General features: G+C 50.8%; 4 protein-coding genes across 10 annotated transcripts in view; 2 read left to right on the top strand and 2 right to left on the bottom strand.

Moving 5' to 3' along the window:
- Positions 1–624, bottom strand: part of SLC35E4 (solute carrier family 35 member E4) — an 8,333-nt gene extending 7,709 nt beyond the window's left edge. Inside the window, exon 1 of the mRNA XM_039504482.1 lies at positions 1–624. This exon is cut by the window's left edge and continues 697 nt beyond it. Coding sequence (XP_039360416.1) covers positions 1–42 — 42 coding nt within the window. The 5' untranslated portion in view covers positions 43–624.
- Positions 625–22,859: 22,235 nt separating this feature from the next.
- Positions 22,860–57,305, bottom strand: TCN2 (transcobalamin 2). 2 transcript variants are annotated; one of them, XM_039505623.1, is made up of 10 exons: positions 57,188–57,305; positions 54,943–55,011; positions 40,872–41,061; positions 40,245–40,402; positions 39,639–39,797; positions 39,214–39,389; positions 36,471–36,648; positions 35,633–35,828; positions 34,303–34,424; positions 22,860–23,731 (listed from the first exon to the last, which is right to left on the bottom strand). In XM_039505623.1, the coding sequence occupies exons 2-10, from the start codon at positions 55,007–55,009 to the stop codon at positions 23,670–23,672; spliced, it is 1,308 nt and encodes a 435-aa protein (XP_039361557.1). In that variant the 5' UTR covers positions 55,010–55,011; positions 57,188–57,305; the 3' UTR covers positions 22,860–23,669. The 2 variants fall into 2 exon arrangements, with proteins under 2 accessions (XP_039361557.1, XP_039361558.1); XM_039505624.1 differs by having other exon boundaries at positions 54,943–55,176; positions 57,188–57,282.
- Positions 57,306–69,567: 12,262 nt separating this feature from the next.
- On the top strand, positions 69,568–93,889 carry PES1 (pescadillo ribosomal biogenesis factor 1). 2 transcript variants are annotated; one of them, XM_039505637.1, is made up of 15 exons: positions 69,568–69,812; positions 70,574–70,653; positions 77,293–77,446; positions 78,284–78,393; positions 82,321–82,492; positions 82,913–83,002; positions 86,185–86,301; positions 86,605–86,682; positions 87,128–87,217; positions 87,402–87,532; positions 88,049–88,174; positions 88,502–88,686; positions 88,936–89,069; positions 90,215–90,382; positions 91,439–93,889. In XM_039505637.1, exons 1-15 carry the CDS (start codon positions 69,789–69,791, stop codon positions 91,520–91,522), a joined length of 1,743 nt encoding a protein of 580 aa, XP_039361571.1. In that variant the 5' UTR covers positions 69,568–69,788; the 3' UTR covers positions 91,523–93,889. The 2 variants fall into 2 exon arrangements, with proteins under 2 accessions (XP_039361571.1, XP_039361569.1); XM_039505635.1 differs by having other exon boundaries at positions 69,571–69,812; positions 88,933–89,069.
- A 3,626-nt stretch (positions 93,890–97,515) lies between these two features.
- GAL3ST1 (galactose-3-O-sulfotransferase 1) lies at positions 97,516–138,107 on the top strand. 5 transcript variants are annotated; one of them, XM_039505750.1, is made up of 4 exons: positions 97,516–97,549; positions 106,953–107,019; positions 131,936–132,069; positions 135,350–138,107. In XM_039505750.1, exons 1-4 carry the CDS (start codon positions 97,545–97,547, stop codon positions 136,497–136,499), a joined length of 1,356 nt encoding a protein of 451 aa, XP_039361684.1. In that variant the 5' UTR covers positions 97,516–97,544; the 3' UTR covers positions 136,500–138,107. The 5 variants fall into 5 exon arrangements, with proteins under 5 accessions (XP_039361684.1, XP_039361687.1, XP_039361686.1 ...); XM_039505753.1 differs by lacking the exon at positions 97,516–97,549 and adding an exon at positions 114,810–115,140 and having other exon boundaries at positions 106,981–107,019; XM_039505754.1 differs by lacking the exons at positions 97,516–97,549; positions 106,953–107,019 and adding exons at positions 128,849–128,881; positions 129,403–129,444.
- The last annotated feature ends 2,895 nt before the right edge of the window (positions 138,108–141,002 follow it).

Genomic DNA, 141,002 nt, shown 5'->3' with positions numbered 1-141,002 from the left:
AGAAGAGATGCAAGCTTCTTGTGGTTCTACCCCAGTGCCCATGGGTGCGACAAGGTCTCGCCCTTCAGCACTCTCCCACTGCACGGCCCATGCTGCTTTCTCAAATGCCCCAGCTGGCTGCAGTGAGTGGTGGTTTTGTAGCTTCTCCTCTTGTTTCCTGCCTGAGGGTACCAGACCAGTCACTCCCGGTGACTCATCAGTGTGTCCAGCTCTGCAGCCTGAGCATCCCGATGCTGCCTGCAGAATTCCCCAGGGAGCAGAGCTGGGGTTGGAAGATCACAGGGAGGCAGAGCTGGGAAAAGCCTGAGTACTGCTGGAGACAAGCTGCAATGGCAGATCGAGACTCCACGGTCACGCCTGGCTGCGAGCCATCATCCCTGCCCTGGAGCTGGTTAAGCGAGCGGAGATGCTGCAAGCCCTCTGCAGCAGGAAGCTCCTGCTCTCACTCTCGCCTGCCAGGCTGCAGCTGTGAGGTGCCAAGGCCATGTGCAAACAGCGCCCAGGAGCAAGCAGAAAGTTGGGGGAGGGGGGTTGTATGCAAGGCTCCTCCCCACCAGGGCAACGGGGGGGGGGGGGCTCGCAACAACAACAACAGTCCTCTGTGCACGCACGCAAGTCGGTAAGGTGAACACGGCCAGACAGCTAGGGCCCTGCCCAGGCCTGCTCAGAGCCAGTCGCCATCTGCTTCCCACCGCTACAGGGAGGGGGACGAAGGTGGCGCAGATCGTAACCAAAAAACAACAACGTCCTAAACATCAATGGTCTCCATGGAAACGCTGGAGCTGTTGTGAGGCTGCGTCAGGGTCCCAGGCTGAGTCACTGCAGGAAACTGACTCACTGCGCTGGGAGGAGAACCCCAGCTGGCAGCATGGGGGATCTGGAGTCTGAATGCTGGGCCTGGAGCCATGGGGGGAAACAGGCCCAAGGGAAAGCCGGGGGAGCTACCTGGGCAATGAAAAGTAGGAGCTGAGAATGGCAGAGCCAGGGGAGAGTGGAATCAGACATTGTCAGAAGCCTTACAGCAGCGCAGTGTATTCAGGTCGGGGAAAAGGAACAAGCTGTACCAGTGAAAGGCTCCTGGTATAACTGTGTCCACACTAGCATGCTTGTACTGCTTTCACTGTACCCTAGAAAAATCACACCCTATCCAAAATAACTCTGTGGATACCAGACGTGTGGGGACCAGGCCTTCCCCACCAGGGTCCTAGGCACCAGCTCAGAACCACTCCTCAGTTCTTCAGTTTCTTTAGCGATGTCTAGTACACTAGGGCCTGGAGGTCCCAGAACTAAGCCCCACTGTGCTAGTGCTGTGCAGCCAGGGGGAGGGGCAGCCCCTGAAGACATCTCCAAGAGGTCCCAATCTCAACAGACAATGGACCCAGCAGGTGGGGGCAGCGCTGGGAATAGAATGCAGGTCTCCTGGCTCCCAGTCTAGTGCACTATCCACTAGGCTTCATTGAACACAGGAAGAGCCAGACTGGATCAGAGCCAGCACCAGCATCCTGTTGACAGTGGCCAGCACCATGTGCTGCAGAGAAAGGTGTCCAAGCCCTACTGTAGCAGATGGGGAATAATCTGCCAGACCGCCCCCACATTAGGTCTCACCCTGGTGCATGCCCTGAAGCAGGAGATTTACTACTCCACCCACAATGTAGCTCAACAATAATGATGGTAACTCTGGACATTGTTGTTATCCCTATAAATCAGGGATGGGAAACACAGTGACTTGGCTGGCCTGCCAGAGGAGACAATGCCAGAGTGAGGGAGGGGGCGAGTGGCTCTTCCAGTGCAGAGCAGAGGATAGCGAAATGGGGTGAGAGGCGGCTCTTCCCACTGCCTGGAGGAGGAGAGGATGTTGCACCTTGGCACCTGTTGGAGCATAGGCAGGAGGTCGCAACTCCCTGGCTGCAGCAGGCCCACTCCAGGATGACCCTGGTGGACAGCGTCTGTGAGTTAACAAACAGGGGAGCAGGTACCGGGCTGGTGTCTGGGGGTGTGGGCTCATCTCCCTTCTGGGAGATTATAGAGCTGAACATGAGCAGGCACGGGTGTGTGCCACAGCATGGAACAGAGGTGTCAGGGCAGGACTTGCTGTCCTGGCACATGTTCTCGCAGCACCCAGGACAGCAAGAGACACCCTAGGACAGCTTCTTCCTTCACCACAATAGCCTGCAAGAGGGTTTAGTGGATTTAGTGGCTCTCTACTACCCTAAAGTTGCCCATCCCTGATAGAAACGTCCAATCCTTTTTCAAATCTTGCTAAATTTGTGACCTCACTGACACCATGTGGCAGGGAGTGCCACAGTTTAACGACTGCCTCAGTTTCCCCACTCGGGCCAGCTCACTGTCTCACAATTTGGTGGCCCCCTGGCTCCTGGCCCTTCCATCACTCTAACTGGAGGTGCTGATTCATGTACTTCTCCGTGATTTATCCCTCCACCCAAACCACAAAGTCCAACAAAACAGACATTCAGCAATGCTGGCTCTTCCCTGTTATTATTATTATGTATTTGTATTGCGGTGGTGCCCAGGAGCCCCGCTCACAGACTAGGACCCCCTTGTGTCAGGTGCTGTACAGACACAGAGCAAAAAGAGGGGCTATGCCCCAAGGAGCTCACAATCACAGTCCGTCAGGGTGTACCCTCGCAGGGTCACCCCATATCCTCCCTCTAGCTCTCTACGAGCCCCCTCCTGGGCGCAGCGGCCCATTTGCCCTCATGGCACAAGGCAATACAAAGGGGATTTCCTCCCACCCTGGATACAAGTCCCAAGCTGGACCCTTAAGCAAGTGTGCCAGCTCCCATCCACACCCACCTGCACTGCCCTGTGCAGGCTACTTCCTTCTAGAGATATCCTTCCCTAGGGCCTCCAGATCCTCTCAGATACTGCTGTGGGTCCTGCCCATCCCACTCATCATCCCCCAGCTTTTTCCCTCTTTTCCACCCCGTGCCTCTTTAGAGATCTCCTCCAGGTCCTGGTCTTCCTCTTCCTCACCCCTTCCCTTCCCACTGAGCAGGCTCATTCTTCTAGGAAGCCCCTGACCCAACCACTGGCCCAAGCTCAACACCAGGGGTGCAGATAACTAGGCATTGAGGAGGCTGAGCCCGGCTCCCCTTAAGGGTCAGACCACCCCCTACTACCCTGCTGCAGTGTCATTGTTCTTTATGATGAGACAAGGAGAAGAGAAGATCCTGCTCTCCCTGCTCTGTCCCATTTGTTACTGGGGGACTTATGTTCTTCTGGAGGCGATCACTTGCTTCGTAAGAACATAAGAACAGCCAGACTGGTTCAGACCAAAGGTCCATCTAACCCAGTATCCTGTCTGCTGACAGCGGCCAGTGCCAGGCGCCCCAGAGGGAACGAACAGAACGTTCTATCTCTCCCTTTCTTAATGATTCCCAACATTCTGTTCAATTTTTTGACTGCCAGGCCTGATGCTCTTGGTTTTAAATCAGAGTTCCCTTCTCCCAGGTGGGTGACATGCCCCAGCTGATGAGCCCCACCTGCCCAAGAGAGGCCCAGAGAGGTGCAGTGACTTACCCTGCACACCCTGCAGGCCAGTAACAGAACACAGATCTCCTGAGTCCCACCCCAGCCCTTGCCACTGTGCCACACCGCCTCCGCTCCAATGGAGTCATTTCCAGGGCCAAACTAAAGCAGGATTTGGCTTACAGGGCATTTCAGCATCTGGGGGAGGAAAACACCTGGAGGAGACCAGCTGGGGGGTTGCATTTGTCCCACTCATGACTCCTTGAGGTACAAAGAAACCATCACAAATCCAAAGCCTGAGGGTCCAGTTTGTGCCCAGCCCTGCCATGGTGCTCTGGTGCTCAGACAGGCCCAGGCAGAACAGGAATCCCAGGCTTTGCCTCTAGCCCATTGCTGTCAAACCCACAGACGAAGGGAGCTTTTCATTGGATCCAGTGCAACAAAACCTTCTCCCTCAGAGACAAGACCCCAGCGTGTCCTGCCAGACGCCATGTGTTGCCATATCACACAAGGGGACCAGTTACTCACCTCATGGGAACCAAGCAGCTGAGCACTTTGATGCTGCCTCATGTCCAGGGATTAGGGTACCACAGCAATTCATATGTAAGCCGGAGGTCCAGCAGGACACACTGAACCCAGACCCTGGTGCTCCCATTGGCACCTGGCAGAAGGGTCACATAAAAGCGAGGCCTGGACCCAGTTGGTGGCGGAAGGTGGGACCAGTGGCCCAGGTGTCAAACCCAGCATTATGATGCCCAAAGTGCTGATCCCCGGCTCCATGCCAAGGACTCAGTACTGACTGATGTGCTGTGCTCCACTCAGGTTTGCTGCCACTGCACCTGGTAGGGCCAAGGTCTGGAAATGTGGCAATTGCATACAAATGAGTCAATGCCTTGGTCTGCATATTGCAGAATATGCATTCTCTTGTTGGCACCCAGCTGCATATCTGTTGTGCAAAGACATGCTCCTACCTGTCATTGCCATGGAGCAGGTGAGAGGGGGCCACAGCAACAGAAACGGGGCCAGCTCTGTGTGCTAATCAGGCAATGCACATGGAGCGCGGAGGCCTGGGGAAGAAGACACAGGCAATTTCAAACCGCATGCCAGGCTGCCGGGAACATGTGCAGTGGGGAGAGGTATTGGCCCCAGAGTCTGCAGGGATCAGCTTTGCCCTCAGCCCTGGGAATTCCCCAGGCAGGTGAATTGTAGATAGTTCTCTGAAGACGTCCACGCAGTGTGCAGTGGCAGTCAAAAAAGCAAACAGGATGTTAGGAATCATTCAAAAAGGGATAGAGAATAAGACGGAGAATAGCTTATTGCCCTTATATAAATCCATGGTATGCCCACATCTTGAATACTGTGTACAGACATCTCAAAAAAGATATACTGGCATTAGAAAAGGTAGTAAAATGATTAGGGGTTTAGAGAGGGTCCCATATGAGGAGAGATTAAAGAGGCTAGGACTTTTCAGCTTGGAAAAGAGGAGACTAAGGGGGGATATGACAGAGGTACATAAAATCATGAGTGGTGTAGAGAAAGTGTATAAGGAAAAGTTATTTACTTGGTCCCATAATATATGAACTAGGGGCCACCAAATGAAATTAATAGGTAGCAGGTTTAAAACAAATAAAAGGAAGTTCTTCTTCACACAGCGCACAGTCAACCTGTGGAACTCCTTGCCTGAGGAGGTTGTGAAGGATTTAAAAGAGAACAAGATAAATTCATGGAGGTTAAGTCCATTAATGCTATTAGCCAGGATGGGTAAGGAATGGTGTCCCTAGCCTCTGTTTGTCAGAGGATGGAGATGGACGGCAGGAGAGAGATCACCTGATCATTGCCTGTTAGGTTCACTCCCTCTGGGGCACCTGGCATTGGCCACTGTCGGTAGACAGGATACTGGGCTGACCCAGTATGGCCATTTTTATGTTCTTATGAGAGCCTCATAGGAACACCGACCTCTGCACCCGACCATCCTCATCTGTTCTCGCTATTCCCCAGTTGTGAGCTGCATCCACCAACTCACTGAGCCAGCTGGCCGTCAGCGTAGGGCTCCTGGCCCACTAGTGCTGCTCTGCTGGATGGCACATGCTTTTCCTCAGGGCCAGGGCTGTTTTTCCTTGGTGCCCTGTTGTGAGCAGCTTTCCCTGCAGTGCCACCGGGGCTCACGGCCCTCATGCTATCGTGTTTGATTTCCCTCTGGGCAGAAGACATGGCCCTGGGCAGGCACCAGCCTTGGAGGGCAACATTGCCACTGGCACACTTCTGCGGCCAGTCCAGGGGCCTGTGCAGGGAGTTATTCAAAGTAACAAAAGTCCAGCTCAGCCTGTCAGATAAAATTCCTTAGGGAATCCACTACAAGCTGAAGACAAATAGCCTGATACAAACTGGATTGTTTAGGTTTAAGAGCTTTGATAAGGGGCTTCAAGGCTCCTGGGAAGGGCACGGGTTGGCATGGCAACAGGCTGAATGAGCCTAGAAACAGGTTACAGTTGAAATCAGTGAAATGTGTTTTGTCTGGTTGTTAGTGGAGTGAGGTTGCCCCGCCCCTTAGACACTGTTTATTTCAGGGGTTAGAGGGTCGCCCAAGGGGGACACGAGGACTGAAAGGAGCGAGCTTCACCATAATGGCTGCCTCCCCACCATCCAGGTAGCCATCAGGACACTGTTGGGCCTTCATCATCCTGATCCTGAGACATGTCCAGGCTAGACTGGGCCAGAGAGAGCGAACCAACAGCATGCGCTTTCCGCCGCCCGAACAGCACCTGGCCTGTGAGACGCGGGTTCCCACTCTCCCCTGGGCGTCCCTTTCCTTCCCCACCTCAATGCTTCCCTCTTTGCCACTGTCTAATTAGAATTAGGCTTAGCCAGCCAAGACAGCATCTTGTGCAATGCTGCTGTAAGCCCAGACCAGAGAGGCAGCTACAGGCAATTCTCTAAATAGCCAGATGCCAGTTCAAATGGCTGGGTCTCGGTGCAGCTGATCAGAGCCCCCGCTGGGCATGTGTGTCTCAGCAGCAGGAGTGCAAGTGAGAGTTAGAACCAGTGACAGACGCTGCATTTTCTATCTTCACTGTTCTTTTCTGTCCCCTTTTGCACGCGGGTTGTTTCGTCTTCAAGGCAACAGGCTCAGATATCAATAACAACAGCTCCAGCCCATCTCAGCTAATTTTCTCTTCTCCCCCACAGGATAGTTAACACCATCTAGACTGTCAAACAGGTCTTTTCCGTGCAAAAACTCACAACAGCTAAAGGGAAAGGGAGTAACAGCTTCGATTACAATAAAAGCCTTAATATTTTTCATTTCAAATGCTTTAACTGATTTTCCATCTTTTTCCTGTCTCTCTTCCCTTTTATAGAGCTCTTTCACAGTGGCTTTTACAATGGGAATTGCCAGCGATAACTCGTTACCAAACCCCAGGGCCGCCCAGGGGAGGGACGAAGTGGGGCAATTTTCCCCAGGCCCCGGGCCCCAGACTTCGCAGGGGCCCCCACGAGAATGTCTGAGCCCCCCCGCCAGCTCCAGCCCTGCCTTCCCCCATCCCCCAGCACCTCAGCGCACCACATCCAGGAGCAGCCCTGGACAGCGCTGCAGCGGCATGGCTCCAGCAGGACCTGAACTCCTGCTGCTCGGAGCTGCATGGTAAGGGGGCGGGGTTGCAAGCTCCAGCGGGCCGAGCGGCAGGAGCTCAGGTCCTGCCAGAGCCACGCTGCTGCTGCGCTGTCCAGGGCCGCTCCTGGATGCGGCTCGCTGAGGCTCCGGGAGAGGGGGGAGGCTGGGGTTGGATAAGGGGCAGGGAGTCCCGGGGACAGGGACCGGGTGGGGGTTGGATGGGGCAGAGGTTCTAAGGGGGCGGTCAGGGGACGGGGACTGGGAAGTTGGATCGTGGGTGTTCCGGGGGTCTGTCAGGGCAGTCAGGGGACAGGGAGCAGGGAGGGTTGGTGTGGGGTGGGATCCTGGGATGGTGGTTGGGGGACTTCGGGGGGGCAGATAAGGGGACAAGGAGCAGGATGGGTTGGGGATTCTGAGGGAGGCAGCTGCGGGGCAGGAAGCGGGTGGGGGTCGGATAGGGGGCAGGGCCAGGCTGTTTGGGGAGGCACAGCCTTCCCTAGCTGGCCCTTCATACAATTTTGGAACCTCAATGTGGCCCTCGGGCCAAAACGTTTGTCCACGCCTGCCCTAATGTCTCAAAAAAAAAGTGGCTTTGCGTTTTAATTTAATTGTATGATACGCCCTATATAGAAAGCCTGCGTTCGCTCACAGCATGCATCCCCACTACTGCAGCACTACATTACCATTGGTCCTCCCCTCCCTTCTGACTACTATTCTAGAAAAATATTTGACCTATATAAGCAGCCACGTCAGGCGTGCCCAGCGCAGTGTCTACAGTGTTTGTAATCTTTGTCATGTGTACTCTACTGAAATAGCATAACAAGCTTTGGCTTTACATTTTAATTCAATTGTATGATACCCCCTTTTAATTTTAAAATATTGCTCGGTTCATTAAGATAAGAAAAGGAGCTGACAAGCTGTTCATGTGAAAGATCCTTTTTGAAACTAGCACATGTAAAAAACAAACTAAGAAGTATAATGTCCCAACAGCGCCTCAACTCACTCATGATTTTGTACATTGAACAAGAATTGGCTTTGTCAGTTAATTACAATGATGTACTTGAGGAATTTAAGTTCATAACACCTGGTGAGCGACGTCTCATTCTCTAGGACAGGAAGATGAAGAAACCTTAATCTGTTTTGGTCAATTTGGGTTAGCTCATTATCTGGTTAAACATAAAGATCATGAAAATTGAGTATCTTTGTATACGCCTGGCAGGGCTGGCTCTAGGTTTTTTGCCGCCCCAAGCAAAAAAAAAATGTTGGCTGACCCCTGTCCCAGCCCTGGGAACCCCCCTGCACCCCCCTGCTGCCCCAGTCCTGGGATCTCCCCCGCCACCCACACCCCCTGCAACCCCAGCCCTGGGCTCTCCCCTTTCCCCCCACCAGTGCCCCCACACACCTCCTGCCACCCCAGCCCTGGGCTCTCCCCGCAGCACCTGCACCCTCCTTCCGCCGCAGTCCTGGATCACTGGTAACTCGCTCCCAGGGCGGCTCATTCAGCAGGAATTTTGGATGTGCACAAAACACAGACAGGATTGGTTCCCATATGGTTACAGAGCTGCAGTAAAGTGGAACAATTTTCAGCTTGTGTGATTGGAGGATATCTGGATGCATATTATAAGACTGTCCTCCATAAATTAGGAAAAGTTGAGGTACCTTTATTATTCTTTTGTTCCACTCTTTCTTTCTATGGAGAATTTGCCAATGCAATATCACTGTCTTCCTTTTAAACACACAAACAAACAAACAAACAAACAAACAAACAAAAAGGCAATGGCTGTTGAAAATCGCAATTCCAGTCCTAATAACCACTGGGAAGCATTTCTTGCTCAATTTTATCTTACTTTTTCTACAGCAAGTTACAGTGGATCAGTATATTTGATTTGGGAGAAATGAAGTAACAGCTGCCCAAACTGAGCTTGAGCACTCCTGAATTTTGAGGTGTTCAAATCTGGAAGGCAGGTGCTGGGTGTGTGTGTAGGGGGGGCTGTGGGCTCCATGGGGGAGCATGGCAGCATGTATGCAGCAGCGTGTCTGGCACTGCGTGGAGCCAGACACGCTGGTCTGAGTGGCACGGTAAGGGGGCTGGGGGGTTGGAGAAGGGGTATGAGGTTAAAGGGGGCAGTCAAGTGACAGGGAGCAGGGGAGGTTGGATGGGGCGGAGGTTTCGGGGGCAGTCAGGGGCAGGGAGAAGGGGGTTAGATGGGTCAGGGGCAGTCAGGGGACAGGCAGCAGTTGGATAGGCATGGGAGTCCCAGGGGTTTGTTGGGGACAGGTAGGGGGTCCTAGGGGAAAGTGGGGGCTCAGGAGGGGCAGTTGGGGACTAGCAGAAGGGAGGCTCAGATAGGGGGTTGGGTCCCAAGGGGCAGTTAGGGAAAGGGATCTCGGGAGGGGGCAATCAGGGGACAAGGACCAGCAGCGCTTAGATAGGGGGTGGGGTCCTGGGGGGCAGTTAGGGGCAGGGGTCCTGGGAGGGGGTGATCAGGGGACAGGGAGGGGGGGTTGGATGGGTTGGGGTTTCTGTGGGGGGCAGTCGGAGGGAGTGGATGGTGGCAGAGTGGGGCTTCCCTCCCCATAGAGTGTCCTGTTTTTTGAATGTTAAAATATGGTCTCCCTACCATTCACAGCACTCACAGCATGCTGCTGCATGAGGTCCCCCTCCTTCCTTTCCAGTTGGTAGTCATGCTGGGAAATGTAGTTCTTTCCCTGCTCCAGGGCTGGATCTATAGGCAGGGAGCTAACCAAGGAACTAGCTCCCAGAGCCCCCTGTTGCTTCTCAGCTCCCAGGCTGGATCCCTGCCGCCCCTGCAAAGGGCTGCCCCAAGCAGGTGCAAACAGGGAGTTTCGCTAACAGGGAGCTGCTAACAGGGAGTTTCGCAAGGGAGTTCTCCAGGTGAAGGAGGAGCAAATACAGCATCTGTGGGGTGAGTGACTGTCTGTAGTGTGTGTTTGTTTGTGTTTGGGGGTTACTTGAAGTGTGCTGAGCTTGTGTTTGTCAGTCTGTTTGTTTGAAGGACCGTGTGCTGTGGCTGGCAGTTGGAGGCCATGAGCTTCAAAGGAAGGTTTGAAAGCTCGAAGCCTCTGGTAATTGGCTGAGCCTTAATCAGTGAGTGGGGCATTCACTCAGGCCAGGGCTTTATAAAGCCGCGCACAAGCGACCAGGGGCTGCTAACAGGGAGTTTCGCAAGGGAGTTTGGAAGGGCAGTGGGAAGGGAGCGGGAGTCCCTCGTCAGTCCTAACCCTTCCCCTGTAGTCCCCTTAAAACTTATCAACCAAACCACATTCCAAAACCTCTTTCTGTAAACCACCCTTCCATGAACTAGGAGACAATGCAGGCAGACGCCCAGCAGCAGAGTGGGGGCTATCCAGTTTATTGCACTGAGTGTTGCATGTATGATTACCTGCCCTTTGGGCAGGTGGCGTATGTGTGCAGTGAGTCGGTGCAAGGAGCTCCTGGCCCTCAGAGACCATGTACGGACTTTGGAGGCCAGGGTGGCGGAACTGGAAGAGCTAAGAGAGGCAGAGATGTATGTTGATGAGGCTTTCCGGGACACTGTAGAATTGTCCTACCTCTGCTCAGACAGCCCCTGCGCCGTAGAGGAGGAAGAACGGCCCAGGGAAGCAGAGCAGTCAATGGGAGCAGAGGGAAACCTTCCCGTAGTTGGGACCCTCCTTCCAGATGGTGCTGGGGTTGCTTCTCGCACTGAGGTTGCCGCTCCGGGGGAGGGAACTCCAGTTTCTAGGAAAAGGCAGGTGTTAGTAATGGGAGATTCGATTATTAGAAACGTAGATAGCTGGGTTTGTGATGACCGGGAGAACCATATGGTGACATGCCTGCCTGGTGCGAAGGTTGCAGATCTCTCGAGGCATCTAGACAGACTTATGTGTAGTGCTGGGGAGGAGCCGGTGGTCGTGGTACATGTAGGTACCAATGACATAGGGAAGGGTAGGAGAGATGTCCTGGAAGCCAAATTTAGGCTGCTAGGGAAGAGACTGAAATCCAGGACCTCTATGGTGGCATTCTCAGAAATGCTCCCAGTTCCACGCACAGGGCCAGGTAGGCGGGCAGAGCTTCAGAGTCTCAATGCGTGGATGAGACGATGGTGTAGAGAGGAGGGGTTCACGTTCATTAGGAACTGGGGAAACTTCTGGGATGGGAGGAGCCTATACAGGAGAGATGGGCTCCACCTAAACCAAAGTGGAACCAGACTGCTGGCACTAAACATTAAAAAGGCTGTAGAGCAGTTTTTAAACTAGGAGATGGGGGAAAGCCGACTGCTGCAGAGGAGCATGTGGATTGGACACAGACTTCTCTTAGGGGAGAGTCTGATGATAGAGAATCTCCAGGTTATAGTCAGGAGCAGAGGACGGAAGAGGATAATGTAAGGGCCGGGTCAGATGATAAACAGTCACATAAAAAAGAATCTGGCACATCAGAAAAGGGCAGACAAATAAACAGGGACAAGTTTTTAAAGTGTTTGTACGCAAATGCCAGAAGTCTAAATAGTAAGATGGGTGAACTAGAGTGCCTGGTGATAAAGGAGGATATTGATATAATAGGCATCACAGAAACCTGGTGGACTGAGAGCAATCAATGGGACACAATCATTCTGGGGTACAAAATATATCGGAAGGACAGAACAGGTTGTGCAGGGGGAGGAGTGGCACTATATGTGAAAGAAAATGTAGATTCAAATGAAGTAAAAATCTTAAGCGAATCCACATGTTCCATAGAATCTCTATGGATAGAAATTTCATGCTCTAATAAAAATATAACATTAGGGATCTATTATCGACCACCTGACCAGGACAGTAATAGTGATGACAAAATGCTAAGGGAAATTAGAAAGGCTATCAAAATTAAGAACCCAATAATAGTGGGGGATTTCAATTATCCCCATATTGACTGGGAACATTTCACTTCAGGATGAAATGCAGAGATAAAATTTCTCAATACTTTAAATGACTGCTTCATGGAGCAGCTGGTATGGGAACCCACAAGGGGAGAGGCAACTCTAGATTTAATCCTGAGTGGAGTGCAGGAGCTGGTCCAAGAGGTAACTATAGCAGGACCGCTTGGAAATAGTGACCATAATACAATAGCATTCAACATCCCTGTGGTGGGAAGAACACCTCAACAGCCCAACACTGTGGCATTTAATTTCAAAAGGGGGAACTATACAAAAATGAGGGGGTTAGTTAAACAAAAGTTAAAAGGTACAGTGACTAAAGTGAAATCCCTGCAAGTTGCATGGGCCCTTTTTAAAGACACCATAATAGAGGCCCAACTTCAATGTATACCCCAAATTAAGAAACACAGTAAAAGAACTAAAAAAGAGCCACCGTGGTTTAACAACCATGTAAAAGAAGCAGTGAGAAATAAAAAGACTTCCTTTAAAAAGTGGAAGTAAAATCCTAGTGAGGCAAATAGAAAGGAGCACAAACACTGCCAACTTAAGTGCAAGAGTGTAATAAGAAAAGCCAAAGAGGAGTTTGAAGAACGGCTAGCCACAAACTCCAAAGGTAATAACAAAATGTTTTTTAAGTACATCAGAAGCAGGAAGCCTGCTAAACAACCAGTGGGGCCCCTTGATGATCAAAATACAAAAGGAGCGCTTAAAGACGATAAGGTCATTGCGGAGAAACTAAATGGATTCTTTGCTTCAGTCTTCATGGCTGAGGATGTAAGGGAGATTCCCAAACCTGAGCTGGCTTTTGTAGGTGACAAATCTGAGGAACTGTCACAGATTGAAGTGTCATTAGAGGAGGTTTTGGAATTAATTGATAAACTGAACAGTAACAAGTCACTGGGACCAGATGGCATTCACCCAAGAGTTCTGAAAGAACTCAAATGTGAAGTTGCGGAACTATTAACTAAGGTTTGTAATGTGGATAAATGTAAAGTAATGCACATTGGAAAAAATAACCTCAACTATACATACAATATGATGGGGGCTAATTTATCTACAACGAGTCAGGAAAAATATCTTGGAGTCATCGTGGATAGTTCTCTGAAGATGTCCATGCAGTGTGCAGAGGCGGTCAAAAATCAAACAGAATGTTAGGAATTATTAAAAAGGGGATAGAGAATAAGACTGAGAATATATTATTGCCCTTATATAAATCCATGGTACGCCCACATCTCGAATACTGTGTACAGATGTGGTCTCCGCACCTCAAAAAAGATATTCTAGCACTAGAAAAGGTTCAGAAAAGGGCAACTAAAATGATTAGGTGTTTGGAGAGGGTCCCATACGAGGAAAGATTAAAGAGGCTAGGACTCTTCAGCTTGGAAAAGAGAAGACTAAGGGGGGATATGATAGAGGTATATAAAATCATCAGTGATGTTGAGAAAGTGGATAAGGAAAAGTTATTTACTTATTCCCATAATACAAGAACTAGGGGTCACCAAACGAAATTAATAGGCAGCAGGTTTAAAACAAATAAAAGGAAGTTCTTCTTCACGCAGCACACAGTCAACTTGTGGAACTCCTTACCTGAGGAGATTGTTAAGGCTAGGACTATAACAATGTTTAAAAGGAAACTGGATAAATTCATGGTGGCTAAGTCCATAAATGGCTATTAGCCAGGATGGGTAAGAATGGTGTCCCTAGCCTCTGTTCATCAGAGGATGGATATGGATGGCAGGAGAGAGATCTCTTGATCATTGCCTGTTAGGTTCACTCCCTCTGGGGCACCTGGCACTGGCCACTGTCAGTAGACAGATACTGGGCTAGATGGACCTTTGGTCTGACCCAGTATGGCAGTTCTTATATTCTTATGTTCTTAGGTACTTGCTTTGCTGGTGCCTAGAGCCGCCTCTGCCTTTCATCTCTACACTCATTGAACATGGTCTGCAATCCCTGCCTGGAGTTCCTCTCCTCCAATCTCACCCTAGACCCTCCCCCATCTGGCTTCTACCCCTTGAACTCCACTGAAACTGCTCTCACCGAAGTCTCTAATGACCTTCCTAGCCAAAACTCAGACTCAGTCCTCCAGCCTCACGCTTCCTGATCTGTCAACCAGCTTTGACACAGTCAGCTATACTTATCCTCTTGAAATTTTGTTCTTCCTTGGCTTCCGTGACTCTGTCCTCCCTCGTTCTTCTCCTGCCTTTCTAATCACTCTTGGAGGATCCTCCTCATCCTCCCCTACAACTCTCTGTGGGAGTTCCACAGACTCTGTCCTTGGTCCCCTTCTCTCTGCTCCAGACTTGTCTCCTTCTGGGTAAACTAACCTCTCAGCCTCCCTGTGACATCTCCTCATGGATGTTTAGCTGTCAGCTCAAGCTCAACATGGCTAAAACAGAGCTCTGAACCTCCCCCAAACCCTCCTTGTCACCTTCTTTCTCCATTACTGGGGACAACACCATCATCCTACCTAACACTCAGGCCCTGGGCGTCATCAACTCCAACCTCTCTCTAGGGCCTCAGATCCAGGGTAAGTCTAAATCTTGCTGATTCTTTCTGCAGAACATCTCTGAGCCCTGGTCTACACTACGAGTTTAGGTCGAATTTAGCAGCGTTAGATCGATTTAATCCTGCACCCGTCCACACAGTGAAGCCGTTATTTTCGACTTAAAGGGCTGTTAAAATCAATTTCTGTACTCCTCCCCCGATGAGGGGATTAGTGCTGAAATCGACCTTGTCAGGTAGAATTTGGGGTAGTGTGGATGCAATTCAATGGTATTGGCCTCCGGGAGCTATCCCAGAGTGCTCCATTGTGACCGCTCTGGACAGCGCTCTCAACTCAGATGCACTGGCCAGGTAGACAGGAAAAGGCCCGCGAACTTTTGAATCTCATTTCCTGTTTAGCCAGCATGGAGGTCTACAGTTGAGTGCAGATCTCATCAGCAGAGGTAACCATGATGGAGTCCCAGAATAGCAAAAGAGCTCCAGCATGGACCGAACGGGAGGTACGGGATCCGATCGCTATATAGGGAGACGAATCCGTGCTTAGTTCAAAAAGACGAAATGCCCAAACATTTGAAAAAATCTCAAAGGGCATGAGTTCCTCTCCTATAACAGGCTATAACAGGGACCCGCAGCTGTGCCGCTTGAAACTTAAGGAGCTGAGGCAAGCCCACCAAAAAACCAGAGAGGCAAACGGCCACTCTGGGTCAGAGCCCTAGACATGCCACCTCTATGATGAGCTGCATGCCACTCTAGGTGGTGCAGCCACCACTACCCCACCCCTGTGCTTTGACTCCGTCCATGGAGTAGTGCGCAACAGGAATGCAGGTTTTGGGGATGAGGAAGATGATGATGAGGATGTTGAAAATAGCTCACAGCAAGGAAGCGGAGAAACCGTTTTCCCCGACAGCCAGGAACTGTTTCTCACCCTGGACCTGGAGTCAGTACCCCCCAAACCCACCCAAGGCTGCCTCCCAGACCCACCACGCAGAGAGTGTACCTTTGTAAATATTATACATGGATTAAAAGCAAGTGTGTTTAATGATTAATTTGCCCTGGCATTTTTGGCCAGTATAGCTACTGGAAAAGTCTGTTAATGTGTCTGGGGATGGAGTGGAAATCCTCCAAGGACATCTCCGTATGTACTCCCAAAGCCTTTGCAAAAGGTTTCTGGGGAAGGCAGCCTTATCCTGTCCTCCATGATAGGACACTTTACTACGCCAGGCCAGTAGGATGTAGTCTGGAATCATTGCATAACAAAGCATGGCAGCGTATGGTCCTGGTGTTTGCTGGCATTCAAACAACATCTGTTCTTTATCTCTCTGTGTTATCCTCAGGAGACTGATATCATTCCTGGTCACTTGGTTGAAATAGGGTGATTTTATTAAGGAGACATTCAGAGGTGCCTGTTCTGGGCTGTTTGCCTGGCTAAACAGAAATGTTCCCCACTGTTAGCCATGGAGTGGGGGGAGCGGTAAAGCGCTCATCCCAGAGAATTGGGTGTGGGTGTGTGGGGATGGGGGGGTTAGTTGGGTTTGTGCTGCATGTTAACCTGAAAACCGTAGTCCTTCCTCCTTTTAAATGGCCAACCCATTTTAAATGGCCAACCCAATGGCCGCTTGGTATGGGAAATGAGGGCACTGCTGTTTGAAACCACTCCCACATGTTATGAAGGTTAAAGAAGCCAAAAGACTGTGTCTTACCATGTCTGCCTGCAAGCCAAATTCTGTTGCCTGGCCCTGCGTGAAAGATCTCTCACACCAAACCGGCATACCCTCAATAAGAGGCAAAATGCGACCTTGTACTGAAAACACATGTGCTATGTAATGTTAACAGCAAGGTTTACCGTGAAAGAGTCTACCCATTGTTCTTTAAAATGTGTCTTTTTAATTACCACTCTCCCTTTTTTCCTCCATCAGCTGCAAATGTTTCAACGTTCACACTATCTTCTCCTTCCCAGAGGCTAGCGAAGATTAGAAGGCGAAAAAACGCACTCATGATGAAATGTTCTCTGAGCTCATGCAGTCCTCCCCCACTGAAAGAGCCCAGCAGAATGCATGGAGGCAGACAATGTCAGAGTCCAGGAAAGCACAATATGAACACGAGGAAAGGTGGTGGGCTGAAGATAATAAATGGCGGGCTGGAGATGATAGGTGGCGTCAGCTTGGTGAGAGAAGGCAAGAGGCTTATTGAGGCTAGGGACACCATTCCTTACCCATCTTGGGTAATATACATTAATGGACTTAACCTTCATGAATTTATATCGTTCTCTTTTAAACCCTGTTATAGTCCTAGCCTTCACAACTTCCTCAGGCAAGGAGTTCCACAGGTTGACTGTGTGCTGTGTGAAGAAGAACTTCCTTTTATTTGTTTTAAACCTGCCGCCCACTAATTTCATTTGGTGGCCCCTAGTTCTTATATTATGGGAACAAGTAAATAACTTTTCCTTAGTCACACCACTCTTGATTTTATGTACCTATATCATATCCCCCCTTAGTCTCCTCTTGCCCTTCTCTGAATCTTTTCTAATGCCAGAATATCCTTTTTGAGATGAGGAGACCACATCTGTATGCAGTATTCAAGATGTGGGCATACCATGGATTTATGTAAGGGCAATAAGATATTCTCCTCTTATTCTCTATCCCTTTTTTAAAGATTCCTAACATCCTGTTTGCTTTTTTGACTGCCGCTGCACACCGCGTAGATGTCTTCAGAGAACTATCCACAATGAATCCAAGATCTCTTTCCTGATTAGCTGTAGCTAAATTAGCCCCCATCATATTGTATGTATAGTTGAGGTTACTTTTTCCAATGTGCATTACTTTACATTTATCCACATTAAATTTCATTTGCCATTTTGTTGCCCAATCACTTAGTTTTGTGAGATCTTTTTGAAGTTCTTCACAGTCTGCTTTGGTCTTAACTATCTTGAGCAGTTTAGTATCATCTGCAAACTTTGCCACCTCATTGTTTACCCCTTTCTCCAGATCATTTATGAATAAGTTAAATAGGATTGGTCCTAGGACTGACCCTTGGGGAACACCACTAGTTACCCCTCTCCATTCTGAAAATTTACCATTCATTCCTACCCTTTGTTCCCTGTCTTTTAACCAGTTCTCAATCCATTTCTCAATCCTCTTATGCCATGACAACTTAATTTAGGTAAGAGCCTTTGGTGAGGGACCTTGTCAATCTAAGTACACTATGTCCCCTGGATCCCCGTTGTCCACATGTTTGTTGACCCCTTCAGAGAACTCTAATAGATTAGTAAGACACAATTTTCCTTTACAGAAACCATGTTGACTTTTGCCTAACAATTTATGTTCTTCTATGTGTCTGACAATTTTATTCTTTACTATTGTTTCAACTAATTTGTCCGGTACTGACGTTAGACTTACCAGTTTCTAATTGTTGGGATCACCTCTAGAGCCCTTTTTAAATATTGGCGTTACATTAGCTATCTTCCAGTCATTGGATACAGAAGCTGATTTAAAGGACTGGTTACAAACCATAGTTAATAGTTCCGCAATTTCACATTTGAGTTCTTTCAGAACTCTTGGGTGAATGCCATCTGGTCCTGGTGACTTGTTACTGTTCAGTTTATCAATTAATTCCAAAACCTCTTCTAGTGACACTTCAATCTGTGACAATTCCTCAGATTTGTCACCTACAAAGGACAGCTCAGGTTTGGGAATCTCCCTATCATCCTCAGCCCTGAAGACTAAAGCAAAGCATTCATTTAGTTTCTCTGCAATGACTTTATCGTCTTTAAGCGCTCCTTTTGTATCTCGATCATCCAGAGGCCCCACTGGTTGTTTAGCAGGCTTCCTGCTTCTGATGTACTTAAAAAACATGTTGTTATTACCTTTGGAGTTTGTGGCTAGCCGTTCTTCAAACTCCTCTTTGGCTTTTCTTATTACATTCTTGCACTTAAGTTGGCAGTGTTTATGCTCCTTTCTCTTTACCTCACTAGGATTTGACTTCCACTTTTTAAAAGTCTTTTTATCTCCCACTGCTTCCTTTACATGGTTGTTAAGTCACAGTGGCTCTTTTTTAGTTCTTTTACTGTGTTTTTTAATTTGGGGGATACATTTAAGCTGGGCCTCTATTGTGGTGTCTTTGAAAAGTGTACATGCAACTTGCAGGGATTTCACTCTAGTCACTGTACCTTTTAATTTCTGTTTAACTAACCTCCTCATTTTTGCATAGTTCCCCTTTCTGAAATTAAATGCCAGTGTTGGGCTGTTGAGGTGTTCTTCCCACCTCAGGAATGTTATTATTATGGTTGCTATTTCCAAGCGGTCCTGCTATAGTTACCTCTTGGACCAGATCCTACGCTCCACTCAGGACTAAATCGAGAACTGCCTCTCTCCTTGTGGGTTCCCGTACCAGCTGCTCCAAGCAGCAGTCATTTAAAGTATCGAGAAATTTTGTCTCTGCATTTCATCCTGAGGTGACATATACCCAGTCAATATGGGGATAATTTAAATCCCCCACTATTATTGAGTTCTTTATTTATAGCCTCTCTAATCTCACTTAGCATTTCATCGTCACTATCACTATCCTGTCAGGTGGTCGATAATAGATTCCTACTGTTATATTCTTATTAGAGCATGGAATTCCTATCCACAGAGATTCTATGGAACATGTGGATTCATTTAAGATTTTTATTTCATTTGATTCTACATTTTCTTTTACATATAGTGCCACTCCCTCCTCCCCCTCCCCCCACCGCACAATCTGTTCTGTCCTTCCGATATACTTTGTACCCTGGAATGATTGTGTCCCATTGATTGTCCTCACTCCACCAGGTTTCTGTGATGCCAATTATTATTATCCTCCTTTAACACAAGGCACTCTAGTTCACCCATCTTATTATTTAGACTTCTAGCATTTGTGTACAAGCACTTTAAAAACTTGTCACTGTTTATTTGTTTGCCCTTTTCTGATGTGTCAGATTCTTTTTTATGGGAATGTTTCTCATCTGATCTGGCCCCTACTTTATCCTCTTCCATCCTCTCCTCCTGACTAAAACCTAGAGTAGTCTCTGTCTGAGCCACATGCTCCTCTGCAGCAATCGGCTTCCCCCCATCGGTTAGTTTAAAAACTTCTCTGCAACCTTTTTAATGTTAAGTGCCAGCAGTCTAGATCTACTTTGGTTTAGGGGGAGCCCATCCTTCCTGTATAGGCTCCTCCTATCCCAAAAGTTTCCCCAGTTCCTAATAAATCTAAACCCCTCCTCCCTACACCATCATCTCATCCATGCATCGGGATTCTGAAGCTCTGCCTGCCTACCTGGCCCTGCGAGTGGAATTGGAAACATTTCTGAGAATGCTGCCATAGAGGTCCTGGATTTCAGTCTCTTTCCTAGCACCCTAAATTTGGCCTCCAGGACATCTCTCCAACCCTTCCCTATGTCATTGGTACCTACATGTACCACGACCACCGGCTCCTCCCCAGCACTACACATTAGTCTGTCTAGATGCCTCGAGAGATCTGCAACCTTCGCACCAGGCAGGTAAGTCACCGTACGGATCTCCTGGTCATCACAAACCCAGCTATCTCTCCAAAGAGAGACTGCTGAACTCAAATTAATATGCAAATTAGATACAATTAACTTAGGTTTAAACAGAGAGTGGGAATGATTGGGTCATTACACTAATTGAATCTATTTCCCTATGTTAAGTTCTCCTCACACCTTCTATGGGTCATCTCGATTATCACTTCACAGGTTTTTTTTCTCCTGCTGATGATAGCTCATCTCAATTGATTGGACTCTTCCTGTTGGTATGCATACTTCCACCTTTTCATGTTCTCTATATGTATAAATATCTCCTGTCTGTGTGTTTCATTCTATGCATCCGAAGAAGTGGGCTGTAGCCGACGAAAGCTTATGCTGAAATAAATTTGTTAGTCTCTAAGGTGCCACAAGTACTCCTGTTCTTTTTGTGGATACAGACTAACACGGCTGCTACTCTGAAACCAGCTATCTATGTTTCTAATGATCCAATCTCCCATTACTAACACCTGCCTTTTCCTAATGACTGCAGTTCCCTCCCCCAGTGCGAGAGGCAACCCCAACATCATCTGGAAGGAGGGTCCCAACTATGGGAAGGTTTCCCTCTGCTCCCATTGACTGCTCTGCTTCCCTGGGCCTTTCTTCCTCCTCAACAGCACAGGGGCTGTCTGAGCGGAGGTGGGACAATTCTACAGTGTCCCGGAAAGCCTCATCAACATACTTCTCTGCCTCCCTTAGCGCCTCCAGTTCCGCCACCCTGGCCTCCAAAGTCTGTACATGGTCTCTGAGGGCCAGGAGCTCTGCCACAGGGCAGGTAATCATACATGCTACACTCAGTGCAGTAAACTGGATAGCCCCCACTCTGCTGCTGGGCTTCTGCCTGCATTCTCTCCTACAGCTGCCTAGGTTAATGACAGGGTTTTTGTTTAAATCAAGAAGTTTTGATTATAGTTTAGTTTAGAGGTTTTAAAGAATGGCAAGTGTATCTCACTCCCTTTCCACTCCCCTTCCGAACTCCCTCTCGAAGCTCCCTGTTAGCGGTCACTGTCTCACTGCTTTATAAAGCCCTGGCCTCCCTGGCAGCCCTTCCCCCTGACTAAGGCTTCTAGATTTCAAACTTTGTTTAGCTTGCAACTGTCGGCCACAGCACACGGTCCTTCAAAAAACAAAACACAAGCTCAGCACACATCAAGTAACCCCCAAACACAAACACACACTACAGACAGCCACTTACCTCAAGGGTCCTGTATTTGCTCCTCCTTCACCTGGAGAACTCCCTCTCGGACTTCAGCCCCCATCTCTTGGTTGAAGGACCCATCTTCCCGAGCTTGCAAGAGCTCTGCTCCCTTGGCTTTGGTGATGCCAAAGGTGGCTTCTTTCCTTGCTTATATCTTCCAAAGCTCAATGACCTTGGTTCAAGAGGCAGGATGACCTCATGCTGTTCTTCCCTTCCTGTGGGCGTCCCATCTCCCAGTGTGGTTTCTATGTAAATGAGGCTTCCATTGTTTTGATTCTATCAGGCTTAATTTACATAGGCAACACCTCCTGTCTGGGAGGGAACTGTCCCTTCCTTTGTTTGGCCTCACATTTTAACACAAATCAATGAATATACATAATTCCCCCTAGTGTTAATACAGGCCGTTCACAGTTCTATTAATCACCAGGATCTCAGAGGCTTTCAGCAAAGACCCTACTCTGTACACTTGTATAATACGGTCATATTGGATCCAATCAGCTGATTCAGTTGCTTATCACTTGAGGCTCAGCCCCCCTGTCTGTATAGCCCAGTGAACCTTTGCAGTGGATTCTTCTGAAAAGTAAATCCCAGACCAAGCTTCTTTCTTGACAGATGTGGGCGCCATGCTGCCTCCCCTCCCCCGCAGCTTGTTAATGTGACTTTGCCTCCACCCCTTGTTAGCTTGATGAGTCTGTTTACTGCTTATATGTAAATGGAGGTAAACCTTTCTTTCTTTAGGCTAGACCTACTTAGCAACTTGCCCTGACCTATCTAGTTCACACACACTTTAGTTATAACTGCAGCATATATTAGTGTCTTACTACCCAGCATGTACATACACCATGCAAGAATATTAATAAGTGAATTATTAGTTTTCAAATGATCTCACAAGGCATATTTTGAACAAGATTACTAGCATAGTGTGCGAGCTGTGAAGACACGTGCTTAGTGTCACATTGTCCTCCTTCCAGTCCTGCCTCAAAACTCTCCTTTGCTGCCTGTACAAACCTTGACACCAGTTAGGCTGCTGGTGTGCAGAGACCACTGCCCATCACCACCAGTATTGTCTCTGTTTCTTTGTACTTGCCTAGCTCTCTCCATCTGGTGTCTCTTGTCTTATCCCTAGATTATAAAATCTCTGGGGTGGGACAGAGATGGTATCTTTTTGTTCTGTGTCCATATTGCACCTAGCGCAATGAACATAAGAATGGCCAGACTGTGTCAGACCAATGGTCCAGCTAGCCCAGGATCCTGTCTTCTGACAGTGGCCAGTGCCAGGTGCTCCAGAGGGAATGAACAGAACAGATACTCAAGTGATCCATCCACTGTCACCCAGTCCCAGATTCTGGCAAACAGAATGTGGTCCTGGTCCATGACTGGGGGACCTAGGTACTACAACCATACAAATAATAGATAAAAATCAAACTGGTGATTAGTCACCCAGGAGAACAGAACTGTCCACTGGTTGTAGGGAATGATGCAAACCCACAGGACAATGCCCAGACCCTGAAGGCAGCTCTGTGCTGAGGGCCCAGGCCTGGCTCAGAGACCCAGGTGCTCTGGGTAACGGCCAAATAATGAACTGGAAGGTCAGGTTTGCAATCAAAGCTTTAATCATTTCAGATCCAAATGTCAGACTGAGGGAGAGTGGCTGCATGGGGGCACCATCTCCCCTTGGCACGGGGCCAGGTTCCCACCCACTGCTCTCCAGACAGCAGAGATATCAGCCACATCCTCTCATCACAGCAGCAGTTCTGTTGCTTCAGGAATTTGGGCAGGAGCAGGGAGGGAATCCCTGGCGTGCGAGCTGTGCAGTGACTGCTATACAGAGGGGTGCAGTCTAGAGAATCCCCAGGAGCCCAGTCACACCAGGGCACTGGTACAGTGGGCCCACAGGAAACAAATTGTGTCCATCAGGAGGATGCAGACACCTCCTCCTATGTACTCATTGGGTGGCAGTTTAGACAGCCAAAGCACAGCAAGGGTTAAAGCTGCATTAGAAAATCAGAATTATGATGCACTGTGTCATCATATTCAAGGTTTTTCATTCACACCAAACCTGCTGCTCCCCACTCCCTGGCATGGTTAGTTTCCATTGAGTGGATGGTTGTGGCTGATCCACAGCAGAACAGGTCTCTGGGGCAGGAGGGAATTTGCCCCTTTTGACAGACAGACACGCACACATACACACACCCTGTCAGGAGGCCAGGGACTTGCGTTATGGACTTCAGTCTGTGGGGAGGAAGATGCCACTCTGTGGGCACAGGGCTCGCAGGTTGACAGGCGTATGCTGCCATTGCCAGCTGAGACCTCCTGCTTCTGGGGTAGAGAGAGACACACACAGAGAGTTCACTGTGGATTGAGGTGGGGCAGGGAGCTGGAAGGCAGGCAGCAGGCCTTCTACCATGGGCTAAACTTCAGGATGATGGACTCTCCGTCCTGAGGCTGGTAGTCAGAGATGCCTACAAAACAAGACAGCAGAGCACAAGTCCATGAGTCAGAAGCAGCACCCTGGGCACAGATTAAGGAACTCATGCAGCACAGCTGAATTAGGAGCAAGAGCCACTACCCCACAGTCGGCTTCGGTACCATTCCTCATGGAGGAGGCACTGAGAATGATTTCCTGGGTGTTGGCTCATGTGCTTGGAGGATCTGCCTAATGTGCTTATCCACCCCTTCACTGTAGTGTCTGACACCTCACAATATCTAATGTATCACCCTGCAAGGCAGGGCTGTGCTATTATTCCCATTGTACAGGTGAGGAACTGAGGCACAGAGCAAGTGAGTGACCAGCCCAAGAGAACTGAACCCTGGTCTCTCGAGTCCTAGCTTAGTGCTCTAACCATTGGACCATCCTTCTCGATAAGATGGAGCCCAGAGCAGTAGCTGAGCCCCAAAGGGGCGACATCATGGAGTTGTGATGTTTCACTCCATATGTTATGGAAATATGCTTAAGAGTGTGAATATAATGTAACTGGAATATGCTTTATGCAAAAGGTCTCTTGTAAGGTATCATTACAAAGCTTTTAATCTACTGAGTGTGTTCATCCTATTTGTATGAATGTATCATTCTTGTATCTGAAGCTAGAAATATGAAGTATTACTCTGAAGTCTTATTGTAATTATGCAAAGTGTGGGCCATTAATGGTGGCTTGGAATCTTGATGGCTCCCATTAAGTAGGACAATTGGTTGAGAATGGCTCTGTTTACTTGTAAGCCTTCCTGGGTACATGCAGGCAAGAGCTGGAAGAATGAAGGCTGGGGTCTCACAGGACCTATCTTTAATCTGGTGCTTTTCCATTTAGAAGGAGGGGTGGGAACCCAGAGAGAGACAAAGGATTCCCACCTTGTGCCAAAGATATAAAAGGGGGTGAAAGGCCAGTCATAAGAAAGCCCCTAGTTACCACCTGAGCTGGAACTAACAAGGATTGTACCGGGGAAAGGACTGGGCCCAGACTAGGAAGAAATCTGTGAAAGAAGCTTATGCGAACATCTCTAAGGGCGCGATTTACCTGTAACCAGTTTCTTAATGTATTAAACTTAGACTTGTGTGTTTTGTTTTATTTGGCTTGGTAACTTACTTTGTTCTGTATGTTATTACTTGGAACCACTTAAATCTTATTTTTTATTCTTAATACAATCACTTTTGTTTACTGTTAAACCCAGAGTAAGTGATTAATACCCGGGAGAGCAAACAGCTGTGCATCTCTCTCTATCAGTGACAATTTATGAGTTTACCCTGCATAAGCTTTATACAGAGTAAAATGGATTTATTTGGGATTTGGATTCCATTGGGAACTGGGTGTCTGGGTGCTGGAGATAGGTGACCTGCTGAGCAGGTTTTGGTTAAAGTCTGCAGCTTTGGGGGCGTGGACCAGACCCGGGTCTGTGTTGCAGCAAGGTTGCATGTTCTGGAGTCCCGAGCTGGCAGGGAAAACGGGCTCAGAGGTAAATTCACCGAGAGGGTCTCTGTGACTGAACCTGTCACAAGAGTCACCATGGAAAAGAGGAGTGCCAGCTCTGGGGGCATTGCATCTACCATGGGAAGCGAGAACTTGACTGGCCAGCAGGGGCAAGATGGAAAGAGACTGCATAGGGGAAACCCAAATAGCTTGGCAGAGAGTAGCCCAGGCGTATCAACTGCTACCAGCCAGGACAGGAAGGGTGATTACTGGGCTGTCCAAGGCACATGAGGAGCAGATGCCAGCACATCCTGGAAGACAAGTCTATCCATCTGCTAGGCATGGCTCAGTCTCAGATAAGGACCAGCACGTTAATAAGTTACTGCAGCATTCTCCCTTCTTCAACAGCACTACATGGGGGGCCTGAGTAATAAGAATAGCCATACTGGGTCAGACCAAAGGTCCATCCAGCCCAGTATCCTGTCTTCCAATAGTGGCCAATGCCAGGTGCCCAACAGGGAATGAACAGCACAGGGAATCATCAAGTGATCCATCCCATCGCCCATTCTCAACTTCTGGCAAACAGAGGCTAGGGCCATCATCTCTGTCCCTCCTGGCTAAAAGCCATTGACGGACCTATCCTCCATGAATTTATCTAGTTCTTTTTTAACTCTGTTATAGTCTTGGCCTTCACAACATCCTCTGGCGAGAAGTTCCACAGGTTGACTGTGCGTTGTGTGAAAAAATACTTCCTTTTGTTTGTTTTAAACCTGCCTATTAATTTCATTTGGTGACCTGTAGTTCTTGTGTTATGAGAAGGAGTAAATAACACTTCCTTATTTACTTTCTCCACACCAATCATGAATTTATAGACCTCTATCATATCTCCCCTTAGCCATCTCTTTTCCAAGCTGAAAAGTCTCAGTCTTGTTATTCTCTCCTCATACAGAAGCCGTTCTATACCCTTAATCATTTTTGTTGCCCTTTTCTGAATCTTTTCCATTTCCAATATATCTTTTTTGAGATGGGGCAACCACATCTGCATGCAGTATTCAAGATATGGGCATACCATGGATTTATATAGAGCCAATCTATCCCTTTCTTAATGATTCCCAACAGTCTGTTCACTTTTTTTTGACAACTGCTGCACATTGAGTAGATGTTTTCAGAGAACTATCCACAATGATTCCAAGATCTCTTTCTTGAGTGGTAACAGCCATTTTAGACCCCATCATTTTATATGTATAGTTGGGATTATGTTTTCCAGTGTGCATTACGTTGCATTTATCAGCATTGAATTTCATCACCTCTCACATACAGTGATCTTCTCCTGCTGTCACTCCTGCTTCTCCCTGGGGTGAGAGGGCACCAGGCCCAGTGTCTTTACTCCTTTTTCCACACTCTGTTGTTGATCGCATTTAGGCCATGGGTTCAGACATATTAACCAGTCAGTCTTTGGGCTGGTCTTGGCCCCGTTGGCTCCCTGGAGGGCCTGCTATCCATGCCAAAGTGAGAGAAGGGCCCCAACACAAGGATTACAGCCCAGAAACGAGAAATAATTGTCTCTGCTAATCAGGACTAGAGAAGCCTGCAACAAGAACAGGCCCCATTCCCCAAGGTCTTTAGGGACAGCACCACAGGATCAGTCAATGAGCACCTTCCCAACGCAGCAGGGGTCACCATTTTTTGTTTTAAAAAAAAATATTTCAAAGGAAAAATAGCCTTTTTCTAAAACAAACTTTTTTGTTTGTGTTTTTTGGCAATATGCCCACCCCGAAACCCAGAAACTTGGAGGGTTGCTTTTTTGTTGGAAAAAGTCCATGGTTTGTTTTTTTTTAAATGTTGAAGGCAAGTAATTGCTTATATAGACTCATGACCCCACCCTGACTTCTGCAATCAAACAGACACTGCAGGTACCAGCACACGTTTGTCACTGTGTGAAGTTCTGAGTGCTAGTGGCACCAAGGCCACCATACTGTGACTGCAAAACAGCCCCAACTCCAGCAGCTGATCATCGCAACCTTCCAGCTAGTCATTCCTTGCTGACCTTACCATGGCCGCGTGAGAACCTTCAAGGTGTAAAACAGCAGTTCTCAAACTGTGGGTGAGAACCCCAAGGTGGGTTGTGGGGCCCAGGGCCAAAGCTCAAGCCCAAGCCCCACTGCCTGGGGCCAAAGGCTAAGCCTGAGGATTTCAGCCCTTGGTGGTGGGGCTTAGGGTTATAGGCCCTGCATGAGGCTGAAGCCCTTGGGCTATGGCTTTGGCCCCCCTGCCGGGGGGCTGGGGCTGGGGCTGGGGCTTGGACTTGGACTGTGTCCCTGCCAGGCAGATTCATGGTTCAGTCCCCTCTCCCAGGGGTCATTAGTAATTTTTGTTGTCAGACAGGGGTCACAATCCAAGGATGTTTGAGAACTGCTGGTGTAAAACATTTAAATATTTTCACTGTGTTAATGACAAATACCAAACCAGCCAAAGTTGACAGAACCCTGTGGGAGGCCGGATCTATTTTCATAGAAAAGCTGTTGTGCGACCTCTTATATAACGTACAAAACCAAGAAGGGTGATTGAAGCCACACAAAATCTCTGGGCTGTGTTAAGTATCAGAGGGGTAGCCGTGTTAGTCTGGATCTGTAAAAGCAGCAAAGAGTCCTGTGGCACCTTATAGACGTATTGGAGCATGAGCTTTCGTGGGTGAATACCCACTTTGTCAGGTGCATGTAGTGGAAATTTCCAGAGGCAGGTATATATATATGCAAGCAAGAATCAGGCTAGAGATAACGAGGTTAGTTCAATCAGGGAGGATGAGGCCCTGTTCTAGCAGTTGAGGTGTGAAAACCAAGGGAGGAGAAACTGCTTTTGTAGTTGGCTAGCCATTCACAGTCTTTGTTTAATCCTGAGCTGATGGTGTCAAAGCTCAGTAGTTTCTTTTTGAAGTCTGGTCCTGAAGTTTTTTTGCTGCAGGATGGCCACCTTTAAATCTGCTATATTGTGTGTCCAGGGAGACTGAAGTGTTCTACAGGTTTCTGTATATTGCCATTCCTAATATCTGATTTGTGTCCATTTATCCTTTTCCGTAGGAACTGTCCAGTTTAGCCGATGTACATAGCAGAGGGGCATTGCTGGCATATATTACATTGGTGGATGTGCAGGTGAATGAACCGGTGATGTTGTGGCTGATCTGGTAAGGTCCTGTGATGGAGTCGCTGGTGTAGATATGTGGGCAGAGTTGGCATTGAGGTTTGTTGCATGGATTGGTTCCTGAGCTAGAGTTACTATGGTGCGGTGTGCAGTTACTGGTGAGAATATGCTTCAGGTTGGCAGGTTGTCTGTGGGCGAGGACTGGCCTGCCACCCAAGGCCTGTGAAAGTGAGGGATCATTGTCCAGGGTGGGTTGTAGATCCCTGATGATGTGTTGGAGGGGTTTTAGCTGGGGACTGTGTGTGTGATGGCCAGTGGAGTTCTCTTGGTTTCTTTCTTGGGCTTGTCTTCTAGTAGGAGGCTTCTGGGTACACGTCTGGCTCTGTTGATCTGTTTCCTTATTTCCTTGTGCGGATAGCGTAGTTTTGAGAATGCTTGGTGAAGATTCTGTAGGTGCTGGTCTCTGTCTGAGGGGTTGGAGCAGATGTGGTTGTACCTCAGTGCTTGGCTGTAGACAATGGACCTTGTGGTGTGTCCGGGATGGAAGCTGGAGGCATGAAGGTAGGTGTAGCGGTCGGTGGGTTTTCAGTATAGGGTGGTGTTAACGTGACCATCACTTATTTGCACCATGGTGTCTAGGAAGTGGATCTCCCGTATAGATTGGTCCAGGCTGAGGTTGATGGTGGGGTGGAAGCAGGGGTGGCTCCAGACCCCAGCACGCCAAGCGCGTGCTTGGGGCGGCATGCCGTGGAGGGCGGCAGGCGGCTCTGGTGGACCTCCCACAGGCATGCCTGCGGAGGGTCCGCTGGTCCCACATCTTCGGTGGAGCATCCGCAGGCATGCCTGCGGGAGGTCCACCGGAGCCACGGGACTGGCAACTGGCAGAGCTCCCCTGCAGAGTGCCACCGTGCTTGGGGCGGTGAAATCACTAGAGCCACCCCTGGGTGGAAGCTGTTGAAATCATGGTGGAATTTTTCCAGAGTCTCCTTCCCATGGGTCCAGATGATGAAGATGTCATCAATGTAGCGTAGGTAGAGAAGGGGCATGAGTGGACGAGAGCTGAGGAAGCATTGTTCCAGTTCAGCCATAAAAATGTTGGCATATTGTGGGGCCATGTGTGTGCCCATAGCGGTGCCACTGATCTGGAGATATATATTGTCAAATTTGAAATAGTTATGTGTGAAGATAAAGGCACAGAGCTCAGAAACCAGTTGTGCTGTGGCATCATCAGGGATACTGTTCCTGACAGCTTGTATTCCATCAGTGTGTGGGATGTTTGTGTAGAGAGCCTCTACATCCATGGTGGCTAGGATGGTGTTTTCTGGAAGGTCACGAATGCATTGTAGTTTTCTCAGGAAATCAGTGGTGTCATGGAGATAGCTGGAAGTGCTGGTGGCATAGGGTCTGAGTAGAGAGTCCACATATCCAGACAGTCCTTCAGTGAGAGTGCCAATGCCTGAGATGATGGGGCGTCCAGGATTTCCGGGTTTGTGGATCTCGGCTAGTAGATTGAATAACCCTGGTCGGGGCTCTAAGGGTATGTTGATTTGTTCCAGTGTTAGGGTAGGGAGTGTCCTGAGTATATGGTGCAGTTTTAGTGTATTCCTCAGTGGGATCTGACGGAAGTGGCCTGTAGAATTTGGTATTGGAGAGTTGTCTGGCAGCCTCCTTTTTGGTATCATAGAATCTCATAGAATCATAGAATCTCAGGGTTGGAAGGGACCTCAGGAGGTCATCTAGTCCAACCCCCTGCTCAAAGCAGGACCAACCCCAACTAAATCATCCCAGCCAGGGCTTTGTCAAGCCTGACCTTAAAAACCTCTAAGGAAGGAGATTCCACCACCTCCCCAGGTAACCCATTCCAGTTCTTCACCACCCTACTAGTGAAAAAGTTTTTCCTAATATCCAACCAAAACCTTCCCCTCTGCAACTTGAGACCATTACTCCTTGTTCTGTCATCTTCTACCACTGAGAACAGTCTAGATCCATCCTCTTTGGAACCCCCTTTCAGGTAGTTGAAAGCAGCTATCAAATCCCCCCTCATTCTTCTCTTCTGCAGACTAAACAATCCCAGTTGCCTTAGCCTCTCCTCATAAGTCATGTGCTCCAGCCCCCTAATCATTTTTGTGGCCCTCTGCTGGACTCTCTCCAATTTATCCACATCCTTCTTGTAGTGTGGGGCCCAAAACTGGACACAGTACTCCAAATGAGGCCTCACCAGTGCTGAGTAGAGGGGAATGATCACATCCCTCGATCTGCTGGAAATGCCCCTACTTATACAACCCAAAATGCCATTAGCCTTCTTGGCAACGAGGGCACACTGTTGACTCATATTCAGCTTTTCGTCCACCGTAACCCCTAGGTCCTTTTCTGTAGAACTGCTGCCCAGCCATTCAGTCCCTAGTCTGTAGCAGTGCATGGGATTCTTCCGTCCTAAGTGCAGGACTCTGCACTTGTCCTTGTTGGTAGTCAGACCTGTTCATGACAACAGCACCTCCTTGATCAGCCTCTTTGATTATAATGTCAGGGTGGTTTCTGAGGCTGTGGATGGCATTGCGTTCTGCACGACTTAGGTTGTGAGGCAAGCAATGTTGTTTTTCCACAATTTCTGCCTGTGCACGTCGGCGGAAGCATTCAATGTATAGGTCCAAACTGTCATTTCGACCCTCAGGAGGAGTCGATGTGGAGTTCTTCTTCTTGTGCTGTTAGTGGGAGTGTATCTGTGTATCAATGCGTTGTTCAGTGTTATCTTGAAAGTATTCTTTGAGTCAGAGACGGCAAAAGTAGGCTTCCAGATTGCCGCAGAACTGTGTCATGTTTGTGGGGGTGGCAGGGCAGAAAGAGTCCCTGAGATAGGACAGACTCTTCTGCTGGGCTGAGTGTGTGACACAACCTGAGCAACACACTTCTGTTGTTCCCAACTCGCCAGGCCCCTGGATCTGTGTATTTGGAGGGGTGTGACCGTGCTCAGCCTTACACTTCACACATTTCCATTCCCTGTACAGTACCCTCCAGCCTGTTGGTATTGCCCCTACCCAGTTCTATTGCCCTTCTAATCTCAACCTGCCCACTTGCTACGGACGTGCTGAGCATGGGGGTGGGGGTGGTCCTGGCTAAATTCATTCTGCTCGTTTCCAAACAGGAAATGTGGATACTGGATGTTTCCCTTGGGATTTCCACAAAGGACCCAGCCCCTGGGCTTAGCTGAATGGGTGGCACTACTGCTCCAGCAAAGACATTTTCCATTAGGGAAGGCCTCTCTCCTTGGACTGAGGTCTCAGTCAGCAGACAGACTTCTCTGCAGCACTGGGCTTCTTTTGGGCAGGAGGCAGTGAGTTAGTGCTGAGCCCACAGCCAGGCTGAAGCTATAGGTTAGCCAGTCTCAGCATGAGGTTAGCTGATGTCTAGGATTGGTGAGTGGGTCCCATGCCAATTAGGACCTTAGTCCCCCCCCGCCCCAGTTACAGGCAGGGATGGCATGTTTGTAGAAATTTTGGTGGTGCCCAGAACCCGCCCCTGCCCAAACTCCGCCCCGCCCCCAAACTCAGCCCCCCCCCACCTGCCCAAGGCTCTGGGTGGGAGTTTGGGTGAGGGAGGAGGTCTGGGGTGCAGACCCTAGGCTGGGGCAGGGGATTGGGATGCAGGATGCAGGCTCTGGGAGGGAGTTTGGGGATGGCAGGGGTGCAGAGGGATGGGGTGCAGGGGTGAAGGCTGTGGGGTGTGGCTGCAGATGAGGGGTTTGGGGTGTGGGAGGGGCTCAGGGCAAAAGTAGGTGTGTGGGGGATGAGGGCTCTGGCTGGGACTGGGGATAAGGTGTTTGGAGGGCTGGAGGGGCTTGTGGCTAAGGTAGAGGGTTAGAGTGCAGAGGGATGAGGGCTCAGGCATAGGGTCAGGGTGCAGCAGGATGAGGGCTCTGGCTGGGACTGGGGATAAGGTGTTTGGAGGGCTGGAGGGGCTTGTGGCTAAGGTAGAGGGTTAGAGTGCAGAGGGATGAGGGCTCAGGCATAGGGTCAGGGTGCGGCAGGATGAGGGCTCTGGCTGGGACTGGGGATAAGGTGTTTGGGGGGCTGGAGGGGCTCAGGACTAGGGTAGAGGGTTGAGGGTGCGGTGGGGGGGCTCTGGGGTGGGGCTGAGCTGGGGATGAGTTTAGGGTGTAGGCAGGCTGCTCTGGGAGAGGGGCCAGAGAGGACTCCCACCAGCCCTTTCCCTGCAGGCAGCAGCAAGCTCTGGGGGAGTAGCCCCCTTTCCTGCTCCCCAGCAGCACACTGTCACTGTAGCCTCACTGCGGGTGAGGGATGGGGCTGCCTCCTTGCATGGGGCAGGAGTGGTGACTGCGGGCAGAGGGGGCCCCCCCTGTGCTGCTTGAGGGTCCTGCTGGAAAAGGGAAGGGTTTGAGGGGGCAGGGCAGGCTCAGAGTCAGTCTGTCCTGGCCGTGGAGATGGGGGGCACTAGGACCCAGCAGCAGCAGTTGCTGGGAGGCAACATGGAGCTGCTCAGGGAAGAGACAATCAGTGATTCTCTGCTCCTGGGCCCGGGAAAGACGAGCGGGGGGGGCAGGGCCCCGGGGCAGCAAGTCGGGGCCGCAGGACACTCGGGGGAGGCGTGGGTGGGGGGCACCCGGCTCCACATATTGCTGGAGCTGGGTCCCTGGTTCTGAATATTGCTGGTGCCCGAGCACCGCATGGGTCTGGAACTTGCCGCCTATGGTTACAGGGACTGCGGGCAGCAGCTGCCTCCCTCTGTTCATTAGAGGGCAGAGGCCTTACACGATGCTTGCCGGGTGGGAGACTCTGTGGGGCTAGACCCCAGGTCTGCAGGAAGGCCGATATCTCCATGCCACTACTCAGCAGCTATGATAGAGCCCTCACAGCGGGCCAGACTGACAGCTTCTCTTGTGGCCTTTGATTGGTCCGGGCCCCCTAATAAGCCCAGGCAGAGTTCCAGGAAGTGTCTATACAAAGTGGGCTTCCCTGCCAGCCGTAGTGACAGACCTGCCACTCGGCTCGCTCTTGGACTCCTGCTCTGGTTTCTGACCCCAGCTCTGACCTTTGGTGCTGTTCCTGGATGCTGACCACCCTGCTCCAACCACTAGGTAGGACTTCCCAAGCCCCAGTTGTGACACCGGGGCCCTCACCAAGGGCACCCATGTGCTCCTTTATCTTCCCCCAGGCCCTTTCTGTGCTGTCGGCCTACAGCGAGTCTGGCCCACCTTGCTGAGATAATTTGTTAGTCTCTAAGGTGCCACAAGGACTCCTTGTTGTTTTTGCTGATACAGACTAACACAGCTGCCACTCTGAACCTGTCAGCCTATTTACGTTCCCCTAAGAGGTATTATTGCATCTCAAGCCACCTGTGTAGCTACCTGTCCCTACACGCCCAGTCTGCTTCACATCTGCCCCGGGATACAAGCCATTGGTGATGGCAGGCACTATATATGGGATGGGTGGGCTTAAGGAGCCCCCTGAAACAAGCCACTGTCCTCAGTGGGGCAGCCCAGGGGGTCTCTGAGGGTGGGATTTATTGATGATGTGCGAGCCAGAATGGAATTCACCTCCCTCCCCAGTGCCGGGTGTGCTGCAGTGCAGTGCTAGCAGCAACCACACATCTCTAAAGTGGGCTAATCTGTCTGGGACACAGGGCAGGTCTATCTTGCAATCAAAGGTGTGACTGCAGCTCAGGCAGACCTATTCTTGCTAGCTTTACCTGCACTAGCATTGCTACAAACAGTGCAGTGTAGTATCTGTGGCATGAGCTTCAGCACAGGCTCATCAAGCCAGCCTGGATCCCTGGTTACCTATTCACATTGCTGCCGCCCACGGCACTGCATCTACACTGCTCTGTGTAGCAGTGCTGCCATGAGTACATCTACCTGAGCTTCAGACAGCACTGACCTACCCACACACGTAGCCTGGCACCTCACGTAGCGCCCCCAAGCACACACAGACCACGCAAGGTGCCAGACTGCACTGTTTCCCACACACTGTTTCCCTCACCTTTCTGAAGACTGGTGTCTGGGGCCTGGAGGAGTTGCCAGTATCTCCGCTCTCCATTGCTGGCTTTCACCCCCATCACTGTGGTTAAAAATGGACCATGCAAGGTGTTCTGGGTTTCAAACCTAGAGTTGAAGGGGAAGAAGAGGGGATGTGATCTCCAGGCAGAGCAGAGAGCAGGTTGTTTCTACTTTGGTTTCACTCAGGCAGCAGCAGCAGCAGGTCCCCACATCAGGGCCCTTGCACAGGGACTGATGGGCTAGGAGCACAGTCCTGACCACACATTGCTGCACCTGGGGCCAAACCTCCTGTCACAGGGAGGTGCTGGGTGTAGCCCCCACCTATGACTAACTAGCTGCCTTCCCGCAGGTGGGATAAAAGGCCAATAAGCAGCACTGCAGAGAGGCTCCTGCAGGAGACCCTGGGCCAGAGAACAGAGCTGGAAGGGAATTGGCCCCACCAGCCAGGAGAGAGACCTGGCTGGGGATCCCGGGGGTGCTGGCAGCAGCAGAAGCCCCTGAGGCAGAGGCCTTAGGAGGCATCAGATGGTAGGGCCTGGTTCACTTATCTGGACTGATGTTGCACTGAGTTTGTATGAATGATAAATCCCTGCCTTAGAGAAGGGAATGAAATGCTGATACTGGAGGAAGCTTCCCCAATGTGCTGGCTGTTGAGTTAGTCTGCCAGCTAGCACAAGAGTGGGGAAACTGAGGCAGGTGCCAGGTTTGGGGAGACCCTGTTACTCTCCCTTCAGGATCATCCCACTTGTACAGACCTTCACCACATACCCAGTAGATCCCTACAGAAACTACGACTTATTCAAGCACAGAGGGGTTGCTTCATAGTGACGGATGTCCCAGAACTGTCGTAAGAATCTGACACCTGGTAACTGTCTGGAATCCCTGAGGGGGTCTGGAAAATCCAGACCAGGTCCAGGAGGAGGACGGGACACTGTTGTTACTGAACTAACAGCGCGTTGCACCGAAGGGTCTCACAGCACTTCACAGCAGGTTGGTGGGTGTGATCATCCCCATATTACAGGAGCAGGGCACGGGGAACTGAGGCACAGAGAGGGAAAGCAACTTATCCAAGGACACACAGTGAATGAGTATCAGAGCCAGGAATGGAATCAAGGAGCTCTGCCTTACAGGCCTGGGCCCTGGGCCACTCTTCCTAGTGTTAGTCCTGGGGGTGTGCAGGCAGATTCCCTGCTTGCATTGTGGGTGGGCATGCCCTGGACTGCCTGCCTCCCCCCGCCCCTTTAGGAGGCGGTGTGCTCCTCTTCCCAGGCCTCCCCATCAGTTTGTCCCCAGCACAAGCAGGAGGCTCTCACATGAACTGCCCAGGGCCCTGCTCCGCAGCGGTTCTCAGCACGTCCTGGAGGGAGGACCCAGAGGGCACCTGGATGGAGTGGTTGTACAGCATCTCAGGGTTCGGAGGGTGCTCCACAGCCAGCTGAACGGTGATCATCTTGGTCCCCAGAATTACTGTCCTGGATCCTGGGCACTTGGTGTCTAGCTCCGAAGTGTCTGAGAAAGAGGGAAGAGGCTGTCCGAAGCACCAATTGTCACGCAGACCCACTGGCACCAGCTTTTGTTGGTGCCGGTGGGTGCTCGCGCCCCCACACCCGGCCCCAGCCCTGCCTCCGCCCCCTCCCTGCCCCATTGGATCCCTCTCCAAATCCCTGCCCTGGCCCCGCCTCTTCCCCAAGCACGCTGCCTTACTCCTCCTCCACCCTCCCTCCCAGACTTGCTGCACGAAACAGCTGTTTTGTGGCACAAGCGCTGGGAGGGAGGGGGGAGAAACAGGAAGCAGAGGCAAACTGGGGTGGGGGGGCAGGTCTAGGAGCTGCCAGTGGGTGCTCTGCACCCACCAATTTTTCCTCTGTGAGTGCTCCAGCCCCCGAGCACCCACAGAGTCAGCGTCTATGTGCAGACCCCTGTGGGGAGCCCTAGCATGACAACCTGCTGTCCTAGTCATCTTCTTGGGGCATGTTTGCTGGGCTCCTGGGATTTCTCCACCCTAGCTCCTTTCCTCAAAGGCCCCCGTTGCAGTGACTGTAACTCCAGCCTCTCCCCTTCCCTTCCTCTTGGTGGGATCTGCAACTAGGCGTGGGACCCAGGGCCCCCAAACCCTGCCCCTCACTCTAGCATCCCTGTCCTTCCTGTTACCTTGCTCTGCCCGGCACTCCATGGTGGCAATATCCAGGTAGCTCTTGCCATCCAGCACGGGCAGCAGCTGGGACATGATCATGGGGTTCTGGAAGTGACCCTGTTCCAGGCTCCCCAGCAGAGCATCCATGCCTTTGGGACACTCTGGCTTCTTGCTCATCCCGGTGGCGATCAAGAGCTAATAGGAAGGGTTCAGAGGAAGTGAGAGAAGCTGCATTTCAAACAGCTGACCCCCCCCCCCCCGGTCAAAGCCAACTACAGGGGAAAGTGAAGCATCTGGTGGGCAACTCCCCCTGCAAGGCAGCTACTTCCCTTCACACGAGTTGCTTGGGCAGACACCTGCTCTGTTTGCTCCCACCCAGAGCAGGATGTGGGACCAGGATAAAATTGAGCATGTCACTGTAAGAGGAAGGGCAGGATAGTAACACCTGCATGGGGTGAAGCGTCAGCCTGACATAGTTTAACATGTGGGGGAAGCGAGCCGGGGGGTCTGGGGTGGTATTATCCCTGGGGTGAGTGACTGTCCCACATGTGCCAAACATGCTTATAACTAAATAGCCAGGAGGAATAGCTCAGTGGTTTGAGCATTGGCCTGCTAAACCCACAGTTGTGAGTTCAATCCTTGAGGGGACCATCTAGGGCAAAAGACTGCCAGGGATGATACTTGGTCCTCCTGTGAAGGTAGGGCACTGGACTTAATGACCTTTCAAGGTCCCTTCCTGCTTTATGAGATAGGTATATCTCCATATAAAATAACCCTGCTCATCATTAAAGCTACAATTTAGTCACAGGTAGCTTTAGTAAAAGTCACGGACAGGTCACAGGCAAACAAAAATTCACAGCCCACAACCTGTCCATGACTTTTACTATAAATACCCCTGACTAGATATTAGCTGGGGGCCAGGGCCCACTGCTCTGGGTGGGGAAGCTGGGCAGCCACTGCTGGGTGATGGGCTCACAGGCTAGTGGCACCAGCTGCTAGGGACCACTGGGCTGCAGCTGCTCCCACAGCCCCCAGGATCGCTGTTCAGGCAGTCCCCAGGGCCAGCTGCACCGACCCCTGCTCAGGTGGTCCCTGGGGCCAGCTGCCCGGGCTGTTCCAGCAGTGCTGGTATGGCTGGCTGCTGGGCTGCTCACCCGCCACTGCTGTGGGCCACCAAGCTGCACTCCTGGGACTGCTGCTCAAGTGGTCCCCGGGGCCAGCTGCTTGGGCAGCCCTGGGTTCAGCCACACTGGCCACTGCAGAAGTCACAGAAAATCATGAAATCCATGACTTCCACAACCTCTGGGAAAGAGGCAGAGTCCTACTCATCATCATTCTGAGTGCTTTCCATTAAAGGAGCATTGCCAAATAACGTTGGCCTGGCACTCAGAAAAGATTAAAATAAAACTAGGTTTTCAATTTCACCCCTGCTCGCCCTACATTAGAAACTCAGAGAGGCTGCCCACGCGCTAGTGCAGGAGAACCAGGAAGCACAATCCACCAACTAGTTTTTCTATCTCAGCTGAGCCAAGTGCAAAAAGCAAACAAACTGATGAGACATCAAACCAAAGCCCTTTCTGCTTGTGACCCTCACACACTGACTGGCACTTTCTCAGAGTGGAATCTGTTAACTCCAGGGTCTCCAAATTCCAACATGGGATCATTCTTCCCACTTCAGGATCAACTGAAATAGTTCTTAATTTCCTGTCTTTAGTGACTGTGCAGAGATGATGGAGATTGCTAAAGAGCAGCTGCCTTCCACCCCAGAGGTGGCTGCCTTCCAGCAAGGAGTGAGGCTAAGAGATCCCAGAAACCTAGCTAGCCCTGTGATAAAGACTGGATTTGATTTGCTGACCTCTGTACTAAATCAGACAAGGACATTGGGAAAAAACCTACATCAGCCAGATGCTGGTGTAGATCAGGAGTAATGCCACTGAAGCAGAACATCAGTGAGAGACCTGACCCAGGCTCTATGTTTTTAAAGGGACAATGTCCCTTTAAACCAGTTTGTACTCTGTATGGTAAGAAGATGGGGCAGGGCAGAGGTCATGCTGATGCACAAGCAGTTGACTCGGGGTATGTCTACACTGCACACAGAGCCCGGGCTCTGACTCAGATTTGAGCCCAAGCGCCCCTTCATCCACCCACAAATCAGTCTGACTTTGGTCAGCAAGTGCTCAGAGCCCAGGTCCTAGGACCCTGCTGGGGGGTGGGTCAGCACCCAATCCTGCTGCAACTCAGGTCCAAACCCTGTCACTTTGCAATGTGGAGGGAGCTCAAGCCACAGACACCAGTCAGAAGCTCTGCGTAGTGCAGCATGGTCGCATTAGCACGGCTGAGATACGAGTCCAGCAACGGTAAACCCAGGTTCACAATGCTGTGTGGACATTCAAGCATAGACTTGGAAACACCAAAAGTACAGCTACACAGCCTGCCTCTGAGCCCGGATCAGTTGACTTGGGCTTGCAGGATATGCGCTACCGGGCTGACAACAGCTGTGTAGACGTGCAGCTCGGGCTGTCAGACCCACCCCCTTGCCAGGTTTCAGAGCTCAGGTTCCAGCACAGGGTGAGCCAAGTCAGCTGACCCAGGCTCTGAGACTTGGGTCCTTCTTTGCAGTGTGGGTGTCCCACGGGCAGTGCAGACGTAGCCTCAGAGGGCTCCCCCAGAACAAAGGGCTACTCTACAGGAAGCTGGCAATGCTGGGATCCTGCAAGCCATGCAGGAGGAGAACGTGCTCCAGAAACCCGCTCTCCCCACCTGCATGGCCAGTGGGCTACTGAAGATGTTGCCGAAGGTGCCCTTGGTGGTCTGAGCCTGGAGAATCCTGTCCGTCACTCTCTGGACAGCCAGGCTGATTGCTGCCACTAGCTCCGGTTCGTAGAGGTTGGCCTGCTTCAGGCAGGCAAAGGCCAAGCCTGCCATGGCCATGGTGTCTGTGTGAGGAAGAGCAGGAGAAGGGATTACAAGGAGAACCACCCCTGCCCAAGCGACTTCAGTGGAGCTATGGCCTTGTGTGGCTGGAGCACGGAGTTGAGAATGGGAGAAACCAAACCCCTCTCGGAGGGAGCTGACTTGCATGTATCTCCCAAGGGAGATGCAAAGGCTGTGCTGTCTCCAGCCATGGCAGGAAGGCCAGCTAGCCTGGGGAGCCGGCACGGAGGACCATACCGACAAGCACGTACCCACAGAGAGCTTGCTGCCATGCATGAACTTGTGCTGCTCAGCATTCAGGAGCTTCTGGATCACATGGGTGTCAATCTTCTTCCCATGGACACACAGGGCCAAGACCCCCAGGCTGTACTGGTAGTAACTGGTGATGGGGCGGCCATTCCTTTTGAAAGCTGTAAGCAGGAGAAAGGAATCAGGATGAAAAAAGCAGCATGTGCTCCCCTCCCCCCAGCACAAGTCATCCCTCCCCCTCCATGTCCTGGGATTCTGCACTGGGGAAGTCTCATTGCACCCCACTAGATGGATTACAAGCTTGCTGTATCAGTTGCAAGCCACTGCCCACACTTCTGATCCTCACCCTGGTGCATGCTGAGTTGGGGGTTGGGGTGGACAGATGCTTCCTAGTGTTCCCAGCGTGGCTCTTTGTTATGAATGGCCCAGGAGGGATATTGCCACTGGGCCTGAGCTGTGAGCAGAGAACTAGTATTCCACTGACCCCCGTTCTCTGGCAAGGACACTGAGCTGGGAAGCATTCCAGAGATGCTGCATACCACCCCAGGCAGCTTCCTGCCACTCTCTGCAGTTGCCCTTGGTGCCAGCCCCGAGCAGCACCCTCTTACCTATCTGCTCCTTCTCCTTGTGCAGATGGTACTTCAACCGGGTCACCAGCTGCCTCTCCAGGAGTGTCTCCATGTCCTGGCAGGCAGCCCGCAGTGCTAGGAGGTACAGAGCCAGGCGGCCTGTATTGGGCTGCTTCTGTTGGCCACCTGCTATGGAGCTGAGGTGACAACACAAGCCAAATACTCACCACATGGCTCCTCCTTCCCACACGTGCCCCCAGACCCCCCAGGCTAAGGGGAGCTGTGTCCTCAGGGGCAGCAAACACCAGCTCTGGGACAGTGGCATCTCTGAAGATCCCTAGCAGAGTTTGGGGCCTGAGTGACCATAGCCCCGTGCTTTTGTGTACCTGACAGGAGCCCGTAAATGCATCCAGCCCCACGCCAATAGTGCCCACCCTCACTGTCTGGGCACCTCCCCTGGTGCAGCTGGGGCACAGGATCCTGGGGCAAACATGGGAGGTCACCACTCACAAGTGAGCGGAAAGCCAGCCCCTTTGAGAGGAGCCCATGACAGGAAGCCGGGCAGGGAGGAGAGCGTGTTCATCTAGAATGCAAGCGGCAAGTCACAGAGGGGCCCTGCTCCTTGTTCCACTCTTGATGGTGGGATTTGGGCTCCATTGGCCATACCTGCTGGCACTGGGCTGGAAGACATTCTTCAGTCTCTGGAGGTACTGGGCCTCTTTCTCCAGACTGTGGTCAGCAGAAAGACGAAGGGCCACATACACACTGGGGTTCAGCTCCTCCGACAGATCCTGGCTGAGTCTCAAGAGCTCCATGTTCAGGCATTTGATCAGAGCAGGATTTCCCCTGGGGATTTCTGGGATAAAAACAAAGGAAGGAAGAATAGAAGCCATGGAACAGAATAAAGGGTAGGCAGCTGTGTGAGAAAAACAGCAAGTCCGTAACACTCAGAGAGTATCATCTGTAAATCTCAAATTGCTTCACAAAGTGAAGTCTCCTTTTAGGAAACTGAGGCACAGAGAAGGGAAAATGACTTGTCTGAAGTCCCACAACAAATCATGCAGAGCCAGGAAGGGAACTGAGGTCTCCCAGCAAGGAGACTAGTGCTTGTCCAGTGCTTCCCATATATCATGATTAATAAAAGCAGCCTTATAGGAGATGAGATGTTGCATCTAATGGAAAATATAGCAATTTGGATAATGTAACAAGTCCAGAAAGGGTTAAGCAGCTCACAGGCTAAATTATCCTAAGTATGTAAATGGTAATTAGGGCCAATTCATGTTAAATAGACTAGAGCTTTGAAATGCAAATCTGTATGGTTAGAGAATTAGAGGTAATACTAATTGTGTGTTTACTTATATCTTGTTAGATGTTAAACATGTAAACAGAGGGCTCAGGTTGGGGGCAGGAGGGGTAGCTCAGTGGTTTGAGCACTGGCCTGCTAAACCCAGCATTGTGAGTTCAGTCTATTTAAGGATCTGGGGCAAAAATCTGTCTGGGGATTGGTCCTGCTTTGAGCAGGGGGTTGGACTAGCTGACCTCCTGAGGTCCCTTCCAACCCTGATCTTCCATGCTTCCATGATCTATTGATTCAGAGATCAAAAGGGAATATTAGCATTTAGATGAAACCTGTATTTCTCTTTAAAGTCTGTAGTAAACTGTCTATGAACTGCTTAATGGAGCCTTACCTTATGCTGATGAATGCAACTAGTTACCTGTGTATACATAGGAAATAGGTAATTCTATTTCTAAGCAACTATTCTTCACCTGCTGTCAAGAGGCTATCATAACCTGCCAGTGGTCTATAAAAGAATGCTTGGGCCCTGATACTGTTACCTCAGATCTACTTAAGTTTCGTCAGGGAAAGTTTGAGTTGCAAGACTGTGGTCTCCAGTTCCATTCTGGATTGCCCTGATGTTGGATATTGGACTATAACCTGATGAACTGATTCTTGAACAAACTCTTTGCAACTCAAAAGCTCACCATCTCTACTATAAAACTGACCTAAGAACTTTATTCAGATCTGTATGTGTAACTATCTTTTAACCTATACTCTCTCTTCTTTTTTAATAGATTTTAGTTTAGTTAAGAAGAATTGGCTGTAAGCAGATATTTGGGTAAGATTTGAAATATTCATTTACCTGGGGGGGATAATGTGTCTAATCCTTTGGGACTGGTAGAACTTTTTATACGATTAAAAAGATTTTCAATAATCCTTATCATATTTGACTTGGCTGTCTGGGTGGGAGCTCAAGGCTGCGTTGCTTTAAGAGAACTGTTTTGGCTTCTGGGTAACCAGGAATGTAGTGTAGCTGTTATGTTGCTGACTTGGTGAATCTAAGGCCTGGTCTACACTACGCGTTTAAACCGGTTTTAGGAGCATTAAACCGATTTAACGCCACACCCGTCCACACTAAGAGGCCCTTTATATCGATATAAAGGGCTCTTTAAACCGGTTTCTGTACTCCTCCCCAATGAGAGGAGTAGCGCTAATATCGGTATTACCATATCGGATTAGGGTTAGTGTGGCCGCAAATCGACGGTATTGGCCTCCGGGTGGTATCCCACAGTGCACCACTGACCGCTCTGGACAGCAATCAGAACTCGGATGCAGTGGCCAGGTAGACAGGAAAAGCCCCGCGAACTTTTGAATAACATTTCCTGTTTGCCCAGCGTGGAGCTCCGATCAGCACGGGTGGCGATGCAGTCCGAAATCCAAATTCAAAAAGAGCTCCAGCATGGACCGTACGGATGTGATCACTGTATGGGCAGGCAAATCTGTTCTATCAGAGCTCCGTTACAGAAGACGAAATTCCAAAGCATTTTTTAAAAATCTACAGACAGAGGCCACAGCAGGGACTCAGCATGCTGCTGCGTGACAAACGTAACGGAAAGCCAAAGAATCAAATGGACGCTCATGGAGGGAGGGAGGGGGGACTGAGGACTCAAGCTATCCCACAGTTCCTGCAATCTCCGAAAAGCATTTGCATTCTTGGCTGAGCCTGTAGTGTCAAACACATTGTCCGCGGTGGTTCAGGGCATAGCTCATCAATTTACCCCCCTCACCCACCCCCAGAAGTAAAAGGGAAAAAAATCCTCTCTTGACTCTTTTAAATGTCACCCTATGTTTACTGAATGCTGCTGATAGACGCGATGCTGCAGCAGTCAACGGCAGCATCCTCGCCCCCCCTCAAGGGTGGCTGATGGTACAATATGGCTGATATCCATCATCATCAGCAGCCTTGTGGCAGATGGTGCAGTGCAAAAGGACTGGTATCCGTCCTCATCATCAGCCCGTGAGTGCTCCTGGCCGGCCTCTGGTGAGGTCGGCTGGGGGCGCCTGGGTAAAAAACTCCTGATCATTCCCAGTAGATGGTACAGTACGGCTGGTAACCATCTTCATCATAGCAACAGGGGGCTGAGCTCCATCAGCCCCCGCCTTTCATGTGTAAAGAAAAGATTCTGTTCTGCCTGGACTATCATAGCAGCGGGATGCTGGGCGTCTCTCCCCCACACTGCTTAATGTCCTGTCATAGCAGCTGGAGGCTGCCTTCCCCTCATATCTCACTAACAAGTCACTGTTTCTTATTCCTGCATTCTTTATTACTTCATCACACAAATGGGGGACACTGCAACGGTAGCCCAGGAAGGCTGGGGGAGGAGGGAATCAACAGGTGGGGTTGTTGCAGGGGCACCCCCTGTGAATAGCATACAGCTCATCATTTCTGCGGGATCTGACACGGAGCGGCTGTGCTCTCTGATACACTGGTTCTCTAGTACACTTGCCCCATATTCTAGGCAGGACTGATTCTATTTTTAGATACCATAAAGGAGGGATTGACTCAGGGAGTCATTCCCATTTTTGTCTTTTGTGCCCCCGGCCGATCTCAGCCAGGGGCACCTATGACAGCAGCAGATGGTGCAGCACAAAAGGACTGTTAACCGTCATCTCATTGCCAATTTACAATGGCATGGTAGATGGTACAGTATGGCTGATAACCATCTCTGCTATCACGCAAAAGCAAATGAATGCTGCTGTGTAGCGCTGCTGAATCGCCTCTGTCAGCGGCATCTAGTACACATACGGTGACAGTGACAAGAGGCAAAACAGGCTCCATGGTTGCCATGATATGGCGTCTGCCAGGGCAATCCAGGGAAAAAGGGCGCGAAATGATTGTCTGCCGTTGCTTCCCCAGAGGAAGAAATAACTGACGACATTTACCCAGAACCACCCGCGACAATGATTTTTGCCCCATCAGGCACTGGGATCTCAACCCAGAATTCCAAGGGGCGGGGGAGACTGCGGGAACTATGGGATAGCTACGGAATAGCTACCCACAGTGCAATGCTCCAGAAATCGACGCTAGCCTCGGACCGTGGACGCACACCACTGATTTAATGTGCTTAGTGTGGCCGCGTGCACTCGATTTTATACAATCTGTTTTACTAAACCAGTTTATGTAAATTCGGAATAATCCCATAGTGTAGACGTATCCCCAGTATTAGAATAACCACCAGTTTTGGGGATTGTCTGCTCAATTAGGGCAAACTGCAAAGAATGGGGCAATCTCAGCATGGCCCCCTGGCACCAATAACAATGTTGAACAATTACAGGTATTGAACTAGACTCAGCACTAGAAAGTTTCCATGACACCAATTGGAATTTGCGTGAGAACTGGATGGTGCAGAGGATTGAGAATGAATAGAATGATGAATTGTCCACATCTAGATCACTGGTACAAATTCATCACAGGTCAGTCATGACTGATGGCTGCTGCTGCTAGGAAATGAGTTAACGAGGCTTAGACCATCCCTCAGGGGGTGGGTGGCTAGGTCTCAACTGATATTACCTCTGTCAGTACAGAGGCCAAAGGCGATGAAAAGCAAGTCTCTTCACCCAGCAGGCCAGCTCTGAGAGGGAGGAAGGATGAGTTTGATGGGTGGGATGGCACAGGGAAACTTGCCTGTGCCAAACTGGTCCTGTGGAGGGGTAAGAGGTCTCCAGCATAGCAGAATTCGTCAGTCTGGTTTTGCAACATTTGTGGAAATGGAGCTCCATCTTGCAGCTGCCAGTTCCCATGCACAGACATGGGGGCCTGCTCTTCATCCACTCTTCCCCTCCCATTGCTGCACAGTCATGTTACGGCACTATTGGGGGGAAGGAAAGAGGAGGAGGGGTATCTGCAGAGGGGAACCATCTCCTTGGCCCCCGCTGCAAACAGCCAAAGACATTTCTAGCTTTATCCCAACCCAGAGACAGGCTTGATTACAGCAGAGAGGTACAAAAGACCAGGGAGTGAAAGAGCCAGGAGCCAACAATTCTTCTTCGAGTGCTGTCCCTGTGGGTGCTCCACTCTAGGTGACGGTGCGTCCCGGCGCTGTCGACAGCGCTGGGACGCACCTTCACCTAGAGTGGAGCACCCACAGGGACACACATCTCGAAGAACCTCAGTTACTGCAAGGTGAGTAACTTTCTCTTCTTGGTGTTGGAGCAATACCAGGCCTGATGCCTGGCATCTCACAATGGAGCTTGGGGGCATCAGGAAATATGAGCCCTAGCAGCTCTGGCCAGTAAATTCCAGCCCAGCCTTTTCTCCAGCCCCAGACATGCTGCAAGAGGGAGCTCAAAGGATGAAATCAGTTTACCTCCAGGCCATGCGTATGATGTGGCTGCACAAATGGCCAAATAATTAATACACTACTTGCACATAACTATAGCTCTGGAATCTCTTGTTGTATGCGTTGTTGGTCCCAGGATATTAGAGAGACAAGGTGGGCAAGGTACAGGAACAGCGGAAGCTTCCTAAAAGTGGGGGGGCCACTGGTGCCCAAACCATGGCCTTGTCCCCCACGCTGCCCCTTCCCTCTGAGGCCCTGCTCCATGCTGCCCCCCTTCTCCTGGACCCCTCCCCACTCCCCATTTCCCCCAGACCCTGCGCTCCCCATTCCCCAAGGCCCCGCTCCCACACCACTTCTTACCCCCAAGCCGCCCCCACTTGCCCCTGTCTGCCCCCTCCCCCTTTAAAAAGTGATGCGGCCACAGTGTGTGCGCCCCCCCCCCTTTCCAGCATAGGTAGTTAGCACATATTTCATGACACCATTCAAGGTGGAGTGGTCTGTTAACACTTCTGCAGTCACAGGACAAAAGAGCAGGAGTTAGACTGTTGTAATAAGCCATAAATCCAATGTCTCTGTTCAATCCACGATTTTTAGGCCATGTCTACACTAGCAAGCTTACAGCGGCACACCTCTACGGATGCAGCAGTGCTGCTGTAAGATCGCTCGCGTAGCCACTCTATGCCGATGGGAGAGAGCACTGCTGCTGACGTTACAAAACCACCTAAACCACCTAGCAGGGCCGTCCTTAGGATTTATGGGGCCCTACGCAGTATTATTAAACTGGTGCCCCTATGCCCAATGGCAGCCCAGGCTCGCAGCCTGGCAGTGGGAAGATGAGGCAACAGAGGATACTGAGCCACCCAGCCCGCCTCACGGTGGCTGAGAGTCACAGTTCCCCACAGAGAGCCCGTATCCTCTCCCTCACGCAGAATGTGCGGCGCCGACGCGTTCAGCTGTGACTACGGCCCCTGCCTAAGGAGACTGCAGTGAGCACTGGGTGTGCAGGAGCCAACTCGCTCTTATCTGTGTCATGGGCAGTGGGTGAAGCTGCCACTTGGGGAGGCCAGCTCCCCAGCCCACCTCTTCTGCCTGTGGCCACACCCATACTCCACTCCAGCTCTGCCCAGGCCCCACCCCCCTTGCCCAGGCCCCGCCCTCTCCCCACTGTCTCCCTCCTCACCCCCTTCCAGCCAAATCCCTGAACTCAAATGAAGCAAATGACATTTGAAAAACCTCTCTTCTGCAATTTCTTTCTAAAGAAAATGGAACATGTTTTCTACTGCATGCCAGATGGTGAAGACTGGACAAGCAGAAGATACTTAATTAAAAACACTAAATTTGGGAATAAAAAAAATTGTCAGTCACAGGTTTTTTGATATACCCTGAAGTTTCTCAGAGATCTATTTGCAAAAATTTTGTAGTAAGGGCAAGTCAGCTGTCTTGTTGAATACAGCATTAAATATTATGGAATGTATGATGCAGCTCTTCTCTGTTTTAGATTTTCTTAATCGGTATTTCTAAGCTGATTTTATATTTTAAATGTACTCCTAAACCATTCCAGATTACTACCTATTTAACTGACTGAAACAAAGACATTATTTTAAATTAATCAGTCAGAGGTTTAATGTGTTCATAACAATGTTCATTGCTTTTAGAAAAAGGGAACACTAATTTACTTTGTGTGATCTCCATAACGACAGACATGTTTATGAAATTTCACCCCTGATGGCATGGGTGATGTAATTGATATGATGTGACATCATCATAGGACCTAATCACATCAGCCACACCATCAGGGGCTCGTTCACCTGCACACCTACCAATGTGATATATGACATGATGTGCCAGCAATGCCCCTCTGCCATGTACATTGGCCAAACCGGACAGTCTCTACGCAAAAGAATAAACGGACACAAATCTGACATCAGGAATCATAACATTCAAAAACCAGTAGGAGAACACGTCAACCTCTCTGGTCACTCAGTAACAGACTTAAAGGTGGCAATTTTGCAACAAAAAAGCTTCAAAAACAGACTCCAATGACAAACTGCTGAACTGGAATTAATTTGCAAACTAGATACCATTAACTTGGGCTTGAATAGAGATTGGGAGTGGCTGGGTCATTACACAAATTGAATCTATTTCCCCATGTTGAGTATCCTCACACCTTCTTGTCAACTGTCTGAAATGGGCCATCTTGATCATCACTACAAAAGTTTTTCTTCTCCTGCTGATAACAGCTCATCTTAATTAGCCTCTTAGAGTTGGTATGGCAACTTCCACCTTTTCATGTTTTCTGTATCTCTATCTTCTTACTATATGTTCCATTCTGTGGCCACAAAAGCTTATGCTCAAATAAATGTGTTAGTCTCTAAGGTGCCACAAGTACTCCTGTTCTTTTTGCGGATACAGACTAACACGGCTGCTACTCCGAAACCTTTCACTTTTAAGTTACTAGATCCCCTCTGGAGGAAGACTCACCAGGCTGTAGCAGCTAGCTGTGGGAGCCTGCCTGTGGGAGACTGCAGGAAGGGTTAGAACAGAGATAGGAAGAGGTGGAAGGGTGGACACTAAGACCCAGGGGTGCCCCAATTTTTTGGGTGCCCTATGCAGCTGCGTATGCTGCATATGCTTAAGGATGGCTCTGGGTGGTAGCTGTGTCAGCAGGAGTAGCCCTCCTGTTAGCAGAGCACTGCCTACACCAGGAGTTAGGTTGGTGCACCTGTGTGTCGCTCAGGGTGTGGATTTTTGTGGTTATACCAACACTTGTTTGCAGTATAAACCAGGGCTAAGCTTTCATGTAAATGTAACCCAGGCTCATGCAATGGGGCACGATGTAGTGGCTGAACCACAGAGAGATTTAAGAGCCTGCGACAGCATTCTTGCTCAGAGATCTGGTTTAGCCCAGGCAAGAGGCAGTCGTGCCTCTAGCTCTGGAGGGTGCTGGTTCAGTCCCTGCTAACTCTAACTCACTAAGGGTTGGGTTTTTTACGTAAAAATCTTAAGAGCAGAGTCCTTAGGCTGGAATCCAACATTCTGGGTTCAAACTTTACAAATTCAGAATTGTGCCCTTACCTTAAATTTGAGGCCAAACTCATGGATGGCCTGGAAGGGACGGAGCACAGGTGCTGGTGCTTTATACAGTCTGTTAAATCTTATTTAGTAAGCCAGCCTCACTAAGGGTACGTCCATACTACCCGCCCGGATCGACGGGTAGCGATCGACTTCTCGGAGTTCGATATATCGCGTCTCATCTAGACGCGATATATCGAACTCCGAACGCGCTCCCATCGACTCCGGAACTCCACCACCGCGAACGGCGGTGGCGGTGTCGACGGGGGAGCCGCGGACTTCGATCCCGTGCCGTCAGGACGGGTAAGTACTTCGAACTAAGGTACTTCGAGTTCAGCTACACTATTCGCGTAGCTGAACTTGCGTACCTTAGTTCGGAACCCCCGCAGTGTAGACCAGGCCTAACAGCCCATCTCCTGCAGATGCTAGAGGCTGTTCACATGAGAGGGAAGGAAACAATGGCTTATCGACAGGATCCAGACTGGTTGTCCCTACTCTGGTCTGGGTTGGGAAGGTCAGTTGCTTTGGTTTCAGCAGGGCGGGAAGGTACTTTGGGGGAGAACAAGAAGATATGTTCCCTAATAAAGGGAGGCAGCAGTAGCTCTGGCTGCACATGGACAGGTCTTTCCTGGAACACACAGCTACTGGAGAGAGAGGAGTCTTATTTTAGAGAGCCTGATTTGAGCCTTGGAAAGCAGGATTCCTCTCAGAGAGACTCTGACCATGGGGCAGCAGGAAGAGAAGCCGTCAGTCATGGCCCATGTACAATTAAAAGAACAACTGAAGAGCTGAATGCACCCAAGGAATGTGCCTGCTACATGGCCTCACGGGTATGAAACAAGCATGTTACTAATCTAGAGGACTGTATGACTGAGGGGACCAAGAAGGAGATATGGAGCCTTCTGACTCTAAGCCACCCATTGGAATCTGGTCCTAAGCAAGCAATGACAAAGTTGGTCCCATCTGGCTGCATGAAAATATTGGGAGTCTTGGACAACTCTGTAGGGGACAAGTGTCCTCACCCCCGGGGGCATCATAACTGGCACTACTAGGCACCCTGGCTGGCACTCTCAGCTGAGGGGCCAAGGGTCAAGAAGACATGGAAACCAAAAGGTGAAACTCTGGCCCCTGTTCAGTAATAAAACCCACAATGACTTCAGTGGGGCCAGGCTTTCACCCTACATTCCACTAGAGGAAGGAGGTCCCTCCAGGTCAGGATTTAGGCATTGGGAAGGGGGAGGCATCCATTGCCGCACCCCATGCTGCGTCTGCTCTGAGCACAGATAGGCTCCAGGGACCTCAGAGCATTACATTAACTTTAAAAAACATAGGGTGTGGAGAAGGAGGAGAGGGACATAAAGCAGGGACATAAACCTTCAACAGAAGTGGTTTGCTCACACCAAGGGCAGAGCTTGCTCCCACATGGGGCCTAGCGTTAGCTATAAAATGCCCTGCACTCCAGTGAAAAAAGGAATGCAACACTAAGGGCTTGGCTACACTTGCGAGTTACAGTGCAATAAAGGAGCCCTGGGCGCACTAGCTCACTCCCTGTCCACACTGGTAAGGCACGTAGAGCCCTCTGACTCCACAGCTACGGCGCTGCTGGCATGGGCGCCAACTCATATGGACTCGTGGGGCTAAAGCCCCAGGAATATTCATAACCAGGGGCTCTGCTCCACCAATATTTTCTCCCCCCTCCCCGGAGCTTCCTTGCCTGAATGTAAAGAGAGCAAGCAGCGCGCGTCTCTCTCCCTTCTGCTGCTGCAGCCTAAGGGCTACAGCTGCAGCATTAGCATAAGAAAGAGCAATGCTAGCTGCTGCTGTAGTAGCACCTCGGGAGGGGGAGGGGAGTGGAGGGGGCTGTGTTGTGCTCCCCTCCCCTCCCCTGCTGCTGCTGCCGCCGCCTAAGGGCTGCAGCATTAGCATCAGAGCAATGCTAGCTGCTGCAGCAGCACCTCAGGGAAGGGAGGGGAGTGGAGGGGGCCGTGCTGTGCTCCCCTCCCCTCCCCTGCCCCTACCTGGAGGAGACGCGAAGGGGACTTCCGGCCAGGAGACGGACATCACTCACCTTAGCAGCTGCTTCCGTGAGTGTTTGACCCTATGATTCCCCCCCTGCCCCAGCCCCAGCCCCCACTCCTACCCCCAGTGAGGCGCAGCAGGCTGCACAGGGGAGGCAGGAAGCCACATGTGAAGGCAATGCCCCCTCCCCCAGCACCCACCAACCCACCCGCAACAGGAGGGATGGGAGAGGGAGGCTTCCTAGACCTGAGCAGCTGGGGCTTGTGTGAATTTTATGACACCCTGCTCCCCCGCCCCATAGCCACCACCACCCTGCCTACCCCACTTCTGCCCCATGCTGGGCAAGGGGCAGCCCCACCCACAGTGAAGTTATGGTGAGGGGCAGCAACATGGAAGGCCACCTGTGATGGCAACGCCCCCCCCCCCAGTACCCATCATAGGGGAGGTGAGTGAGCTTTCTGGACCTGAGAGGGGCCCTAGGAGCATGTGCAGTGAGTGACTGTGGTGCAGAGTGAGTGTGCTCTGGGGGGTAGGGGCGGGCAGAGGAGGGGTCCCTCCCCTGGAGCTTGCTGCTGCCAGTGGTGGTGATGAGGAGTCCTCTCTGGCCCTAGCCCTGGGGCAGCCTGTCTGCACCCCAAGTTCCTCATCCTCAGCCCTGCCCCACCCCAAAACCTGCACCCCCAGCACCAAGCACACTCCTGCACTGTGAACCCCTCATCCCCAGCCCCACCCCAGAACCCTCACCTGAGGGGAAAAACATGCAACTTAAATTTGGTGGTCAGTTTGGAGAATCATTGTATTTAGCACAATATTTGATTATTTTACACCCTTCAAAGTATGTAACTGGTCGTATACAGGTGTTACGAAGTGGGAATGTGCTTAATGTTGTCTCTGAATACTGTCTGTGTGCCTCAGTTTCCCCAATGCATTTCTTAAGGCTCTAGATGGTGGGATAAGGGGGTGTGATTGTTGTAGAGCCCTAGAGGGACAGTGTGAGCTGTCTGCACAGAGAATGGCTGAAACCCTGTCTCCAGGCAACTGATGGCCTGGGCCGCTCTCCTGCAAGGTGCCAACTGAAGGTGTTGGAGAACAGAGAGATCAGGTGGCCTCCTAACGCCTGGAAAAGAGACAAAGGCCAGAGAGGAGGGAGAGTTAGTGCCCTGTGCGGACTTTTGGGAAGCGCATGGTGTGGAAGGGGATGCTGGGATGCTCTAGAACAGGGGTTGGCCGCAAGCTGATTTTTCATGGCATGTGGTGCAGGCTGAGCTGCTCAGCCCGCCGCCGCTCTGGGGTTCCCTCTGCTGGCTCCTTACTAGCCAGGGTCCCCGCAGCCCCACTCACCTTGCTTCCAGTTGGAGTTTCAGCGCAGACCTCCTGCCACACAGGGTCCAGGCTTCCAGCCCTGCTCAGCCCTACCGGCCGCCAGTTCCACTCACCTCAGTTGCCAATCTGGGGTTCCAGCCGCTGACCTCCTGCCAGCCGTTATCAATTTATAACTCAGAAGCCTGTGTGCAACTTAAAGTATCTAAATAGGTGCCACCAGACATTGGAAAACTCAACAAGGAAAAGCAAGGGCAAGGATCACAGTAAACTAATAAGATCTGCATTTTAATTTAATTTTAAATAAAGCTTCTGAAACATTTTGAAAGCCTTGTTTACTTTACATATAACAGTAGTTGTTATATATTATAGACTAAGAGAGAGACCTTCTAAAAAACAGTCAACTGTATTGGGGGGACGGATAGTTCAGTGGTTTGAGCATTAGCTTGCTAAACTGAGAGTTGTGAGTTCAGTCCTTGAGGGGGCCATTAGGGGACTGGACTAGATGATCTCCTGAGGTACCTTCCAACCCTAATAATCTATGATTACTGGCACATGAAGCCTTAAATTAGAGTGTATACATGAAAACTCAGTACACCACTGCTGAAAGGTTGGTGACCCCTGCTCTAGAACTACTCCATACAAAGCCAGTCAGGACTCTTGGGGAGCCTCCTCTCTCTGAGCATATTGTCTCCAGGGCAAGAAGCTTACACCTTCCTGGGTCTGACCTCAGAGCATTCAGCATGCACTGTCCACACAGGTGGGGCTCCTAGGGAAGCTAGAGGGTCCTGCACCCCAACTCCACAGTCAGATGTGACTCTCGGTCAGTTGGTAATACAGGAGGCTTATTAGATGACAGGAACACAGTCTAAAACAGAGCTTGTAGGTACAGAAAACAGGACCCCTCAGTCAGGTCCATGAGTTCTGGGTGCCTCTCTATTTCCCCAGCCAGCTCCAAACTGACAGTCCCTCTGGCCTTTGTGTCTCTTCCAGACCAGGAGGCCACCTGATTTCTTTATCCCCAACACCTTCAGTTGGCACCTTGCAGGGGAAACTGAGGCACCCACACAGTATTCAGAGAAAACATTAAGAACATTCCCACTTCATCACAACAGGTACAACAAAGTATAATATATTGAAGTAGGCAAGTGCTGCTTCTGACTTTCCACTTTTAATTGACCCTTGTAATCTTGTGGCACTGACGCGTTGTAGCTTCATTTTATATCGGCTTACAGGGCGGGAGCGGGGGGGCACCACCATTTTGGGCCCCACCAAAAATTATACAAACCTGCTGCCTATGGCTGCTGGTTCTCCACCTCGGCAAGTGGAATGGTTTGCTGCGCCTTGGCTACAACGCCCGGGCGTCAGTGTGAACGAGGTGTTGTGTTACTGAACTCTGATCGGTCTCCAGAAACGTCCCATAATCCCTTAAGTCAAGTGGCCACTCTTGTCACTGTTTTGAACTCCTGTAGGAATGCAGAAATGCCCTTTCAAAGCTCCATTTCTGACAGATGGCATGCAAGCCAATACTGTGGAATGCTGGGGGTGGGATGTCTGCAGCTGTATGAACTTACAAGACAGCATGCTGACATGCTCTCAGCCCCCAAAAAACCCACTCTCCCCCCCACATACACACAACACACTCCCTGTCACACTCCCCCACCCCACCCCCATTTGAAAAGTACGTTGCAGCCACTTGCATGCTGGGATAGTTGCCCATAATGCACCACTCCCAATGCCGCTGCAAGTGCTGCAAATGTGGCCATGCCAGTGCACTTGAAGCTGTCAGTGTGGACAGACTGCAGCGCTTTCCCTATTGTGCTCTGCAAAGGCTGGTTTAACTCAAAGCTCTCTACATCTGCAAGTGTAGCCATGCCCTGAGCTTGTCTGCACCGTTTTTATCCAGGGCTGTACATGGTGCCTATTGCCATGGTATCTGAGGGCCTTTCATCTCCTGCAGCTCAGAGGAAAACCGTCATCACTCCAGGAAATGGAGAGGAAATAAAAACCAAGTGAGCCAGACACAAGCACCAAAGAGAAACTACTTGGAAGAGAGAAGCTGAAACAAGTATATGCAATACTCCTCCAGTGACTGCAGACATGCAGGAACCTAGGGCTGCTCACAGGCAGACCGGGGCTCTGTCGGGAAGTTCAAGCTCGTTCTTAGCCAAGAGAAAAACGCCTAGCATTTATACAATGCTTTCCATCATGAACAATCCCAGAAGATGCAAATCATGCCGCCCACTAGTGAAAAACAGCCACCTCTGGAGAAGAAGACAGCATCTGTTTCCTAGTATACAGCAAAACTACACAACAGTTTAAAGCAGGAAGTGATGAAACCTGGCATAAAACCACAAGGGAATTTGGTCAGGAGGATATCAGGGCTAACACCCTTGATCTCAACAAAACCATCTGGACTCATCAATGCTCACGAACATTCAGGAGCTCTGTTATGTCTTGTGACATATGTTCAGCAGCCCAAGGACTTCCTAGCATTGCTTCAATACTGACTTACAGGGAAGAGCACTCCTTACTGCAGCACCAATACTCAGCAATGGTTTATTTTTAATGGGAAGACAAGAGGTGCTTCCATCTACCCTAGTGGGGGTCTGCATGTATTAATCGATGCATGCATTGAGCGGAAGTGAGGAGCCTTTAAAAGTCTCATGGTACAGGAAGAATGTATGTAGAAAGCTTCTGTACTCACCACAGAGCTGGACTGGGAGGGCCAAGACATGGAGGACGAAAAGGAGCTGCAACATCCTGGGCTCCATATCTGCAGTAGGAGAGAAGGCAGTGGGGAGAGGTGATCAAAGCCCTGGTAGGGAGACCACACACTGATCTGCAGAGCCTGGCGACTGCAGTGCTGAGCCAATTCCTTTGAGGTCACTGATTAAACCAGAGAAGTGTCGCAACAGGATCCTCTGCTCGGGTTCAGGGGCTAAGTCAGCAGAAAGAGAAAGGACTTTGGCTGAGTGGGAAATGAAGAGAAACCCAGAGAGCTAAAGCTGCAAGGAGGTGCAACTGCTTTTCTTTCCTGCTTCTTTTTGCACTCTCCTGGTCATCCGCCCTAAGGGACAGTCTCCTGTCCTCGTACAGATAGTATGTTGGACATCTTAACCAGGCGGGCTGGGGCTTTCAGCCCCTTCTCCTGGGCAAACAACAGCAGAACAATGCAGGGTCAGACAGCCCTGACAAGCGAGTCAGTTTCACACTGGTGTAACTTCATGGGAGCTACTCCTGATTTACACAAGTGTGAGGGGAGAGTCCGGCCTGCTGAATGCCTGTGAACTGCTAGAGAAGCTCTTGGTGCTGGGTATGAGGGACGTGGAGCTGAGGAGGGGGAAAGAGCTACTCAAACCATTTCCATGTCCCAGATCTAGGAAACTGCTGCATCCCAAGGATGCCCACCCCCAGCTCTGAAAGGGCTAGGACAGACACCTGGAAATAGCATCAGGAACAAGCAAAAATGGCTGGATCATTCATGGCCACCAATAGCACTGGGGTTATGCACATGCTAAGGGAACAGTGGGCTGAATCCTGGCCTCAGTTATGGGATAGAACTCCAGTTACTGAAGTCCAGGGAGCATCTCTGGGTCAGGTGTAACTGACTGCAGCATTTGGCTCACTATTTATAGTTGTTAACCCAATAAACCTGAAGTTCAGCCCCACTGACTGTGGATCTCTCAGGTAGTATTAAACCCAATCTCTACCCAGATGCACACCCTCCCTGGCCCTCCTGAACAGTAGCCATCCCTCTCACTGGCCTCAGAGCTCATCAGCTGCTGGCAGTTCTGGCAGGCGTGATGGGCACAGAAGGCTCCTTTTACTGTCCTCACATCTAGACCCCTAAATAAAGCTGCAGCAGATTATGCAGACACAGCTGATGACACGTGTTCCGAGTACTAGAGACATGGAACTGCAAACACTCCTAACAGTCAGGCCAGGCCAGTATTCAGCAAGTGACGAGTATTGGTGCATTTTAATTGTTTAAGGGATTCACTCTTCTTTGGGGCAATGTCTGCCCTTCTCCAGGCTATGCAAACATTGCATGGTCGGGGTCATCAAGGGAGGGGAATGGCCAGGAGGAAACAGTGGACTCATAGGTGTCAGCACTAATTCCATTAAGATTTTTATATAGCAGTTATCACCATTGTATTTTGCTCTATTCTGTCTGCCCACTAGGAGCTGGTGCATGGGTTCCTTGTCTGCTTCTGCAGCCTGTAATAACACAACTGCCCATAAAGGGAGGGCTCGGATAAGGGCTGGCCTGCTGCATGGATTCTCCAGAGCTTCCCCAAACTCACAGGATCTGGGAACACTCTCCTTGTAAAGAAGCCAGGTCCCCTTCCCTTTCTGTGGGCCAGAAAATTCCTGCTCCAGATGCTATGGTGCCATAGACACTTGGAGCGATTCAACCTCTAAAGCTTTACTATTCTCCTGCTGCAGGTTTCCCCACCGGACTGGACAAGAGCGGCCCAGCCACTAGTGCCAATAAGAGAGGTTCATAGAAGCAGCCATATAACATTTCATCACCTCTGCTGGGCTTCATCCTGCTGGAACAAAACCAGAAGACGTGCTAAATGTGTAACAAAGCATGTGCACTGCAAACACCAGCCCTGAGAAGACCGTTGGTCTTTAGGACCCAGAGAAGGACGGAAATCTGCCTGTCTTGCTCGTAAACAAAACGAGCAGGGGGCAAAAGTTACACCCGATAATGGGATCTTCCCTGAAAATCCTGGGCTGCCTGGAGTTCTGACTAAAGCCTAGGGTCTTCTGACCTGGAACTAGTCTGCTAGCCTGAGTGGCTCTAAAACTAGTTGCAATAATACAGCAGTTCCCATTGTGTTGGGGGGGGGGTCTTTCTGCCCCTAAATGCTTCAGTCTTGGGATTTTGGACAGGGGGGGTCCCAAAACTAGCTGTTCTAAAAGCAGGCTGGCTGGCATCTTACCCTGGTTACTTGCGCTGCAGAGATCCTGGAGGCAGAACAAAGGCTGAGCAAGGTATTGTTCTTCACTCTTTTTTTCCTGTTGTGGTCATGTGACCTCTCCCCCTAGCTCAGCTGCTGGAGTCAGCTGTTTGCTGTAGTGCTGGGGAAGCACGGGGAGAAGAGAGCTCAGGGCAGCAGGAGTTCTGGAATGGAAAACTGGGGGCAAGGACCTAATAAAAGGTCCTAATGGGTTTGATTATTAATAAAATCAAAGGAAAAAGATTCAAAATAGCCTGAATTCTAGTCCTGGGTTTAGATTAAGTCTGTTCCCAGATCATTTAGAACTTCACCTAGAATTTAAAAGAAATAACTCTTCCCCCAACAGATGGAGCCCGAAATTCAGAATCAGTAGGACCATAACTGCTCAAGGGTCAACTGTGAGCTCCGGCAGTAAGTCTAAAACAGGCCTGCACAACTCATAAAGCGGTGAGGGCCATAGTACTCCAAAGAAAATAGCTGAGGGCCGAACCCCCCCGGCCGTACTGAAACACCCCCTCCCCCAGCACCACCCAGCCCCTGTGTAAGCAAGCAGGACTCGCCCCGGCGGCGGCGCCACCTGCTGGTCTTCTTGGGAATTAGCTCATCCAGCTGTTGGAGTGCCCTCTGCAGGCCGGTGTCCCACTGCCGCTGGCTCTGTGTCCCTCCTGGACTCTGGTGCCCTTTGATCTGGGGTGCTGCCCCCTGGCAATACCCCCATACTCTGGCTCTGGGTCTCCCCTCTCTGGGGAACCCCCAATCCTCTAATCCCCACCTCACCTCAGTATAAGCTACTGCCAGTCACCAACTAGCCCCCGCGCCCTGGGGCAGACTGCAGTATATCAGCCACTCATTACAGGCAAGGTTGGGTTTGGACCTGCTGCCTCCCTCTATAGTTGGGCTGCCCCTCTGCAGCCCTGGTACTGGTCTTAGGCCCTGTCATAAACAGATAGTTAAGGATTAAGGTCTCTTTTACCTGTAAAGGGTTAACAAGCTCAGTAACCTGATGAACACCTGACCAGAGGACCACTCAAGGGACAAGATAATTTCAAATCTCTGTGGAGGGAAGTCTTTGTCTGTGTTCTTTGTTTGGGTTGCCGTTCTTTTTTTGGATCTAAGAGAGGCCAGACATATCTTCAAGTTCTCCAAGTTTTCCTGAAGTATTTCCTACTATCCAGTATAGTGAGTATTAGAAAGGCAGATTAGTCTTATAATTAATTTCTGCATTTGCAATTGTGTGTTGGCTGGAGAAATATCTTTATTTCTGTTTGCTGTTACTTTGATTATTCTGAGAAAGAAGGGGGGAGAAGTCTCTCCAGGTTTATAGCTAGACCCTGTATATTTTCCATCTTGGTGTTATAAAGATAGTGTGCTTTCTTTCTTTCTTTTAATAAAATCCTTTTCTTTTTAGAACTTGATTGATTTCTTCCCTTGTTTGGATTTTCAGGGGAAGGGGAGGGGGGAAAAGTGAATCCCTCTTTGTTTTGATTCAAGGAGTTTGAATCTGAGGTGATCTCTCCCAAGGACTAGGGGAGGGGGAAGAAGGTGGGCGGAATGGATTATTTCCCTTTGTCTTAAGATCCAAGGAAGTTGGGATCTGTGTTCCCCAGGGAAAGTTTGGGGGAACAGGGAGTGTGCTAGACACTGGAATTTCTAGCTGGTGGCAGTGTACCAGATCTAAACTAGGATTTAAGTTTAGAGGAGCCCATGCAGGTCCCCATCTTGTGGACGCTAAAGTTCAAAGTGGGGAATAAACCTATGACAGGCCCTTAGCTAGGTCCGCAGCTTGGGGGTTTTCCAGGCTGGAGCTCCCCAGCTCCTCTAGCCTTCCCCCAGCCCTGCTCCACTCCCCGTACCCTGCTCAGGTCCCTAGCAGCCAGACCCTTCTCTCTCTCTCTACAAGCAGAGAGAGACTTCCTCTGGTCCTCTGGCCCACAGCCTTTTTATACAGGCCAGCTGGGGAGGCTTCCCCAATCAGCTCAGCTTTTCCCCTGCCACAGCCCTCCCCCAGGGCTGTTTTAAGCCCTTCAGGGCAGGAGGGGGGTAACCACCCTGCTACACCCCCCACAACACATCCCCCACCCCAGTGCCGCCTGCACCGTGGAAACAAACCCTCCTTCCCCAGTGCCGCCCCGCCGAAACAGCTGTGGGCTGAAAAGGAAGGGGGTTTTTGGGAGGGGGGGGGAGTGATACTTTAATTGAAAAATTCTTAATAAAGCAAACCATTTTTTAAATTTTAATTTTTTTTATGAATCATGGAAAAATGAAGAACTCCTGTTCCGTTGAAAGAAACCTTTTGTACTTTTCATAATTACCTTGCAAATTTAATGAGAGATATTACATCTCTTTCCGGCAACAAGCTTGTCATATTCGGGGGTCATATTTGAAGTGGATATTTTCATAATGTCTTCCAAATGGTTGTCAGAGAAGAACGTTGCTTGTTTTTATTCACGTTCATGATGGAAAATGTTTGTTCACATATGTAAGTGCTTCCAAAAATGCTGAACGTTTTCAGTGCAACTTCAATAAGATTCTTGTATTTTTCATCGTCCAGACTTTTGTAGAAGTCCCGCAGGCTGCTTTCTCTGTGCTTATTTCGGTAAACTGCCAAACATTGAATAACCTCCAACTGCAAATCTAGTGACACTTCCTCTGGATCCACAGAAAAGGGATCTTCAATCAGCTTCAACTGGATGTCATCATCTTTAGACAAAGTAAGTCTTCTGTCAAATTCTTCAATCAAAAGATTGATGTGCTTTGCGTATTTTTCTCCTAACTCGGCGTGTTTGTGCTGAGGGATATGCTGTGCACAAGTGGGAAAGGGACACATTTCACCTTTTGACAGCTGACTTCTGAAAAGTTTCAATTTCATTTTGAAAGCTTTCACTGCTGCACACATTTGACATATATGTTGATTTTTTTCCCTGAAGTTGAATGTTGAGATCATTCAGGTGGCTGTAATATCACAAAAGAAAAAGATCTTGATTCCAGGACTCATTTTCAAGCTCTGGGAATTTTATTGGCCCATTTTCTAGGAATTTTGCTATCTCCTCTTTCAAAGCAACGAAACGCTGGAGCACTCTTCCTTGACTCAACCACCTCACTTCTGCATGGTAGATTAAGTTGCTGCACTTGGTGTCTTCCCCTTCAAGAAAGGCTCGAAATGTCCTATGTTTTAGTCCTCTAGAACGGATGTAGTTTACAATGGAAACTACCACTGACATTACATGCTAAAATTTTAAGACTTTGCTACACAAAACTTGCTGATGTATAATGCAGTGATGTTTGGTTATTTGTCTCCCGATAAATTCTTCAAGAAGACTAACTGCTCCAACATTTTTTCCCGCACATAGCTGGAACACCATCAGTACAAATGGCCACCAAGTTTGTGAAATCTAATCCCAATTTATCATTCATGCACTTTATCACTTCACTGGAGATTTCTTTTCCGGTTGTGCGACCCGTCATGGAGCACATGCCAACAAGTTCTTCAGTAATTTCAAAGTTTTTATCAATACCTCTAATAAAAATAAGAAGTTGGGCGGTGTCTTTTAAATCGGTGCTTTCATCCATAGCTAGGGAGTAAAAGCAGAATTCAGTGACTCTCTGCTTTAACTGATCACTTAGATTGGTAGAAATGTCAGCTAGTCTTCTCTGTACAGTCATGCATGATAGACTGATATTCTCAAATATTCCCCTTTTCTGGACATAACTCAGATACAGCAATCAACATACACTTTTTTAAAAACTCGCCTTCTGTGAAGCATTTCCCAGCAGCAGCAATTTCCTTAGAAATCTGAAAGCTTACTTTAGTAACCGTATCGTTCTCAGTGCTCACTTTCTTGAAAATGTGCTGTTCTCCACTAAGGTTTTTCTCTAAACTGGCTGCTTTAATTATTTTTTCATTTGGGTTCAATTTGGCAAGACTGGGATGTTTCATTTCAAAGTGCCGCCGAAGGTTGTATTCTTTCAGAACGACTAACGTTTCACGACACACAAGGCACAGTATTTTGTCTTTGGAAACAGTACATAAGTATTTATTCATCCATTCAGTGTTGAAAACTCTGTGCTCTGATTCTATTTTTCTCTTTTTCTTTTCACTCATGGTAGCCATTATGAAGCTCAAAATTTTGTTGAATAAATTCATACACAAGGGAAACAGTCACAGTCACACACAAAGAGAAGAGATATCTTATGGCGCGTGGCACACTAGCAAGGCACTGACAGTGTGTGGAAGCCTGTAGAGGGGGAAAGAAATGGCACGCATAGGGTAACCAGATAACAGCAGTAAAATGGGACCCGCCCTCTCCCTGCTCGGCCCCACCATTACACCCCTCTTCAACCCCCCAAGGGTCATTATATTACTGCACACAGCAGTACCAAAAATTAAAATACTGAAAATGGATGCCTCCCTCTAGCCACCAACTCACCGCTCGCCTCCTCAACCCCCCCCCGCCCAAGTATAAAGCCTCACCGCCACTACCTGTCCACCCACCCTCTTGGTTCATCATCCCTCCATGAAAGAAGGGGAGGGGAAAAGGGGGACAGTTTGAAGGGATTTTCTGGGGCTATGAACTCAGCCAGGGAGAGGAAAGGGGGCAGTGTGAAGGGATAGGATGTGACTGTCCAACACACAAACACAGAGGCCGCAGGGAGCCTGGGATGGGGGGAAAGCAGTGTGATAGGGGCCAGGGAGGGGTAAGGTCCCTGGACCAGGGAAGCGGGCAGCAGTCGGGACAGGGCAGGTGCAACACACACATGCAGGGCCACCCGTGGGGGGTGGGGGAGGGGGCAAGTGGGGCAATTTGTCCCAGGGGGCCCCCCATGAGAATGTCAGAGGCTCCACCTCGCCTCTGCCTTCGCCTTCCCCCGGCACCTCAGCGTGCCGTTTCCAGGAGCAGCCCTGGACAGCTCTGCAGCGGTGTTGCTCCAGCTAGGCCTGAGCTCCTCCTGCTCAGAGCCGTGTGGTAAGGGGGTGGGGCTGCGAGCTCATGCCCCACTGGAGCCAGGCTGCTGCAGCACTGTCCAGGGCCACTCCTGGATGCGGTGCGCTGAGGCTCCGGGAGAGGGGGGAGGCAGGGGTAAGCAGCATGGTAAGCCTCTCTGAGCCGGGCATCTGCCCCCAGCCCTGAGCCCAGTTCCTCTGAACCGGACACCCCCTGACCCCATCCCCCCCACAGCCCTGACCCCCAGCTCTGATCCCAGCCCCTCTGAGCTGGCCACCCCCCTGACCCCACCCCCCCCCCTCCCTGACCTCCAGCTCCGAGCCCAGCCTCTCTGAGACGGACACCCCCCTGACCCCATCCCTCCCCCCGAAGCCCTGACCCCACGTCTGAGCCCAGCTCCTCTGAGCCAGACACCCCCCTTACCCAATCCCCTCCACAGCCCTGACCCCCAGCTCTGAGCCCAGCCCCTCTGAGCTGGACACCCCCCTGACCCCAGCCCCCATCCCTGACCTCCAGCTCCGAGCCCAGCCTCTCTGAGACGGACACCCCTCTAACCCCATCCCCCCCCAGCCCAGAATCCCAGCTCCGAGCCCAGCCTCTCTGAGCCAAGGACCCCCCTGACTCCAGCCCGTGCTGCGGCTCGAGCCCAGGCCGGATGCCTCTCCCATCGCTTGCACTTACCGGCTCTGCCTCGTGCCCAGTGCTTCCTGCTTCAGCGGCCCCAGAAGTGACGCTGTACACCAGGCAGGAGGAGCGGGAGACGGAGGCGCCTGGTCAGAAGCGTGGCTGCCAGGTTCGCCCCCTGCCCGGGGGGGGAAGTGCGGGAGGACCGACCTCACAGCCTCGCGCGCACTGCACTCCGACCGCCCGGACGGTCAGAAGCACGAGGCTGTGAGGTTGCTCCTCCTCCTCCCCCTCCTGTGCAGGGGGCAAACCCGGCAGCCGCGCTTCTGACCGTCCGGGCAGTCGGAGTGCGGGGCTGTGAGGTCGGGCCCCCCGCCCCCCCCAGCAGGGGGTGAACCCGGTCAGAAGCGGAGCTGCCAGGTTCGCCCCCTGCTCGGGGGGGCGGGCCAACCTCACAGCCCCTCGCGCACGCACTGCACTCCGACCGCCCGGACGGTCAGAAGCACAAGGCTGTGAGGTTGCTCCCCCCACCCGGGCAGGGGGTGAACCCGGAAGCCCCCCGTACCACTTGCCCACAGGCCACACAGTGGGTGGCCCACGTGTTGTGCAGGCCTGGTCTAAAAATACCAGGGTAGACCTTTGGGAGCTAGAGTTTGGGTTCTGAGAGCCACCCCTCTTGTGGAGTTTCAGAGCCTGGCCTCCAGCCCAAGCCTGAATGTCAGCACTGCAATTTTTAGCCCTGCAGCCCACACCAGCTGACCTGGGCCAGCCATGGCTATGTCCTGGGTCCTGTATTGCAGTGTAGAGGTACTCTTAGTTCACCAGCTTCAATGGATTTACACAGAGCTATAGGGAGAGGAAAGAAATAACTGAGGAGCTCAAACAAAACATGTCATAGATGGGTTCTTCTTCAACTGTCAAGGACAGACACTTATGGCAATACAACTAATACATAAGCATTAATAAGAGCAGGAAGAAGTTGTTTGGGCAGCCAGAACCAAAAACGAACAGAATCCTTTATGGTAAGAAAACCACAAAGATTTTCCACAAGACAAGGATAAAGGTTCATATGTTTTAAGTCCAAAAGGGACCATTGTGATCATCAAGTCTGACCTCCTGTGGCCTGGTCTACACTACGAGTTTAGGTCGAGTTTAGCAGCATTAAATCGAATTAACCCTGCACCCGTCCACACAACAGAGCCATTTACTTTGACATAAAGGGCTCTTAAAATCGATTTTTGTACTCCTCCCCGACGAGGAGAGTAGCGCCAAAATCGACATTGCCATTTCGAATTAGGGTTAATGTGGACGCAATTTGACGGTATTGGCCTCTGGGAGCTATCCCACAGTGCACCATTGTGACCGCTCTGGACAGCAATCTGAACTCGGATGCACTGGCCAGGTAGATGGGAAAAGCCCCGTGAACTTTTGAATTTCATTTCCTGTTTGCCCAGTGTGGAGAGCACAGGTGACCACACAGAGCTCATCAGCACAGGTAACCATGCAGTCCGAGAATCGAAAAAGAGCACCAGCATGGACCGTACGAGAGGTACAGGATCTGATTGCTGTATGGGGAGAGGATTCTGTGCTAGCAGAACTATGTTCCAAAAGACGAAATGCCAAAACATTTGAAAAAATCTCCAAGGGCATGATGGAGAGAGGCCACAACAGGGACTCACTACAGTGCCACGTGAAAGTTAAGGAACTCAGACAAGCCTACCAGAAAACCAAAGACGCAAACGGAAGGTCCGGGGCAGAGAAGCAGAAATGTCGCTTTTACACTGAGCTGCATGCAATTCTAGGGGTGGGCCGCCACCAGTACCCCACCCCTGACCGTCGATTCCTAGGAGGGGGTACTCTCAGCCATGCCTGAGGATTCTGCGGACAGGGAAGATGAGGAGGAGGAGGAGAACGACGAGCTTGTGGAGAGCACACAGCACTCCGTTCTCCCCAACAGCCAGGATCTTTTTCTCAGCCTGACTGAAGTACCCTCCCAACTGGGATACCAAGGCAGTATCCCAGACAATGAATCCATGGAAGGGACCTCTGGTGAGTGTACCTTTGTAAATATAAAACCTGGTTTAAAAGCAAGTGTTTTTTAATGATTAATTTGCCCTGAGGACTTGGGATGCATTCTCGGCCAGTACAGCTACTGGAAAAGTCTGTTAACGTGACTGGGGATGGAGCAGAAATCCTCCAGGGACATCTCCATGAAGCTCTCCTGGAGGTACTCCAAAAGCCTTTGCAGAAGGTTTCTGGGCAGCGCAGCCTTATTCCGTCCTCCATGGTAGGACACTTGACCATGCCATGCTAGTAGCAAATAATCTGGTATCACTGCATGACAAAGCCTGGCAGCGTATGATCTCAGTGTTTGCTGGCATTCAAGCAACATCCATTCTTTATCTCGCTGTGTTATCCTCAGGAGAGTGATATCATTCATGGTAACCTGGTTGAAATATGGGGATTTAATTAAGGGGACAGAGGTGGCCATTCCTACTGGGCTGTTTCCCTGTGGCTGAAAAAAAAATCTTTCCCTGCAGTTAGCCAAGCAGTGGGGGGGTGGGGGTGGGGCATTGGCGCTAAGCTTTTCGTGTTTGGCTAGCAGGGATCTCCCATGATACCAGCCAAGCGGTGGTGGGAGGGGTAAAACGATCATCCCAGAGAATTGGATTGGGGGGGGGGAGTTTGGTTTCTGCTGCTGCATGTTAACATGAAAACCACAGCACTCAACGGGCTTTGCTTGGTATGTGGGAAAAGAGGGTGCTGCTTTTATGAAGGTTCCAGAAACTGAAAGACAATAGCTTACCATGGCCGCATGCAAGCCGAATTCTGTTGCCCAGACCTGTGTGTGTGATCTCTAACACCAAAGCTGCAGGCACTCAATATTAAGATGCAAAATGCAACCTTGTACCGAAATCACATGTATTATGTAATGTGAATAGTGTTCTCCGTGAAAGAGTATAAGCATCGTTCTGTAAAATGTATCTTTTTAAATAATTCTCTCCCTTTTTTCCCTCCTGCAGCTGCAAATTTTTCAAGCTTCCCTCCTCCGTCCTGAAGGCTATCTCAGATAAGGCGGGGAAAAAAATGGATGTGAGACTAAATGTTCCCTGAGCTCATGGAATCGACCTGCAATGAAAGAGCTCATCTGAATGAGTGGAAGGACACGGTATTACAGTACAGGAAAGCTGCCAGTGAATGTGAGGCCAGGAGGGACAAGCGTGAGGAGAGGAGGGACGAATGTGAGGAGAGGAGGGACACTCGAGATGAGAGGTGGTGGGACGCAACTCTGGGGCTGCTGCGGGATCAAACGGACATGCTCCTGCATCTGGTGGCGCTTCAGGAACGGCAGCAGGATCACAGAGTGCCACTGCAGCTCCTGTATAACCGCCCTCCCCAAGTTCCATAGCCTCCTCACCCAGACGTATAAGAACGCAGGGGAGGGGGAGGCACCATGAACCTGCCCACTCCACCCCAGTGGACAGCCCAACAAAAGGCTCTCATTATTTTGAACTTTTGAAGTGGCCTTTTCCTTCCCTCCTCCTCTCCTTCCAAACCCCACCTGGGCTACCGTGTCAGTTCTCTCCCTCTTTTTATAATCAATTAAGAAATAATACATGATTTTTAAATGATAGTGACTTTATTTCCTTTGAAAGCAAGCTGTGATTGAAGGGGGAGGGTGGGTTGCTTACAGGGAATGAGTCAATCAAGGGGGCAAGTTTTCATCAAAGAGAAACAAACAGAACTTTCACACCATAGTCTGGCCAGTGATGAAACTGGTTTTCAAAGCTTCTCTAATGCGCACCGCTTCCTGGTGTGCTCTTCTAATCGCCCGGGTGTCTGGCTGTGCATAATCAGCGGCCGGGTGATTTGCCTCAGCCTCCCACCCAGCCATAAAGGTCTCCCCCTTACTCTCACAGAGATTGTGGAGCACACAGCAAGCAGCAATAACAATGGGAATATTGGTTTGGCTGAGGTCTGAGAGAGTCAGTAAAGTGCGCCAGCGACCCTTTAAACGTCCAAATGCACATTCTACCACCATTCTGCACTTGCTCAGCCTATAGTTGAACAGCTCCTGACTACTGTCCAGGCTGCCTGTATATGGCTTCATGAGCCATGGCACTAAGGGGTAGGCTGGGTCCCCAAGGATAACTATAGGCGTTTCAACATCCCCAACAGTTATTTTCTGTTCTGGGAATTAAATCCCTTGCTGCAGCCATTTAAATAGATTAGTGTTCCTGAAGACGCGAGCGTCATGAACCCTTCCCAGCCATCCCACGTTGATGTTGGTGAAACGTCCCTTGTGATCCACCAGTGCTTGCAGCACCATGGAAAAATACCCCTTGCGGTTTATGTACTGGGTGCCCTGGTGCTCCGGTGCCAAGATAGGGATATGGGTTCCATCTATCGCCCCACCACAGTTAGGGAATCCCATTGCAGCAAAGCCATCCACTGTGACCTGCACATTTCCCAGAGTCACTACCTTTGGTAGCAGCAGCTCAGTGATTGCTTTGGCTACTTGCATCACAGCAGCCCCCACAGTAAATTTGTCCACTCCAAATTGATTCCTGACTGACCGGTAGCTGTCTGGCATTGCAAGCTTCCACAGGGCTATCACCACTCTCTTCTCAACTGTGAGGGCTGCTCTCATCTTGGTATTTCTGGTGCTTCATGGCAGGGGAAAGCAAATCACAAAGTTCCATGAAAGTGCCCTCAGTGGTGAAAGAACAGGTAAGAACTATTTAGACAAGTCCATGAGTCCAGATCCAATGCATCCAAGGGTGCTGAGGGAGTTGGCTGATGTGATTCCAGAGCCACTGGCCATTATCTTTGAAAACTCATGGCAATTGGGGGAGGTCCCGGACGATTGGAAAAAGGCAAATATAGTGCCCATATTTTAAAAAGGGAAGAAAGAGACCCCGGGGAACTACAGACCAGTCAGCCTCACTTCCGTTTCCAGCAAAATCATGGAGCAGATCCTCAAGGAATCTATTTTGAAGCACTTGGAGGGGGCAAATCATGCCTGACCAACCTATGCCTTCTATGATGAGATAACTGGCTCTGTGGATATAGGGAAAGCAGTGGACGTGATATATCTTGACTTTAGCAAAGATTCTGTTATGGTCTCCCACAGTATTCTTGCCAGCAAGTTAAAGAAGTATGGATTGGATGAATGGACTATAAGGTGGATAGAAAGCTGGGTAGATTGTCGGGCTCAACAGATAGTGATCAACTGCTCGATGTCTAGTTGGCAGGCGGTATCAAGCGGAGTACCCCAAGGGTCGATCCTGGGGACGGTTTTGTTCAACATCTTTATTAATAATCTGGATGATGGGATGAATTGCATCCTCAGCAAGTTCGCAGATGACACTAAATGGAGGGAGAGGTAGATACACTGGAGAGTAGGGATAGGGTCCAGAATGACCTAGACAAATTGGAAGATTGGGCCAAAAGAAATCTGATGAGGTTCAACAAGGACAAGTGCAGAGTCCTGCACTTAGGAAGGAAGAATCCCATGCACTGCTACAGGCTGCAGAATGACTGGTTAAGCAGCAGTTCTGCAGAAAAGGACCTGGGGATTACAGTGGATGAGAGGCTGGATATGAGTCAACAGTGTGCCCTTGTTGCCAAGAAGGCCAACGGCATATTGGGCTGTATTAGTAGGAGCACTGCCAGCAAATCGAGGGAAGTGATTATTCCCCCTCTATTTGGCACTGGTGAGACCACGGCTGGAGTATTGTGTCCAGTTTTGGTCCCCCCACTACAGGAAAGAATCCAGCAGAGGGCAACAAAAATGATTAGGGGGCTGGGGCAGATGACTTATGAGGAGCGGCTGAGGAACTGGGGTTATTTAGACTACAGAAGAGGGAGGGGGGATTTGATAGCAGCCTTCAACTACCTGAAGGTGGGTTCCAAAGAGGATGGAGCTAGGCTGTTCTCAGTAATGGTAAATGAAAGAACAAGAAACAATGGTTTCAAGTTGCAGTGGGGGAGGTCTAGGTTGGATATTAGGAAACACTATTTCACTAGGAGGGTGGTGAAGCACTGGAATGGGTTCCCTAGGGAGGTGGTGGAATCTCCATCCTTAGAGGTTTTTAAGGCCCGGCTTGACAAAGTCCTGGCTGGGATGATTTAGTTGGTGTTCGTACCCTTCTAGCATCTAACGTATGCAACTCAGATAGCCCTTTATTAGCATGCAGCTTTGGAAAAAACACTTGTAAATTAACTGTCTGATAGACATGAAACTTGGAAACTATTTTTAGTAAAAACTTGGGATCAGGTGTAAGAACCACCTTGTCTTTATGAAAAATAGTAAGTGGCAGGTCTGCCATCACAGCATGCACCTTCTGGCTGCTGTTACAGCAACAATAGAGAAGTAAAATATAGCACTGTGCTACCTGAGCAACTTTCCCCGTGACATGAGGAAGAAACGGTCTGAGAGCCATGCAAATGGCCCTTACGTCTAAAATGTTTACAAGCAAATTCCTTTGCTGAGATGCCCAGATGAGCTCCCCATCCAGGCTATTGTGCTGGCTGGCAAAGGAGCTGCACAGACCCACTACAGGCTCTGCTCAGCGCACCGCGTCAACTCACTCCCAGCATGCCCCGCGCAAACCCTGGCCCCGTCCCAGCATGCCCCGCGCAATCTCTGGACCCCTACCCCAGCATGCCCCGCGCTCTCCCCTTCCTTATCCCGGCAGGCCCCGCGAGCCCAGGGTCTGGCCTACTCATGCCTGAGGGGCCGCGGGGCTGCCCCTCTCTGCCTTCCCGAGGCTCCTCCGACCGCGGGCCGGCGGCGCTGCAGGCTCCGCGCCGGAAGAGAGGCGGGCGGCCTGGCTCGGCTCAGTGCCGCTTGGATGGTGCCTTCCGCGCAGGCAGCGATCGGGCAGCCCCGCCCCGTGGGGTCCTTGGCGAGCCGTACGTTGCGCTCCACGTGGGGAAACTGGGCGCAGCCGCCTCCAGACTCCGAAGAGCCGGCGGGCGGGCGGGAGCGTGGCCGCGGCTGAGCCGGAGCCATGGGCGGCCTGGAGAAGAAGAAGGTACCGGCGCGGGGCTGCTGCTCAGACGCGCCCCTCCCCGCTGCCTGGGGCCCGCTGGGCGCCCGTTCCCGGCGCTGGGCAGCGGCTCCCGAGCTCGCTTCGCTCCGGCGCTACCTTAGAAAGCTGCTGCGCAGGGAACGAGCGGAGTGTGGGGTCCCCGCGGGGCCCTGGGCTGGACTCGGTCGCCTTCCGAACGGGCCAGGGCTCCGCTCGCTGCGAGCAGCGCCTCGGCCCCTGTCTCCGGGCGGGCGGGCGGGCCGGCCCTGGTGCGCCCCTTTCTGTGCAGGCAGGAGCGAAGCGCAGGGCACGTGCCGGCACCCGGTAGCCATCGGGAGTGTCACTCCTCCACCCCCATTGCATTAGTGCTCTTCGTGGCATCTACTTGCCAATTCTTAAGGTGCCCACAAATCGCTTTCAGCTGGGTATCAGGGCACCTCGTGTAAATCCCTCTCTTGCCTCAGCTGCTGTAGGTTCCCCCTATGTGTCCCGCACTCTGGTAATAATCCATAGACTATTAGTGCCATTAATAGATTCCTGAGATCCTAGGGATCTGTTCTTTAAAGGATCCTCAATTCGGAGGTGAGCATCTTTTTCTGTATCTCGGATCCTGTGTGGATTAGACTGCTTAATACTTGTGGTGAGTTACTCACCTCACGGTCCCTGAATCAAGCATTAGTTTTCCTTGTGCTCAGTGATCCCAATTCAAGGTCACGTCTGTCCCCTGGTCTACTAATGAATCTTTGTCCTTGTTTTTTCTAAAGTACGAGAGGGGATCTGCCACAAACTACATCACTAGAAACAAGGCCCGGAAGAAACTACAGCTGAGCCTCGCAGACTTCAGGTAAGGAATGGTTTAGTGTTTCCAAGTGAGGTTAGTGGTGCTGAATTGTCAGCCTTGGATATTGACTTGTTCTGTTCACTTGTAATGTGACATACAGTTGTCCATTCTGTGATAGTCCTGCCCTGCAGGATTTCTCTTCTAGAGGCGAGGGGGGATTCTATTTGCTTATGTGTATATATAGGTTGCTTCTCTCAGCCAATTCAGTCTTTTGCCTGTGTTAAGGTTGCTAGTAAGCATATAAAGAGATGTGAGTGTGTGTTCTTAGTGCATGTCCACACTGGCACTTTACAGCGCTGCAACTTTCTCACTCAGGGGTGTGAAAAAATACACTCTGTGCTGCGAGTTTCAGTGCTGTTACATGCCAGTATAGACAGTGCACCCGCACTGGGAGCTACGCCCCTCCTGGAGGTGATTGCCGCAACTATGCAAGCCATGGCAGCGCTTTAATATTGCCAGTGTAGATGAGCCCTTAGTGAACTGTTTACAGAATCACCGTTCTTCTACCCTTTTTTTGCACATACCTGGGGCTCAAACTTTAGATCCTACCGAAATTGAACTCAGTTGCTCAGAATCTATCTCAGCTAGTATATGGTACCCATTCTCTGTGGGGAAGCAATATTGGAAAGTTATTAAGGGTAAAACATGTAATTCCAGGTTGTCCAAGCCCAAGTGATGCACCAAAGAGATTCAAATCCCCATGTGTTGCATTGGGAAGCATGTAGAAGTGTACATAAGGCCATGTCTATATTACAAGCTTTGGGCAAAGCAAGTTATGTTGGCATAAAGACACTTTAGTTGTATACTTGTCTCCTTGTGTCAGTGTGACAGATTTTTGTTACCAATTTGCTTGGGCTACGGTTGATTAAGCTGGGCCACAGGGTTTTTCTAGGGAGGAGATGACGAACCACACCAAGGGTTTAAGTTTTAATTATTTATTAATAAAATAATAAAATACAGCAGAGAGTGCTGGGAACGCCTTTATGTTACTTAGGGGAAGAAAGAAAACATTAGAGCCCCAAGCCCTAACCCACTTTTATACTTGCATACACATTACCTAAAACTGGCTTGGCCTGGGTGTAATGTCAGAGGAGGAGGGGGAGGGGTGGATGTGAGTTTTTGCCCTGGGCCCAGGTTGTTTGGGTAACTTGCTGTAATTTTTTAATTGCTTTAGCTTTGGGGGGGGGGGGGGTTGCGTAGGGCCCTTTGTGCTTTTGGTATCAGTTCTAATTGGCTTGCTGTGGCCTTTTTGGCTGCTTAAAATACACCCGGATTTGGAGATTTTTTTTTTTTTTTTTTATTGTTGCTTTATTTGCTTAGGTTTTGCTGCTATTTTTGCAGCTTTGCTTTACTTAGTGGTTTGTTTGTTTTTTTGTTTGTGTTTTTTACAACTGGGCAGCTGTAAATTAGTTGTAGATTATTTGTTGAGCCCATGATCTTGGGCTGGGGCCAGCGACTTATCTTCACATGGAGCTAAGTGCAGAGTTAACTCGTTCTCTGCTTTTTCTTTCTCTCTCCTCCCGCCTCTCGTACTCCTATAAAGGAATCTTCCATTACCCACTTACACACCTTTGACCCTCCCCAAAATGCTTTGCGATGTTTGCAACAGCGTTAGCCACATACAATGCTGATCTGCCTTTCCTGGGGACTCCCTGAGGGAGGGGGCCATTGGGGTGCGACATCAGCGCTGCACATACTCACCAGCAGTGCTTGTGTCGATGCACAGTGTGGTGCACCATGCGTAGTCTCTTTGGAAGCTTTGGCAATGCATGGTGAGTCATAGAATCATAGACTATCAGGGTTGGAAGGGACCTCAGGAGGTCATCTAGTCCAACCCCCTGCTCAAAGCAGGACCAATTCCCAACTAACTAAATCATCCCAGCCAGGGCTTTGTCAAGCCTGACCTTAAAAACCTCTAAGGAAGGAGATTCCACCACCTCCCTAGTGACCCATTCCAGTGCTTCACCACCCTCCTAGTGAAAAAGTGTTTCCTAAAATCCAACCTAAACCTCCTCCACTGCAACTTGAGACCATTACTCCTTGTTCTGTCATCTGCTACCACTGAGAACAGTCTAGATCCATCCTCTTTGGAACCCCCTTTCAGGTAGTTGAAAGCAGCTATCAAATCCCCCCTCATTCTTCTCTTCTGCGGACTAAACAATCCCAGTTCCCTCAGCCTCTCCTCATAAGTCATGTGCTCCAGCCCCCTAATAATTTTTGTTGCCCTCCGCTGGGCTCTTTCCAATTTTTCCACATCCTTCTTGTAGTGTGGGACCCAAAACTGGACACAGTACTCCAGATGAGGCCTCACCAATGTCGAATAGAGTCGCACCAGGGTGGCTGGGAGCAAGGGTCATCTTCACAGTGTGCAACTTTCTCCATCCCATAATGTTATCTAAATCCCATAATTTTTCACACCCTTTTTAAAAAAAAATCCCACAGATTTGCACAGCCCTCCTCACTGTTTGTCACCTTTGATAGAATCACAGAGCCTGCACAAATCTGCACTATTGGCACAAGTGTTGCAAGCACAGGACGCATGCTCCTCCGGTATTTTACAGAGCCTCAAGAACTGAAGTAGTGGAGAACAAGATGACTTCTTGGAGGACAGATTGCTGTGGGACATAGTGAGAACCCATTCAGGGTTGTTGATGGTGTTCACAGAGCAGCTGTATGTGGTGGAGTGCCTATTCTGGGACTGAGAAATGAGCACTTACTGGTGGAATCACATGAAAACGCAGGCTTAGGATGACAAGCAGTGGCTGCAGCACTTTCGTGCGCAGAAGGCCACATTCCTAGAACTGTGCTGAGCTCGCCCCAGTCCTTCAGGGTAGGGACGCCAAACTGAGAACAGTGCTGACGGTGGAGAAGTGAGTGAAACGCTGTTGAAATTTGTAATGCAGGATTGCTACTGGTCAGGGAGAAATTATTTTGCAGTTGGAAAATCCACTGTGGGGCTATTGTCGTGCAAGTGTGCAGGGCCCCTACTATTTAGGATTGTGACTCTCAGCAATGTGCAGGACATAGTGGTTGGCTTTGCAGCAATGGAGTTCCTGACCTGCGGTGGCACCATAGGGATATATGCGTGCCATCTGTTTTGGCACTAGACCACCTTGCCACAGAGTACATTAACAGAAAGGACTACTTTTCTATGGTGGTTCAAGCACTGTGGATCACTGGGGACACTTTACTGACATCAGTGTAGGCTGGTTCAGGGAAGGGGCATGATACTTACGTGTTTAAGAACACGGACTTTCTTTCCTGATTGGTGGATTGCCATTGGTGATGTTAAAATGCCAATAGTGATCCTAGGTGACCCAGCCTACCCTTTACTTCCCTGGCTTATGAAGCTGTACACTGGCCACCTCAACAGCATCAAGGAGAGATTCAACTACTGGCTCAGCAGGTGCAGAATGACAGTTGAATGTGCTTTTTGATTGATTGAAGGGACATTGGTGGTGTTTATTCACAAGATTAGATGGGGCAGGGAATTCCCAATGGTGGTAGCTGCCTGCCATGTCCTGCGTATCATCTGTGAAGTAAAGGGGGGTGGGGGGAAATTGCCGCTGGGATGAAGAGCAGAGGTGGACTTCTGTCTGCTGAGTTTGAACAAGGGCTGTTAGAAGAGCTCAACAGGGAGCTATATGGCTCAGAGAATTTGAAAGTGCACTTTACTCCTGGGGGAATTCTGCAGAATTTTTTTTTCTCTCTGCAGAAAATACATTCTGCTGGAGATGTGCTGCAGTTACACTTTTTGCCCACCTGGGGCTGCTGTGATGCCCGGACAGAGATCTCCCACCCACACCCAACAACCCTCCATGTTCACACCTAGGTCCCTTCCCTCCCTCTCCCTTAGCTCCTCCGTTATCCCTGACTCCCTGAAGCCTTTGCACTGCTTCAGAGGGATGCAGGAAATATGGTTCTGTATTGTAGTTTAAAGGAATTATTACTCCAAGTTCTCTATTAATTTGCCTAGTAAGAAATCTATTTGTCAAAAAACACTTCCTGAATCTTTTTGTTGTCTATATTGTTACAGACATACTTACTGACATATTTTGAAATTAATTACCAAAATAATTGAAACTGATGTGATTATCTTGTGTTATTTTGACAAATAAAATTTGTAGTTTTTCAATTTTTTTGGTGCCAAATTCCCGCAGGAGTAGCACTTTAACAGTGAGCCACAGTAATGCGTTTTGGTGTACTGTGCTCTCCCTGGCCCTGCTATTTTGGGGCCTGTTAGGAACTGTGAGGTGCTTGATGTACATCAATGAATATAACACTGACAATGCACCTATTAATTTTGCAGTGCTTGGTGTACGTTTGTGATTATTACCGTACACTGTGTGTCACTGATCTTATGGGTTGTGTCCCACTGTATATAGTAACAAGTGGGTGCTTTCAGAACTGCTAGGCACTCTGCAGCATATGCTGTGAACGAATAAAGATAAATTAGTTTTCCAAATAATATAACTTTATTCAGTAACAATACCAGTGCAAAAAAAGTCTGTGATTTAAAAACAAATACAATAAAAAGGTAATATATTAAAGGAACAGAACGTAACAAGGGGAAAACGTTTTTAGTTGCACACACTGATGTGTGAGAGCCGCAGCTGCTGTATATGTGAAGCTGTTGTTATCCTTAATGTCCCTTGGGGTGGAGGGGCAAGGATGGGGATGTGGCCCCTGATGCTACCTGCAATGATGAGGGGGTGGGGCTGTAGGAGGTTCTGTAATGAAATTCTCCATGGATTGCAAAGGGAGGCGAGCCTGTGGGAGCTGAACCACAGAATCTGCAGCATTTGTGTTTGCTGCTGGAGAAGCCCCATAATGGTCCTGGTGCATCTCTCTCTGCTTTTTCCTTCTCCAGGCGGTCTGCAATATTTACCCTCCAGGCCCTGTGCTCACAGTCTGATAGCTGCACTGTCTTGTAGGATCTCGCTGAACATGTCATCCTGAGTTGTCATCTTTCTCCTCCTTATCTGCTTCAGGTGCTCCGCCTGCGTGTGGAGGGGGAAATCCCTCAAGGCTGCAATGGCAGCAGCTACAGATACAGCACACAGACATGCCATTGCCAGTATAGTCCCAGCAGAAAGCGAAAGTTAAGATTCAAAAAAACCATTGGAAGAGAATTGCAGAGTACCTCCATGAAAGTTTTATTGAGATCTCTCAGGAGGATTCGAGGAACATCCCTGTGTACATAAATAAACAGCTCCACATGCCTTTCTTCCCCATTGCCTAATGCTACAGGGCGGCAGTTCTCAAACTGTGGGTCAGGACTCCAAAGTGGGTCACAACCCCATTTTAATGAGGTCAGCGGGGCTGACTTAGACTTGCTGACGCCACCCCACCCCCCACCCCTTGGGCTTCGGTTTCCCCTCCTGGGGTCATGTAGTAATTTTTGTTATGTGAAGGGGGTTGTAGTGCAATGAAGTTTGAGAACACCTGCTACAGGGAAATGAAAAGTAGATGACGCTACCTCTCTTCATTGTACTGCTACCTTCCTAGTACGAGTAATTTAGCAAAAAGTCAGTAGCTGTATCCACTGTGAGGGCGCCATCACTGTAATGGGAAATACACTTACACACCTACCTGAGCATCCTTCCCTTGCATTAAACTCGTCTGTGCTCGACTGACTGGACTGCGGTGGAGTCTCAAACAGGTCCTGGCTTGTGGCATAGTTGGACCTTCCCTCTCCCCCAACCACATGTGTCTCGTCCTCCTTCACCTCCTCTTTGTCTTGGCTGCTCATGCCAAGGTCCTGTGACGGGCGCCATGGAGTTATCCACAGTGGTTTGTGGGGTGTTGGTATCTGTCAAGTATAGAATGAAGCTCTTTGGGTCTGCGGCTTGGCATCAGATTGATGGTTGGCCTTTTTGGCCTTCTGGTATGCTGGACACAGTTCCTTTGCTTTCACTTGGTACTGCTGCTGGTCCCTGTTGTACCCTTTCTCCTGCATCTCCCATGCAATCTGCTCATAGATGTTCACGTTTCTGTGGCTGTGCCACTGTAAGGTCTCTAGTGTAGACATAGCTTCAACCTGTGACACAGGTGTGTTATATTCTTGGGAAAGTGCCTTGAGTAGCACAGCTGTCTTAGAAGGGGCTTGAATCTTTATTCTGAAAGACTGCACACAATGACAGTACTTTACAGATCCTCCTGTAAACAGTTATGAGAGAATGACTGTTGGGCCCAGTGCTGCTTTACACTGCTTGGAGCGTAGCCTTGGGTAGTATGTTCCAAATTCTACTACTGCTCTGTGTGCTGCAATGCTGTGTATGGCGACTTAGCACAGATCCTGCAAAGTCTGTTGCAGGGAATGTCCCAAACTACTTTCCAAATCAAACATTAGACCCATGCAGGGGGTGGGCTTGAGTATTTCCTGGTTTTCAGAGGTTTCTTTACCACCCACTGTCTACCTTGTGGAAGGGCACGAGGCCTCACTAGGCCACCTTAACTCTCTATTAATAGTTTGGTGGCATTCAATTAACAAAGCCCTCCAAACAGCTTTCACCTGATAAACTTCTGCAGCACCTGGCCTGCAATGGCTTGGAGGTGAAAGGCTCTGCATCCCATTACCAATGCCTTGAGCCACCCAGTGTCTTTGTATGGTTTCTGATCTCCCCTGTGTCTGTATTACAGGCGTCTGTGTATCCTGAAGGGGATCTACCCGCATGAGCCCAAACACAAGAAAAAGGTGAACAAAGGTTCCACTGCTGCTCGGACCTTTTACCTCCTCAAAGACATCAAGTTCCTCCTTCATGAGCCCATCGTCAACAAGTTCCGGGAGTATAAGGTAGGCTGGGAGGCCCAGGGCCAGCTGAGACCTGCGAGTTACATTAGCTCTGTTCCATTTGAAAGAGACATTCCCCTACCACCGCTCTACATACAGGCTCTGGAGTGCCTGTCCTCCCTTGCCTGGGCTGCTGTCCACCTCCCATTTGGTTGTGCATATTCCTAACGTGCCATGGCTCTTGGGGCTGCTCTTGTCATGGGCAGTCTGGGCTTTGGAAACCAAAGGAGGCAGGCACAAGCTGCTGTGTGTGACTTCTTAGGCTGGTGGCCTGGTAGAGTGGGAAGCTGCTGATCTGAAGCCTGCCTGGGAGTAGTCATTGCTGGTGCAGATGGTCTGTTGCTGTAGATCCAGCTGTGCTTGTTAACATGCTGCAGGACCTTTGCTTAGGATTTTAGGTCTGCATGAAGAGATGCAGCCCTAGCGGTGGGGCGCTTACATCGACACTAGAGACCAATAATTGGCTTTGACTCTGAGTGGGTGGAGGTGCCTGGTTTGTTACTGTGAGCCGAAGGGCAGAGCAGCATGATCCACTGAAGAGTAGTGGACTGGGAGCCAGGACTCCTGGGTTCTTTGCCCTGCTCTGCTTCTGACTTTCTGGGTGACCTTAGACAAGTCCCCTTAGTCCTCACTGCCACTGTGTGATGTAGTGGTGTGCTGTGAGAAGGCAGGTTTTGAGGCCTGTTTCCTGGTGGTTCTGTTAATCTGCATACGCTGTGCTGTAATGGCAGTGATGGGAATGTGCTGTATGCCTTGATCTGAAGTGTGATAGGTGCGGGAAGTGGTCACATGATCGCATTCCCTTGTATCAACCCTCTGGCCTCTCTGTCTCTGCTGCAGGTGTTTGTCCGGAAACTCCGGAAAGCATACGGGAAAAGCGAGTGGAATACTGTGGAGCGGCTGAAAGATAACAAGCCCAGCTACAAGCTTGACCACATCATCAAGGAGAGGTGAGGAGGAGGCTGCCAGGGCTGGGACACCGATAGCACGGTGTGAAGCAGCCCTGTTGCTGTATAGCAGATAAGGTAACCATGTAGGCTGTCTGGAACTTAGAAGGCTTATTCTGATTAGTGAGAATCCATCTGAGCAAGCGGCTGGCCCAGGGATGTCATGCCCCGCAGCAGTAGGGCTTGTACCTGGGACACTGCTTGGACTTGACCTCAGGCAGCCTCCTTCAAGCATCCAATCCCATGACTACAGCTCATGTAACCGACTTGTTCCAAGATAGAATCATAGGACTGGAAAGGACCTCGAGAGGTCATCTAGTCCAGTCCCCTGCACTCAAGGCAGGACTAAGTATTATCTAGACCATCCCTGATAGGTGTTTGTCCAACCCCCAATGATGGAGATTCCGTAACCTCCCTAGGCAATTTATTCCAGTGCTTAATCACCCTGACAGTTAAGAAGTTTTTCCTAATGTCCAACCTAAATGGCCCTTGCTGCAATTTAAGCCAATTGCTTCTTGTCCTAGCTGCAGAGGTTAAGAAGAACAATTTTTCTCTCTCCTCGTAACAACTTTTATGTACTTGAAAACTGGTATGTCCCCTCTCAGTCTTCTCTTCTCTAGACTAAACAAACCCAGTTTTTTTTACTCTTCCCTCATAGGTCATGTCTTCTAGATCTTTTATCATTTTTGTTGCTCTTCTCTGGACTTTTTCCAATTTATCCACATCTTTCCTGAAATGTGGTGCCCAGAACTGGACACACTACTCCATTTGAAGCCTAATCAGCACGAAGTATAGCAGAAGAATTACCTTGTGTCTTGCTTACAACATTCCTGCTAATACATCTCAGAATGTTGGCCTTTTATTTGTTTATTTATTTATTTTTTGCAACAGCGTTTCACTGACTCATATTTAGCTTGTGATCCATTATGACCCCAAGATCCCTTTCCGCAGTGCTCCTTCTTAAGCAGTCATTTCCCATTTTTGTATGTGTGCAACTAATTGTTCCTTCCTAAGTGGAGTACTTTGCATTTGTCCTTATTGAATTTCATCCTATTTACTTCAGACTGTTTCTCCAGTTTGTCCAGATCATTTTGAATTGTAATCCTATCCTCCAAAGCACTTGCAACCCCTCCCAGCTTGGTATCGTCCTCAAACTTTATAAGTGTGCTCTCTATGCCATTATCTAAATCATTGATGAAGATATTGAACAGAACCAGACCCAAAACTGATCCCTGCAGGACCCCACTCTTTTTGCCCTTTCAGCCTTACTGTGAACCACTGATAACTACTCTCTGGGAACGATTTTCCAACCAGTTATGCACCCACCTTATAGTAGCTCCATCTAGGTTGTATTTCCCTAGTTTGTTTATGAGACGGTGATGCGAGACAGTATCAAAAGTCTTACTAAAGTGAAGATATACCACTTCCCGCCCCTATCCCCAAGGCTTGTTACCCTGTCAAAGAAAGCTATCAGGTTGGTTTGACACAATTTGTTCTTGACAAATCCATGTTGACTGTTACTTACCACCTTATTATCTTCTAGGTGTTTGCAAATTGATTGCTTAATTATTTGCTCCATTATCTTTCCGGGTACAGAAGTTAAGCTGACTGGTCTGTAATTCCACTGGGTTGTCCTTATTTACCTTTTTATAGATGGGCACTAGATTTGCCCTTTTCCATTCTTCTGAAATGTCTCCCATCTTCCATGACTTTTCAAAGATAATTGCTAATGACTCAGATATCTCCTGAGTCAGCTCCTTGAGTATTCTAGGATGCATTTCATCAGGCCCTGGTGATTTGAAGACATCTAACTTACCTAAAAAAACAGAAGTACTTGTGGCACCTTAGAGACTAACAAATTTATTTGAGCATAAGCTTTTGTGGGCTACAGCCCACTTCTTCAGATGCATAGAATGGAGCATATATTGAGGAGCTATATATACACACATAGAGAGCATGAAAAGGGTTGTAGCCCACAAAATCTTATGCTCAAATAAATTTGTTAGTTCTCTAAGGTGCCACAAGTACTCCTGTTCTTTTTGCGGATACAGACTAACACGGCTGCAACTCTGAAACCTAACTTGTCTAAGTAATTTTTGACTTGTTCTTTCCCTATTTTAGACTCTGATCCTACCTCATTTTCACTGGCATTCACTATGTTAGACGTCCAATCACCACCGACCTGCTTGGTGAAAACCGAAACAAAGAAGTCATTAAGCACCTCTGCCATTTTCACATTTTCTGTTATTGTTTTTCCCCCCTCATTGAGAAACTGGCCTACTCTGTCCTTGGTCTTCCTCTTGCTTCTAATGTATTTGTAGAATGTTTTCTTGTTTCCTCTTATGTCCCTAGCTAGTTTGATCTCGTTTTGTGCCTTGGCTTTTCTAGTTTTGTCCCTACATATTTGTATTTGGTTATATTCATCCTTTGTAATTTAACTGAGTTTCCACTTTTTGTAGGATGCTTTTTTTGAGCTTTAGGTCACTGAAGAGCTGGTTAAGCCAGGGTGGTCTCTTGCCATATTTCCTATGTTTTCTACGCAGTGGGATAGTTGGCTGTTTCTGGGAGTTGCATCGTTCCCTTTAAAATGTTTATAAACTGCTGCTTATGAGTTGGAGACAATGGGGCAAAGCAGGGTTGAGCCTGTGCAGCCTTAGTACAAGTTCCAGGGCCCAGGGGGCTGTGTGATGCCTAGCAGGGTGTCATGGGCTCCCCTTCGCTCCCTGAGTGGTGATTTCAAAGATGATGCTCAGAGCCACTCCTAGAGGAGTGTGAACCATGCAGATGATCTGCTCAGTCACATGGTGACTTCAGTGAAACATAAAGGACGCACCCACCAACATGCCATTATCAGCAGAGCTGATCTGTGTTCTGATGGTGCATGGAGGCCTCAGCTGAGGTCAGGACTCCATTGTGCTAGGTGCTGTACAAACACCTAGGAGACGGAGAGCTGGCAGTCTACATAGACAAGACAGTGGCTGGGAGGGGAACAGCCAGAGAATGGAAGATGCACGGCAGGGCCAGGAGTAGAACCCAGGTCTTATGACTCCCACATCAGCAGCCTAGCCCAAGCCCGTGCTGCCTCCTCTCTCTCTTGGTAAGAGCTTTGTTGCAGGGTTTGTTCTGTGTGTGTAAAGCACCATGTTGTCTGGCAGCCCCTACGGGGCAGATTTTCAAAGGTCGTTGGCACTGAACGGTGCAGCAAGGTGCCCTAGGTGCCTAAATACCTTTGAGACTTTCTCTCTCCTCCTGCTGATTGTAAAGATCCGGTATCAGGGTACGGACAGTCACAGTAACACCAATAGTAGTGCAGACCAGCTGGGCACTGGAGTCCATGGTAGATGTGGTGGGACCATAAACAGACCCAAGTGAGTGTTCACAAGCTAATGCCTGTGGCATGGGTTGGTGAAACGTCCATTGTACACAACGCAAACACACACAGCATACGAGCCAGGGAGCCGCAGGTGTTTGTACAAGTCAGGCAAAGGGAACGTGATTTGTTATTGCACTAGTGAGCTTCCCAGGCTGTCTCCATCTCATTCCTCCCTACTGTGTGTTTCTTCTTTGCCACAAGTGTAGGTGTGCCTGGCTGGGGAGGCTTGGTATTCACTACTGAATGGCACCAGAGTGGGTCTGGACTCTGACCTCCACTAGGGGGAGCAGTGTCTCTGCAGATCCCATGGCTTTGTTGGCATCTGGTGGCAGCTGTGGTAGTGAGGAGCTCAGGGATGAGGAAGCCGGCTCTCTGGAACTGGTCTGAGATGGCCCCAAACTTGGCTCACAGGGGCCACCCAGCAACTGTTGGAAGGTCCCAGTTTTTGGCCACTCTTCAGCTGGGTGCAAGTGCCGCCACCTTAGCCATGTGGGAGGATGCTGCTGTTCGGAGCCCCCTCCTACTCTCACCAGGATTCTCTCCTGTGGCGGCTGCAGATACCCAACCTTCATCGATGCCTTGCGGGACCTGGATGACGCGCTGTCCATGTGCTTCCTCTTTGCCACCTTCCCGCGCACTGGCAAGTGCCACGTGCAGACCATCCAGCTGTGCCGCCGCCTCACTGTGGAGTTCCTCAACTATATCATCGCCTCCCGCTCCCTGCGCAAGGTGAGAGTCCCTGCTAGTGCAGGCCCTTCGCCCCCCGGCAGCGCAAGAGGCGCCCTTTTGTGGCTGGCTGGGCAGTTGGGCTCAGAGATGCCTTCGGTTCGAGAGCATCTAGTCACCAGTTAATGCCTGCCCTGAGAGTTCCCATGGAGGGGTGGGTGAGAGGCCTTCTGCAGCAGGGCAACACTATGCTGTTGTCAGCTTGTGCTCTGGGAAAAATTCATTCCCCGGATAGTGAGGGGTTAACGGATGTCAGTCTCCTGCCTAGTACAGATCTGAGAGCCCTGCTTAGGCTGCGGGGGGGGGGGGCTGAATGTATGTGGGATCCAGTGTGCTAGACAGGCTGTCTCCTGCCAGCGGCTGTGCCCCCTTCCCCCCACCCCACCCCCTTCTCTAGCTCCTCTCCCTTTGCTCTCCTGCCAGGTGTTCCTGTCCATCAAAGGGATCTATTACCAGGCCGAGGTGCTGGGGCAGCCCATCACCTGGATTGCTCCATATGCCTTTGCCCACGATGTGAGTAGCGTCCGATCTGCTCCTGTGTGTGTCTGTCCATCTCCCAACGTCCCTAAGGCCTGTGAATGAGATGGGGGGGGCTCTAGTATCCCTCCATCAGTATGTGGGGGGGTGGTCCCAGGAGTGGGCAGCTTGGCTCCTTGAAGCTGCTGTAGCTGAGCTGCCCCCCAGGGCCTGCATTGCAGCTTGGCACATGGTGGCCAGGATATCCTGGGCCTGATGCCAGGGAACCATCTGAAACAGCCTCGCCCCTGCCTCTGGGTCAGAGTCACCACCTTGCATGCACTAGTCAGCAGCCCTGGTGCTGGCTCATTGTTCTCCTCTTGGGCTTATTAAAGTTCAGAGATTAACTGGGGCTGGGTGGTGAGTGGGATGGAAGGAGGAACAGAGCCTTCTCTAGTGAGCTCACCAGCTCCCAGACAGCTCCGGTTGGTGGAGACTCAAAGCTGGTCCCATCAGAGCATTTGGGGAGGTGGGGTGGGGTCTCAGCCCTAATCCTGGGGCCAGGGTCCCTCATTAGCTGCTAATTGTCTCCACACAGGCCAGGCAGACTGCACTGCTCTGTAGAGGTCAGAGCTGTCTCTGGCAGTGTGGGGGACCCTTTGCTGCTCTCTGCCTGCCCCCTGCCAGTGAAGGTGGGGAGAGTCTGTTGTGATCATCTTGACACAGAAGCTGGGATTTGTTTCCAGTTCAGTCGTGCTGGAGCTGGGACTTGGAGAGCAGCTGGGGATGGGGATGCTAGTGTCTGGGCTTCAGGAGGGGAGCCAGGCTGTTAGACTGCAAATGTCATCTTCTGGAAAATCTCCTTTAGATGAAGGCTGTGAGGTGCTATGAACAGGACTGTTCTTTGCTGCGCAGGTTAGATGTGATATGAGGGTGCAATGGGCATCAAACAGAGCAGGGTCCTGCAGTGACAACGGGGTGACCATATTGTCACGGACTTTTGATGCACGTGCACAAGGGGGCAGAGTTAAGGCTGAATGGCCCCGGCTGTCCCCTGCTTGTCAGCATTTCACTTTGCCACTGGCTGAATCTCTCTCCATACTTATCTGGCCCCCTGTTACCATGGCATCCGAGTCCCACAGCGCTGCCCAGAGGGCTCTCATCTCCATTGTACAGGTGGGCAGTGGAGGCACAAAGACTAAGTGACTTGTCTTAAGTCACAGGCTGTTTGTTGCGGAGCAGGAATCAAACTCAGGTCTTCTCAAGACCAGGCTAGAATGCTGGCCACTGGGTCATCCCTTTGGTTTTGCTCTAGTTATAGATTCATAGAGTGAAAGTCAGAAAGGACCACTATGATCATGTAGTCTGACCTTCTGTATGACACAGACCAGAGAGCTTCACGCTACGATTCCTGCATCAGGCTCAGAACTTCAGCCTGAGCTAGAGTACCTCTTTGAAGATCCTGCTCGCTTCCCTTCTGACATGTCCTATCAACCTCAATTTCTAGTTCCCACTGCCCCAGGAAGGTCTCTCTCTTCCCCCTTCCCCTCAGCTATGTCTCTGCTGGGTTATTCATTTACTGCCTGGGGATCTGTATTGTGCTCCTCCAGTTGACTGGAAATCAATGACCTTTGCTGATCTTTAAGTCACTCTGGGGCCTCTCCTGAGATCTGCCAGACCCCTCCAGACTGAGCAGCAGACAGTCCCGGAGATGCTGTACAGCCATCTCCAGCTGAACCTGCCCAATCCAGGGCTTTGGCCACAGGCACTCCTTCTATGCCTTTCACTTTCTCTTGGTGATCCCGTGGAGGGTCTCCACAGGTCATTGAACCCAGGAGTCCTCCCTGTTAGTCGTGTGCTTTAAGACCAACCTCCCGTCCTCTCGTGGCTGCAACTGCAGGTCTGCCATGCTCTGGGGAACCTCTCTTGTGTGGGTTCCCTTGTTCTTTGGCTGTCCTGGGGTTCCCAGGACAGCGTGTGGGTGACATGCGGGCAGTGCCATTAGGGACTACTCTGATGCTAACGCATCACACCCTGCCCTGCTAGGGGACTGGGTAGGGAGGGACTCTGCAGGCTCCCTCCCATCAGCCCACCTTTTCCCAAGGTTGTTGCCTCTCTGCAGTGCCTGCTCAGAGTGCTTAATGAGCAGCCTGGAAATGGCTGGCCTGGGGCATGGAGGCAGCTCCTGTGAACGCTGGCTGAGGGGGATGAGTCTATAATGCAGGGTCAGTGAGTTTCTTCCTGCTGTTGCCTGGAGATTGAGCTCTCCCTAGCCCATTGTGCACGGGAGCAGCCCCAGGCGGAGGGCTGAACAACACCTTGTCCCTGGTGCGGGGGAGACAGCCCAGCTCAGTTGTCTTGGGGCTGAGCACTTGCCAGGCAGACAGCTCTCAGGCTTGTGTGTGCAGGGCGGGGGGGGTACAGTGGTGTTATCTGAGAGACCCAGGCATGGGAACTAGGGTTGCGGGGGTGCTACAGCACCCCCAGGTTTCACTGTGAGAAGTTGCTTTACACCAGAGGCCTCCCAGTCTGTGCTGCGTGCCTCCCTAGGGGGTGCTGAGGAACATTTTGGGGGCGTGAAGCTTAGGCCTGGGTCAGCCCCCAGAGGGGTGGGGAGGGAGTGCCACCCAGTTCCACTCCTGGCCCCAGCCTGGCTGCTGGCCCTGGTTGCCAGTCTGAGGGCTCTGCTTCTGGCCCTGGTGCTGAGTATTGGCTGCAGGGCCTGAGGCTCTGCTCCCAGCCCTGCATGCGGGGTCCCGTCTGCCATCAGCTCCGCGCCTGGCTATGAGCCTAGTCCCAGCTGCAGGACCCATGCCTGGGGCTCTGCTCCTGCCCCCAGGTATGGTCCCAGCCATGCCCCCCTTGTCCCTGTCCACATCCTCCTCTCGCAGAGCCATAGCCACTCCTGGCCCCAGCTCTGGGGGGTGCAGACAGGGATAAGGGGGGGAGCAAGGTAATTGGGGACCACTATCCTTTAGCACCCCCACTGTAAAAAGTGTTCCAGTGCCACTGCTGAGGGACACAGAAAGGCAGAGACTTTCCCAGCCCAAGATCGTGCAGTGAGTCAATGGCAGACCTGCAAAGAGAACCCAGGTGTCCTGCGGCCTTCCCTTTAGAGAGCTGAACTCTCCTTCCTCCACCCCAAGCTGTGTGTGGGGGAGGTGCTGGTTATCACTGCTCCCCCCCCCTCCCCCAAGCTCTGTTGATGCCCCTGGTTGAACTCCCACCGTCTCTTCCAGCACCCGACGGACGTGGACTACAGGGTCATGGCAACCTTCACGGAGTTCTACACCACGCTGCTGGGCTTTGTGAACTTCCGCCTCTATCAGTCCCTCAACCTGCACTACCCCCCCAAGGTGAGGGGCGAGGGGCACCGCCGGGGCTTATGAGCCTGGGACCAAGGGGAGAGGTGACTGTTGCAGCAGGGCTGGGGGACTTCAGTGTGATCCAGGCTCTTCCCTTGCCCGGGTGCTTAGTGTTGGGGCGCCAGCCTGTCCTCAGCTGCGCTGCGTGACCCTACCGGTGGGGCGGGAGTGCTGTGGGTGAGCATAGAAGGGTCGGATCCTGCTGGAAGGGTGGTGATGCCTGTGAGGCTGGGGAAGGAAGCAGCAGGATCATGCCAGACTCTGGCCCTGCCTTCACCCTTCTCCCCTCTGTAGATTGACGGCCAGGCTGAGGCAGAGTGGAAGCCGGAGGAGGGGCAGGCGTACGCCATGGACTCGGAGAGCTACATGGAGGTGAGAGGCCCTGCCTGGCATGGGCACCCTACGTGACACCCTGGAGCTGGTTAATGGGCCCTGAGCCACATATCCCCTCAAGCATGAACCCTGCCCCTCCTTGGGGGATCCTTCATAGCTGGACACTCCCCAGCTGCCCTGGGGGGGGGCGCAGACCCTGCCATTCTTGGCTGCCCTGGCTGGGGAGCTGGGCCCCGCTCCCTGATGCACTTGGTATTGTTTGTAGCCATGCAAATAAAAGGGACCTTGATCTCTGAGGCAGGGGCTAGAGGGGAGCCATTCCCTGGTGCCATGCAAAAGACCAGGTGCATTATGGGGCTTCCTTTGAGCCCTTGGGTATTGGCTGCAGCTGGAGGTCCTGCCCTGGGATCTTAACTACCTTTCCGAGCAGCCTCCCCCATACGAGGAGCTGCGTGAGACGTGTTGCGGGTCTTTCCCACTGCAGAAGCTGTCGGCTCTGAGTGCCAGCCTAGCCCGAGTGGTAGCGCCGAACCCAGAGGACGAAGTGCAGGTGGATGAGTTCCCCGTGGATGGGGTAAGAGCTCAGCAGGTTGAATTTATCACTGCTCCAAGTCCCCACACACCTCAAAAGAGGCTGGCAGGGCAGGGACAGCCACGAGGGAGGGGGCTCCCCACTGTCCCTCTCCTTGTCTAGGGTTGGCATGTGGGGAGGGGAGGGGAGGGCAGAGGAGCTTCTCACAGCACCTTGCTCTGGCCAGGAGAGTGCGGAGCAGGAGGCGGCGAGGAAGAAGGAGCAGGAGGCAGTAGAGAAGCAGAAGAAGCTGTTTGAGGGGCTGCGGTTCTTCCTGAACAGAGAGGTGCCTCGGGAGCCCATAGCTTTCATCATCCGGTATGTGCCGATCACACTCTTCCTCCCTCAGGGGGAGGCAGGATGCAGACCAGACTCCCCAGGGGACTGAACTGGGTGGGTGCCAAGTCCAGGAGTAAGTGGGGAGCAAGGGCAATATTACTGATGGAGGGAGCCCATGAGCCATCTGGAGACTCTCTAGCCATGAGAGCAGGATTAACCCAGGCATGATGCTCCGGGGAGCCCTGCCCGTGAGAGTTACCCAGTGAGGCTGGGGTACACAGGCTCCCCTGGAGCAGCCTTGGAGCCTGGCTGTGGCCGTGAGAAGGTGCTGTGGGCCCCTTAACAAGGCTGAGGGAGAGGATCTGCATTTCTGCTCCTCTTGGCAATCCAGGCTTCTCCGGTCTTAGCCTCGTGGGATGTCACCATGTCTCTGCAAGTTTCCACTGCAAATGGTGAGGCCCCCGTGTGTCCCACACGGGACTCTGTTCCCTGCCCCTCAGCTGATGCTGGGCCCTCCCCGCCCAGCCGGATTCATGGGTGTTTCTCATTGGGCAGGTGTTTTGGAGGCAAAGTGTCTTGGGACAAGTCTGTGTGCATCGGTGCCACCTATGATGTGAGGGACCCAACCATCACCCACCAGATTGTCGACCGGCCCAGCCTGGAGAAACAGGTGATAGGCAGGTGAGCTCTGTGCCTTTGCCTGGGTGAGATCTGATCCTCTGCACCGGTGGCAGGAGAGGCCAGCTGACCGTCCTGCTCTGGAGCCATCCGGCCCGCTCTTTGCCCTCAGTGTTCCTGTCCTGCTGCCCCTGGGTGTCTGTCTGCTGACTTCAGTGCACTTTGAACCAGGCCCCAGTGAGATGTCTGCCCCAATCCCCTTCTGGTGTGCAAGTGGCCTGCTCCATGTTCTAGGGACCCTGAACATGGAGCACCCACATCCACCTCCTCTTGGCTCTTCCCTCCCCTCCACCCCTCTCACTGACTCCAGCCCTCTCCCCACCCTCCTAGGTATTACCTCCAGCCGCAGTGGGTGTTCGACTCTGTCAATGCCAAGATGTGCCTCCCAGTGGCTGATTATTTCCCCAGCGTGCTGCTGCCCCCTCACCTCTCGCCCTTTGTTTCGGAGAAGGCTGGGGACTACATACCACCTGAAAAGCTGAAGCTGCTGGCCCTGCAGAGGGGCGAGAACCCAGGTAATGGGGAGGCCAAGTCCCTAGGATCCGGCCAGCTTTCCCACCTTGGGCATCCTTCACCTCCCCCTAGGTGTCAGTCCCTCCCTCCTTTTTCCCCCCCGTCCCAAGTTACCAACAGGTCCTTTAGGAGCACAGACCTGGGAAACATGCACCCAGGCTCTCTGCCAGCCCGTGCCAGGCTGGTTCTTCCTGCTCTGCTTAGGGTCAGAATCCTGAACGGTAACTCTGCTCTCTTGCCTTTTCTAGCAGAAGAGAGCGGAGAGGAGGAGGAGGATGACAGTGGTGATGATGATGATGGCGAAGGCTCAGAAGGAGAAGAGCACTCTGAAAAGGAAGATGACGGGAAACTGAAGAAGCTGGAAGAGCAGCGATCCCAGGGAAAGGTACCGTGCATAGTTATGGAGCCAACGTGCCCTGAAGAGGACATCCCCATTGTGGTGCAGCTCTGGTCACACTCCATGCCCCCCCGTCTCAGCCCCCTCAGGGTAGCACCTGCTGGAGGCATGTTGCTGTATGGCTTCCATTCTGAGCCCCCTGCTCAGCAGTGCAGAACACTCCCCTTTGACTCAGTCTCTGCAGGTGATGTCCCCTTCTGAGAGAGCAGGGGCTGAGCAAAGGACTTGGAGCTTGAGGTTGATTTTTCTGTTTTGTTTGATTTAAATAAATTCACTCCTTAATCTTTGATGGGCTCCTGCAGAACGGGCTGGGGTCTGAGCTTGGTCTGGCCAGTTTATCCAGGGCTAGCACCTGCCCTTAAATCCAGACCACTCTTCTCCAGCCCCACTGAAATCTGCATAGTGATCGTGCATAGCAAAAACCATTGCTACACGCGCACGTGCAAAGTCGAGACGCTGTGTGTGCTCATGAGAGGCTGAAGGGGACAGGTGCCCCTCTGTGCCAGTCCACAGAGGACAGGAGTCTGCACAGCCCCAGCTAGGGAACGTTGGCTCAAGCAGTAGCTGCTCATGCTTTTGACTCTGGAGGTCCCCGGTTCAATCCCTGGTGTGTTGGACGAATGTGTTCTAGGGACGTGTGTACACATTGTCTGAGGAACCTTGAAAGTTCCCCCAAGCCCCAGACAGGTGCCGTGCTTGCTTCTCTCTTATTTTTTCTAAAAAAAAAAAAAGGAAACATATTTCAATAACCTTTTAGTGCAGTGCTGAGGGAGCACAGCTAAAGTTCCTGCTGCTGGTGGTGCTGGGCACGTGCCCTCTTTCCCATGACGGTCTCTGCCTTAATTCCTGTGAGGGTAACTCTGAGCACATCCAGGAGGGACCTTGGCGCATTCTCTGTCATGACATTAATGGCACCTCATTAGTGGGGTGCTTACTCAGCCCTCCGCCTTACCTGCAGGCAGTTCTAGCTCATGCTCCCCCAGCTGCTCCAGGCTCGGCAGTGGGGTCCCCTCAGGATAGGGCCACCCTGCTGAGGAATGGGCAGCACCGTCTGCAGGGCTGGGGGTGGAGTCCCTTGCAGTGGGTGAAGCAGGGGGCGTCTGAGGTAAATGGCTTTCTTGTGCACTCCCCAGAAGCTGCCAGTGAAGGTGTCAGCAGGCACGGTGCGGCTGGAGGACAAGCAGCGAGCAGCCCAGGAGGAGCAGAGCGAGGAGAAGCGTCTCGCCATCATGATGATGAAGAAGAGGGAGAAGTACCTCTACCAGAAAATCATGTTCGGGAAGAAGCGCAAAGTCCGAGAGGTATTGTGGCCAGCGCTCCCTCCCCAGCATGGGGATGAGCCCCCTGGTCACTAGAGCAGGGCTTTAGGCCTTAACACTCGGCCTGCTCCCACCACAAAGTGCACACTGGTGAAGAGAGGTGGGTTACCCGAACTGAGCCAGGCTGCAGCGAGTTCTAAGTGGATGGGGATGACACAGCACTGGGGGAGTGGAGAGTGCTGCTTAACAAATGGGGAAACTGAGGCACAGAGCCAGTGACTTGCTCCGTGTCCCAGGGAGGGTTGAAGCCTCCACGGTGATTAGAACAGAGTTGCTGACTCCCGACCCTGTGCTCAGTCCTTTAGGCAATGCTGCCTCTCTGTGGTGTATACAGAACAGGAGAAGCCACTGAGGGAGGATTGTGCATTCGGATACTTGGGCCTGGGTTCAGCAGTAATGGAAATGATGGTGTAAATTTCTTGGGGAGGGGGGCTTTTTCCACAACAGCTCCCCTGGCCCACTTGGTCTGTAATGTACACGCACCCCGGACCTCACCTCTGGACTTGGCCCTTGGGGCTTTCACCTGGGGCTTGCTAACATTGAATAAATGGGAGCAAGACTGAGCCTTTTGCTACTGGAGGCACTTCCGCCCCCGAGAGCATCTGAGTTCCTCCCCGTCCCCGTCCCCGTCCCCACAGCTCTCACTGCCTGCTGGGGTGGGTGGAAGTCTAAGCTTGGTGGAGAGCTCTGGCCTGGGAGTCAGCGAGGTTAGGTCCCTGATGTGGTCCTGGGGTGTCCCAGGAGGCCTGTGTCCATAGCAGTGATGTGTACCATGAGTCAGCATTCTCTCCCCCCCCCCCCCCAATAAAAAAAAAAAAAGCAAAGCTAGAGCTAGTGAGTGACTTAGCTAACCGGCCTGATCCAGCAGCAGGCCCAGAGCTAGGGGTGGGTGGGCCTGGCCCGGAGGCTGAGATCGAAGTATCATCTCCTCCAGTGTTGGAGGGGGTTTGAGTTTGGCTCTAGCATGACTGTAGCAGGCACGGGGAAGAACTGTCAACCGTGTTCAGGAGTTAATCTGGGCGGCTTCTCACCCCACAGGCGACCAGACTTGCCGAGAAGAGGAAAGCTCATGATGCTGCCACAAAATCAGCGAAGAAAACCAAGAAGGTGCGACGGGAGTGATGGGGCTGTCAGGCTCTGCCCTCCCTCCAGGACTGGAGCTGCCCCTTGGCCCGAGAGACCTGCTTTCTAGGCTGTACCTTGGGCCTTCTCCACGACAGGCCATACAACAGAAGCCACCAGCATGTGGCCAGCTGTGACCTTCAGCTCTGTCGATGCTCTGGGGACACCCCCAATTACCACCTATCCCCTCTATTTAAAAACAAAACCAGCCTCTTCCCCCATCCTCCGGGACCCCATCCAAGGCGAGGCTGCGGGATTGTCCTTTGTCTGCTTCACCCACTCCAGTGCTAACAGGTCATGGGTGAGAGGGAGCAGTGGATATCCCCCACCTGGTCTCTCCTGGCAGAGCCCCCAGGTAGGCAGATGAGGGGTGTGGAAAGGGAAGAATCCTTCCCGTGGCTGCAGCAGATCATGGATGCAGCCAGAGGTCCCCAGAGAAGCCGAATGGCCTGTTAAGTGTCAGCAGCTCTCCCCAGGTCAGGGGAGGGGAGGCTGTGCCTGGTGCAGGCACGCATCTTGGGGCTCTGGGTACGGATAAAAGCGGGACCCAGGGTGAGCTAGCCCAGGCCCTGAGCTGGGGCTCCTCCAGCAGGCTGGGCACCCCGGAGCCTGCGGCAGGTGCTGCTCTCAGAGGGAGGGTCCCTTTGCTGTTTGCTTTGCAGGCTGGGGATCTGCACCGTCCCTTGCAGCCAGTGCAGGCAGGTTGTGGGGCCTCCTGGGAAAAGCTGGCCCTCCCCCCTGCCCCTGAGCTCCCCTCTGACAGGGGCCTGTAAATGACTGATTTTTACTGTACTTCATTAAAGTCAACTTTCACAGCTGGTCTCCCACAGGGTCTGTCCCCTCCTGTTTGGTGCTGGCAGGGCTGGAGTAGTGTTTCAGGTGCCCGTTTGCAAACACTGCGGTGCCATCGGGATTAGATGGCATCTGAGCAGCAGGGTTGGAGATCTCGGAGGTTCCTAAATGTTGGCCTGAGGCACCTAAAGCAACCGTTAGGTCTTGTCTATGCGACAGGCTGCGGCAGCACAGCCGCGGCACTGCAGTTGTAGCCCTTTAGCACAGACACTTCCTACAGCGAGGCCAGGGGGCTGTCTGTGGCTGTACTTATTCCACCTCTCAGAGAGGCAGTATCGAGGTTGGCAGAAGAATTCTTCCCTCACCCTAGCTGTGTCCGTGCTGGGTGTTTTGCGGCTCTGGGCGATGTAGCTGGGTCCATAAGTTTTAAGGGTGGGCCAGGCCTAGGTTCCTCTGTGGCTGTAGCCCAGAGATACCAAGTGACTGGCCCAAGATCCCCCAGGCAGCCTAGCAAAGCAGAGCCTTGACTCAGGGTTTCAGTCCTAGATCTTCAGTGGCCATCCTTCTCCATAGTCCCACTGTGTTAGTCCACTCTCAGGGCCCCACCCTGCTCTTTTGCCATACTTCTGCCCTTTAGTTGCAACACCAACGGCTCATTGACGTGGCAAATGGAACTGTGCTAACTAAGTTAATCGTAACGTATGCCTTTTGCGGGGGTTTTATTGGGGGAGGGGGTGATCCACATGTTTATAGTGCAGTATTTGAGTTTTTAGGTGCAAAGAAAGGGAGAGAAGCAGTGGTGAGGAGTCACTGGTTTTATAATCCCTAGCTCTTATCAGCTCTCCAGCACTTTCAAAGAGGTCCATAGCATCCTCTTTTTACAGCTGGAGAAGCTGAGACACAGGGAGGTGAGGTCAGCCTGCCAGGGGTAGTGCTGGGAATAGAACCCAGGTTTCCTGAATCTTATTCCAGTGTTCAATCTACTGGGCTACACTGCCTCTCTAGCTGCAGCCAGCCAGAGTGAGGAGCAGCTTAGCTAAAAGGAGCCAGGGAGATCTGCCCAATGGTATTGGAGTTACTGGGCATGCTCTTTCCGTGAAGTGTAGGCAGTCATGCAGGTTCCACATGTTCACCCTCTGAGAGATGAGCCAAGGGGCAAAGGTTATAAACGTGGGAGCTGGAGAGAGTCCTGTGGATGCAGTGGCGGATTGACCCAGAACCGAGAGAGGGCTGCTATGGAGACTTCATCCCTCATCTACTAGCTTTGGATCTAGCCCTGCTGCTGCTCTGAGTAATTGCCATTGAAATCAATAGGGGCCTGGTATACAAGGCAGCTGCTCATCTTTGTCATGTGGCTCCATGCAGTGAGAGGCAGGCAACCTCACCAAATGCCTGCCAGACAGCAATGGATGATGTCTGAGGTGCGCCAGCCTGCACAGGGCCTGAATGGGTAAAAAGCTCTGCATTGCTATACTCCACCTGTGAATGTCCTGCCATTGGAAATTATTTTGCACAGTTAAGAATACTGATTAGTTTCTACGTCTAGGCAAGGGCCCAGCCCTCTGATTTTATATTGCAGATCATAAGGGAATGATAAGGGTGTGGCTGGCTGGAGCATGCAAGATTGGACTCTACTTCCAACCTGAGCTAAGTTCTGCTCATAAACTTTAGTACCTGTCATGTGGCGGGGTGTTAAAACCTGTATTTTGCAGATGGCCCCTGTTTTTATCAAGTGTTGAACCAAAAGCTGGGATCCAAACAGTCTGGACAGCAATATGGGGTGAAAGCAGGCTCCTAGTTTTGTGTCTTCTGTCTCTGCTTAAAGTAAGGGCAGTATATCAAGAGAGAGAGTAATGCTTTCCAGACCACACTCTGCTGCTTGGTAGCCTTCTTCTTGTGCCAGCCTGGGGCCTAGCTTGAGCAGACCACACCTACTTGGGTGTATTTTGTACAAGCTACACAGAGCCACCAAACTCCTGTAATTGGGATTGTAGTTTCAATTGAAAAGACCCATGCCCCAGCCTGCTTCAGCACATCTCAGTATCTTCACACCAGTCTGCTCAAACCACCACCATTGTATTCTGAGCAATGTCTGTCATACAAACCATGTCCCCCAAAACCATCCACCGTTAAACTGCAGCAGTGGAACACAATGAGAGATGTAAGAAGGCAATGACTGGTTGATACTACAAGTAAAGGAAATTTTTTGAATGAAGTGATTTTTTTCATAGAAAAACAGCCTTGTTTTTTAAATAAAGCTTTTTTTTTCCTTTCAGAAAATTCTTTTTTACTTTTCTATCTAAATTTGTTGGTGGTTGAGTTTTATTTCTTGGTTTTCCTTCTTTTCTCCCTCCCCCTTTTCCCTATTTTTTTGTTAACTTTTTAATATAATTTTTCCCCAAACTAAAAAATTAGCAAAATACTTTTTAAAAATAGACCCATTTTGAACCCTGCTGAAGAAAAATAAGTGAATTAATTTGTACATTTTTTAAAAATGTGTTTTTCCCCCCCTTTTCTGACTAGCTCTAGTGGGTGTGACTGATGAGATGTGGGAGAGGATGATGCAGAGAGATGGCAGGAGCTGCGGTGGCTTATGCTGCATGAAGGGACATAGAGGAGGAGGGTGGAGGTTAGACAGCTGAGGGCATCAGGGAGGAGCAGCGGGAGAAAAGTCAAGGGACTGTTTGGAAAGCATGGAGGACCCTTTTGAGCTGGAGGATGGAGGCATCAGGCGTGGGGGCTCGCTGTTCTCTGTGAGGTTGGCAGTGACACTGCAGGTGCTGTGCTCTGGGAAGCCCGTTCTGGAGAGGCTCTGCCTGGATTAATGCTGTCGGGTGGAGGGCCCTGGTACCGGCTTGGCAGGGAGCACTCAGGCAGGGCCAGGCCTGGGTGGGGAGCCCCCTAGTGGTGACCCCAGCCATGCAGCAGGACTGTCTCCAGCACGGCTCCTGTGGGTGAGGTCTCCAGGCTTGGTTCAGGCGTGGGGCCTGGCTGGGAGGGGGTGACACCGGTCCCCTCTCCGTGACCCCAGGCAGGGGTGGGAGGAAGAGGGTTACAGCGCTGGGGCCATGGGGCAGGCTGGGGGCTCTGGCTGAGGAAGGGAGCAGCTCCCCGCCGGCTTGGAGCAGGGAGGCTGGCAGCGCTCTGGGGGTGTAATTTTACCTCAGGCCCCATGCAACCTCATGTAGGGCCAGCCCCCTGAAAACAAGCCCCACCCCATCCTGTGGGGAACCTTGCCAGCAGGCTAAGGAGAAGCAGTAACTTTCCCTACAGGCCTTTGTTTTCCAATGATGACTTCAGTTGTAGAGCAGCTGCCCCAAGCAACCCTACAATAACAAACCCATGTTTCCAGCTCAGCACTTGCAAGTCACCCTACAATAACAAAGCAGAGTTGAGGTAGCCTGTGGCTGGTGGGCTGCCCTATGAAACCCAAACCGTTGCCCTAAAGTTAGGAGTCACGAGTAGGCCTCCACTAGCAAACCAGTGTGTGTAGCCCAGCCCTCAAGAACAACCCTACAATAACAAAACCAGGGGTGAGCTCAATGCAGGGTGGGGGGGGGGAGGGGGCTTCAATAATGAAATGGGTTTCTGGGTCAAGGGACTAGTGAGATTAGCAGTAAATACAAAGGGAGGGCTGGGGTGATTTTTAAAATGAGAAATACCTCTGAGAAACCTGCAGGCCCCCTCCCCCAGCATTGCTGGCTTGGAGGCAGATTTGGGCTGCTGCAGGTTTGCAGACATCACTAAGCAGTGTCAGAGGGTTGCCAGCCCTCCAGGATTGAGCTGGCAGCCCTAGGCAGGAGGTGTGTGCAGGGATGGAGCTAGCCCAGTTAAAGGTGACACAGCTGCATCCCAGGGTAACTGAAATGCGTCACTCCCTTTGCCAGGGTTGTTCCCAGGCACAGCCTAGCCAGGAGGGGGCGGGGGGGGACTGAACGGCTGTTACTCTGTGTGGGTGTCACACCTGGTCAAACCAGAAAAATCCAATAGCCTTGGTCCAGGCCTAGTTTTTGTGTGTTGAAGGGCATAGGGAACGGCAGTCACTTGAATGTGTGCTGGCTTTGTCAGACACTTTGCTGAGCTTGTGTAAGCCAGAAACAGCTTCTTGTTTAAAACACCAAGCAGCATTTTCCTGAGCTGGGCCCTCAATGATTATTGTTTGTGTATTAAAGCTCCTCAGTGTAGATCAGAGCCTTGTTTGCTAGATATTCTACAAGGACCTCTGGCCTGGAAAGCATATAATCTAAATGGACAAGACACACCCAGGGCAGGATGGGAAACAAGGGCATAATAAATAACAGGTGTCAGAGCATTGCATGCAGACCCATCCTGAGGCAGCCTGGGCAGTGTGTCACTGGATTGTTTTGTTCTGTCCATTCAGCATGTAAATTCCAGACTCTGTATCCCCACTTAAATACTCCTCATGATCCAGGGGCAAGGTGTGATGGAAGCTCAGCTGGCCCCTGAGCCTGGCCAGCCAGCCCTGCCCTCCTCTCCAGGAAGCCCCCTTGCTAAATATATCTGAATCTACTCTCAGGGGATCTGACCCCATTTCTTCCTACAGACTAAGGGATCTGATGATTTGTATGTGGGCACAGCACTCTAGAGAGGAGCCTGTCAGTAAGGGACACTCCAGAGCATGCCCGTTGTCTGGCTGTTATTTGCACTGGAGGTGGGGAACCTCCTCCATCCAGCAGGGCTGATTCACTTTCATTCAGATTAAACTGCACAACCACATGGAAACTCCCAGGGCTGAATCCAGAACTGTTTGAAATGGTCACAACTCGGCTCCATTTCCTGTCTATATCCCAGCTTTAGTACTGCAATTCCTTTTCACTGCCTTGCCTGTTTCCATTTCCGGGGGGTGCATCAAGCTGGCTCATGTCTGTCTGGTCGCCAGCCCACACAGCAGGTTGATCTCAGTGTATGTAGACACCTGGGCATGGGGTTTCCAGGTGGTCACATAACACAGGTTTGTGACAGGGATAACAATTCCCACAGGACAGAGATTTACCTGGCTGCTAAGACAGGTGACTGCACTTAGCAGCTGACCATTAGGACAGTTTTCACTCCAGCCAATCATGATAGCTTCTGAGCAATCAGAAATGTGTGGACTCCCAGACTCTAGGTATGTAGCATGGAGCACTTTTCAGCATAGGTTCTCAGTGGCTTTGCAGAGGTGGAGTAAGAATTATTGCCATTTGATAGAGGGGAAAACAGGCAGAGAGAAATGAGGTAATCCACCCATGGTCATGCAGCAAGTCAGTGAAGTGCTGGGACTAGAACCCATACATTGGGGCCTCCTACTCTGGTGCCCTATACCTTGGACTAACCTCATTATTTCTTTGTGGGGAGAAAAATAAGCCAACACAGGCACTGATTTCTGGTCTCATTTATATCTATGTACAGTCTTGAAGAAGGATAGTAGATAGTGCAGCTCAGACTCACAACTCTTTCAGATCTTCAGCTGCTAGCTGTTTGCACCCATGGCCTGAGTCGCGTCTCATTTGCAATAGTCTAACTCTGCTAACTTCAGGGAAGCTACTCTGGATTTATTCTGGTGCCAGTGAGAAGAAAAGCAGGCTAGATGGTTTCTCTGTTACTTCTCAGCTCAGCTGCATGTCTGTGGGTTTTAGCTCCTCTCTAGGCACACTTAGGGCTTGTTTTCACTGCAATGTTAATGAATGAGCGTCAAACAAGGAGTTTGCCTGGGAACGGTGGGAGAGGAGCTACAGTGAGTGCTGCATTAGGGGGGCTGTGGGGTGAATATCTGAGTGTCTATCTGCTGTGACCATTTGTTTGACTGGTGCTAGTTGCAGGGACTGTTTGACCGTGTTTGTTTGAAAAGTGTGACTGTTTGAGCGAGTGGTTGTTTGTTTGAAAAGTTTGAACTGGGAGTGTTTTGTTCCAGGTGGGCCTTGAGTGGTTGATTGGAGGGAAGGCTTTGAGCTGGGGCAACTGCTTTGAGCCAGCAGCCTTATAAAAAAGCAGCCAGTTGTGAACTGAGTGGGCTGGGAACAGAGGAGAGACAAACAGAGAGTGTTTGCTTGGGGGAGTTCCCACCGAGTATTTTGCCTTTCAGGCTTCTGTGAGCAGTAAATACAATGTCTGAAGAGGCTCTTAGAAAAAAGACAATATGGATAGTGAGCGATCAGCTGTTGCAACCTACACAGGATGTGCCATGTTTGTCTTTCTCCCAGAGGATAGAAGGGACTTCATCTGTACAAAGTGCAAGCTGATCTCCATATTGGAAGAGAAGGTTAAAGGATTAGAGACCCAAGTATCAAACCTGTGTTGCATCAGAGAAAATGAAGAGTTTCTGGATAGAATTCAGCATTTCATACTGCAGGCACAGCATGCTGAAGAATCAGAGAGGGCAGTGCAGAACAGGGAAGAAAACTGGCAGCATGTGACCTCCAGAAGAAGAAAGAGGAGAACCCATGTACTCCCAATGCAGATAGAGGTAAGAAACCATTTTCAGGCTCTCTCTGCACAGATACTACAGTGGAGAATGGTTTGGAAGAGTCATCTGAGGGAAGGGATCAGAAGGGGACCCCATCGACCAGAAGGCATGGGATGCATTGTTCTAGAGATGGGGTTTCCACGACCACCACTCCCAAGAGGAGGAGACGGGTGGTGGTGGTTGGGGACTCCCTCCTAAGGGGGACGGAGTCGTCCATCTGTCGTCCAGACCGGGAAACTCGAAGTGTGCTGCTTGCCTGGAGCTAGAATTCAGGATGTGATGGAGTGTCTGCCGAGACCGATCAAGCCCTCGGACTTCTACCCCTTCCTACTTCTCCATGTGGGTGCCAATGACACTGCCAAGAATGACCTTGAGCAGGACACTGCAGACTACGTGGCTCTGGGAAGAAGGATAAAGGAGTCTGAGGTGCAAGTCGTGTTCTTGTCCATCCTCCCTGTTGAAGGAAAAGGCCCAGGTAGGGACCATCAAATTGTGAAGGTAAATGTGTGGTTGTGCAAGTGGTGTCAGAGAGAGGACTTTGGATTCTTTGACCATGGGACGTTGTTCCAGGAAGAAGGATTGCGAGGAAGAGATGGGATCCACCTAATGAAGAGAAGGAAGAGCATCTTTACAAGCAAGCTTGCTAACCTAGTGAGGAGGGCTTTAAACTAGGTTCACTGCAGGATGGTGACCTAAGCCTTGAGGTAAGTGGGGAAGTGGGCTATTGGGAGAAAACACAAGGAGGAGGGTGCAACAGGGGAGGCCTCCTGATTCATAAAGAGAAAGTACGACAATCGGCTAGTTATCTCAGGTGCCTGTACACGAATGCAAGAAGCCTGGGAAACAAAAGGGAAGAATTGGAAGTCAAGGAACTATGATGTGATTGGAATAACAGAAACTCAGTGGGATAACTCACATGACTGGAGCATTGTCATGGATGGGTATAAACTGTTCAGGAAGGACAGGTGGGAGAGAAAAGGTGGAGGAGTTGCACTGTATGTAAGAGAGCAGTATCATTGCTCAGAGCTCCAGTATGAACCTGGCAAAAAGCCTGTTGAAAATCTTTGGGTTAAGTTTAGAGGCGAGAGCAACAAGGGTGATGTTGTGGTGGGCCTCTACTATAGACCACCAGGCCAGGAGGATGACGTAGACGAGGCTTTCTTCGGACACCTAACAGAAGTTTCCAGATCATAGGCCCTGGTTCTCATGGGGGACTTCAATCACCCTGACATCTGCTGGGAGAGCAATATAGCAGTGCACAGATAATCCAGGAAGTTTTTGGAGAGTGGTGGGGACAACTTCCTGGTGCAGGTGCTGGAGGAACCAACTAGGGGCCGTGCTCCTTTTGACCTGTTGTTAACAAACAGGGAAGAATTGGTAGGGGAAGTAAAAGTGGGTGACAACCTGGGCAGCAGTGACCATGAGATGGTCGAGTTCAGGATCCTGACACAAGGAAGAAAGGAAAGCAGCAGAATACGGACCCTGAACTTCAGAAAAGCAGACTTGGACTCTTTCAGGGAACTGATGGGCAGGATCCCCTGGGAGAATAACATGAGGGGGAAAGGAGACCAGGAGAGCTGGCTGTATTTTAAAGAAGCCTTATTGAGGGTGCAGGAACAAACCATCTCAATGTGCAGAAAGAATAGTAAATATGGCAGGCAACTAGCTTGGCTTAACAGCAAAATCTTTGGTGAGCTTAAACACAAAAAGCAAGCTTATAAGAAATGGAAACTTGGACAAATGACTAGGGAGGAGTATAAAAATATTGCTTGAGCATGCAGAGGTGTATCAGGAAGGCCAAAGCACAATTGGAGTTGCAGCTAGCAAGGGATGTGAAGGGTAACAAGAAGGGTTTCTACAGGTATGTTAGCAACAAGAAAAAAGTCAGGGAAAGTGTGGGACCCTTACTGAATGGGGGAAGCAACGTAGTGACAGATGATGTGGAAAAAGCTGAAGTACTCAATGCTTTTTTTGCCTCAGTCTTCACAGACAAGGTCAGCTCCCAGACTGCTGCACTGGGCAGCACAGTATGGGGAGGAGGTGAGCAGCCCTCAGTGGTGAGAGAACAGATTAAGGACTATTTAGAAAAGCTGGACATGCACAAGTCCATAGGGCCAGATGCAGTGCATCCGAAGGTGCTGAGGGAGTTGGCTGATGTGATTGCAGAGCCATTGGCCATTGTCTTTGAAAACTCGTGGTGATCTGGAGAGGTCCCGGACGATTGGAAAAAGGCAAATACAGTGCCCATCTTTAAAAAAGGGAAGAAGGATAACCTGGGGAACTACAGCCTCACCTCAGTCCCTGGAAAAATCATGGAGCAGGTCCTCAGTGAGTCCATTTTGAAGCACTTGGAGGAGAGGAAGGTGATCAGGAACAGTCAACATGGATTCATCAAGGGCAAGTCATGCCTGACCAACCTGATTGCCTTCTATGATGAGATAACTGGCTCTGTGGACATGGGGAAAGTGGTGGACATAATGTATCTTGACTTTAGCAAAGCTTTTGATTTGGTCTCCCACAGTATTCTTGCCAGCAAATTAAAAAGTATGGATTAGATTAATGGACTACAAGATGCATAGAAAGCCGGCTAGATCGTCGGGCTCGATGATCAAGGGGTCGGTCCTGGGGCCAGTTTTGTTCAACATCTTCATTAATGATCTGGATGATGGGATGAATTGCACCCTCAGCAAGTTTGTGGATGACACTAAGCTGTGGGGAGAGGTAGGTACACTGGAGAGTAGGGAGTGACCTAGACAAATTGGAGGATTGGGCCAAAAGAAATCTGACGAGGTTCAACAAGGACAAGTGCAGAGTCCTGCATTTAGGACAGAAGAATCCCATGCACTGCTACAGGCTGTGGAATGACTGGCTAAGCGGCAGTTCTGCAGAAAAGGACCTGGGGATTACAGTGATCGAGAAGCTGGATATGAGTCTGCAGTGTGCTCTTGTTGCCAAGAAGGCTAACTGCATAGTGGGCTGCATTAATAGGAGCATTGGCAGCAGATTGAGGGACGTGATTATTCCCCTCTATTTAGCACTGGTGAGGCCACACCTGGAGTATTGCATCCAGTTTTGGGGCCCCCACTACAGAAGGGTTGTGGACAAATTGGAGAGAGTCCAGCAGAGGGCAATGAAAATGATTAGGGGGCTGGAGCACATGACTTATGAGGAGAGGCTGAGGGAACTGGGATTGTTTAGCCTGCAGAAGAGAAGAATGAGGGGGGATTTGATAGCAGCCTTCAACTACCTGAAGGGGAGTTCCAAAGAGGATGGAGCTAAGTTGTTCTCAGTAGTGGCAGATGACAGATATTAGGAAACACTATTTCACTAGGAGGGTGGTGAAGCACTGGAATGGGTTACCTAGGGAGGTGGTGGAATCTCCTTCCTTAGAGGTTTTTAAGGTCAGGCTTGACAAAGCCCTGGCTGGGATGATTTAGTTGGGGTTGGTCTTGGTTTGAGCAGGGGGTTGGACTAGATGACCTCTTGATGTCTTTTCCAACCCTAATATTCTATGATTCTATGAGTTATATCTTGAGTGTTAGCCCTAGCTTGAGTCCTGTCCAAACTCAAAATCCTTCCCTCAAGCATGATTGTATTTTTAATTGGAGTTGGTTACCTAAGAGGTATAGGGGTATAGATTACAGTTCGAGTGAGCACAACTCATCAGCTGCTAACGTGACCACTCTGTCGTGTGGACATAGGCTAGTTCCACTTCAGTGCAGCTAGTCCTCCACTGCCCTCCCACAATTCTCCCATGTCTGTCCTTTCTGGGCAACTTCTCCAACAATTCACTGGGAAAGAGTTCATAGAGCTAAGGACCCGGGGGTACAGCAGTCTTAGCACCATGCCTGTGAGTGCAGCACCAGTATGGGTGTCGCAGCTCGAGTATTTATAGCAGCGTGGCTACTGTCACTTGAGCAAGGCCACCTTGACAGAGGTGTAACTAGAGCGTAGATAACTCAAGTTAACTCTGCAAGGATGACACCCCAATCTCTTGAGCCAGTGGTCAATTGGTGCCCTTGAGTTGAAGCCTGTGACACAAATCCTGCACTGAATCCCATCCCATGTCACCCGTAAAAGTGTATGTGATTGCACAGTGGCAGAATTGGGCCCTCCATGGCTCTGTCTACATTAGGCAGCCTTTCACAGATATGTCCCACTGTCGCTAACGCCCAGCAGGAACCACCCCCAGTGCAACTGCCACCAGCATAACCACTGATTGAGTTGTGCCCACTGGGAATTACAGGGCTAAAAACCTAGTGTAGATGCTGCCTTCGATGTGAGGTTGTTTGTGGGTCTGACAGTTAGGAAAACCATCTTGTTACTTATAAACTGAGCTAATTTGATCTGGAGTCTCTAGGAGACAATAAATATGGAGCCCCAATGGTTACAGAGACAAAGTACAAATGCAGCTATATTCCACGCTCAGCACTAGCTATTGCATTGGGTGGCTCTGTAATGGCCAAGTTTGGTAACCTCTTGTACAGGGAGTTCCCTCCCCAGCTGAAATACTGCCACTGCCAATAAAGAGTGGTATTGCCAAGTGGATAGCACACTGAGGTGGATCTCAGAAGACTTGAGTTCTATTTGCACCCATGGCCTGCTGGGCAAGACATGTCACCACTCTGTGCCTCCGTTTCTCCATTATAAAAGTGAGTTGATGATACTGGCCTCCTTTGGAAAGTGCTTTGAGACCTATGATGAAAAGTGGTTTTTAAGAGCTAGGTATTCTCATTTTCCTACTGTGTATTTGCTTTGACACCTCAGGGAATTACAGACCAGTCACCTTAACAGGTAATGGAGCAAATAATCAATCAATCAATTTGTAAGCATCTAGAAGAAAATAAAATAAGTACCAATCAACATGGATTTGTCAAGAATAAATTATGTCAAACCAACCTAATAGTAACAAGCCTTGAGGATGGGGAAAGTAGTAGATGTGATATATCTTGATTTTAGTAAGGCTTTTGAAACTATCCCACATGACCTTCTCATAAACAAACCAGAGAAATACAGCCTAGATGAACCTACTATAAGGTACGTGCCTAAGTGGTTGGACAAGCACACTCAGTTATCAATGGTTCACAATCCAGCTAGAAGGGTATAGAGAGTGGGTCGCCACAGGGATTTGTCTTGGGTATGGTTCTAGTCAATATCTTCATAAGTGATTTGGATATTGGTGTACAACATACACTTATAAAGTTTGCAGATGATACCAAGCTGGGAGGAGTTGCAAATGCTTTGAAGGACAGGATTAGCATTCAAAATGATCCTGACAAATTAGAGAAATGGTCTGAAATAAATAGGATGAAATTCATTAAGGAGAAATGCAAAGTTCTATGCTTAGGAAGGAACCCAGGGGTCGGTCCTGGGGCTGTTTTTGTTCCATATCTTCATTAATGATCTGGAGGATGGTGTGGATGCGCCCTCAGCAAGTTTGCAGATTACACTAAACTGGGAGGAGTGGTAGATACGCTGGAGGGTAGGGATAGGATACAGAGGGACCTAGACAAATTAGAGGATTGGGCCAAAAGAAACCTGATGAGGTTCAACAAGGACAAATGCAGAGTCCTGCACTTAGGACGGAAGAATCCCATGCACTGTTACAGACTGGGGACTGAGTGGCTAGGCAGCAGTTCTGCAGAAAAGGACCTAGGGGTTACAGTGGACGAGAAGCTGGATATGAGTCGACAGTGTGCCCTTGTTGCCAAGAAGGCTAACAGCATTTTGGGCTGTATTGCCAGCAGATGGAGGGATGTGATCATTCTCCTCTATTAGGCATTGGTGAGGCCTCATCTGGAGTACTGTGTCCAGTTTTGGGCCTCACACTACAAGAAGGATGTGGACAAAGTGTAGAGTCTCCAGCAATCGGGAACAAAAATGATCAGGGGACTGGAGCACATGATTTATGAGGAGAGGCTGAGGGAACTGGGATTGTTTAGTCTGCAGAACGGGCAGCTCCAGACCCCAGCACGCCAAGCGTGTGCTTGGGGCGGCATGCCGCGGGGGGCGCTCTGCCGGTCACTGGGAGGGCGGCAGGCGGCTCCGGTGGACCTCCCACAGGCGTCCCTGTGGAGGGTCCCTGCACAGGCTCAGTGGAGCCGCGGGACCAGCAGACCCTCCGCAGGCACGCCTGCGGGAGGTCCACCAGAGCCGTGGGACCAGCGACCGGCAGAGCGCCTCCCGCGGCATGCCACCCTGCTTGGGGCGGCGAAATGTCTAGAGCTGCCCCTGCTGCAGAAGAGAAGAATGAGGGAGGATTTGATAACTGCTTTCAGCTACCTGAAAGGGGTTTCCAAAGAGGATGGATCTAGACTGTTCTCAGTGGTAGCAGGTGACAGAACAAGGAGTAATGGTCTCAAGTTGCAGTGGGGGAGGTTTAGGTTGGATATTAGGAAAAACTTTTTCATTAGGAGGGTGGTGAAGCACTGGAATGGGTTACCTAGGGAGGTGGTGGAATCTCCTTCCTTAGAGGTTTTTAAAGTCAGGCTTGACATCCCTGGCTAGGATGATTTAGTTGGGGATTGGTCCTGCTTTGAGGGGGGTTGGACTAGATGATCTCCTGAGGTCCTTTCCAACCCTAAAATTCTATGATTCTTATTCTAAAGAGTACTGCAGAAAAAGATCTAGGGGGTTATAGCGGATCACAAACTAAACTTGAGTCAACAATGTAATGCTGTTGCAAAAAAAGCAAACATCATCCTGGAATATATTATCAGGAATGTTATAATCAAGACTTAAGAAGTTATGCTTCCACTCTACTCAGCAGTGAGAAGTCGTCAGCTGGAGTGCTGTGTCCAGTTCTGGGCACCATGCTTTGAGAAAGATGTGGACAAATTAGAGAAAATTCAGAGGAGAGCAACTAAAAGGGTCTAGAGAACAGGACAGATTGAAAAAAATTGGTTTGTTTAGTCTGGAGAAGAGAAGACTGAGGATGGACATGATAACAGTCTTCAAGTATATATACGAATATTATGAAGAGGAGGGTGATAAATTGTTTTCCTTAACCTCTGAGGACAGGACAAGAAGCAACCGGCTTAAATTGCAGCCAGGTTGGTTTAGGTTTGACAGTCAGGGAAGTTTAAGCACTGGAACAAACTGCCTAGGGAGGTTGTGAATCTCCGTTGTTGGAGGTTTTTTAAGATGAGGTTAGACAAACACCTGTCAGGGATTGTCTAGATCGGTGGTTCTCAAACTTTCTCTGTTTAGGACCCATTTGTAAATTTCAGTGTCATGTCATGACCCAGTAAATTGCGTTCATACAAGTAATATCTGTCTTACTGATTACACATGAACGCAATAAATACTAAGTACACGGTACCACAGCAGTGGCTCTTGTCCCCCACAAAGCGGGCTGGGCTCTGAGACTGCCGCACTTCTTAGGTTTGCCTTGACTGGGCCAAAGTTGTGTAAGTGGCATTGCAACTGAGACAGGGTCACAGCACCACTCACTCAGATTTGGTCCAGCCAGCACCCCGCATCGTCAAGACCGAGCGGCTGGTGGGCCAAAGCTGAGCAGTACTGCGACCCCATGTACCAGATCGCAACATCCAGAGCAGGAAACCAAGCCCAGCTAGCTCCATAGGACTGAAGTCCCAAGAGTCACTGCTGTACAATGAGCGTGGGCTGGCTTTGCAACATACCCCCTTCCCACAGGCCTCCCATGAGACTCTTTGTCACATTCTGGGAACTCACAAGGTGAGAAGCCCTGGTCTAGATAATACATAGTCCTGCCTCAGCGCAGGGGACTGGATTAGCTGACCTCTCAAGGTCCTTTCAGCCCCACTTGTCTATGATTCTATGTGTAGGACCCTAGACTGGCAGAGGCGTCTTTCAGCTCAAGTCTATGACAAAGGCCTGTGTGAGATACTTCAGAAGGTGTAAATCCTTCACACTGGACAGTTACAGTCTATCCTGCCCATGGGAGTTGTTGGTTCCTGACCCCAGTAGTTAGTGGTTGGCTCATGCTCTGAAGCATAAGAGTTGATTTCTCTTCTGCATTTTTATCCAGGCTAAAATAGCTGTGGCTGTTCTTATTCTTATCTATGTCTATTAGTCCCTTATTGTGGGACACTGGTTTACAGGAGGGTGGGACTGTCCTTTTATTCTGGTTTGAAGGGATAAGCCAATCCCTTTGTCTGTATTTAATGTTAAAGCCCCATTCTTACTTTCCAGCTCTTGGGAGAGTTTCCCAGGCAGGGCCAGGTGTGGTTGTGCAGACGGATCGATGCCAGGTGTCAGGGTAAGTCCTTCCTCCCCAGGTTAAACTGATGGCAGTGTTTCTTCTCCCCTTGCGCAAGGGTGGGTGTGGGGCATGACACAGTGGCAAATCCACATGTCCATATGGTGCTACACCAGGACAGTCCCATTACAAAGAGGCTTACCCTGGAATCAGGTGATGCCCAACAGCACTCAGTCATGCTTCTGTCTTGGATGTACCAAGGTGTAAATCAGGGGTCAGACTGGGGTAAAAAAAAGGTGGTACTTTCCTAAGCTCCACCCACAAAATAAGTTCTGCCTTGTGTGAGTCACCACAATGAGACTCTGCTCACAGCAGATTGTGCAGATGTTCAGAACATGAATGTGCCTAGTCTCTAGGGTCAACTGGCCTCTTGGCACTTAGTTCCCCCTCCCTGGGGACTGGATATGCCTTGGGCTTGTCACCTTGATTGGGGGCAAAAAAAATTAGTAGCATCTCCCACCCACTTGTGGCACCAAAATGAGACATCACTCACAATAACTTGTGCAGCTCCATAACCCTCCCTCTCCTTCCTCACTTGAGCAATGAAATATCATCACTGGGCATGTGAATCAACCCGTCAATGGGACGAATGCAGTGGTTCACATCTCTCAGAGCTATTGTCTCAGGCTCTCTGCATACTCAAGTAGACTTCTTAGGGACAATTCAGATTTGTGAAGTTTTCATAGTGACCATAATAGCCAGAGATGTACTTTATTTTGTAATTGAAAACTGAGGTTCCGATACAGGATATAGGTGCATACTGGCTGTTTCCTAGCCCTAGTTAAATTAGTTAAATCCCTTTGATAACGGATATAAGAGTATATGGGGTGGGAGAGTTGTGCTATATACCAGATGAGTAGGGCCCTACCAAATTTATAGCCATGAAAAACATATCACAGACTGTGAAATCTGGTCTCCCCCCGGGAAATCAGGTCTTTTGTGTGCTTTTGCTCTATACTATGCAGATTTCACGAGGGAGGCCAGCATTTCTCAAATTGGGGGTCTTGACCCAAAAGGGAGTTGCAGGGAGGTCGCAAGGTTATTTTATGGGGGATACTTCTGCACTGCCTTCAGGGCTGGGCAGCCCGAGAGCATTGGCTGCTGACTGAGGGCCCAGCGCTGCAGGCAGCAGCGTAGAAGTAAGGGTGGCAATATCACACCAGGCCATCCTTACTTCTGCGCTGTTGCTGGCGGCGGCTCTGCCTTCAGAGCTGGGCTCCCAGCCAGCAGCCACCACTTTCCAGCTGCCCAGCTCTGAAGGCAGAACTGCTGCCTGCAGCAGTAAGCTTAGCAGTACCACAACCCCCCTACAATAACCTTGCGACCCTCCCCTCAACTCCTTTTTGTGTCAGGAGCCCTACAATTACAACACTGTGAAACTTCAGATTTAAATAGCTGAAATCATGAAATGTATGATGTGTCAAATCCTTGACCATGAAATTTGACCAAAATGGACCATGAATTTGGTAGGGCCCTACAGATGAGTCAACAGGTTCTCATATATTAATTAGTTCAATATCAACATAGCCTGACTATTTATTTTTATCAGTTTGCCTCAGGGACTGGCAATGAGACTGACAATAAATCACTTGCTAAAATCCAGCCCAGGTTGGTATTGGTTACAATGTGTCATTGTCTGATGGCTCGTTAGTGGCCTGTGTGAAGTGCATTTATTGGGTCTCACCACTCACCAGACCCTAGTAAGGCCAGGTCTACTCTTAGAAATGTGGCTGGCATAGCTGAGGCAGTCCGGGGGGTGAGTCTGAGCTGATATAGTGGCCACGGCAAAAGCTCTGGAGTAGCTGTTATACTGGTATAAAAGGGCTTATGTCTATTAGGCTTAGTTTGTCACTCTGAACCAGATGAAACTCTTCTAGCCTTAGTGCTGTTATACTGGCATATCTATGTCCACACTGGGGCGGGCAGTTCATCTGTAACTATGCTGACAGAGCAGCAAAACCTTTCAGTGTAAACAAGGTCTAAGACAAGTATCAACAGGCTGCTTGGCATGCCTCGGCCCCTTTGCCAGCAGTCTCAGCAGAGAGGTCAAGGCTTTCCCCAGGAACAGAGAAATTGATGCCTTGGTGAATCGCCCTCCCCCCATGGAAAGCTTTAATGCCTGCCTCCCACGATTAAGCACTTTTAAACGCCCCTCGTGGCTGCCTGCTGCTCTGCAGTGCCAGGAGAATGGAAAGACCTGGCCACTCGACCTGGGCTGTATCTGTGCAGCACGACCAGGGTGCTCTCCCTGGGGCACTGAGCAGTGAAATGTGACTTTTCTCCTGTGCAGTGCTGTCAGCCCCTCCCAGCAGCTCCCCCAGAGTGGGGCTGTACTGGCTGGTGACACAATGTCCAGAATCTAGGCTCTCAGCAAGCACCTAGTTCTTTCTGGCCCTGCCCTGGCTGCCTTTGTTAGACTGAGCGCACAGCAGCAGCACTGCTCCTACGCCGGCCAGCATGGATCAGTACAAAGATCCCCTGCCACAGCATGGGCGCTTTCAAAGTCCCTGTTCTGGCTACAGCTTTCAGGGGGCTGCTTCCTCTCCAGACCCTGGAATGGGATGGGGTGAAAGGGGGTGGCGGGCCAATCTGATCAGAAGTACAAAGGCAAGGAACACACACTCACTGTGCCCCTTCCTTGTCCTCCTGATGAATAGAGGCCTCGAGGGCAGAGCTGAACCACTGGCATGCATCTGGAATTCTCCCCATTCCAGAGCTGGTCAAGGGGGTGGTGGGCGGGCTGCTCATTGCCATGGAGACTTGGGCCCTTAAGTTGGTGGGAGGAGCTTGTGGCTCTCTCCGAGCTGCTTTGCTGAAGGCCAGAGCTTGTCAGGGGCCTGTATCACAGTCCCCAAACAAGGAGGCACTAAGCCAGCAGCTGGGAGCCTGATGAACCGTGGCAGTGGCTGGGAGCTAGACAGATGTAGGACCCTAGACTGGCAGAGGCATCTTTCAGCTCAAGTCTCTGACAAAGGCCCATGTAAGATCCTTCAGAAGAAGGTGTAAATCCTCCACCCTGGACAGTTATCGTCTATCCTGCCCATGGGAGATGTTTGTTCCTGACCCCTGAACCATGAGAGTTGATTTCTCTTCCACATTTTTATCGTAGCTAAAATAGCTGTGGATTTTCAGATTCTTATCAGTCTCTCATTCTCTTTGGAACCCTGCTAAGCTCATGACCTTCATGATATCCTGTGGCTGGGAGGTCCTCTGGTTAGATATGCTTTGAGTATAAAGTAAGGAAGCATGGTCCCTCAGGGTGCAGAGAGAGAGCCTTACTATGCCCCAGGATTCTGGTAGTCTATGGAGAAGGCAGTGCTACTAGAGATGGGGCAAGTCCATGCCCTGGAGCCAAACACTCACGAAGCCTAGATCCAGATCCAAACCCAGTATGAACGACACCGTGTGATTTGGCCTGAGCTGCAGAATTCAGATCTGCTTCATGGCCTATTCAGGGCATTTACCAACAGATTGTCCTGATGCATTCAGCTGTCTGGGGCTCACGAGCCACTGAGTTCAAGCGCCAGGTACATGCTGCTGACTGATTCTGTTCTGCTCTAACCTGGGCAACCTTTGGGGGCTCACCCTGTTAAGTGTGACACCGTAACACAGGGGAGTTCTTCCAGACACAAGGGCTGGGTTCACGCTTGCAAAAATGAGAACCATATTTCAGGCAATGTCTGCTGTAATGTATGTGCAGCCTCTGAACACTGTCTACACTACAGCTTCTATCATTGCTCTACTGATGGAAAATTACAGGTCCCTTTTTGCCAGTGTAGACTAGGCCAAGGTGTGACACAAGGCATGGAAGATGCCTTGTGACGCATGCAGCTCAAGGTGTGCAAGGAGTACAAAGGCCACGGTCAGCAGTGCACAGCACAGGGCGAGGGGTGGGCAAGGACCAGGGGGTGCAATGTGAGGTGTTAGGCATGCATGGGGCTGCACCAGCCATGCAAGATGGCAAGTGAGGGGTGCAATATGGAGGGCAAGGAGGAGTGGGAGGAGATGAGAAAGACATGTGAAGGCACAGGGCTCATTGCCCAGCACAGCAAATGCTGGCTTCGTCTGAGCAGGACCTCGGGGACAGCTCAGTGGTTTGAGCATTGGCCTGCTAAGCCCAGGGTTGTGAGTTCAATCCTTGAGGGGGCCATTTAGGGAACTGGGGTAAAAATCTGGCTGGGGATTGGTCCTGCTTTGAGCAGGGGGTTGGACTAGATACCTCCTGAGGTCCCTTCCAGCCTTAATCTTCTATGATTCTATGACCTCAAGAGCTGCCTGGGGCAGGGCACAACAAGCCCCGGGGAGCAAAGCACTGCTGTATCATCCCCTTTAAAAGCAGCAGTCTGATTTGCAGGCAGATGGGAGGGAGCCAGGGCTGGGGATGGCTGAACAATGGCCCCTATTCTGTGCCTGGGGTGATGTGATAGGCGGTCCCGGCAGATGGGAGCAGGGTTCCACTGCTGCCACGGGTGGAAAGAGCACTTCAGCTCCGCTTACGCTGCCTGCTGGGGACAAAGGAGCCTGTGGGCCACCTCAGTCCCCAGCTCCCCATCAGGAGCTGCCAGCAAAGGGCTGGTTTGTTTCCTCCGAACAAAACACTGCTTCATGCCCCAGGCCAGGCCCTACCCCTCCTCCCCACACAGATCTGGGGGCAGCATCATGGCCAGGTATGGGCTGGATCCAGGCATGAATGAGGCCATGGGAATCAGAGACAGGTCTGGCAGAGGCATCTTTCAGAGCAGCGACTGAGCCTCAGGTGGGGAATCTCTAGCGGCTGGGCCAGAACCCCTCTCCCTAAGCTAACAGTGCCAGTCTGTGAGTGGGTGGGTGGTGGATGCAGCATCCCTCACCATACAAAAAAGACAGGCCTTGATTATAGTGACTAAAAGGGGATTCTGTACTGAGGCTGCTAGACACAGACAGACCCTGTGGTCACCTTTGGCTGTGTATCTGCCATCCTGAGCCGCGTAGTTTCACCACACAGGGTCTTCCTACGTCCTGGCCTGGCTGCAGTGGTCGTGGCAGGGACTGCTGATAGTGGAAATAAGGGGTGATATGAGATGATTAGCGATGGAGGTTCAGCAGCTATATGAAGCCACGAGAGGAACTGATTAAACACTAGGGGCTGAAATGCCAGCCATACACAGGTGGCACCCAGCTCTATGTGTCCCCTCTGGCAGATGTGACCAGCTCCCTCTCCCTGCTGTCCTGGTGCCTGGCTGGGACCATCCCCTGGACAAAGAGCAGCTGGTGAACGCTGCACCCAGGTGAGACGGAGGCGATGCTGCTATGAAGAGGGAAGTGCCATGAAGACCTCTCCTCTTCCATAACTTCCCCCACGATCGAGGGCACCTGCCCCTCAGGGATACCGGCTGCCCAAATAGCCCAGGCAGCACAAACTACCCCCCTCCAACTGTGACTAGCCAGCCGATTGTGTCCTGTCCTGTCTGACACAGACCTGGCCAGGGTGAGGACGTTCGGGACCTCCCGGCTCCATTAGTGTGGCTCAGCTGCCAGGATGGAGCTGCACGCCCTGGGAATATGCCAACTGGTGCCATGCACAGCAGCCTGTCTGCTTAGCAGCATGCCTGTGCCCTAAGCACATCACTCCAGCGCTGCACCCCATTGAATAGAGTCCAGCACAAGAGCCTGCTGTCCCAGCCCTCCAAGGAACGGGCCCTGCTGTCTGAGAGAGACCTCTCCCTCCGTGAGCACCATGTCCCATGACAACTATGTTCCTCCAGGGCCCTGACAATGTCTCCAACGGGGGAGGTTCATGAGTGCAGGAGTCAGAACTCTCATGGGAGCAGGGCTTAGACTGTGGAACTCCCTGCCACATGAGAGATGAGACCACAGGCCTCAGAGGGATCAGAACTCAATGCAAAACTCATCTCTTCAGCTTAGCTTCCCCTCAACAGCTCTCCACATGCAGGCTGTCTTCACTGCCAAAGAATGTGTTTTTACACTGATAATGGGCACAGGAGGATAGGCGAGGTCAACCATGGGCAGGGGAATAGTGTTGACCCATGGTAGGACTTGACAGTGGGCTGGCTAACGTGCAGTCATGACCCTCCTGTAAAAAAAATCCATCTGTTTTGCAGAGAAGACAATAGCCACAGGCAAGATAAGCCATAGTCAACCTCACCCACTTAAACACACCAGAAAAAATAATGCCATGGCCTTTCAATGAAGAGAGAGTTTGTGTGATTGTAATTGGACTTTAGTAGCTTGGCAGGGATTCAGCTACTCCCTGATGATGCAAAAAGTCTATAAATAAATAAAGAGTAAAGGGTGGGGATCAGCAATTCAGTGAGAGAAAGGTTGGCTGGGGAATCAGCGAGACCGGGACAGTGATGTGACTAAGCAGACCAGGCATGGGCTGAGATGTCAGTTTCTGGCTTGCAATGGGGGTAGAGCTGAGCACAGACTGACTCTGCCTTGGATAGGATCTCTGAGACAGGCCTCAGCCACAGACTTCAGATCCAGATCTCAGCTCCCCCAAAGGTCAAAGCAGCAAGGTTCCCCCCCACCACCACTTTTCAGAGCCCCCTGTGGAGTGGGGCTAAGCCTCTGGGCAGGGCCGGCTCCAGCGTTTTTGCCGCCCCAAGCGGCGGGGAAAAAAAAAAAGCCGCGATTGGCAGTTCCACCGCTGCCGCTTCATTCTTCGGTGGCAGGTCCTTCCCTCCGAGAGGGACCGAGGGACCCACCGCCGAATTGCCGCCGAAGACCTGGACATGCCGTCCCTTTCTGTTGGCCACCCCAATCACCTGCTTGCTGCACTGTTGCCTGGAGCTGGCCCTGCCTCTGGGGAAAGGCTGGTCCCTCCCAGTCTGCGAAGCGGTGTGCTGGAGGAGGTGCTTGGAGCAGTGCCAGCCAACAAGGGTTTCCAGCTCGCGTGCTGAGCCCATTCCAAAGACCACTGTAGTCTGTGGAAAGATTCCCACAGATTTCATAGAATCTCAGGGTTGGAAGGGACCTCAGGAGGTGTCTAGTCCAACCCCCTGCTCAAAGCAGGACCAACCCCAACTAAATCATCCCAGCCAGGGCTTTGTCAAGCCTGACCTTAAAAACCTCTAAAAACCTTTCAATTGGCTTCCAACCAGGGCCACTGTGAGCAACCGCCTGAGCGGTATGAAGCCATTTCCCAGCCCCAGCACATGGGAGACCATTCCTGGCTAATGAGCAGCCAGAGTGGGGCTTGCTGTCTGCCTCTCCCACAGCCCTGCTGGGTGGAACTGGCCCTGCTGTATTGAACCTCTCACTGTGTGTTTACTGAGAAATCTCAGCCAGTCTTGAAACCCCACCCCTGCTGGCAGCTGCCAGGTGAGCCAGGAACCTGTCGGCTTTCTAGCCCATCAAGCCTGCCTGCCTGGAGCTGGGTTACGGATAGGGCCCTCTCCACTAGCCACCAATGCAAACCTGTCCTGTGGTCAAGTGGCACCTGGCCCCAAAAGCCAGTGGCTCCACAGGTGAACAGCAGTGCCTGCCACAAGCTCCCAGCCCTGGCTGTTTTATCTGCATGCTCCGTGCCCTGGGCTCCTGCCATGGTTGGTAGGGCTGGATTTTGCTGTGCCTAGCAGGAGAAATGGGGAAGGAGTGCATGGTCTCCAGTGACAATGTCTTTGTTGATGTCAATGCTGCAGATGGATACAAACAGTTCTGTTGTTCTCAGCCCTGGAAGGGAGGGTTGTGAATGAGCTCTCTGTGCTGCTTGAAGTGGGAGGAGAGTCGAGCCAGGGAGCCAGCTAGGGTGGTGGTGAGAGCTCACTCTCCGGACATTCTCCCTCCAGGAGATGGTGGGAGGGTCCAGCCCCAGCTCCACTCCTGGGAGGAGAGACTGAGATCCTGGAGACAGCAGGCACTACTGGGAAGAAACTGCCTGCCCTGAGGCTCCAGAGTCCCAAGCTGATGGCATGGCCCTGGCACAATGGAGATGGCATAGGGAAGGTGGCCACAACTTCTAGAGAGGGGCGAGCTGTCTTGTAAGAGCTGGCACTGGGATATCTACCCAGGAGATTCCATGTCGAAGCAACATTCCAGCACCCTTTGCATGCAGTCTGGTCCCACTGAGCCCTGGAAGAAAAGGGAAGTTTGCAGAGAGGAGCTTAAGCCAAAGAAAAGGTGAGGTTCACAGGGTTTTTTTACCGTGTATCTACTACAGTGGGGTGTGTGTGTGAGAGAGAGAGAGAGAGAGAGCATGCAGGGGGAGTGTGTGTGAGAGAGGCTGTGCAGGGGGGATTGTGTGTGGTGGAAGAATGGAAGGGGGTAAGGAGGTGATAGTGTTTGTCTGTAGTGGGGAAGGGCGAGCGTACAGTTAGAGTGCCGAGTTGTTGTATGCAGTGGGGTAGCAGAGTCTGTGTGTGCCAGGACACTGTGTTTGTAAAGAGTCTGGCTGTCACTGAGAGTGTTTGCAGGTGCAGCAGGGAGCATGGGCTTGGGAGAGGGAGATGTATGGGGAAGAGTGAGAGCCCTCCTTTTCCTCTGGGATGCCTGCTCTGCAGGAGGAGTGAGGAGTGCCATTGGGGACATGCTTTCGGGGCACGGAGGGCTGCAGGGGTGGGGGTAATTGTGGGAAACCTGCTGTCTCTGGGGTAGCAGTGGGGGCCATATGTGTCTACAGGAAAGTGGGGGTAGCTGCGCGGGACATGCTGTCTGGGAGGGGCAGTTGGGGCCATGTTCTCTGCGGGGGCACAGCTGTGTTACTCTCATTAGGAAGGTGGCATACACATGGTAAGCCTGGCAGCGACCATGCCCTCTGGTCCCCCTGCTAACGGGGAGCCACAAATAACAGGAGCTGCTCCTTGCAGCCTGCCTGCAGGGCTGCAGCCTGAATTAATTATTAATCCACTAACCTAAGGCAAAGTCAATACTGAGGCTAGGCTAAGAAAGCGATCCCAGGCGCATTGGCTTATAAACATCCCAGCAGAGGCCAGGCCTGGGTGGAGCAGAAAGTCCTCTCTAGCATCCCTGGGAGCAGGGGAAATGTCCCCTCCACTCCAATGACAATGGATTGGGGATTAGCGACTCCTCCTGCAGAGCCAGTCACTGGCTGGAGGAGGCAGTTACTTGGTTCACTGCCCCTGTGTCAGGATTTACAGAGCTGGACTCCAGCTAATAGGCTTTCATTGATATCTCTGTAGCTTGAGTTTAGCCAACATCCTGCAGTGTCCTCAGCCCAGCCTTGGGCCAGTGCATGGGAACCAGGAAGTGAAACTGACAAGAAATAGAACAGGAAACTGACCAGCCTGTTTCACTAGCCCTGCTGAGTAAAAGGCAAAAAGTAAACAAACTGAATGGGCTAGGAAAAGTGAGTTAGATGCTTAAAGTGAGATTCTGCTTTGAATGTGTCTGCAGCAGTGACCTTCTCCATGCTCAGCAGACCTGCTACCTGTTTGTGTCCGACTCACTTTTCCTGACTTTAGTGACCAAACAAACAAAAACCCCAATAACGTTTGACTGCTCTTAACTCCTGGAAAGTCACACAGCTCTGGGAAAGTGAGCCAGATTGTATTCTGGCTTGTGCATAATTATCATCATCATCATCATCAATAATAATAATGTTTAATAAGTATCAGAGGGGTAGCCGTGTTAGTCTGGATCTGTAAAAGCAGCAAAGAGTCTTGTGGCACCTTATAGACTAACAGACGTTTTGGAGCATGAGCTTTCGTGGGTGAATACCCACTTCGTCGGATGCATGTAGTTTCCACTTGGGAGATGTATGGGGAAGAGTGAGAGCCCTCCTTTTCCTCTGGGATGCCTGCTCTGCAGGAGGAGTGAGGAGTGCCATTGGGGACAGGCTTTCGGGGCACGGAGGATGGAGCATGAGCTTTCGTGGGTGAATACCCACTTCGTCGTGAATACCCACTTCGTTTCCACTACATGCATCCGACGAAGTGGGTACTCACCCACAAAAGCTCATGCTCCAAAACGTTTGTTAGTCTATAAGGTGCCACAGGACTCTTTGCTGCTTTTAATGATTAATAAAATATTAATCATAAATACCTACCTCTCATGTAGCACTTTTCATCAACAGAACTCTCAACTGAGTTTCAATGACAAGGCCAGTTATCTGATCCCAGAACACAATGGTGTCACTGAAGCTGTAATGTGGTCTGCAGAATTTTAATGACCAGCAATGATGCATGGGAAGGCACGAGCCCAGCTTTGCTCTCTGATCCCAGGGCTGGCTGTCAAAAACTGAGCGCATTTGTTCTGGAGGCACAAGAAACATGAAAACCATTGTACGATTTTTGTCGTCCCTCCTCAGGGAAGAGATGCTCCTTATAATTGTTTCCCTGTCAGTAATCACAGGTGTAATTAGTGGCAGAGGGAAGGATCGTGGCCCAGATTCTAATCACGGCAATACGTTCACCTCTAGTGCTGTGCTTAAAGTCATGGCTTTGCTGTACCCTTGGTAAAGAAAGTGGGAAGGAGTGAGTTTTCAATGCAGGCAGTTTGCTGATGTCACAACCCCTTTATGCTCTCATCACTCATCTGAAAGCTATTGACCAGGAGTGACAATGGTGATCTGCACACAGACTTGTGCTAGTTTCACTATAATGTGCTTTTAAATCAGTTTAGTTAAATCAGTGAAAAACCTTGCCTGGACGCACCTAAATTGATTTAAATGTGTCTTACATAAATTTAGTTTAATTTGGCTTCTAATTGGTTTAAACTGAATTGACAAAAAACACTTTTAAACCAATTCAAGAGTGCATGTGGGTCTTTGCACTACACCAACTTAAGTTGATTTAAAAGCAATTCAGTTAAACCAGTACAACTTTGTGTGTAGCGAAGGCCGCAGTGAGAATGGCTTGACTGACAGGCCCTTTGCACAGCAGGTTCCATACACATAGGTAGGGCCCTACCAAATTCACGGTCCATTTTGGTTAATTTCATGGTCCTAGATTTTTAAAAATCATAAATTTCATGATTTCAGATATTTAAATCTGAAATTTCACAGTATTGTAACTGGGGTCCTGACCCAAAAGAGGTTAGTGGGAGGGGGGCGCAAAGATATTGTAGGGGGGTCGCGGTATTGCCACCCTTACTTCTGCGCTGCCTTCAGAGCTAGGCGGCTGGAGAGTGGCAGCTGCTGTCCAGGAGCTCAGCTCTTAAGGCAGCACTACCACCAGCAGCTTTGCAGAAGTAAGGATGGCCTGGTGTGGTATTGTCACCCTTACTCCTGCGCTGCTGCCTTCAGAGTTGGGCCCTCAGTCAGCAGCTGCCATTCTCCAGCCACCCAGCTTTGAAGGCAGCAGGGCAGAAGTAAGGGTGGCATGGTATGGCATTGCCACCCTTACTTCTGCGCTGCTGCTGGCAGTGGTGCTGCCTTCGGAGCCAGGTGCCCGGCCAGCAGCCGCCACTCTCCGACTGCCCAGCTCTGAAGGCAGCACAGAAGTAAGGGTGGCAATCCTGCAATCACTCTACAATAACCTTGCGACTCCCCGCAAACCTGTTTTTGAGAAACATTGGTCTCCCCCATGAAATCTGTATAGTACAGGGTGAAAGTAAACAAAAGACCAGATTTCACGGCAGAGACCAGATTTCATGGTCCATGACGCATTTTTCACAGCTGTGAATTTGGTAGGGCCCTACACATAGGGCAGCCTTTTACTGCTAGTGATGGTATTTTCTTTCTATTGTGTAAAAAGAGATTTATTCCTACTTCAAAAAGAACAGGAAAGCTTATGCTCAAACAAATTTGCTAGTCTCTAAGGTGCCACAAGTACTCCTGTTCTTTTTGCTGATACAGCCTAACACAGCTGCTACTCTGATTCCTACTTCAGCAGCCAGAGAACCCTGGTTACCTGTGTGAAGCACCTTGGCCCAGATGCTCAAAGGGATTTAGATGCATTTCAATGGGAACTAGGCACATTGGAGAATATGGGCCCTTCTCCCCACCTCAGCAGCTTCTGCATGGCAAGGGAGACACGTTTACAAACGCTCCCACTATGCTGCTCATTTTTACATGCTGGGCACTTTGTGGGGTAGAACAGATGCTTGAGCCAGCTGGGTCTGTCAGAGAAAATCTCTCTGTTTCCAGATTAGGCTGTAATAATAATGCCTTGCATTTCTACAGCACTTTCATACCAAAGCCCTTTGCAAACTAGAGTGTATAAGGAATTCCTGCACTCACCACTGGATGGCGCTAGGTGTGAGTGTGCTGGTGGAGGGGCTGCTGTATTTTGGATGAGCTGTAAAACCAAAGCCTTGACCATTAGTTGGTGTGAAAGATTCCAACTCACTTTTCACACGTATCAGGGTAGTAGCTCTGGTCCTGGCCCATTTCTGGCTATGGTGTCATTGATAATCTCCTGTTCTTCACATTTCCCCCTGCATTTTCAGTTGGATGCAGGACTTAATATCCTAAATTGTTGTTTAGTGTTTTAGGATTCTGTTAAAGAGCTGCCATGTTCCACCCCAGAGATAGCTGCATGGCAGTTCTGGGTGAAGTGATTCCTTTTTTGGCCTCCTTTGGGCTAGAAGCTGCTATGAGAACATAGGCCATTATCTTACCATTACTGCCACTCTTGAGAATAGCTACAAAACTGTCCCCCGAAGAGAACCTATTAAACCCCACTCTCTTCTCTGCCAGACGTGTTTGCTGGCCATTTGATAAAATCACCTTGGGGGCTATAGAGGTTGGAGTCAAGAGCCATTAGGTGCATTTCAGTGGGGCTTAAGGGGCTGCTTGTCTAATGGGACAAACGATAGCCTGACCCTATTACGTTTATGCAGCAATGTGATGTTGCATCTGCAGGTTTCAAGGCCACAGGAGGTGAGTTATGATGCAACTGCTCCAGTAGTAGTTTTCCTGTCTAGCATGGAGGTAGAATCATAGAATCGGAGGACTGGAAGGGATGTCTTCTAGTCCAGTCCCCTACACTCAAGGCAAGACTAAGTAATTATCTAGATCAGTGTTTCTCAAACTGGGGTCTGCGAGGGTACTCCAGGGGATCCGCAGGCATCACAGATCTGTGATATTGTGAAGAACTTCAAAAAGATCTCACAAAACTAAGTGATTGGGCAACAAAATGGCAAATGAAATTTAATGTGGATAAATGTAAAGTAATGCACATTGGAAAAAATAACCCCAACTATACATACAACATGATGGGGGCTAATTTAGCTACAACGAGTCAGGAAAAAGATCTTGGAGTTATCATGGATAGTTCTCTGAAGATGTCCACGCAGTGTGCAGAGGCGGTCAAAAAAGCAAACAGGATGTTAGGAATCATTAAAAAGGGGATAGAGAATAAGACTGAGAATATATTATTGCCCTTATATAAATCCATGGTACGCCCACATCTCGAATACTGTGTACAGATGTGGTCTCCTCACCTCAAAAAAGATATTCTAGCACTAGAAAAGGTTCAGAAAAGAACAACTAAAATGATTAGGGGTTTAGAGAGGGTCCCATATGAGGAAAGATTAAAGAAGCTAGGATTCTTCAGTTTGGAAAAGAGAAGACTAAGGGGGGACATGATAGAGGTATATAAAATCATGAGTGATGTTGAGAAAGTGGATAAGGAAAAGTTATTTACTTATTCCCATAATACAAGAACTAGGGGTCACCAAATGAAATTAATAGGCAGCAGGTTTAAAACAAATAAAAGGAAGTTCTTTTTCACGCAGCGCATAGTCAACTTGTGGAACTCCTTGCCTGAGGAGGTTGTGAAGGCTAGGACTATAACAATGTTTAAAAGGGAACTGGATAAATTCATGGTGGCTAAGTCCATAAATGGCTATTAGCCAGGATGGGTAAGAATGGTGTCCCTAGCCTCTGTTCATCAGAGGATGGAGATAGATGGCAGGAGAGAGATCACTTGATCATTGCCTGTTAGGTTCACTCCCTCAGGGGCACCTGGCATTGGCCACTGTCGGTAGACAGATACTGGGCTAGATGGACCTTTGGTCTGACCCAGTATGGCCTTTCTTATGTTCTTATGTTATCTACTCCTCCCCCTCTCTAATTCCCAGAGGCTACTGAAGCCAAATTGGGAGATTTTAGGTGCTAGAAGTCTGGCAGCGCAGCAGCGCTAAGCAGGCTTCCTACCTGCCCTGGCTCCACAGCACTCCTGGAAGCAGCTGGCACATCCCTGCAGCTCCTGGATGGAGGCCGGGAGTCTCCATGTGCTGCCCCCGCCCAGAGTGCCAACTCTATAGCTCCCATTGGCTGGGAACTGCGGCCAATGGGACCTGCAGGGGCGGTGCCTTTGGGAAGAGGCAGCACACAGAGACCCCCTGAACCCCTGACCTAGGACCCGCTGTCAGAGGGGTGTGCCAGTCGCTTTCGGGAGCCACCTGAAGTAAGCACTGCTTGGGTGGAACCTGCACCCCCTCCCACACCCCAACTCCCTGCCCCAGTCCAGAACCCACATCCAAACTCCCTCCCAGAGCCCATATGCCGAACCCCCTCCTTCACCCGAACTCCATCCCAGAGCCTGCATCCCACACACCCCCTGCACCCCAACCCCCTGCCCCAGCCTGGTGAAAATGATTGCTGGGGGAGAGCAAACAATGGAGGAAGGGGGGATGGAGTCAGCGGGGGGGTGGGGCCTTGGGGGAAGGGGTGGGGTGAGGGCAGGGCCTGGAGCTAAGTGGATGGGCTTGGAGGTCCCCAAAAAATTTTAAATCAAAATGGGGGTCCTCGGGTTGCTAAAGTTTGAGAACCACTGATTTAGACCATCCCTAACAGATGTTTGTCTAACCTGCTCTTAAAAATCTCCAATGGTGGAGATTCCACAACCTCCCTGGGCAATTTATTCCAGTGCTTAACCACCCTGACAGGAAATTTTTCCTATTGTCCAACTTAAACCTCACGGGTATTCCTGGTGCTGCCATCCCAGTGGTATCAGCCATTTCAGTCAGTGCCTAGATAGATCCCCTCCTAACCTGGAGGTGTCGGGGTTGGAAACACAGACTGATGTTTGATGATGATGCCTGTGGTTGCTGATGGGGTGGCTCTTTGTCATAAGCCCAGGAGGAGACTATCTTTCCTGCGTCAAGCCTGGGGTCATAGCCACTGGGCCAGAGGAAGAGAAATTCTGCTGGGAGCTGAGGTGCCAGGTCCGTCTTGAATGACTCGGAGGAAGTGAGGCATTAGAAAGACCATAGCTGCTGCTGCCAGGCTGGTGGGAAGGGGATCAGCTTTCTGATCCTTGTGCTCAGGTACGAAGGCTGCCAGGGATACACCAGTGAAGGGTAGAAAGGACAGCAGCAGAGAGGCCGTTTGTGAGAGCATCCCCCCACTGCCCCTGGGAGGTCTGCCTATCACTAGACGATGCCAATAGCCAAAAGGCTGGGACCCTCCTGCCCCCACCCAGCTTCAGATCCGGAACTCTTCCTATGGGCCAGGCTTAGTGGAAGGGAAGCAGCTAGCTCTGCCCAAGACACTAGGCTGCAGTGTTGGGTGTCAGGGATAAGGGAGTCCTGTTACCAGCTGCTGCCCTCAACCTCAGGATCCATTTACAGGTTCCATTCATTATTCAGTGAGATGGGAATCTCAGCAGCAACCAGGCGGCACTCAGCGCTTAGCCCTCTCCCCTTCCTCGAGAGAGAGAATGGACAAGGGAGGAATCCCCACTGATACAGAGAGGGCACTGATGGGGGGAAGTTCACACAGGTGAAGGAAATTACAGATTCCAAGGCCAGAAGGGACCATTGTGATCATCTAGTCTGATCTCCTGTATCGTACAGGCCAGAGACCAGCCCCCAGATAATTCCTAGAGCAGAGTGTTTGGAAAAACTTCCTATCCTGATTTAAAAATGGGGAGTGATAGAGACTCTAGCAGGAGGGGAGGGATAGCTCAGTGGTTTGAGCATTGGCTTGCTAAACTCAGGCTTGCAAGTTCAATCCTTAAGGAGGCTCTTTAGGGAGCTAGGGCAAAAATCTATCAGGGGATTAGTCCTGCTTTGAGCAGGTGGTTAGACTAGATAATCTCCTGAGGTCCCTTCTAACACTGAGATTCTATGATTCATTTTTTCTTTTTTCAGGGGAGGGCTAGCTCAGTGGTTCAAGCATTGGCCTGCTAAACCCAGGGTTGTGAGTTCAATCCTTGAGGGGGCCACTTAGGGCTCTGGGGCAAAAATCAGTACTTGGTCCTGCTAGTGAAGGCAGGGGGCTGGACTTAATGACCTTCCAGCTCCCCAAGAGAGATAGGACTCTGGGTAAATTGCTCTCACTGTTAAGAACATACACCTCTCCTCTGTAACACTCTTAAAGGTGACAGGGAGGGCAGAGACCCCACAGTGTTATGCTTATAAGAAGCACACAGGGTCTTTTTCAGGGGAAAAGGCAATACATCACATTTATTGAAGATACAACAATTAGCATATGCATTCAATAACACACACAGTCCTGCCAGTCAATGTTATAGTTACCAGTCCATAGTCTGGATCAATCTAGTGGCCAGTTAGGTTGATCACAGGTAGGTAGGAGCCAAGTTCTGTCAGTCACAACACAATGCTCCAGAGAAGACTTGGCAGGAGGAACCCAAAGTTTCATGGCAAGGCACCCTGTTTATATAGTGATTTTCCTTCCTTGGGACCAATGAGTTTTGCACCATCATGCTGTAATCAAGTGTTGTTTGATGAGTGCTTCTTTTCTTAAATTGCTTTTCTCATCCTTTATCTTATTCTTTCATTAAGTCTCTCAGGGAGTTACCCCAGGCTGGTTTTGATCACAGCTCTCTTGTCTCCATTGATAGGTGCCTGTCTCATCTTTAGAGTCATCAATCTGCCCTCCTCTGATATTCCAATAGGGACATGTTGCAGCCTCCTGGCACCCTTGCGTTTGTCTCCGGTTCCTCCCTAGAACATCTGGTTCAGCAATGGCCTTCACACTTATCTCTTAACACCCATTCCTAATTCACACACAAAACAGAATTAATTTACACAGAACATTTTGAACAGGAACATCAGTTTGCAATGCAGAAGAAAAACAATCATGGCATTCTTTGACTTATTTTAAAATGCTAAGCCTACAACAAAGTGGTGACCCTGAAAGGTCTGTTACTGGCATGAAATCAGCTCAGATACAGAATTATACAAAATACAAACATAAAATCCTACTACTACAACAGGCCTGGGCTTGCTCTCTCTCTCTCCCCCCCCTCCCCCTTTGGTCTACACATGGTAATGTTTTTGGAAGTATGAAGGGGCCTCAGTTTCAGATTTTTGCCCTGAGCCGCCCAAAACCTTTGTGGGCCTTGCCTGGAGCTCAGCATTGCTGCAAGCAGCTGTCCCGTCCCCAGGTAGCATGTCTCCTTGTCCCGACACAGAGGACAGCATTGCTGCAATGCAGTCACTCACACGCAGCTCCAGCCTCAGTGTCAGACCTTGAACCTGCCCATTCCCTCTGCTCCTGGGACTTCCAGAGAACTCATCCCTTGCAGGTTGCGGCTGGCGGTTTGCAGGTGCTGTACCCTTTTCACTTCCCTCTGGTCCCTGCTGGCTGGCTTGGGGCTTCCTAGACAAGCTGAGGGGATCAGGCAGGAGGGGCTGTGCTTCCCTGGGCCTAGGGTGGGGTGGGGTGGTAAGAATGAGTGGTGTCCCTCTGGATCCAGGATCAGGTGCATCTCATGTGCCTATGAACTATGGAACTAGAGAGCAGCAGGAGACTGTCCCTGGGGAGGCTGGGTTGCGGGGCTCAAGAAGAGGAGAGCCCTTTCCTTGGAGAGCAGGTGACAAGTTTACTGCCCCATGGATATCTATAAGGCTGTCCTGGCAGGTGCATGTCTGTGCACTGCTGCCCTCTGTGGGAGTGAATCTGACGTGTGTGTCCTGCTACCAGGTGCGTAGACTTAGGCTACGTCTACACTAGAAACTTCAAAGTGCTCCCGCGGCAGTGTGGTCACGCACAAGCGTGGTAATCCACCTCCATGGGGGGAATAGCTCCAGGCGCTCGGCGTCTGTCCACACTAGTGCTTTAAAGTGCTCAAACGTGCTGCATGATTTTTCAGCCCCCTGAGCCAGCAAGTCAGAGCGCTATAAAATGTAAGTGTAGAGAAGCCCTTACACCAGGTTATGTGTATTTCTGGGCACCTCTGCCCCTGCTTGGATGGTTTGGCTTTCATGTGTGTGCCTGTGTGCACAGGTGGCTCCAGGCCCCTGGAAATTAGTCTGAATGATGGATGCAGGTCCCCAAGCACGCTAGGCCTGCACACACCTACAGAAAGCCACGGTCCCTGCCCTGGCGAGTTTACAGTCTAAAGAGAGAGGGAGCTGGACAGGAGGGCAAAGTCAGAAGGCCTGGGACCCGCGTGACCGGGGCGGCTCCAGGCACCAGCACGCCAAGCGCGTGCTTGGGGCGGCAAGCCACAGGGGGCGCTCTGCCGGTTGCCGTGAGGGTGGCAGGCAGGCTGCCTTCAGCGGCCTGCCTGCGGAGGGTCCGCTGGTCCCGCGGGAGGTCCGCCGAAGTCAGGGGACCAGCGGACCCTCCGCAGGCAAGCCGCCAAAGGCAGCCTGCCTGCCCTGCTTGGGGCAGCAAAATGCCTAGAGCCAGCGCGTGACCCAGCGACGCACATCCCGTTACACACTTGCCATCTGTGTGGCAATGCTGGTCCCTCTGGGCTCAGATTGGCTGCTGCTGTCTCCCACGCACACTGAACTGATTGGTGTGAGTGTAGGGTGAGGAGGGGGCTGTCTGGAGACACAGAAGGTCAAATGGTTACAGCAGCTTCTCTGGACTCCGCGGGCACAGCATGGGCTTCTTTAGCTAGCAGTGCCCATGCTCTGGTCTAGACTCACTGGAGCCTGTGGGTGGGTGCAGATTACTGTCCCCTTTTGCCTGCAAGCTGCTGCCTTTGCCGTCCCTGTTGCGCCTCGGCTGATGCCCTAAGCTAAGCAGTGCTTGAGCAGGAGGCCCCATGCAGCGTGTCCAGCGTGTGGCTGGAAGTGAAGCTGGTGGCGAAGTAGGAGGAGGTGCTCCACCTGGAGCTGTGCTGTGCAGTGAGACGTGAAGCCAATGACCTGAGCTGCTTTGGTCCAGCCCTTGTGGGAATGTCATGGGATGCTCAGCATGGGATGTTTCCACCACCCACGAGACTGCTACTGTTGCGGACATGAGAAACAGCCCAGTGCCACCTGGCGGCGAGTCAGTTTCTGCTGCTGCCCACAGGAGAGAGCTTGGCCCCTGTGAGTATCAGCAGCGCTTGGTGGCCCTTCCATTCCTTGGCTTCCCCCAGCTTAAGCTGCTCCCCCCTCCAAGGGGCAGTCCCTCTTTGCAGGCTGTGAACACTCTGCAGGGACTCCTAGGGCTAACGAGCCATAGTGGTGAAATAACAGCTTCCGCAAGAGGAAAGCAGGAGCAGAGCAGGTGGCCAAGTGCCCCAGAGTGAAAACCACTGGTTAATATAAAGATGACGGCTTAACGTTCTGTACCCCAGCCAGAAGAAAATGGGGCTGCGTCTAGATCCCACCTGCTGGCCCACAGTGCTGTCCTTCGAAGCTGCTGGGCCTGCCATCTCACACAGGGGAACTGACCTTTGCTGTGGCTGAGGGAGCAATCCAGGTCTTAATTATTGTCTACTTCCCGCCTATAGTCTAAACCAGACCTCAGGTCTAACAAACACAGCCACCTTTCACCTGGAATCCATACTCACCCACACACTCAGCTGGGCCCTTGCTCACTGTCACTGTCTGAAGATCTGTTCAACACCCAGCGGGTAAATTGAGACAAAAGGGGTCTGATTCCAGTCCAGCCAACAGCCCCACCCCCCACAACAAACTAGGGCTCTTGGCACTCCAGCCTCCCTGCCTGGCTGCATCCTACTCCTGACTCACTAGGGCACACCCAGAATTCTCTGGCCGTTGGCCCTCATCCCACGGAGCCTGGAAGCCAGACTTTGCGGATCCATGAGCTTCCTTCCCACCCAAGGATTGGATCCCTAGATCATGCCCTAATCCACCCCCTGGGAACCCCTGGTGTGAATTGGTTCCTGACAGACCCCCATGGTTAATGTACAGAAGGCTGTGCTCTGACAGACAGCTGGGCCGGAAGCTGCTCACTCCGTCATCTTTCTCCAGCGATTTCAGTAGAGCTCAATCTACTTCACTTAACAGAGAGAGAAGCTTCAGCAGTGACTTGATCATAGCCTATAAGTAGCTACATGGGGAACAAATATTTAACAATGGGCTCTTCAGTCTAGCACACAAAGGTCTAACATGATCCAATGGCTGGAAGTTGAAGTTAGACAAATTCTGACTGAAAATAAGGTGTAAAGATTTAACAGTGAGAGTAATTAACCATGGGAACAATTTCCCCAGGGTGTGGTGATTCTCCATCCCTGGCAATTTTTAGATCAGGATTGGATGTTTTTCTAAAAGCTCTGCCCTAGGAACTCTTATGGAGCAGGTCTCTGGCCTGAGTGAGACAGGAGGTCAGATGATCATGGTGGGCCCTTCTGACCTTGGAATCTAGGACTCGCCCACCATTTCTGTAGCTCAAGCAGCTGCACTTGGCACATACAGGCTTGTTTTTACCATCCCAGCACTGTGTGCCTAAGCTACTTTTAATAGTTACCCTGGTCTTCTGGGGTTGAGGTTGCTGGTATTTCTCACCCTTAATGCGCCTGTGTTTTGTCTGGAAATTTCTCTAGGTTTTTTTTAAGTGATTTAGAATTTATCCATGAGAGGAGTCAGTGTTGGGGTCTTTAACCTGTCAATGATCCCACACTTTCACAGGCCTTGGGTGGCAGGCCAGTCCTCGCCCACAGACAACCTGCCAACCTGAAGCATATTCTCACCAGCAACTGCACACCGCACCATAGTAACTCTAGCTCAGGAACCAACCCATGCAACAAACCTCAATGCCAACTCTGCCCACATATCTACACCAGCAACACCATCACAGGACCTAACCAGATCAGCCACACCATCACCGGTTCATTCACCTGCACGTCCACCAATGTAATATATGCCATCATATGCCAGCAATGCCCCTCTGCTATGTACATCGGCCAAACTGGACAGTCTCTAAGGAAAAGGATAAATGGACACAAATCAGACATTAGGAATGGCAATATACAAAAACCTGTAGGAGAACACTTCAACCTCCCTGGCCACACAATAGCAGATTTTAAGGTGGCCATCCTACAGCAAAAAAACTTCAGGACCAGACTTCAAAGAGAAACTGCTGAGCTCCAGTTCATCTGTAAAGTTAACACCATCAGCTCAGGACTAAGCAAAGACTGTGAATGGCTTGCCAATTACAGAACCAGTTTCTCCTCCCTTGGTTTTCACACCTCAGCTGCTGGAACAGGGCCTCATTCCCCCTGATTGATCTAACCTCGTTATCTCTAGCTTGCTTCTTGCTTGCTTATGTATACCTGCCCCTGGAAATTTCCACTGCTTGCATCCAAAGAAGTGGGTATTCACCCACGAAAGCTCATGCTGCAAAACGTCTGTTAGTCTATAAGGTGCTACAGGATTCTTTGCTGCTTCTACAGAACCAGACTAACACGGCTACCCCTCTGATACTTAACCTGTCATTGTGTATGCAGGGCTCTCTAACTCCACCAGGTTCCCAGGGGACACTGAGTAGTGAGCCTGGGGACAGAAGGCCTGGAGCCTCACTTCCCGGGAGGCCTCTTAGAGGTTAGGGGGTTGCTGAAGCAGACTCAAGCCCTGTGGGAGTCCAGGGGAGCCTGAGGAAGAGCAGAGAGGAACGGGGTCCGCAGCAGGAGTGCGGGCAGGCCCCATCACCCCTAGCGGCTGAGATGTGCACTTACGAAGCATGCAGCTGCTGTTTCTGATACCTTGTCAGTTGTTTTGCTGTTGTCTGTTTGCAGCTGGTTGGAAAGGATGTCACCATCCAAGCAGCCAGGAGAAAGCAGGACCTGATGAGAGAGGTGACATGGTGAGATCAATTAGCTGTGTGTCCCTCTCAGCAGAGGACACTTTGGCAACGGGCCAAAGATGTGAGGCTTCCCACAGGAAATAATTTAAATGTGTGCTTGAAAAACTGCTTGCTCCTTCATCCCATTCTTGAGTTTTTCAGGGGACTCCTTTGGGCCCAGAATGCTAGGAGGTGGTGTGTGATTTGGAGCAGTGGTTCTCAGCTTTTCCAGACTACTGCCCCCTTTCAGGAGTCTGATTTGTCTTGTGTACCCCCAAGTTTCACCTCACTTACAAACTATTTGCTTACAAAATCAGACATAAAAATACAAAAGTGTCACAGCCACACTATTACTGAAAAATTGCTTGCTTTCTTATTTTGTCTGTATGCTAGTGCTTTTTATGTAGCCTGTTGTAAAACTAGGCAAGTATTTAAATCAGTTAATGTACCTCCTTGGAATCTATGAATTTATTAATTTTGTTAGAAAAATAATTTAAAAATACAACTGGTTGAGAATTTTTGGATGAACCATTTTTCATCAGAAAATGCTGATTCGTCAAACCTGAAAACCTTTGTGGGAAAAGGTCAGTTCTGACAAATGTCTTGCTTTGAACATTTTTTGGAAAAAATGGTTTTGAAATTGTCAGAATGAAAAGTTCATTTTTTCGGTTTGGAATGATGTTCTGTTTCTAAATGTCAGCTAAGTAGAGTAAAAATGATAAAAATTATAAAGGTCAAAATTGAAATGAAACACTGAAATTATTGAAACAAAACATTGGGATTGACTCAGATTGTTGGTTTTGCAAAAAATTTTGAAATTGTAACTTTTCGTCCTGCTTTGGGAGAGGACATTTTTCTGAAATCTCAGCATTTGTCCCAGGGCAGGAAAACGCTTTCCCTCCCAGCTCTATGTAAAAATGACAATAGCCATCCTCAATTTGGCAGCTTGGTCGGAATGTTCTTTATCCCTGTTTGATGTTCTTCCTTTGTCCCTGAGGGCTTGTCTGCACTACCACTTAAGTCTAAGTAACTTATGTAGCTCAGGGGTGTGAAAAAGCCACTCCCCTGAATGATGCAAGTTACATCGACCTAAGCACTGTCCATACCAGTGCTAAGTTGGCAGGAGACGCTCTCCCACCGACACAGCTTCCACCTCTTGTTGAGGTGGAGTAATTATGCTGACGGGAGAGCATTCTCCCATCGGCACAGTGCGTCTTCACCAAATGCGCTACATCAGTACAAGTGTAGTGTAGACTAGCTCAGTGGCTCTCAACCCTTCCAGACTACTGTGCCCCTTTCAGGAGTCTGATTTGTCTTGCCTACCCCCAAGTTTCACCTCACTTGAAAAACTACTTGCTTACAAAATCAGACCTAAAAATACAAAAGTGTCACAGCCCACTATTGCTGGCTTTCTTATTTTTACCATATAATTATAAAATACATCAATTGAGAGTATAAATATTGTACTTACATTTCAGAGTGTAGTGCGTAGAGCAGTATAAACAAGTCATTTCTGTATGAAATTTTAGTTTGTACTGACTTCACTAGTGCTTTTTAAGTAAAACTAGGCAAATATCTAGATGAGCTGATGTACCCCCTGGAAGACCTCTGCATACCCCTCGGGGTACATATAACCTTGGTTGAGAGCCACTGCACGCTAGCCCTCAGATCTGTATACACAGAGCAGAGTCTGGTAGTATGCCTGTGGAACAAGCTATTACCATAGGACAGGGGTGGCCAACCTGTGGCTCTGGAGCCACATGAGGCTCTTCAGCTGTTAACATGTGGCTCCTTGTATAGGCACCGATTCCAGGGCTGGAGCTACAGGCGCCAACTTTCCAATATGCCTGGGGGGTGCTCACTGCTCAGCCCCTGGCTCTGCCCCAGGCCCGGCCCCCATTCCACCCCTTCCCGCCCCCTCCCCTGAGCCTGACGTGCCCTCACTCCTCCCCCATCCCCCCAGAGCCTCCTGCACACCATGAAACAGCTGATCGGGAGGTGCAGGGAGGGAGGGGGAGGTGCTGATCGGCGGGGCTGCTGGTGGGCGGGAGGTGCTGGGAGCGTGGGGATGGGGGAGCTGATGGGGAGCTGCTGATGTATTACTATGGCTCTTTGGCAATCTACATTGGTAAATTCTGGCTCCTTCTCAGGCTCAGGTTGACCTCCCCTGCCATTGGAAATAACACTAACCCTCTCTGTCCCTAGGCATTTCTGGTGAACCCAACATCTGGGTATGGCAAGTGGCACTAACTCTACTGGTTGGTTTCCTGGTTGCCATAGATCAGTAAATTAACACCTCTGTGTACAGACAGTCCATCCCAAATGGAGTGATGGATTTTTAAGGCTAGCAGGGACCGTGGTTATCTGGTCTGATCTGTAGTATAACACAGGCGAGAGAGAATGTACCCATTTCTTCACATATGCCTTTGTTTCATTTCTTTGTTGCTCCTTTCCACTGCTCTGGCTGCTGCACCAAAACATTAGCATAAACCCACAACTTCTAACCACGCACACATTAACAACAATGGGCCAGATTTTCAGAAGAGCTCAGCTAGCAATAAGGGGCAGTGAGGGTAATTAACCATTGGCTCAGTTCACCAAGGGTTGTGGTGGATTCTCCATCGCATGCAATTTTTAGAGCAAGATTGGCTGTTTTTGTAGAAGCTTTGCTCTAGTTCAGGTGGGATGGATTCAGGGAAGTTCTCTGGCCTGTGTTATGCAGGAGCTTATGCTAGATGGTCACAATTGCCCCTGCTGGGGTAATAATCTAGGGATCAGAACTCTTTTCTTCCCAGAGATGTTTGTGTCCTCCACATCTCCTCTCCCTTTCCCGTCTAGGGTGACCAGACAGCAAATGTGAAAAATCAGGACGGGGGTGGGGGATAATAGGAGCCTATATAAGAAAAAGACCCAAAAATTGGGACTGTCTCTATAAAATCGGGACATCTGGTCACCTTATTCCCATCCCTTCTACCTTGGCCATCCTCTCACTCTCTCTGTCTGTCTCTAGAGAGTTACTGAAGCTTATCTCAGGTTGCCTGCCTCCCTAATTGCTCCTCTCTCTTTGATTTGCAGGTGACCGCAATGCTGCAGAAGAAGAAGAACTGGAGGTCCATGTGCAAGGGGCTTGTTCTGGGAACTGTCCTGACCAGCTTCATGCTGCTGCTGTACTCCTATGTGATTCCACCCCTGCAAGTCAGCATGATGGAGTGAGTGAGTCCCTCCTTGCCATAGGGTCTGGGCTTTCTCTAGAACAGCTCCTTTCCATCCGCTCAGAAATGCTGGCTCCAGGGGTGGGGAAGGGCTGGCTCAGGGGATTAGCAGATGGGGTACGGAGCCACATTGGGTCAGCTCCAGCCCAAGTGGATTCAATCAAGGAGTGAAATGGTACATCTACACTGCAAAGAAAACCTCCCAGCAGTGAGTCTCAGAGCCCACGTCCACTGACTCAGGCTCACGCCACAGGGCTAAAAATAGCAGTGCAGACGTTCCTGCTGGGGCTGGAGCTTGGGCTCTGAGAGACACATCCCTGGCTGGGTTTCAGAGCCTGGGCTCCAGTCCGAGCCCTGGCACCTCCACAGCTATTGTTAGCCTTGTCTCGCAAGCCCGAGGTGGCTGCCCTGGGCTCTAAGGCTTGCTGCCACTGGGGGGTTTTGTAGTGTAGTCATCCTGAAAGTTGTCATCTGTGTGAAGTCAACTGGGGGGCTCAGTCCAGTTCTACTGGACAAGGATAAATGTCAGAAAACAACGCCCCAGTTCTCAGAAGAGCAGGGGTGGCTCTAGCAATTGCGCCGCCCCAAGCAGGGCGGCACGCCGTGGGGGGCACTCTGGCGGTCGCCAGTCCCGCAGCTCTGGTGGACCTCCTGCAGACGTGCCTGCGGAGGGTCCGCTGGTCCCGCGGCTCCGGTGGAGCATCTGAAGGCATGCCTGCGGCAGGTCCACCGGAGCCGCCGGACGACCGGACCCTCCGCAGGCACTCCTGCGGGAGGTCCACCGGAGCCGCCTGCCGCCCTCCCGGCAGCATGCCGCCCCAAGCGTGCACTTGGCGCGCTGGGGTCTAGAGCCGGCCCTGCAGAAGAGAGCCTATGGCTGGAAGAGCTCCCATGGCAAAGTTGAGCCCCCTTGGCTGAGAGGCTTGCTCAGCTGCCTCTGCCTGTGATGGGCCATTCTGATCTGGGAGCCATTACCCACCTGCTTTCTCACTTGCACACCTTTGAGAGCTACAGATGCAAAGTGCTGCATTAGAGCTTGCTATTGATGTGTAATTATTATCTAGCCATGGTGGACAGTGGTAGATGGACAGTCCTGCCTTGGCCAGGTCCCTTCTAAAGGAGAGTTCAATCTCCCATCTCACTAAATTATCCTGAAGCTGCCGACAAGAGGCCAGTGGGTGCCAGTCATGATGGAGGCGTTTCTGATGGGGATGCGTGTGTTAGAATTGGGCTGAGACGCACCAGTCTTATTGCACATGGGAACAGCCACCAGATTGTACACACACCAGGGTAGCAATAGCCCCATCCATTACAGCCTCCGATCACAATGTCCTCCCCAGTCCCTGGGCTTCTCACACTGAGCCTGAGCTATCGTCATCCTAGAAGCAGATCTCTGCACTCTGGGCCACATGCTCTATATCTCAAATGGGAAGGGAAAGGACAATTGGTAGCGCAGAAATGGCAGAACGGTGAAAACCTCCAGGCTTCTGCTGATTCACAGGGACAAACTCCTCCTTCTCCTTGGGGTAAATGGAGAGGGCTGTCACAGAGATGGAACGATAAGGGCTGCACTATTGTAGCATTAGAGCCAATATGGGACCGTGTTGAAGACTAAGGAACATTCCCTGGCCAATGAGAGACAGCCTGGTCCCCACCTCTTAATCAATCCGGGGGTAGGGTAAGGTTTAGTCTGACCCTGTGTGTCCCCCCACCCCTCCCGGCAGCAGAGATCAGCGGGGCTTGCCCACTTTAAAAAACGACTACTCCAAGGAGAGGTTTCAGAGACTCTAATAAGTCCACCAGGGACTTTGCTATTGCTAGTGATTTTATGTGGAAGGTGCTCAGATCCTGCAGTGATGGGCAGCAGGATAAAACTCTTTACATAGATCAATAGATAGATTCAGAATAGGGAAGATCAGACTTGATGAGTGAGTGTTTGCTGCCACACACAGATTTAACCTGGTGAAGGGGAGAGGAGACAAAATCCAACAGCTTCAGTTATTGCAAGTGCCAAAGGTCCCGTGATCCAGCCAGAAAAGCCCCTGAGTGAAGAGAAGGGGCTGGATTCCAGTCTGTGTCACCCTGGTGTAAATCCGTAGTAACTCCAGTGAAATCCTCACTGACTTTACTGTTTACCCCGCTGTTCTTGACAGGTGCTGGCCTCAGGCTGCCGTGATTCTCTGAAAGGACAAACTTGCTTTCAAATCTTGGGGCCAAATTGTGACTTCAGATTGGTGGCAATTGAAGGCAGAGTTTAGTTCACTAAATTTGTACCAAAGGATGTCAGCTCCCGGGGATTGGTTGGCTTGGGAGTTGGGAATGGAGTGTGGAGCCTTTCGCCCCAGCCATTGTTTCTAGCCAAGCCCAGGACAGCAGGGTGGAATGGAAGTTAGGAGCCTAACTCCTTTTGAGCATCCCCCATAGTGACTAAAGCGGCTCTCATCTGATGACTGTACAGTGGCCAGGGTTACTTGCAGTGATGTCAGGCTAGTTCCTATTGGGCAGGTGTGCACATCACCCCTGCACTTATTGGCCCTCTTGCTGGCAATGACAGCAGAGAGGCTGAGCACTGAATGGGCCATGGACCTAGCCCAGGTACTTCAGGAAGAGGCCCTGTCAAAACAGTTATACAGGGCTTGGTTTCCTCTCCACCTCACGGCTGGTCCCTCAGTGGGGGCAGTGTGTGCCGGGGAACCCGCTGTGTGGCTGTCTGTGCTGTACCCATTCAGGGGATCAACAGAGGACTCTCGTGCCCAGAGCCCTTGAGCCAGCACCTTTCCCCAGAGCTGAACTCCCTTGGAAAGGAATGGCTCTTTTCTGCAGGGCCCTCATGGCTGATCTAGTCTGGTCTGAGGGGGGATTTGATAGCTGCTTTCAACTACCTGAAAGGGGGTTCCAAAGAGGATGGATCTAGACTGTTCTCAGTGGTAGCAGATGACAGAACAAGGAGTAATGGTCTCAAGTTGCAGAGGGGGAGGTTTAGGTTGGATATTAGGAAAAACTTTTTCACTAGGAGGGTGGTGAAGCGCTGGAATAGGTTACGTAGGGAGGTGGTGGAATCTCCTTCCTTAGAGGTTTTTAAGGCCCGGCTTGACAAAGCCCTGGCTAGGATGATTTAGTTGGGGGTTGGTCCTGCTTTGAGCAGGGGGTTGGACTAGATACCTCCTGAGGTCCCTTCCAACCCTGAGATTCTATGATTCTATGATTGTGGTTGCTGAGCAAAGCCAGCACAGAGATCCAGCCCTCATGGATGTGCCTGTTCTTTCCTTTCCTCCAGGATTCCTATCCCTTACTCCTGCTCCTCCTATCCTGCCCAGACCAGGGTGCCAGGTGTGGCGAACAGCACCCACAGTCCCCCGGGGCAAGAGTGTCTGCCCAAGCTGGACATCATGTTCATGAAGACACACAAGACAGCCAGCAGCACTATCCTAAACATCCTCTTCCGCTTCGGTGAGAAGCACCGCCTCAAGTTTGCCTTCCCCAATGGCCGCAATGACTTCTACTACCCCTCCTACTTTGAACGCAGCCAGGTCCAGGACTACCAGCCCGGCATGTGCTTCAATATCATTTGCAACCACATGCGCTTCCAGTACCAGGAGGTGCGCAAGCTACTGCCAGCTGACACCATCTTTCTGACAGTGCTGCGGGACCCCGCCTACCTCTTTGAGTCCTCCTTCCACTACTTTGGGCGCATCATCCCCCTCACCTGGAAGCTGCAAGGTGAGGACAAGCTGGCAGAATTCCTCCGTGACCCATGGCACTACTATGATCCTAACGGGTTCAACGCTCACTACCTCCAGAACCTGCTCTTCTTTGACCTAGGCTATGACAACAACATGAATGCCAACAGCCCCTTGGTGGACCAGTACATCCAAGAGATCGACCAACATTTCCATCTGGTCATGCTGTCGGAGTACTTCGATGAGTCCCTAGTGCTCCTGAAGGACCTGTTGTGCTGGGAGCTGGAGGACATCCTCTACTTCAAGCTCAATGCCCGCAAGGACTCCACTGTCTCCAAGATGACGGGTGAGCTCTATGAGAAGGCCACCTACTGGAACCTCATTGACGCCAAGCTCTATCGCTACTTCAATACCACCTTCTGGCGCAAGGTGGAGGCCTATGGGTGGGAGCGAATGGCCAGGGATGTGGCTGAGCTGCACCGGGAGAACGAGAAGATGAAAAGCATCTGCATCGATGGAGGGCGCCCAGTGGATGCCAATGCCATCCAGGAGTCCTCCATGCAGCCATGGCAGCCGCTGGGCCAGAAGTCCATCCTGGGTTACAACTTGAAGAAGAAGATAAACAAGAAGCACCAGAAGCTGTGCCGCAAGATGCTGACACCTGAGATCCAGTACCTGACCGATCTGGGCGTCAACCTCTGGATCACCAAGCTCTGGAGCCACGTGCGGGAGTTCTTAAAGTGGTAACATGTGAACTGCAGCTGTCCCCAACTCCCTCCCCTCTGCTGTCCCCATCCCCACCCAAGAGAAGAACCAAGTGATTTCATTTTCATTTCTTCCTTACGTCTGTTGGCTGGATACGGGACATGACGCATCGGCAGTGATCAGAACTGGCTTGAGGCTCCAACAGGGAATAGTAAGTTAGAGACCACGCCTCCCACCCCTATTCTCGAGATCTGGTTACACAGGAGAGAAGAGGAGCCTCTGACACTTGCAGGTGGACATTCACTGGGGTGTGAGTAAGGAAAGAGTCAGTTGGCCAACCCTCCTCCCACCTTGCTCCCCAACACCATCAGTCTGGGTTGCTCCTGGGTCAGCTTCCACCACTGCATCCTCAGGTCAGTGCTGCACCACTGAGTCCAGCCATCTTAGCCTGCTAACCTGAATGAGCTGAGGGCAGGCCCTGGGGAGCACGACCAGGACACGGGACACTAGAACTGATTACAGTATCTTACTAGTTGTTTGCGGGTTGCTTTTCACAATGTTTTTTTCCCTTCCTTCTATTTGAAAGCATTGGGGGCAGCGTCTGTGACAGTGGGATCCCAGCCTGGGTCCGTCACTCATGTTAATAGCATTATATGTGTCACAGTGTAAACAGGAGACAAGCTATAGGGGTTGCAAGTGTGTGTGTGTGTTTGTACTATGTGTTTGTTGTGTGACCAGTACTCTGCAGCAAACATTGGTCTCTCTAGGTGTGTCACTATGTCACTGTGTGTATCTCAGTGCGTGCAGGGTGTACATACAGGAATCTGCGCATGGTTGACATGTGGTGGCTATGTACAGTACAGTGAATGTCCAGATCTTGTGTAGGGGATGTAAGAGGTGTGTGTGTGTGTGTGTGTGTGAGAGAGAGAGAGAGACCAACCTGTTATTGGGTGTATTGGGATCTGTGTGCATATTTCACTCAGTGTGTGTGTGAATGTGACCAGCCTGTTTGCCTGCATATCTGTTTAGAGCTGCACAAGTCACACTATGGCTGATACACCAGACAACACTCAGCACTCTGTCCATTCTAGAGACAGCCGTTTGCACTGATTCATACTGGCCTAGAGACTGTCAGTTCCATGTAGACCATATACAGTCTGTGTGTGAAGGTTAATATGTGTCTACATGCTAGTTTTTATCTGCATCAGAGGGCTTAGTTGGCCACAGTAGTCTTCTACCTGCACTGACTCAGACCAGTCCATATATGGAAAATAACGCCCAAGGCAGCGGTCCTTAAATACATTAAGATGGCCAGTGTGGCACATTTAATCAAACTGGTTCTCCCATAGCACTGATTTTGAACAGTCTATGCATGAGTCATACCACTCCGAGAGGTATATATTACCAGCTCAAGCTGCACCTAGCTCAACCTCTATGTACATGTTTTTATGGCGTTCAGTCTGTAGTTGGCCATCGGTCCTTATAGCACATTATTGACTAGCAGCCAGCAAAATGATGATATTGTTTGAAACAGCATCAACACTTGCGTTTCGGGCATGTATAAAAACCCCACTACACAAGCAGGGGCGGCTCTAGGAATTTGGCCGCCCCAAGCATGCTGGTCCCGCGGCTCCGGGGGACCTCTTGCAGACGTGCCTGCGGAGGGTCCGCTGGTCCCGCGGCTCCGGTGGAGCAGAGGTCCACCGGAGCCGCGGGACCAGCGGACCCTCCGCAGTCATGCCTGTCCCACAGCTCCGGTGGACCTCCCGCAGGCATGACTGCGGAAGGTCCGCCGGAGCCGCCTGCCGCCCTGCCGGCAAAATGCCGCCCCAAGCGCGCGCTTGGCACGCTGGAGTCTGGAGCCGGCCCTGTACACAAGCCTTCTCTGGGTTGGTTTGTGGTCCTTGAATTTTTAACCAGCCTGGCAGGTTCAAAGCAAAACAAAAGAGATGATAAAAGTCCTTTCAGGGTGTCTGTCAACAAAATCCCAGCCTCCAACAGCTGTTGCCTGTGGAGCTTTCACTGCATGAACCTGGCCACTGTCAGATCCTTCGCTGCGGGGGTCTCAGGCCTAGGGCTAGACACTGGACAGTAGGTTTCCACTGTAATCCATAGCTCCAGTTGCCCTGTGTGTATCAGTCCCTGAGCCAGCATGGGCTCAGTGCTCCAAGCTTCCCATCTTCCTGTTGGACCATGGCTGGTTGGCCCTCTGCAGAGCACAGCGTGTTCTCTTCCTGCCCCCATACCACCAGTTAGAGGGTCCCATGGTGCCCCTCCCTCGAGGGGAGGCTGGGCGTGAGCCACGGAATCTGGTGAGAACTGGTGGGGGTGCAGGGAGGGCTTGGGAGAGAGGCTGAGGGGGCGGGACAGCATGTTTTCTGCTTTCTCTTCTTGCTTTGATGCTTGGCTGGGGTGGGGAGTCCAGAGGGGAAGAGGGAGCAGGAGACAAGCTCCCAGCAGCTTCTATGCTTATGACCCCTCACAATGAGCCACCCGCTAACCCTGCAGCCACTGCACCTCTCTGCAGGAGAATGGGACAGAGCCGAAGGGCGATGGGACCCAACCAGGGTGTTTAGTATGAGGGCGATGCAGGGGGATCAGTCTGGGGAGGGACTGGGCTGAGCAGCAGCCATCATGGACGTGTTAGGAGGGAGCCAGCGAGCAGGGAGGGGCCCGAGGACGGTGCAGCTAGAGGCACATCTCATTGGGCTACACAGGGAGCAACCAGAGCACCAGGCCTGGAACCGGTGGAAGCAGCCCAGCTGCACAGAGGCAAGGAGGGAGGGTGGCAAGGACAGACTGAGGGCAGCCTTTTGAGGGAGCACTGTCTGAAGAGGGGAGGGGTGGGGGGAGGCCCTGCTTGGCGCTAAATCCCCCAGCTTTACAGCCCACCTACCACCACAAGCTTGGACTCTGGGAATGCAGCAGCTGGAGATTCCCTGGTGGTGGGGGAGGGGGACAAGGTTCCAGCCACCCCCCAGCAACACCAGGAATTTCCAGCAGGGGAGAACTCACCTGTCCTGCATTCGCAGGCCAGGGCCCTCTGCCCCCACCCCTGGACTCAACCTCCCATGGCCGCGGGGGAGCTGGGTGGCTCTACCGGCACTGCGCTCGGTTCACACCCAGGGGCAGCAGTTTGTGGAGTGACAAGAGGCCCAGTGAGAGCAGGGCAAGCGCTAAAGGCCTCTCCCCCCACAGCCCATATGCAGCTGCTGGCAAAGGGGTCCTCTGCCGAATCTGCAGCCCAGGGTGTTCCAGAGGGGGCATGGCAGGGATTGGGTGCGGTAGCGTGGAGCTGGTTGCAGGCAGCTGGAAGATGGGAGCTGGGGTGATGCCCCCGCCCCTCAAGACAACTGCTTGGAGCATAGGCCGCAGGTTCATGGGGCCATGCTGGAGAGAGCCTTGCCTCACAGACAGGGCTTGTGGGGCATGTTAGGGTGAGAGCAGGCAGCTTGAGGGAAGACTGGTCCCTGTCTCTCCCCTGTGAGTGGACTTCAGGAGGCAATGGCTGGTCCTGGGCCCCATCAGCCCTGCCCCCGTCCTTAGTTCTCAGCAGCATCTCCAGGGCTGCGGCAGGAGCCTGAGGGTGACCCTTATCTGGCATACAGCAGAGTAGAGTGCAATGCCGCATCCTCGGGGTGGCCTATGGGACAGCAGTGCCAGTGCACCCTCAGATGCAGAAGGAGCCACGCAGGCGGGGATCTGTGGTCCTTATGCACAGCCCATGTGCTTTAAAGCAGAAGGTAACCCCAGACCTTGCTGTCAGACGGCATCCTTCCTCCCCCGGCCGCAGCCATTGGGTGCCATCGATACTCCTTGGCAGGAGGGTGTCTAACGTTCTGCTCTGCTTGGAAAGACAGGGACTAAAATTACCATTTTGTATGACAATTATACTGTATATTTGACAGTTTTTAATATATGAACCATTCAGCTGTTCTCATTGTGGTCTCTTTCTTCTCCCCTGGGGGCTGACGGAGGGGTCCCAGCCCCATTAGCAATGGATATGGAGATCCACTGGGGGCAGCAGCCTCAGGGGAGGGGAGGACCTGGCCAAGGGACAAGTCTGTCTCCATTGATCGCAAAGGGCAGATTTATTTCATTTTCCCCCTCCTGACCTCCTCTGCTCAGGCCTGACCTCCCAAGAGGAAATCCCAGGAAAGCGGACGGAGAGCAAGTGGGCACTGCCTTATTCCTGGATCCTGAGCAGCTGTCACTGGCTACTCCTGCTGGAAAGGGCTTTTCCAGCTGGGTTTCCCCCTCTCTGACTCTTCCTGCCATTGCCGCCCCACTGCAGTCCCTCAGCAATTCCCCCCTGCTGATGCCCAATTCCTGGATCCATTTCCAGGCAGCCTTTCTGACTCACTGCTGGGGGTCCCCAGTGCTTGCCTATGTGGGGGAACCTACCCAGCTCCCCTTCTGGCAGTCTCCTTCAGCATGCTCCACTGGCAGGGCCTGCTGGGATTCTCCAGCAACTGCCACTGCTCAGCGGGCGCTGTCCTAATCTGGCCTTGCCTGTGTGGGAACATGGTATTCATTGTACTAAAT

This window comes from Mauremys reevesii, linkage group 18 (genome assembly GCF_016161935.1).
Source record: "Mauremys reevesii isolate NIE-2019 linkage group 18, ASM1616193v1, whole genome shotgun sequence".
Lineage (NCBI taxonomy): Eukaryota > Metazoa > Chordata > Testudines > Geoemydidae > Mauremys > Mauremys reevesii.
The sequence above is the reverse complement of the archived record's forward strand: the minus strand, read 5'-3'. Positions and strand labels throughout refer to the sequence as shown.

Excerpts from the sequence above, each read along its gene's own strand:
- TCN2 (XM_039505623.1), bottom strand. The coding sequence starts at position 55,009 with ATGGAGCCCAGGATGTTGCAGCTCCTTTTCGTCCTCCATGTCTTGGCC. Across the intron at positions 39,390-39,638 it reads TGGCAGCAAGCTCTCTGTGG|ACACCATGGCCATGGCAGGC; the intron begins GTACGTGCTTGT and ends TTCCTCACACAG. Across the intron at positions 34,425-35,632 it reads CAGGGCCCTGGGCAGTTCAT|GTTTGAAACCCAGAACACCT; the intron begins GTGAGAGCCTCC and ends CTTCAACTCTAG.
- PES1 (XM_039505635.1), top strand. The coding sequence starts at position 69,789 with ATGGGCGGCCTGGAGAAGAAGAAG. Across the intron at positions 69,813-70,573 it reads GCGGCCTGGAGAAGAAGAAG|TACGAGAGGGGATCTGCCAC; the intron begins GTACCGGCGCGG and ends TTTTTTCTAAAG. Across the intron at positions 82,493-82,912 it reads CCTCCCGCTCCCTGCGCAAG|GTGTTCCTGTCCATCAAAGG; the intron begins GTGAGAGTCCCT and ends CTCTCCTGCCAG.
- GAL3ST1 (XM_039505750.1), top strand. Across the intron at positions 107,020-131,935 it reads GATCGATGCCAGGTGTCAGG|GTGACCGCAATGCTGCAGAA; the intron begins GTAAGTCCTTCC and ends TTTGATTTGCAG. Across the intron at positions 132,070-135,349 it reads CTGCAAGTCAGCATGATGGA|GATTCCTATCCCTTACTCCT; the intron begins GTGAGTGAGTCC and ends CCTTTCCTCCAG.